Source organism: Mesoplodon densirostris, chromosome 13, assembly GCF_025265405.1.
Source record: "Mesoplodon densirostris isolate mMesDen1 chromosome 13, mMesDen1 primary haplotype, whole genome shotgun sequence".
NCBI classification, from domain to species: Eukaryota; Metazoa; Chordata; class Mammalia; order Artiodactyla; family Ziphiidae; genus Mesoplodon; species Mesoplodon densirostris.
The window spans coordinates 52,191,450-52,335,628 of NC_082673.1; the positions used below are offsets into that span (position 1 = coordinate 52,191,450).

The 144,179-nt window shown below is 41.3% G+C and overlaps 3 protein-coding genes across 4 annotated transcripts in view; 1 reads left to right on the forward strand and 2 right to left on the reverse strand.

The window, feature by feature from the left end:
• Positions 1-4,120: 4,120 nt before the first annotated feature.
• Positions 4,121-93,813, reverse strand: CDH17 (cadherin 17). The gene is made up of 18 exons (XM_060116026.1): positions 93,788-93,813; positions 82,114-82,184; positions 76,433-76,531; positions 60,353-60,487; positions 59,266-59,404; positions 56,956-57,114; positions 56,649-56,848; positions 52,262-52,393; positions 51,796-51,946; positions 46,634-46,849; positions 42,948-43,024; positions 40,342-40,533; positions 18,682-18,926; positions 15,493-15,623; positions 13,108-13,347; positions 7,476-7,592; positions 7,228-7,341; positions 4,121-4,221 (listed from the first exon to the last, which is right to left on the reverse strand). The coding sequence occupies exons 2-18, from the start codon at positions 82,162-82,164 to the stop codon at positions 4,121-4,123; spliced, it is 2,499 nt and encodes an 832-aa protein (XP_059972009.1). The 5' UTR covers positions 82,165-82,184; positions 93,788-93,813.
• On the forward strand, positions 61,476-69,271 carry LOC132501063 (formiminotransferase N-terminal subdomain-containing protein-like). The gene is given in 4 exon segments (XM_060116523.1): positions 61,476-61,479; positions 68,392-68,807; positions 68,810-68,912; positions 69,066-69,271. Coding segments are annotated over 4 exon segments (729 nt in total).
• A 38,380-nt stretch (positions 93,814-132,193) lies between the features above and the next one.
• Positions 132,194-144,179, reverse strand: part of GEM (GTP binding protein overexpressed in skeletal muscle) — a 12,113-nt gene continuing 127 nt past the window's right edge. Inside the window, exons 1-5 of one of the 2 annotated variants that reach the window (XM_060115666.1) lie at positions 144,171-144,179; positions 142,436-142,775; positions 136,132-136,208; positions 135,140-135,344; positions 132,194-133,419 (exon numbers count right to left, since the gene is read on the reverse strand). The exon at positions 144,171-144,179 is cut by the window's right edge and continues 127 nt beyond it. In XM_060115666.1, coding sequence (XP_059971649.1) covers positions 133,142-133,419; positions 135,140-135,344; positions 136,132-136,208; positions 142,436-142,766 — 891 coding nt within the window. In that variant the 5' untranslated portion in view covers positions 142,767-142,775; positions 144,171-144,179 and the 3' untranslated portion in view covers positions 132,194-133,141. Of the gene's footprint in view, positions 133,420-135,139; positions 135,345-136,131; positions 136,209-142,372; positions 142,776-144,170 lie in introns of both variants that reach the window. The other variant, XM_060115664.1, reaches the window with a different exon arrangement.

Here is a 144,179-nt window from a genome sequence, read left to right on the forward strand (position 1 = left end):
CCCCTCTGGGGATTGTCTGGAATAAGGGATCTCAGCTGTGGTTGCACATTAGACTCACATGGGGATATTTTTTCAGAATATTAAAGCTAGGGCGCCCTGCCCAGAGATGCTGACTCCGTTGGGGATAGGGCTCTGGAATGAGTATTTTTGAAAAACTCCCCCAGGTGTTTCTAACCTGCATCCATTGAGCACTCCTGTGGTAGAGAGCTGGGCATCCAACACCTGACCACAGTCTTGGGACACAGTCAGAATGAGAAAGGCTTTGGTGAGAAGAAATTTAGGAGCAATGAGTGGTGTTTGGAGAACACACCTGCATTGTGTCTATGTTGTATGGATATATTCACAGGTGTGTAAAATGTATATTTAAGTATATACAATGTGTGACATATTTGAATGCAACAAAATCAAAAATAGCATTAGTCTTGAGACAGTCTCCTCATAAGATAACTTTTAGGTTTGAATGCTATTTTTTCCTCTCTTACTCTTTTAAAACCTGTTTTAAAACATTGATATTATGAACAAATATTGTATGATTCCATTTATACCTAGCACACTCAAATTCATGGAGACAGAAAGTTAGAATAGTGGTTACCAGGGACTGGAGGTAGGAAGGAATGTGGAGTTCTTATTTAATGAGTGGTGTTTCATTTAGGAAGATGAAAAGGTTCTGGAGGTGGATGATGGTGGTGATTGCCCAACAACATGAAGGGACTTAATGCAACTGTATATTTCAAAACAGTTTGAGTGAGTTTTTAAAACCAAATTGTAGGGCCTCCCTGGTGGCGCAGTGGTTGAGAGTCCGCCTGCCGATGCAGGGGATACGGGTTCGTGCCCCGGTCTGGGAGGATCCCATATGCCGCGGAGCGGCTGGGCCCGTGAGCCATGGCCGCTGGGCCTGCGCATCCGGAGCCTGTGCTCCGCAATGGGAGAGGCCACAACAGTGAGAGGCCCGCATACAGCAAAAAAAAAAAAAAATACCAAATTGTAAGATATTGTATCTTTTCAGGTAACTTTTAAGGTTCCAAGTTTAACAAGTTCCCATGATGCATCCCATGATGCATATGGCATTATACAGAATCTTGGAAACAAATCATTTCCTTCTTGCCTTAGATACTTCAGAGGTAATCTCAGCTTCCTTCCTGTGAGTTATTTAGACCATAGACCAGCACCCTGAGATCTCTACTCTTAATTTACTGCTCTCCAGAAACCCCTGAGACTTTCTATGTAGCTGCTCACAGGAGTTGCCCCTATACTTCCCACCCCCACCCTGAGACCCTGTCACTCTCCCTGCTACTTCTTAACCATCCAGAAATTCTTGAGGGCTTTGTCACTCACAGCCTCATTCACCACTGCATGCAGCTCTGAGGATGTTTGAACAGAGCATCAGAGTTTATATGTAGGGAAACGGAGTGTAGTGAAGTGGGAGTTTAAGGCCTCTCTGAGGATACTGTAACTAAAAACAGAGAGTGGATTAGTTTCAATTTTGTCAAGTGGGTGGCTCTAAGATGACAACAGCATAAGTGGCCTACATGAATCAGCTATTTCATGTATTCATTCTTCAAAAACGTATAGAGGAGCCACTATGAGCCAAGACTTGTCATAGAGACATTGAAAGGATTCCAAGAAGTCCCAGACTAGTTGGGGAGATCAAATGGGCTCCAACTGTAGAACATAAGGTCCATAAGCAAGGCACAAATATGCACTCTTGGTTGCAAGGGCAGAAATATATTGAGCTTTAAGTAATAAGGAATGTACTGGCTCACAGAATAGGAAAGTCCAGGGCAAGTTTGCCTTCAGACACAGCTGGATCCAGGCACTCAACATCTTCAGAATCTTCTCTCAACTCTCTGTGGTCCTTGTTCTGGGGTAGGCTTACCTTTTGTGGTAACTAGAATGCTCTGAGTTTATTTTCTACTAGTTTAGCAAATTCCACTTAAAGAGAGCTATTTTCTAAGAGTTTCAACAAAATTCTAGAAGTGAGAGTTGGGGAGATGGGGGAAAACAGGAAGTTGACTCTACTCGAACTATACAGACTAGGTGTGGAAGAGCCAGGTGAAGGGGAGGGGAAGATGTTTTCTGGTGGAAATGGAACCATCTTTACCAGAAGAGGGAATAGATTCTAGAATTTTCCTCACCACAGTATAGAAGTTTAGATGAGGTAGTAGCCTGGTCCCCTGTAGTTTCCTAAGAGAAGGCTTCCCAAAGGGACCAGTATATAAATTGGTCTTTAAGCCTTTAGGAATGGGTGGGATCTGGTCATGGAAGGAAGAGAAGGTTTAGAGGGAAGGCCCACCCAGAGGAAGAACAGTACAAGAAATGTGAATACTAATCAGTGATTTTAGACGAGAAGGTTATGTGTGATCAGTCTATTATTAGGGGATACAAGTTGGTCCAGAGAGAACAACCCTGAACTGAGGCAGGAGGCATCCCTAAGCCCTCTGAGCAGACCTGCCTTGGGACTGCCTCAGTCTTTCAGGAATGATAAAGGGATTTCCGGAAAATAAGCAGGGCTAGCAATGATGCAATTTTAAGTGAACTAAATGTCATATCACAGTCACTCTTGGTCAAAAACACACAAGAAAATACCTATAGAAGTTGCTGAGAATGCTAAACCATTCCTTGGGTTGGGATATAATTTGCTGTTGGTGCTCTTAGATTTTTGTTTTCTTGTTTTGTCTTTCAGCGTATGGTGAGACAAGAGAGAACCTCGCCCATTATGAGATTTCCGATGAGCCTTGTGTGGGAATAAAACAGGTAAAAGAGCTCAATATTATCCTGAAGCACAGGATAACATTATATCAATACAAGAAAGTAATACTGAGGTCTTAGAAATAGAGTTTGGATATTTTATTTTGTTTTACTTTTTTGCCTTTAAAAAATATAATAAAAGCCCACAAAGAGGATTATTTATGAAAAACAGAACTCCATGGCCTGCTTCAGCCGTCATTGTAGGAGCACCTTTTCAGATACAAGTTGTTTTCCCCAAAATTCTTGAAAATTCTGGGAGGCTGTGTAATGTTGAATGCTTTCAAGCCTCAAATTAGGAGCCAGAAAACAGCTCCAGGGCCTCAAAATGTTTCCAAATCTCTAAGGTTTTCTTATTTAAAATTTTAAAATTCCTAGTTTATCTGCCTTGAACACCCCAATCCACAGTCATGAGCACAGGGAATTTTTATTTCATTGTGGACCCCCTCTTTATGGGTTAATTCTACATGGGAGGCAATTTTGATAAATGATAGATAACCAGTTATCTAGTCCTTCCCTCAGCAAATGCAGAGAACCAGGAAGCAGAGACAAAGAGATCCAAGAAACAAAACCAAAGCCAATGTTTATTCTTGATTTTTGTCACTACATCTTTTGTGCTTCCTTATCTTCCTCAACTGTTAAATATATAATAACCAAAACTTTATTAATATACACATAAAGAAAACATGTGCAGCATGTGAGCATGGTAGGTAGTGAGTAAACATGGTTAGTGGCTGGTGTTTGCACCAGGGTTTATGAAGCAGGCCTCTGCATGGTCTGCAGTGGGCTCATGCTGTTCCCAAGTGCAAAATCCTCCAACGAAGAGCAACATAAGCCACGTGGGGCTAAAGGAGGCTAATAACAACAAAGAGTTTCTGTTCAAACTAAGGGACAGGTCTGCGCTTTAATTTTTTTCCTGAGACTTAGCTTTGTTCTTTCCTCCAACAAATGTTTTAAAATTAGTGAAATACCAAAGGAGATATGGAGGAAGGAGACGCGGGATGGAATTAGAAAAAGCATAAATGGAATCCAGGATGTGCTGTGATGGATGACTGATAGATCTCTTGATGAAGAAAAAATGAACAGAGTATTTCATCAGCGCCTCTTTCCCTAAGTGGGAAAAGCACATACATTTTTGTGTTTGGATAAATAGCTAAGGCTTTTGCAGAGTGGAAAAGTGTCATGAGAAAATGGAAAATATCTCTAATGTCTACAGCACATGAAATATCTAAGAGTAATAAAATAGTAAAGGGCAAGAGGGTATATCGTAAAAAATTATAGTGTACATGTTGGATGAAAAGCAAAATTGTGGGATTAAATGGTTGTGTTACTGAAATAGCACTTGGTACATAGACTCAAATATTCCTTTTCACATTCAGTTTCTCAGAGGCTTGACTTCAGATGCCTGAGCACTTTCAGCATTATTTTGGCCTTTATTCTTCTTTATCTGGAAAAACACAACTGCTAAAATTATACCTAAAAGAGAAAATTCAGAGTCAAATAGGTAGAGTCTTAAAATGTACTGTCACATTCATTTATAAAGCAGCACGTGCATAGGAAAAAATGACTCATATAATTTCATTTTTGTTTGTGGTTCAACAAAGTTTCATTGTCCTGCTGATTAAGAGATTCTAGGCATGGGCTTTCTTGGATAAGTAAGCTTACCACTTATCTTGTTGTCAGTAAGTATGTAACAAGTCCCAAGTCATATCGAAGCTGGTGGCTATCACTGGGTCTCTATCAAGGAATATAGGACCTAATGCCTGCACTACCCTGAAGACTAAGTATGTGAGCATCAGACAGAATTCCTGAGCTTCAGACACAGTCAATAAATGTTGATTCCAGTTCTTCTTCCTCTTCCCTAGAGGAAGTAGTCCAATGAGAAAAGCCAGAAAGCTGTTCTTAGACCAATTCACCTACCTAAAGCCTACTTTCACCACTTCCACATCAAGTATTACATTTTCTTTGCCGTGTTCCTCATCACTCCAGCTTGAGTAGACTACCTAACCTCTCTGGTTTTCCCCATCTCTGACCTACTACAAAATTTCATTGTGCATTTTAGCACTAAATGTATACTATAAATCAGAGACTCATCTGGAAAAGTAAGTTGTTTTTAAGAAATTAACCTGGCAGTAAGTTTACAAGAGGAAACATGGCAAAAAAGACTGGATGCTCAGAAGCCCGTTAAGAATCTTGCAATAATCCCAACCGTCCTATTTTGAAAAAAGTAAGGATATGAAACTACAAGATCCTATTACTTCTATCTTTAGATCACCAAACTCATCCAATCTTTAACCTGTGGTAAAATTATGAGAGTAAATGGTCATGTTAGAAAACCATGGCATAAAAACTCAAAAATCCTTTCAAAATGAGAGGACAAATAGAATAAGAAAAGGCATAGAGGTAGAGGTAGAGGGAAGTGAGTAAACCTCAAAAGCCAGCTCAATTAGTATAAAAGGTGTGCACCAAACTGTGGTTCTCAAAGAGAAATGATGGTCACCATGCAATATTAGGATGCATAATGGTCATGTCACAAAGGCCCTTCTATGTCATAATAATGAGGAATTCGAATGGAAGGGTATAAGGAAATGAGATCCCTTTTAGAGCTGTGAATCAGAGTCCAATGTGGTAGACTGGATGGTGGCAGAAAAGACCAGATGCCAAGAGAGCAATTAAGAAGACTTAGGATAATCCCAGCTCTTCCTTTAAAAGAGAAAGGATGTGGAACTGTATAAACTCTTTACACAGGTGAATTGATGAAGTATCTACTTTTTTATTTTTAATACATCTTTTTTGGAGTATAATTGTTTCCCAATGCTGTGTTAGTTTCTGTTGTACAACGAAATGAATCAGCCATATGCATACATATATCTCCATATCCCCTCCCTCTTGAGCCTCCCTCCCACCCTCCCTATCCCATCCCTCTAGGTTGTCGCAAAGCACCAAGCTGATCTCCCTGTGCTATGCAGTTGCTTCCCACAAGCTATCTATTTTACATTTGGTAGTGTACATATGTCGATGCTACTCTCACTTCACCCCAGCTTCCCCCTTCCCACCCTGTGTCCTCAAGCCTATCCTCTGTGTCTACGTCTTTATTCCTGCCCTGCCACTAGGTTCATAAGTACCATTTTCTTTTTTTTAGATTCCATATATATATACGTTAGCATACAGTGTTTGTTTTTCTCTTTCTGACTTACTTCACTCTGTACAACAGACTCTAGGTCCATCCACCTCACTACAAATAACTCAGTTTCATTTCTTTTCATGGCTGAGTAATATTTCATTCTATATATGTGCCACATCTTCTTTATCCATTCATCTGTTGATGGACACTTAGGTTGATTCCATGTCCTGGCTATTGTAAATAGTGCTGCAATGAACATTGTGGTACCTGTCTATCTTTGAATTATTGTTTTCTCAGGGTATATGCCCAGTAGTGGGATTGCTGGGTCATATGGTAGTTCTATTTTTAGTTTTTTAAGGAACCTCCATACTGTTCTCCATGGTGGTTGTATCAATTTACATTTCCACCAACAGTGCAGGAGGGTTCGCTTTTCACCACACCCTTTCCAGCATTTAATGTTTGTAGATTTTTTGATGATGGCCATTCTGACCCGTGTGAGGTGATACCTCATTGTAGCTTTGATTTGCATTTCTCTAATAATTAGTGATTTTGAGCATCTTTTCATGTGCCTCTTGGCCACCTATATGTCTTCTTTGGTGAAATACAAGTAGCTCATGGAGCTCAACAGCAAAAAACCAAACAACTCAATTAGAAAATGGGCAGAAGAAGTATCTACTTCTAATACTTAACTTGTGGTAAGGACACCATTTGAAAGGGGGTAAGGACTACAGTAGGCACTGAGCTGTTTACAAAAAAGAAGACAGGGAACTCTGCTGTCTAGCCAGGCCAGGGGCCATGGCAGAGTGAGGCCTGTGATGCAGTGGAATTATTCTGAGATAATAAAGAATCAAGGCCCACAGTCATGAAACATAGAAAGGGGAGTTCTGCAACATTTCAGGTATGCCAGCATCTCCACTGGAAGGCTAGCTTCTACCTATTCCAACAATGGCAGACTAGACCATAAGCTCTGTGAGTGAAGGATCTGTGTATGTCTGTCACTGTGTTCCCCACCAAGCACAGTGCCTGACACATAGCAGAGGCACAGCTACTGCATTTCTTTCTCCTTCATCATGAAACCTTGGTAACTAGGCATAAAATACAATAATGTATTCTTTAAAGCCTCTTATGTTGTATTTCCCAAACTAACCAGCAAGGCAGTGATAGGTAGAGGGTGGTACTAAAGCAGTAGCTCCCAATCAGGAAAGTTGGATATGGTTTACTGGTGATCTATATTCTTGGTTATTGCCTAGATTGCCATTTCAGCAGCCCCAGACCAGTCCATGAAGTCAGACCCTGATGTGAGCTAATGTTTCCAAGGCCCAGAACAGAAATCCTTGAATCTGAGAAATTATACTCACCAATGACCAAAAGGGTGGTAAGGAGTATACCAACTGTCATGCCCACAGTGGGTATCCCAGGCATGTGAGCTGCTGGCTGGAAACACCTATCTTCCACACACTTGCAGAAAGTAACTGAAAAAGAGAACAATATTTTGTAGATAAATTTTAGAGCGAACAATTGCAGAATCCTATCTCAAAGACAAGAATTCCTACAAACTACCATATTGACAGACATTATCCCAAGTTGCCTGCAGCAAAATATCTACCTGGTAAAGAGACAGTTCCTTCCAAGGGTGGCCAACCACCATCATTGATGCGGACTGGGATGTGGTAAACTCTCTCCTCAAAGTCCGTGTGCTTGGTGGAGAGGCTGGCATGAGTTCCTGTCAGAATAGGGAAAAAATGACTGACATGGAAACACAACTGCAGGTCCCTGGATGAGCAGGAATAAAGCTCATCTCTGTATCATATAATACTAAAGTTGACTAGGAAATGGTTAGATATAAGTATGAGTTAAACTACCAAAAGTATTACCACTCCACAGGTACCCTTCATAATGTCAAAAAGGATGCTAAAGCATCCTTCAAGTTCTCAATTCATGACTTCTCTGTAGAAATGAATACTAAATATAGTAGGTTGTCATTACTCGTGGTAGTTATGTTCCATATAGTGGCCGCAAACACTGATTTAGAAAGAGAAAACATATTTGAAGAAATAACTGCTAACTTTTTTCCAAATTTGATGTAAAGTCTAAATCCTCAGATCCAAGAAGACAGACAAATCTTAGGAAAAAGAAAAATGAACAAAACTACACCAAGGCACATAATACTCAAATTACTTAAAACTAGTGAAAAAGAAAATCTTAAAGACATCCAGAGAAAAAAGACACATGACATTCAAAGGAATGAAGAAGAAACAATACAATCCAGAACGCAATGGAGAAATATCTTTAAAGTACTGAAAGAAAAAGTCTCAATAAGTTTAAAAGTATTCCAGTCAAATGTTCTCTGGTCACTACAGAATTAAATTAGAAATCAGTAACCAGGAATATGTGGGAAATCCCCACATATATGAGAACTAAATAGCCCACTTCTAAATAACCCATGTGTCACAGGAGAAATCTAAAGGGAAATTAGAATGTATTTTGAACTGAATGAAAATGAAAACATATCATAGTTTATAGAATACAGCTAACATGACACTAAGAGATAAATTTATAGCACCAAATGCCTATGTTAACAAAGAAAAAGTTCTCAATTGCCTCAGCTTCCATCTAAATAAAACAAGAAGAACAAGCTAAATACAACATAAGAAGAATAAAGGAAATAATAAAGATCTGAACAATGAGATACAAAACAAAAAAATAGAGCAAAATCAATGAAACCAAAAGCTGGTTCATTGAGAATATATCAACAAAATTAATAACCTCTAGCCAGCTTGATCAGGACCAAAATAGAGGCAAAAATTTCCAATATCAGAATGAGGTGATACATATCCTGCAGATATTAAAAGAATAATAAAATAACATTATGAATAACTTTGTGCCAATAAATTAGACAAATCAAATGAAATAGAGAAATTATTTGAAAGATACAAAATAACAAGCTCAACCAAAAATAAATCTATAACTTGAGTAGCCCTATATCTATTAAAGAAATTGAATTTGTAGTTAACTTTTGGTAAGGACACCAGTTGAAAGAGGGTAAGGACTACAGTAGGCACTGAGTCCTACTGTAGAAAATTTTGGGCCAGAAGCCTTCACTGGTGAATTCTATCAAACATTAAGGAAGAAATAAAAAACAATTTTACACAAACTTCCAGGTAATTGAAGAGATAGAACCCTTCCTAACTCATTCTATGAAGCCAGCACTACTCTGATACCAAAATCAGACAAAGACACTGCAAGAAGACAAAAATACAGACCAATATCCCTTATGAATATAGATAGAAATATCCTTAAAATTTTAGCAGATCAAATCCAACAGCATATAAAAATGCTAATATTTCACCACCAAGTAAGCTTTATCCCAGGAAGAGAAGACTGAATTAACATCCAAAAGTTGATTGATATACTTCTCCAATTAACAGACAAAAACAACATAACCAGGGCTTCCCTGGTGGCGCAGTGGTTGAGAGTCCGCCTGCCGATGCAGGGGGCACAGGTTCGTGCCCTGGTCTGGGAAGATCCCACATGCCGCGGAGCGGCTAGGCCCGTGAGCCATGGCCGCTGAGCCTGCGCGTCTGGAGCCTGTGCTCCGCGACGGGAGAGGCCGCAACAGTGAGAGGCCTGTATACCTCTACCAAAAAAAAACAAACAAAAAAACCCCCCAAAAAACCAAACAAAACCCCAAATCAACCATACAATCATCTCAATAGATGCAGAAAAAAACACCTGAAATTTTTAGCACCCATTCCTAATTAAAAAAACCCAAAAACCACCTCTCAGCAAGTTAAGAATAGAAGATAAAGTCCTTAGTCTGATAAAGGGCATCTACAAAAAACCTATAGCTAACTTTATACTTAATGGTGAAAGACTATGAATGCCTTCTCCCTAAAATTAGGAACAAGCCAAGTTGTTTCTGCTCTCACTGCCTTCATTCAACATTGTCCTGAAGATTTTAGCTGCTAAGAAAGCAAGCTAAAGATATAAAAGCCATCCAGACTGGAAAGGAAATAAAACCTATAATTCATAGACAACATGACTGTCTATGTAGAAAATCTATGAAAACGTAAGAAAGAGAGGGAGAGAGAACTTACAAGTGAGGTCAGCAATGTTATAGGCTACAAGATCAATACACAAACATCATCAATTATATTTCCACATCCTGGAATTACTTTAAAATTTAAAATTTTTAAATATTTAAAATAACACAAACATGAAATGCTTAGGGGAAATTCTATAAGAACTACACTTGAAAATTAAAACACATTGCTCAGAGAAAGTAACGAAGACCTAAATAAGTGGAGACATAATCATATTCATGGATTGAAAATTTCAATTTTGTTAAAATGTAAATTCTCCCCCAAATTCAGCTATAGATTCACACAATCTCAATCACAATCTGCATAGGTTTTTGGGGTAGAAATAGACAAGTTCAATTCTAAAATTTATATAGAAATGCAAAATAAATGTTTTGAAAAATAACAAAGTGAGGACATTTACACTACCTGATTTCAGGTCTTATTATTGAGCTGCAGTAATCAAAACATTAGAGTATTGCTATAAAGACAAAGAGATCAATGAAACAGAAAAGAAAGTCCAGAAATAGACTCATATATATGTGGTCACTTGATTTTTGACAAAGCTGCCAAGACAATTCAATGTGAAAATGATATTTTCAATAAATAGTGTTTATAGCCGTGACTGTAAAAGCTAAAACTATAAGACCTCTGGGAGAAAAAAAATTAGAAAAATTTAGCGACCTTGGCAAAAATTTCTTAAACAATACACAAAATAGTCACAAATTATAGAAGAAAAAAATCAGTAAACCAGATGTCATCAAAAAAATTTACTTTGCTCTTCAAAAGGCACTGCTACAAAATAAAAATGTAAGCCATGGCCTGGGAAAAAGTATTTATAAACATATATCTGACAAAGAACTTGAATCTAGACTACATAAAGAATGTTTATGACTCAACAACAGAAGCCAAACTGCTAAATATTTTAAGCAGGCACAATATTTGACCAGACACTACACCAGTGAAGATATATGGCTGGCAAATAAGCATATGAAAAGATGTTAAACACCATTAGTCATTAAGGAAATATAAATTAAAACCATAATGACCCAGCAATTCCACTCCTGGGCATATACCCTGAGAACACCATACTTCAGAAAGCGTCATGTACCACAATGTTCATTGCAGCTCTATTTACAATAGCCAGGACATGGAAGCTACCTAAGTGTCCATTGACAGATGAATGCGTAAAGAAGATGTGCACATATATACAATGGAATATTACTCAGCCATAAAAAGAAGCAAAACTGAGTTATTTGTAGTGAGGTGGATGGATCTAGAGTCTGTCATACAGAGTGAAGTCAGTCAGAAAGAGAAAAACAAATACCGTATGCTAACATATATATGGAATCTAAGAAAAAAAAAGGTCATGAAGAACCTAGAGGCAAGACGGGAATAAAGACACAGACCTACTAGAGAATGGACTTGAAGATATGGGGAGGGGGAAGGGTAAGCTGTGACAAAGTGAGAGAGTGGCATGGACATATATATACAACCAAACGTAAAATAGATAGCTAGTGGGAAGCAGCCGCATAGCACAGGGAGATCAGCTCGGTGCTTTGTGACCACCTAGAGGGGTGGGATAGGGAGGGTGGGAGAGAGGGAGACCCAAGAGGGAAGAGATATGGGAACATATGTATATGTATAACTGATTCACTTTGTTATAAAGCAGAAAATAACACACCATTGTAAAGCAGTTATGTTCCAATAAAGACGTTTAAAAAAAAAACCAAGTTAATAAATATGTTAACAACTCATATAACCATATTAAAAAAAACATAATGAAATATTACACTCCCACTACAATGGCTAAAATTAAAAAGACTGAGCATAGCAAGCACTGGGAAGAATACTAAGCAACTAGAATTCTCATTCACTGGTGGGAATGTAAAATGTTACAGACTATTCGGGAAGCAATTTGATATTCTCTTAAAAATTTGACTGTATGGCTACCATATTATGACTTGTAGGTATTTACCCAAGAAAAATGAAAGCATAGCTCCTACAAAGCACTTGTTCACAAATGTTCATAGCAGCTTTTAAGCAATTTAAGTAATAATCAATATGTTAATGAATAATGAATCATGATATAGTCATACAATGGAATACTATTCTATAATATAAAGGAGTGAAGTGTTGATATATGCAACGACATGGTGAAATCCCCAAATATGTATACTAAGTGATATTCACCAAACAAAAAAAGAGTACATGTTGTTATTTTATTTAGATAAAATTCTTGAAAATGCAAACAATAGTGACAGGAAGCAGATCAGTGATTACCTGGGGGTGAGGGATAGGCAGTGTGGGGTGGAAAATAGGGATTGCAGCAGAGCATGAATAAAACTTTGGGGGTGGTGGAACTGTTCTTATCTGATTGTGCTGATGGCTTCAATGGTATATACATATATTGATTTTTATAAAATTGTATGCTTTAAATATGTGCTGTTAATTGTAAGTCAATTATATTTCAATAAAGCTCTTTTTAAAAATCATGATGAGTGGGTTTCCCTATTGCGCAGTGGTTAAGAATCCACCTGCCAATGCAGGGGACACGGGTTCAAGCCCTGGTCCGGGAAGATCCCACATGCCGTGGAGCAACTAAGCCCATGCACCACACTACTGAGTTTGCACTCTAGAGCCCGTGCGCCACAACTACTGAGCCCGTGCGCCACAACTACTGAAGCCCTCATGCCTAGAACCCATGCTCAGCAACAAGAGAAGCCACCTCAATGAGAAGCCCGCGCACCGCACCCAAGAGCAGCCCCCCGCTCGCCGCAACTAGAGAAAGCCTGCACAGCAAGGAAGACTCAACACAGCCAAAAATAAAAATAAATAAAATAAATAAATTTATTTTTTAAAAAGTCATGATGAAACCTGTTTCTCAGCTGCCATTGGAAATTTTGCAATGTTGCTCTGATTGTCCAACTATTCATGTACCCTAAGAGAGATGTTGTGTATTAATAATCTTTCTTTCCTCCAAACCCCGGGGGCTTTCAACCCTCTGGAGAGCTTGCCTGTGCAAGTTTCCACAGCATGAACTTCCTTCCTGGAGCGTGGAAGAAAGCTCTGTGTCGAGTGCTGCATGCATACCAAGGCAAAGAAAAACTCATTCCATCGCCCATCAGTGTTTTTCTCGATGTTCTTTTGACAACTCACCATTGATTTTGGAAACTTCCCAGTCTTTTTGTAAGCTTTCACTGCCAAGGGAAAATGTAAAGTGTCGACCCCGAAATGACTGCTGATCATCATCAGTGGCCTCGAAAATTAGGCTTCCGGGTGCTTTAGGGGGATAGCAGAAGAACAAGCCTGTGTATTCCTTGACCAGCCGTGGCGGGTTGTCGTTCACATCCATGAGGGTCAGGTGGAATTGCGCCGTGGAGCTCAAGGAGGATCCACCTAAGGAATTGAATCATTGAAATATGGTATCTGCTTTCTCATTCTCCTCTCAATAAGAAAGGATATTTCCTTTTCTTTAAAAAAAAATTTACAATTCAGACCTAGTTTCATTTTCTGCTTAGAAAGTCTTGATAATAATAAGAAGTATGTGCTAATATTTTATATTCATTACTTCAGAACAACACTGGTGTACGTTTACAGATGAGAAGACTGAGCTTCAGAGAAGTTGTGTGACGTGCCCAAGGTCACATAGCGGTAGAGAGACTTCCAACCCAGGGGATCTGACTCTAGAGCCCACACCTTTAATTGCTCAACACTGACTTAGGCATGTTCGTTAAGTTTTCTAAGGCTCATTTCTTCAGCTGTAAAACGTGACTTTATGAGGATCTGACATGTATTCTTAGAAAATTGTACAGAGCTATACAAATGTTATTTGCTGTGTTATCGTGGAGAAAATTTTGACCTCTGTAGCGTGAACAATTGGTAACTGTGTGATCATGGGCAAGTTACTTCTCAGTACCTTGGTTTCTTCATACATCAAATACGGTCAATAATAGTACCTACCCCATAGTGTTGTATGAGGGGTAAGTGCTTAGAACAGGATGGTCAGTACAACGTAGACACTTACTGTTCTCATTCTCCCTGATGTTTCTACAATTTCTGACTCCGACCTGCTTCAATTCCAGCAAACCCTATTTGCCTGCTTTTCTTGTCGGCTGTCTCCTTAACCAAAGGAGGAAGTCATTTCATCAATGTGTATCATTTCAGGGCCAACAACTGCAAACAGAGCAGGGTTTTGAACCCTGGTTTTGATTCATGAAACTTCTAAAATGTGAGAGGCCTTTAGGACACATCCAAAGCAAAGTGCTGACCCCACATTACATTTTAGCGGAAGGCACAGAACAAAGGCTTAGCCAGAAACTTCCTGCTGATTGAATCAGGAACTTTTAAATTGAGAGTTAAATTTATGGAGTGTGATAGTGGTATGTGCTAGAAGCACATCAACTAGAAGTAAGAGAGAGAGCCAGTCCCCGACCTGCCTCAGCGAGGCCCGTCCACTCACACACCACCATTCCAAGTTCGACACACGCTTCTGCATGTTTACCCTCATTGGTTTAACGTGACTGCAGTACTTTTGTTTTTCTTCATCTTTTCACAGACAGGGACCATTTTCATGATTCCCACCTATTGGAATGTTCCACATTCCAGCTCCCAACCCTGGGCTTCACATTTTGAAAGTTTCCTTCTTTGTTATAAAACTATATTTATTTAGTCATAATTTGTTCAATTCTAATTTTTTCGTAAGCCAGGCAGATATATTTATTGTCTAATTAGAGGCTCTGACCAGCATAAGATCAACAGGATCCCGACTCCAAGTTGGAAAATTCCATTTAAACATAAAGAAACTCAGTGTTTTAATCACGAGCCTTATCACTGGTAGGCATAATATTCCTGTGAGTTTATTTTTATAGCTATATAAGATTCAAACATCCTTGGCTTATCTTTATAATAAATCTTTCCTTTCAAAAGTTCACCTGGTTTCATCAAAACAGATATCCAGGGCCACCCAAATCTACCAAATCAGAATCTGCAAGGTGAATTCCTATCTGTATTGAACAAGCTCCCGGGTGATTCTGGCATATATAAAGTTGAGAACATTGAACAAAACATTTTATGTTTCAAAAGGATGAGACCTCGGTCACTGCAATTTAAGCCTGAAGGAGCAAGTAATAGTCTAGGTAGGCAGATCAGTGGTTTGACCCTGCTCCCTGGAGAAACCCACAACCACTTTGGAGGAAGGGAGGTAGCTCAGTGGGGACACAGGAACCTTCCTAGAAGCTGTGGTCCCTTCAGGACACCACAGAGTGAGCAGCAGCCCTGAAGCCTAGCCAGCCTCCAGGTGCATCCCTGCCTGAAAGAGCCCTGCTAACGGGCACGGGGGTTCTCATCTTGAACAAAACCGAGAAGGTGTGAACACTTCTCTCCACTTTTGTAACCTTCTCATTTTTCCACTGTAAGATATTCTGACAATTTGACCCAGTTTCCCACCCACCTCACCCTCCTTCCCATTTCTACTGATGTAGCCCCTAATCATTTGTGTTACCTTTTATTTATTATTTTTTAAATTTATTTATTTAGGCTCACCTACTTCTGTTGCCACCACTTGTACCTGATACAGACTTTCAGCTTCCCTGTCCAGCGGAGCCACACTAAAGATCTCGCCGGTGACGGGGTCAATTTTTAGCCAACCTCTCTTGTCACCTCTTAATGAATAACTTTAGTAAGAGAAAAACGCAAAAGGAAGCCCACATTACTCTGCATGAAAATGTAAAGATAGTTTATACACCACTATGCTATTATAACAGCACTATGCCTTGCATATTACTGACAACATATTTAAAGAAACATGATCTAATATTATTACTGCTTTATTTGCATACCATCTGCCTTCAAAGGGAGGATTTGTTCATCCTTACAAAGTGGTTTTTGTACTTGTTTTAAAAGAAAAGGTATAGTCACAAACTCTAGCAGAAAAAAAGTTAAACTTTTCTGGTAATCAAAGAATTTCAATTAAAACAACCTGGAATTATCTTTTAAAATTGATTAGCAAACCGCCCCCTCTCAGAAAATTTGAACACTCATTGGTGGAAACGTGTGAATGGGTGGATACTCAGAGGCTACCGGTGGGTGGCGCAGTGAATTCCTCATTCAGCAGACATCTATTGAGGGCTTAGCAAATATCAGGCTGTGGACCAAGAGAGGAGATTACAAAAAGAGGTTCTAGGCCAGTGGAGGAGATAGACACTGAGACAGATAATTCCAGTAAAATGTGGTGAATACGAAGAGGCCATGTGGAATCCTAAATAAGTTAATGGGAATCAGAGAAGTCTTTCCGAAAGAGTAGATGTTCACTAAAGCAAGAAAAAGAAGGATGCTTTAAGCAGAAGGAATTGTATGAACTAAGGCTGAGAGGCCAAGGAGTAGCTTAGGGTGTGGAGGCATCAGACATTCCAACAGTGGTGGGATAAAATATCAACAGGACGCAGTGGATGGCAAAAGATGAAGCCAGAGGTGTTGGAAAGAGCTGGATCATGAGAAGCAGTGGGCAGCCAGGGAATGGTGGTAAGCAGGACAGTGACCTAGTCATGTTTGTGTCTTCAATGGAACTCATTGGTAGGTGTATGAAAGGTGAATTTGAGAGAGACAAGCCTAGAACCACAGGAAAACCCATTTCTATAGCCTTTTGGGAACAACACATCAGAGCCATAGGATGTCTATATCTTTAGGTCAAAGAATCCCACCTCTGGAAATGTTCTCCAAGTAAAAAACAATTGAACAGAAGTTAAGAAAAAGAATTAGATACATACATTCAAAACTTTTCTAGAATTAAAAAAAAAAATACTGGAAGCAACCTACATGTCCAGTCGTAGGAGAATGATTAAGAAGTTATAATGTGTTCGTTCAAATTAATTTTTCCCCAGTGTTAGAATATTCTATATGCCAAGCACTGTGTTAGGTTATGTGTATGGTCGGTGAATTAAAAATTCCTATGTAGTCGGGATTTCTGAGTGAGATAGACACCCTTTGGAGGGTTTTCAGAGGAGTCACGTGATCTGATTTACTTTTTTAAAGACCCACACTCTGACTGCAGTGAATGGACTCAGGGAGGGGTGGAGGAGATGATTATGGTGACCTGGACCATTGCAGAAGTGGTGAGAAGCAGGTGGATTCTGGATATGTTTCAATGAAAGAATCTCTAATATTTACTGATATATTGGATTAGGAGCCATTGGGTGTTAATGGATTCTAAGTCTGTGGACCTGAAAGAAAGAAAAGAATTAAATTGCTCAGGCTTTGGCAGCTTTGGAGTCATCCTTAATTCTTAACTGACTCATTACTAGCATTTGAACTACTGATTATTCCTCATTCATGAAGTACTTTTTTCATTTGTCTCTTACAGGACACTACCTTTCTCAGTCTTCTTTCTCATCTCCTGATTTTAACTTAATAGTACATATGTTATATCTTTTCCTGGATCCATCTGAGGAATGATCTTAAATGCCTTTGTTTTCTCCACTCATAAACTCAAATTTTTACTCACTTGTCTCTGACTAATAACTTTCATAGCATTCTCATAAGGGAGATAGAATTATTTGTTAAACAACAAATGGTTGTTAAATTAGGAACATTTTGTACCCCATCATAATTAGTGACATGTATGGAGCAGTATCTACACTATCCATACAGTACAACCCGTCTTCTTTCCTTTCTCATATTTGTCTTTATGAAAGTTGACAAGTGCTTGCAGAGCAAAACAGTAGGTCGGATCTTTACTCTGACAGACAATAAGAAAAAGGTCTTGGAACTGATTCCAATTGCCTAAATGATCACTCAATGGGAGGCAAAACTCCCCTTAAATGTTTAGAGGCACTTAAGGAATTGTCATTCATAACCACATGCATGGGTTTTAAGTCACGCTAAAATATTTGTCATGCCATGGACAGTAGGACTGATGTTATACAGTAGAAGCAAAAGATCCGGGTTCAAGTCCTATCTGTGTGCTTATTAACTAGATGATCTTAAAAAGGTTATAGATATTGATACAGATATGGATACATACACATACATGTGTTAGCTTAGAAAAATTAATTATCATTGTACATATTTAAGGCAAATCTGTGTGGGTTCTATTGCACTGAAAAAAAAAAAGATTGAGAATTGCTAAGATAGAAAGAGTTACACATCTTGTTTAACCTTCTTAGCCCATGTACTCATCTCTCCAGGGCTGAGTTCTGGAATGAGTCTTGTTGCCCCAGACCTGCTCTCTGCAAAGCTGAGGATCCTATACAACCCCCTTTGAGAAGATTACCTTCACCCTGTCAGGTGGCTGAGTCTGCCCAGTCAGGTTTTTGCTTTATTCTTCTGTTTAGAACTCCAGTTCGCCTTAGGGGCTGGAACTCTTCCCCAGACCCTGGTCCCATGACTGGTCCAGACAGAGGGCCTAGCTGTGGACAGCCCAGTCTCTAGACCCCACTTCCTGAACTCACCAGCTGTCAGCTGGGACCTGCAGTAGGCAGGTTGGGGTGGAATCTGACCCGCTTCCCGCTTGCCCGAGCCTGGATTCTCACTGATGCCCCCCAGGGTACTGGCACCTGCCAGAACCAAGGGCAGATTCACCAAGTGCACTGGGACATGGCCTCAGATTGCTGGCTGCTCCTTTAGGGGAGAGTCCTGGAGTCAGGCCAGCTTCTCTGCCCTTCCCAGCCCTTCCTCCTCCCCACCATCTGTGGTCACAGCACACGGCTAGGCCTGCCCAGCACTGCTCTCCTCTACCTTATGTCCAGACCTTCCGGATCCTTGGCAGTCACGTTGCCCACTTTAGTGCCTTTAGCCACATCCTCTCTGACTTTTGCTTGGTATACTTGTTGGGAAAATTGCGGTGCTTCATTCACATCTGTCACAATAAGTCTGAATGTAGCAGAAGAGCTGGCATTGTACTGTACACCAGGCACCAGAGGCTCAGGATTTTCTGCTTGGAACACAATATTGTAAACGGCTACTGCTTCAAAATCAAGAGGCTGTGTAGGGAAAAAAAAGAAGGAAAATTAATTGGGGGATAATTAGCTCTCTTAAGATTCATTCCCTATGTTCCTTGAAAAACGCTTACAGAGCAGCAGTTCTTAATTTAGTGTCAGCAAAAACTTACTTTTCAGGATACTAGAGCCGTGGAAAAGTTTTTGCTGCAGGACTTTTCAGGACTTTTAATATGCTAATGTGTGTTCCAACTCTCCTAGAAGAGGAAATCAATGCAGCACTCCTCAAATTTATTAACCCTTGAGTAATTCATTCATTCAGCAGAAACTTACTGATTCTCTGAAGATGGTTCTCAGAAGTCATTGGGAAATGCTTATGCAGAGATTTTCACATTGGTGGAGGATGATTTCCCAGAAACCTCAGGACTTAAACCTCAAAATAAAAGACTTTAAACTCATGGAGGGTGGGAGAGTTTAGCAGACACAATCAAGAGATCGATGGTCTGCTCTGGTTCAAGCCATGTCAGACAGGACCAGGAATGAAAATCAAGAAACTAATTTTGGTTTAGTTTGAGGAAGAATTTAACAGTTAGGGCTACCCAAGACAGAAAGAGTTGCTTCAAAAAGCAAGTTCCTAACTCTGGAAGCTTTCAAGAATAAGCTTAAACAATACATGTCAGGCTAGCATAAAAGGACTTAAGTATCATTTAAGCAATTGGTTTTTTTAAAAATTATCACCACCCAAACGATTGGTTTACATTCTTTTAAGGTTCCTCTCAAGGCAGAATCCATAATTCTATGGGGAAAAAGTCCTAACCCTAGAGACCTGCTGAGGAGTGAGACAACCCTAAAGTAGGGCTTCTAAAGGGGGAAGAAAGGGTTTCCTGGGATCCATGAACTCCTAGAAACCAAAATCTAAATACTGTATTGTTAAAAAGAAACAGGAGGCCCCAAATGGGGTCACTTGTGCTAAACCCCATGTCAACAAACCAAAACTTAATACCTAACCTAATTACAGTCTCAACCCCTGCCCAGAAATGCAACCTTTAACCAATCAACCTGGAATTACTCCATCAGAACTAGTGAGGTAATCTGCCCAATAGGTCCTTTTGTTCCCTTTAGGAGGGCAACCTTGCCTGAAACAATGCATTCTTTGCTAATAATTTCCTTTTTCCGCCTCCTTTCTGCCTTTAATAACCTCTCCTTTTCTACAGCTTGGTGGAGGTTCTTTCTATTTGCTAGATTGCTAATGTCCAATCCATTAATTGTTTACTAAAGCCAACTGGATCCTTAAATTTCCTCAGTTGAATTTTTGTTAACAAATTTGGTGGCAGTGGTGGGATTGAAGGAGATTTACAACAGCTTTGAGGACAATGAGAAACACAGGTGTGGTACCCCTCAAAAACTCTAAGTTCACTGTCTTTTTTGCCATTTCCAAGAGCTGGGGGTAAACCCCTCCGAGCTCCACTCTCTTTGTGTTTAGCTTCTGATCCAGTTGGCTTTCCAGTCCAGGGCTCAGTGGGTCAACTTGAGCTGGCAGGTGGTTCCATGCAGTATCTGAGTCCCTAGCCCTTGGTTCTGTCTGAAGTACCCCTCGGTTGTATAGAATCCTTTTCCCTAGTTCCAGTCCACAGTCCCCATTTACTGGAGTCTGTTGACTTAATCCATGCTGGGAATTGCTGATGGTGTGCACAACCTTCTCTTGGTCAGTCTGCAGTAACATCTCTTGGTTACCTCTGATGTGTTAAGGTGTACATGTTTGTTTGTCTTATTTTGTGTAGGTAAGGGCTATTGCTAGCAGAGATCTCAGAAGCCAAAAAAAAAAAAAAAAAAGCTGCAAAATTTGGTGGGTACAGATGGAGCATTTAAGGGCTGTTAGAGTGCTCACCACCTAACTCAAAGACTCCTGTATTAGGATAAGTTGGTCATAGAACAGGTTAGATTGATACAGACCACCTGCCAACCTAAAGAAAATTTCTGTGCAACAAGGTACAATACATGGTAAAACAACGCACAATTCCCAAGTCAGTGGCACAGCCCTTTTAGGTATTAGTTCAGCATAGCTAATGGGATCCATAAACTCTAAATTTAGAGTTAAGTGCACCACCTTCCAGCATACCTGCTATTTTATGTCTAAAAACTATGTCTCAGGAGCTATAAATACCTACAAAAAAATGGCCAAAATTTTACTAAAGACAACCTAGAATTTTGTGCATAAGAACTTGGCTTGGTAACCATCAGACTGAGGTCCCAAATATGGCTGAACAGAAAGTAATGGAAGTTGAACTCCATTTGCTGCTAAGCGTCCTAGCAAACGTTCCAATTAGATAAAAGCATTTAAGAACTGCACTTAGGGCTTCCCTGGTGGCGCAGTGGTTGAGAGTCCGCCTGCCGATGCAGGGGACACGGGTTCGTGTCCCAGTCCGGGAAGATCCCACATGCTGCGGAGCGGCTGGGCCCATGAGCCATGGTCGCTGAGCCTGCGCGTCCGGAGCCTGTGCTGTGCAACGGGAGAGGCCACAACAGTGAGAGGCTCGCGTACCGCAAAAAAAAAAAAAAAAAAAAAAAGAATTGTGCTTAAAATCAAGGAATACCTATTTTAATTGGCGTGCAGAAGCCTCTAAAAGATTTAAAAATTCCAAAATAGTGTCATTGCTTTAATACTGCCAGAAACATTTATCATTTAAATAGGCTGAAAACTGACAAGCTATTTATGATGTCATTTAGGTTTCAACCCAATTCCGTGAGGAATCAAGAGCAATTCTTTTCATCTTACAAATCTTTGCAAAACTAGATATGCAGCTCTAGAGGCAATTCAAAGTTCACCTATTCCTTTTACCAATCTCCAAACTGCCCCTATTTTATCTTAAAAGGCTTATAACTTGCATTCCTTCCCTGTGCCTCTGAGATGTAAATGTTAAAGTACAAACTTCAGGGAGGTAAGTTTTATCAGAAGAAAAACAAAAAGGGGAAAGGTCATTTGAAATTTAGGACCAAAAAAAGCAACTTAAATTCAACTCTTTTAATAACTAGTAAAACAGATGTGATAAGATCTCTGCATCCGTCTGTATGTTCATGTGTGTCTACATATACGTGTGTTGCAGATGTATGGTATTGCTAAAATTCATTTACAAAAGAGTTCTATTTAGCTGGCTTAAACAAACAAACATTTATATAAATTTAGTCTTCATAGAAAGTCTCAAAAATATAATAGAGGCTAATCCAAATGTTTTTCAGTTTTATATATTCTGGGAAAATATTTTATATCAAAGTTAATTTAGAGTTACTGGTTTGATTAAAATAGAATGTGTCTAGAATTACACTGAATATAATACAGGCACACAAACTTTATTCTATATGGGTTTATTAGTCAAATAAGTCCATGTTATCTCTGTTACAAAATTTGTCAGCAAAAAATTTTAAAAAACAAAAAAAGCTTGGGGTGATGGCTGACTTTGTCTAATGTCTCATGAAGTTTTCATGGGTAATCTAAACATAATAGTTGGGAGCATGTGATTTAGATAGATGTAAGTGGGATAAGAGTTTTTAGGTAAACTTTTTTCTGCAATAATTATATTTTACATTTTGCTAAATTAAATGATAGAAGTTCATTGAATATCTAGATCACTTCTAAATAATATAAAATACTAAACCATTAATTACTGAACGTAGATTTTTACCTACTTTTGGTTTCCTTTTGCAGAGGAACTAAAGATATTTGGCTCTATTAGTATATATGGTTTGTACCACATTAAAAATTTTACTATGAAGAAGCATGTATTTCTAAAAATTATGAAATGTATTCACAAATTTGCTAATCTAAAGAATGCTAGTGTAATAGTCCACAACTGCTTACTAAATTTTCACTATAAATTAAGGTTTCTAAGGGTTAAGAATTCTAATATATGCAATTTGAAATAATAAGAAACAACTCTGTATGCAAGGAAAATTGGATATGTTTTTTGTTTTGGAGTTGGTTTTTTTTTTTTTTGGTTAAAAGAGTATGAAGTATGGAGATACATTTTGTTGAGGGAAATAAAAGTGATTTTGCTCTAAAGTAAAACTAGTTATTTCAAAATGGGAAGAAAAAAAAAAGGACAAACTATGGACATAGGAAGTTAAGAAGAATGAAAGAGAGAAACAGAAAAAGAGAGGAAAAAAGGAAATCTTGTGTGGTCAAGTTGGCTAAAAATTAAATTGTTATTATAAGGGTTTTAAAATAAGCTTTAATACCAGTAATATACTTATGTAAAACTAAAACTTAATTTTCTGTCCTCTGTTAAAAGGACAGTTTTATTAGATTTACTAATAAATGAGATATACTCTTAATAAGAAATTTAAACAAAGTTTTTTCTTTATCTTTAAAATAACCTGCCTGGAAAGCAAAGATTTTGTGTTTTATCAAAATAACTTTTTGTGTTTTATATCTTTATTATCAGGTCTTTGATTACTTAAGTAAATTGAGTCTTCTCAATATTAAAAGAGCAAAGTTTGGCTCAATTGTGTAACTTATTGCATTTGCTCTTGAAATCTTTTATTGTCACTTTGGATAATTAAGTGGATTATTAAGTATTGTTTCATAATGATCTGTGATCCTTTTTAGCCAAATGTCCAAAACCTTTTGAATTTTTTGGCAAACTTCCCCCAAATCAAATCTAAGTGAAGTCTTTTTGACCTGGAAATAACTTTGGGATTTTCCAGAGGGCCTTTGGAAACATCAGAAAAGATTTCTTCTTTCTCCTTATAAAAAGAGAGATGTTACACTAATTAGGCTTATTTGATATGTTAAATTACATGGGAAAAATCATCAAACAAGTAATACCGAGCCTTCTTTATGTTATATTTGTATAGGTACATGTTATAAGTGTTACAGAAATGGGATAAAATTCCTGGAAATCTATTATTTCCTGGTATGATGTTATCAGTCATAATTGTAATTATTATCTTAAATATTACATACTACAAAAATAACCAAATTTCCTTGTCAATTCCATTATAATGAATTCTCATCAGATCTTTAATAATGGGCATTTTAAGGATTTTGTCATTTACAGATAGTTAATTTTTTTATTCTAATGCTTTTGCAAAAATGTTCCTACAAAATTGCTTCATCTTCAGAGAAATCCATAAAAAGGACTCTGACAGGTATTCTAGAATACAGGTTTCTGGTCATTTTAAGATCATAAAACTAAACTGAGTAAGAATTTCCAGAACTAGTGGAAAAACTAGATTCAAATAGAGCAAGTATTAATTACATTGGATTAAATAAACTGAGGAGGATGATTGATTATAATTTGTATGACTTTTAAAACACTGCTGTTTCCTTAATGCTTTGCTTTTCCAGATTTAAAGAAATCTTGTCTCTTAAGCAATCTATGACTTACAGCACCTGATACACTATACCTTTGTAAACAAAAATGACATTTTTTTCTACATGATCTCTCCAGAATTCAGAAACTCTTAATGTATTCTTTTCATGGCGACGTAGGTAGTCATTCACATAAGTTCAATAAGAATCTGTTCTCCTGTAATGGAACACAACTGGAAACATTGACCATATTACCAAGGCTTGGACTGAATTGTCACATTTGAGAGAGATGTACATAGACTCAGAGAGTACCTTGCTTCCAAGGTTCCAGCAAAGCAACCTTAAAAAGAGCTTATATAGTCAATCACTATTCTTGCTGCACTTATGTAAATAATCAAGGCAAATTTAATGCAAACAAATTAAGTTTTAGTGGGATTATCCTTAAAAAGATTTTTTTTAAAAGCAGGAATAACTGCTTAAATTTATTAACTGCTTAATAAATTATGTTTGTACCTTTATCTATATTAGATTCTAATCCTGCTAATTGTCTTTAAGGATTTGTTATATACCTGTAAACTGGACTAGATCCTGAATTCTTCTACTTTCCTCAAACATCTGGCTACAACTTTCCAAACTAATGTTTCCAGTTTTCTCCCACCCTTCTGAATTGGAATCACTAAGAACAAAGACTGCCCTTGAATCTCCTTGGAAGGGACTATACCAGGTCCTCCTCACTACCCAGATGGCAGCCAAACTTCAGGGTCTTAAACCTTGGATACACATCTCACAGCTGACGAAGACTCCACCTGACATCTGGTCTTATACAAATGCTGGAAATCTCCAAATCAAATTGACTGGGAAGAGAAGTAGCTGACACTGAGGTAGATGCTTCCTTCCAAGACACCACATCAAGACTTCACACTTCAACTGAACAAGAAACTTTTTTTTTCTTTCCCTTTCTTTTACTCTGGCATTGGCCTGGAAAGGTAACACCACCATCTGTATCTTCCAGGCCATTGCTAAGGGAGGTAACCTCTGAAATTTAAAACAATTACTATTTCAGGCTAGGAAAAAACCTAACTGACATCTAGCTTGAACAGGCAAATGCAACTATCCCTGCAAGTGAATCTATTAACAGTGCCACCTTGGTGGAAGTGATTTGTGTCCCGACAGGATTTATCTTTGTCTGTGGTGGTTGTCATTCTTCTTATGTACCTAGACGGCTGGTACATATCAGGCAATGTCTCTTAGGTTATCTGACTGTTCCCCTAACTGTTCACAAACAAACTGAGACACCTCATTGGTTGACTCCCCTGGATTTACATCATTGAGTTAGAAAGGAATTATCAAGAGGTATTCATGATTTAGGATTCACTTCCTTTAACAGGGCCATACTTCCCCGGTTAAGAGTATATGTAAATGAGAGAGAAAAAAAGAGTATATGTAAATGAGACTAGATCAGGAACCTTTCCTTAACTCTTGAAAATATTGAAACATATTGAAAAATTCTCTGTTAGAGCAATAGCTGTCCAACAAAAAAATCTTTAGACTTTCTGGCCAAAGTTGTTCTTGATAATAATATAGCTCTTGATTCTCTTTTAGCTGAGCAAGGAGATGTCTGCACTGTGGCCAACACCACCTGCTGCACCTGGAGTAACACTTCTGGGGAAGCTGAAATTCAGTTCCATAAGATCACTGAGCAAGCCACTCCTCTTAGCTTAAAAGGGTGACTCCTGCAATGGACTCTTTCTTTTACTTATTTGATTTGATTGGTTTGGGTCTTGGGGACCATGGCTCCAAAGTGCACTCCAAACATTGGGAATTATCCTGCTTGTTAGAATCAGAGTACTCTCCCTCATGTGCTGTATTCTCTCAAAAGCATTAAATGCAGGGTTTCCCTGGTGGCTCAGTGGTTGAGAGTCCGCCTGCCGATGCAGGGGATGCGGGTTTGTGCCCCGGTCTGGGAAGATTCCACATGCCGCAGAGCGGCTAGGCCCGTGAGCCATGGCCGCTGAGCCTGCGCGTCCGGAGCCTGTGCTCCGCAACGGGAGAGGTCACAACAGTGAGAGACCCGCATACCGCAAAAAAAAAAATAAAAATAAAAAGCATTAAGTGCATGCTCACAACTGCTAACTACAAAATCTCCCTAAGACTAGAACATCAGAAAAGAGACAAAGAGAATGACCAACTTAAAAATTGTGAACCTGAAGCTGATGCCTGTGACTATCACAGAGATTAAGCAAAAAAACATTATGACTTGTGAGTACCACACAGAGGATCAACAGAAGCTGAGAGAACTACAGAGAGGTATGTGGTAGTGGCATTTAATGCCTTAAATTTTGATCACATCTCTCAGATAAGCTGAGAGTCTGATCAAAAGGGGAAAATTGTTAAAAAGAAACAGTAGGTCCAAAATGGAGTCACTTGTGCTAAAACCCATGTAAGCAAATCAAAACTTAATAACTAACCTATTGCAGTTTCAATCCCTGCTCCAGGAATGCAACCTTTAACCAGTCAGTCTTGAATTATCTGGTCAGCACTAGTCAGGTAATCCACCCCATAGGCCCTTTTGTTCCCCTTAGGGGGGCAAGCTTGTCTGAAACAATACATTCTTTGCTAATAATTTCCTTTGTCCGCCCCCTTTCTACATTTAAAAAATATTTTCTTTTCTACAGCTTTGTGGAGCTTCTTTCTATTTGCTAAATGGGATGACACTTGATTTATGAAGTAGTTAATAAAGCCAATTTGATCCTTAAATTTACTCCATTGAATTTTTGTTGTTCAACAATACATATGTTCATATGTGAATCTTTTGGTAGGGAGAGGATATGTAGCTTTTGTCAGAGTCTCAAAGGTACCCATGACCTCAAAAAGATGAAGGAACCAAAGTAAAGCCCAAAGGCACCTTATAGATTATGGGAACTGCACTGTTTTATTCACTCTTCCAGGCCTGGAGGACCCAGGATCTCCTGGTGAGCTGTCAGCTCTTTAACTTGAGTTTATATCAGTTTCTCATCAGTTAAACAAAAATGGTAGTATCCTTTCATGAAGAGAAAAACTGACACATGATTGCATTAGCTTGGCCTTCCTTTCCCCAACATCTGAAACAATTCTCCCCCTCAGTCAAACATTGGCTCAATGCTGTCCTCTCCATATTGGTTTCCCTGGACCTTCCTCTCTATCCCCACATGAGTGAGCTCCATGTCCTCTGTAATCTCATCATACTTCACTCAGGATTCTAATTGTTTGGTTATGTATTGTAGATCCTTATTGACCATGAGCTCTCTGAGAAGAGGAATTGTGTTATATTCTTCTTTGCTTCTCATCACTTCCCTGACATGCAGTGCCCATAGTATATCCATTAGGATAGATAAAAATGATAAGGGCTTGGTCCTTCTCAAGCCCTTGCAGACTCCAGTGGGAAAGAGATTCTGGAGAAAATCCCCACTCTCTAGAAACCCTCTCCTCCATGTACACACAAACGCACACAACATCACAACCCAATTTCTAGTTCAAGAGAAAGTATAATAGAAAGTTTGCCCATATGGAAGAGAAAGAATTATGTATGAAGACTCAAGGTCATTTGAGATGGAAAATAAGAATCAATTGACCTTTGTTAAAATACAGGATATAAAATTTTGTAAGCTAACTAAGATGTAAAAAAAGAGGTTTTTCATAGAGATAAGCACCCACTGCCTGCAGGGCACAACCCCATGATGACCTCTTGATCACTACCACACGGTCTGAAAGGGCCGCTCACCTGGGGGGTTGTGAGTAGGTGTGTGCAAGCTGGAGTGTCTGACTCCCAGGGACCCATTCATCATCTCAGGGGATAAGGGCAGGGGTGTCAAATTGAGAAGGTCTGGTTGATGGAGCAGGAAGGCAGCGGCCCCCAGAGCAAGCCTGCCGTGTAGATAAAGAACACAGCACTCTGTTCCTTGTGGGTCCAGCCACACCCAAGCTCAGACAGGCAGCATAGCATTCTACATGCTCAGGCAGAGGATGCACACCCCCCATTCTTACCATCAGGTCCTAAGTCCCCTCCCTGGCTTTTCCATCCCTTCATGTGGTCACCAGAGGTGAAGGGGTAAAGAAATGAGATGGTATATCTGCAGATGAGGAGCAGCCTGTGTTACCAGAACAGACCATGTGAAGCTGAGAGAAGAGAGAGATGACAGAAAAGATGCACATCAAGCTAAGAAGTTGGGACTTTATCTATGATGAGCAGAGAGAGGTGCTGAGCACAAGACTGACAAGGGGCGGGGTTTGTGTTGTAGAAAGTTAACTCTGGGAGCAGCCATGGGAGGGATGGATTTGAATTCATGTGACCTGGGCAGGGAGACCAGTGTCAGTCTCTTGGGAGTCACCCTCCTAGGAGAGGGTGTCAGTGCTCCTGAAACACTTAGTGAATGGAAGAATCAGCCTGTCATCAATCAGTCTGCTTAACTTTCACACCAGGAAAAACACTGAACCAAATTTTCCAGGGATAAAATTAGAAATGGAAGATGCTAAATTTGCAAATGATAATCAAGGACAAGACTTGTCAAACCACGTATACTGTCTTTCATGACATGGCAGGCCTGCAAAGCCAAGTCAAGAGACCCTCACGGCCTCTTGGGATTACCTCGGGCCCATCTGGGCAACTTACTCATCAGGTAAGCTGAAAACACATGCTCATGCCACAATCGCTCTTCTGCATACAACTGCTCAAAAGGTCAAACCCCATGATTTAGATTCAACCTGGAAGCAGAGATAAAGTGCTGAAGGAAAGGAATTGAGACTGGGGATATTTAACATTTTCACCAGTCATCAGTGATGAGAAAAAAGTGCACATTTGTTTTCCAGGTGATACTCTGGCTGGTTAAAAATAAGTCACGTACTAAGAATTAAAAAGGATCAGCCATAATGAAGTAGTGACAAAATTTGTATTAAAAAAAACATTAAAGCCAAAATAAACTCCTGAATTTCAAGAAAGGGGGTGCCAGGAGAGTTATTGATGAGCCAGGAAGGGTTCAAAGAAATAGCCTTCCTGGCTCCTGACACCTGCTTGGTCCCAAGAGTATGATGATCTACCACACAACAAGTGAGAGCTTGGGGCAGCAAGCAGAGAGAGGACAGCACTTCTAAAACTTGCTTAATCCTAAGCATCACTAGGGGCAAGTGAAACAGTAAAAAATGTATATATTGGTCTCTGCCCCTGGTTCCTGACACTGAGCTCCTAAATCCCTTGGAATTTCCTGGATGATAGGAGTGCATTTTATTCTAATGAGGTGACTCTTGGTGGCTCCTTGGATGGTTTCAGGATGGGGGCTGGTTATCAGAAAGACCAAGCCATGATTAGAAGCTTGGAACTTTCAGCCCCCCACCCCCCCATCCCCGGAAGGTGAGAGGGGCTGGAGATTGAGTTAATGATCAATCATGTCTACATGATGAAGCCTCAGTAAAAATCCCCAAAGTCAGGCCTTCAGAGAGCTTGTGGGTTAGTGAACACATCCATGTGCTGGGAAAGTGATACACACCCTAACTCCATGGGACAGAAGCTTGTACTCTTGAGGCCCTCCCAGACCTCGCCCTATGTATCTCCTCATCTGGCTGCTCATCTATATCCCTTATCATATCTTTTATTAAATAAAAATTGGTAAAACTGTTTCCCTGAGCTCTGTGAGCTGTTCTAGCAAATGATCCAACCCAAGGAGAGAGTCATGGGAACCTCTGATTTCTAGCCAGTCAGTCAGAAGTACAGGTGACAACCTAGGACTTGCAATTGACTTTTGAGGTGGGGTGGGGGGAGTCTTGTGGGACTGAGCCCTCAACCTGTGGGGTCTGATGCTATCTCCAGGCAGACAGTGTCAGAACTGAGTTAAATTGTAGGACATCAGGCTGGTGTTGGATAATGGCTTGATGTGTGGAAAACCCACAAACCTGGTGTCAAAAGTGAAGTGTGGTAGTAATGCAAGAGTAAAGGAGAAACACTTTGCAGGGCACTAAAATTACTGATTTCTAGGTCCTCCCACAGAGAGGCTGAGTCAGCAGTCCCCAGTGGGCACCATTTGGCTCTTGGATTAGACAAGTTTGCTCCCCTTGGCAAGAAGCGAAAACACATCTATCCACAGGCAGAATCCTGGCTTCTGCCCTCACTCTAATTAATTAGAATTAAGATAATGCTGGACATTTATTAAATTGACTGCTACCTGCTGGGGGCTGTGTTAAGAGCTCTGTATGTATTTTCACACTGAATCCTCCAATGTCCTTATCAAGAAGGTGCTGCCATTTCACCAATGTTTCAGATCAGAAAACTGAGGTCTGAGGTTACAACATTTGGTCAAGGTCGCAGAGCTAGTAAATGGCAATGCCAGGTCCCAACAGAACTCATTTCCTGAAGGGAGTCAGAAGCCTGGGGTCAAGTTCCCAACTCTGCCATCCCTGGGGGACTGGCTGTATCTTGCTGAACCTCATCTGTACAGCGGGGCTATTTCTGCCTCCCTCAGAGTCGGCGTGAGAAGAAAAGGAGCGTGTGCAGAAGTGCTTCATGAAGCACAAGGGGCTTCAGTTGTGGAGTGTGCGCTCCTCAGTGAATTTCACCTGCTGTTAGCACAGTTGTAATTCAGATGAACAGGTGCTGATAGAATTGTGATTAAGAAAATATCAGGGAGAGGGCCTTCAAGATGGCAGAGGAGTAAGCGAGGAGATCACCTTCCTCCCCACAAATACATCAGAAATACATCTACATGTGGAACAACTCCTACAGAACACCTACTGAACGCTGGCGGAAGACCTCAGACCCCCCAAGAGGCAAGAAACTCCCCACGTACCTGGGTAGGGCAAAAGAAAAAAGAAAAAACGGAGACAAAAGAACAGGGACGGGACCTGCACCAGCGAGAGGGAGCCGTGAAGGAGGAAAGGTTTCCACACACTACAAGCCCCTTCACGGGCAGAGACTGCGGGTGGCAGAGGGGGGAGCTTCAGAATCGCGGAGGTGAGCACAGCAACAGGGGTGTGGAGGGCAAAGCAGAGAGATTCCCGCACAGAGGATCGGTGCCAACCAGCACTCACCAGCCCGAGAGGCTTGTCTGCTCACCCGGGGCGGGCGGGGGCTGGGAGCTGAGGCTCCGGCTTCAGAGGTCGGATCCCAGGGAGAGGATTGGCGTTGGTGGCGTGAACACAGCCTAAAGGGGTTAGTGCACCACGGCTAGCCTGGAGGGAGTCCGGGAAAAAGTCTGGACCTGCCTAGGAGGCAAGAGACCATTGTTTCAGGGTGCGCGAGGAGAGGGGATTCACAGCACCGTCTAAACAAGCTTCAGAGAAGGGCGCGAGCTGCGGCTATCAGCGCGGACCCCAGAGACGGGCATGAGACGCTAAGACTGCTGCTGCCACCACCAAGAAGCCTGTGTGCGAGCACAGGTCACTATCCACACCTCCCCTACCAGGACCCTATGCAGCCCGCCACTGCCAGGGTCCTGTGATCCAGGGACAACTTCCCCGGTAGAACGTACAGTGCACCTTGGGCTGTTGCTATGTCACACTGGCCTCTACTGCCGCAGGCTCTCCCTGCATTCCACACCTCTCCTTCCCCCTGGCCTGAGTGAGCCACAGCCCCCTATTCAGCAGCTCCTTTAACCCCCTCCTGTCTGGGCGAAGAACAGACACCAGAGGATGACCTACATGCAGAGGCGGGTCCAAATCCAAAGCTGAGCCCCAGGAGCTGTGCAAACAAAGAAGAGAAAGGGAAATTTTTCTGTGCAGCCTCAGGAGCAGCAGATTAAATCTCCATAATCAACTTGATGTACCCTGCATCTGTGGAATACCTGAATACACAATGAATCATCCCAAAATTGATGTGGTGGCCTTTGGGAGCAACTGTAGACTTCAGGTTTGTTGTATGCGACTGACTCGTTTCTGATTTATATGGTTATCTTAGTTCAGTTTTTAGCACTTGTTGTCATGGGTGGATTTGTTTATTGGTTTGGCTGCTCTCTTCTTTTTTAAATTTTTTTATTTTAATAATTAAAAAACATTTTTAGTTTAATAATTTTATTAATTTTATTTTTTTTTCTTTCTTTCTATTTTTTCTCCCTTTTCTTCTGAGCTGTGTGGCTGACAGGGTCTTGGTGCTCTGGCCAGGTGTTAGGCCTGAGCCTCTGAGGTGGGAGAGCTGAGTTCAGGACATTGGGCCACCAGAGACCTCCTGGCCCCACATAGTATCAATCAGCAAGAGCTCTCCCAGAGATCTCCATCTCAACGCTAATATCCAGCTCCACTCAATGACCAGCAAGCCCCAGTGCTGGATACCCCCTGCAGAACAACTAGCAAGACCGGAATACAACTCCACCCCTTAGCAGAAAGTTTGCCTAAAATCATAATAAGTTCACAGACACCCCCAAATACACCACTGGACGTCCTGCCCAACAGAAAGACAAGATCCAGCCTCATCCACCACAACACAGGCACCAGTCCCCTCCACCAGGAAGCTTACACAACCCACTGAACTAATCTTACCCACTGGGGGCAGACACCAAAAACAACAGGAACTACAAACCTGCAGCCTGTGAAAAGGAGACTCCAAACACAGTAAGTTAAGCAAAATGAGAAGACAGAGAAATATGCAGCAAATGAAGGAGCAAGGTAAGAACCCACCAGACCAAACAAATGAAGAGGAAATAATAGGCAGTCTACCTGAAAAAGAATTCAGAGTAATGATAGCAAAGATGATCCAAAACCATGGAAACAGAATGCAGAAAATAAAGAAACCTTTAACAAGGACCTAGAAGAACTAAAGAGCAAACAATGATAAACACCACAATAAATGAAGTTAGAAATTCTCTAGAAGGAAACAATAGCAGAATAACTGAGGCAGAAGAATGGATAAGTGACCTGGAAGATAAAATAGTGGAAATAACTACTGCAGAGCAGAATAAAGAAAAAAGAATGAAAAGATTCGAGGACAGTCTCAGAGACCTCTGGGACAGCATTAAATGCACCAACATTCAAATTATAGGGGACCCAGAAGAAGAAGAGAAAAAGAAAGGGAGTGAGAAAATATTTAAAGAGATTATAGTTGAAAAGTTCCCTAATATGGGAAAGGAAATAGTCAATCAAGTCCAGGAAGCGCAGAGAGTCCCATACAGGATAAATCCAAGGAGAAACATGACAAGACACATATTAATCAAACTATCAACAATTAAATACAAAGAAAAAGTATTAAAAGCAACAAATAATGTACAAGGGAATCCCCATAAGGTTAACAGTTGATATTTCAGCAGAAGCTCTGCAGCTAGAAGGGAGTGGCAGGACATATTTAAAGTGATGAAAAGAAAAAACCTACAACCAAGATTACACTATCCAGCAAGAATCTCATTCAGATTCACTGAGAAATTAAAACACTTGCAGACAAGCAAAAGCTAAGAGAATTCAGCACCACCAAATCAGCCTTACAACAAATGCTAAAGAAACTTCTGTAGGCAGGAAACACAAGAGAAGGAAAAGACCTACAATAACAAACCCAAAACAATTAAGAAAATGGTAATAGGAACATACATATCAATAATTACCTTAAACGTAAATGGATTAAAAGCTCCAACCAAAAGACATAGACTGCTGAGTGGATATAAAAACAAGAGCCATATATATGCTGTCTACAAGAGATTCACTTCAGACCTAGGGACACATACAGACTGAAAGTGAGGGGATGGAAAAAGATATTCCATGCAAATGGAAATGAGAAGAAAGCTGGAGTAGCAATTCTCATATCAGACAAAACAGACTTTAAAATAAAGACTATTACAAGAGACAAAGAAGAACACTACATAATGATCAAGGGATCAATCCAAGAAGAAGATATAACAATTGTAAATCTTTATGCACCCAACATAGGAGCACCTCAATACATAAGGAAAATGCTAACAGCCATAAAAGGGGAAAGTGACAGTAACACAATACAAGTAGGAGAATTTAACATCTCACTTTCACCAATGGACAGATGATCCAAAATGAAAATAAATAAGGAAACACAAGCTTTAAATGATACATTAAACAAGATGGACTTAATTGATATTTATAGGATATTCCATCCAAAAACAACAGAATACACTTTCGTCTCAAGTGGTCATGGAACATCTCCAGGATAGATCACATCTTGGGTCACAAATCAAGCCTTGGTAAATTTAAGAAAATTGATATCATATCAAGCACCTTTTCTGACCACAATGTTATGAGACTAGATATCAATTATAGGAAAAAAAACTGTAAAAAATACAAACACACGGAAGCTAAACAACACGCTACTAAATAACCAAGAGATCACTCAAGAAATCAAAGAGGAAATCAAAAAATACCTAGAAACAAATGACAATGAATACTCGATGGCCCAAAACCTATGGATGCAGCAAAAGCATTTCTAAGAGGGAAGTTTATAGCACTACAATCCTACCTCAAGAAACAAGAAAAATCTCAAAGAAACAATGTAACCTTACATCTAAAGCAATTAGAGAAAGAAGAACAAAAAACCCAAGTTAGCAGAAGGAAAGAAATCATAAAGATCAGATCAGAAATAAATGAAAAAGAAATGAAGGAAATGATAGCAAAGATCAATAAAACTAAAAGCTGGTTCTTTGAGAAGATAAACAAAATTGATAAACCATTAGCCAGACTCATCAAGAAGAAAAGGAGAAGACTCAAATCAAGAGACTTAGAAATGAAAAAGGAGAAGTAACAACTGACACTGCAGAAACACAAAGGATCATGAGAGATTACTACAAGCAACTATATGCCAATAAAATGGACAAATTCTTAGAAAAGCACAACCTTCTGAGATTGAGACAGGAAGAAATTGAAAATATGAACAGACACATCACAAGCACTGAAATAGAAACTCTGATTAAACATCATCAAACAAAATCCCGGGACCAGATTGATTCACAGGCGAATTCTATCAAACATTTAGAGAAGAGCTAACACCTATCCTTCTCAAACTCTTCCAAAATATAGCAGAGGGAGAAATACTCCCAAACTCATTCTACGAGGCCACCATCATCCTGATACCAAAACCAGACAAAGATGTCACAAAGAAAGAAAACTACAGGCCAATATCACTGATGAACATAGATGCAAAAATCCTCAACAAAATACTAGCCAACAGAATCCAACAGCACATTAAAAGGATATACACCATGACCAAGTGAGATTTATCCCAGGAATTCAAGGATTCTTCAATATATGCAAATCAATCAATGTGATACACCATCTTAACACATTGAAGGATGAAAACCATATGATCATCTCAATAGATGCAGAAAAGGCTTTTGACAAAATTCAACACCCATTTATGATAAAAACCCTCCAGAAAGTAGGCATAGAGGGAACTTACCTCCACATAATAAAGGCCATATATGACAAACCCACAGCCAACATCGTTTCAATGGTGAAAAACCGAAACCATTTCCACTAAGATCAGGAACAAGACAAGGTTGCCCATTCTCACCATTATTATTCAACATAGTTTTAGAAATTTTAGCCACAGCAATCAGAGAAGAAAAAGAAATAAAAGGAATACAAATTGGAAAAGAAGGAATAAAACTGTCACTCTTTGCAGATGACATGATACTATACATACAGAATCCTAAAGATGCTACCAGAAAACTACTAGAGCTAATCAATGAATTTGGTATAGTAGCAGGATACAAAATTAATGCACAGAAATCTCTTGCATTCTTATACACTAATGATGAAAAATCTGAAAGAGAAATTATGGAAACACTCCCATTTACCATTTCAACAAAAAGAATAAAATACCTAGGAATAAACCTACCTAAGGAGTCAAAATACCTGTATGCAGAAAACTATAAGACACTGATGAAAGAAATTAAAGACAACACAAACAGATGGAGAGATATACCATGTTCTTGGATTGGAAGAATCAACATTGTGAAAATGACTCTACTACCCAAAGCAATCTACGGATTCAATGCAATCCCTATCAAACTACCAATGGCATTTTTCACAGAACTAGAACAAAAAATTTCACAATTTGTATTGAAACACAAAAGACCCCAAGTAGCAAAAGCAATCTTGTGAAAGAACAACAGAGCTGGAGGAATCAGGCTCCCCAACTACAGACTATACTACAAAGCTACAGTAATCAAGACAATATGGTACTGGCACAAAAACAGAACTATAGATCAATGAAACAGGATAGAAAGCCCAGAGATAAACCCATGCACATATGGTCTCCTTTTCTTTGATAAAGGAGGCAAGAATATACAATGGAGAAAAGACAGCCTCTTCAATAAGTGGTGCTGGGAAAACTGGACAGTTACATGTAAAAGAATGAAATTAGAACACTTCCTAACACCATACACACAAATAAACTAAAAATGGATTAAAGACCTAAATGTAAGGCCAGACACTATAAAACTCTTAGAGAAAAACATAGGCAGAACACCCTATGACATAAATCACAGAAAGATCCTTTTTGACCCACCTCCTAGAGAAAGGGAAATTAAAAAAAAAAATAAAGAAATGGGACCTAATGAAGCTTCAAAGCTTTTGCACAGCAAAGGAAACCATAAACAAGACAAAAAGACAACCCTCAGAATAGGAGAAAATATTTGCAAATGAAACTAGTGACAAAGGATTAATCTCCAAAATATACAAGCAGCTCATGCAGCTCAATATCAAAAAAACAAACAACCCAAACCCAAAATGGGCAGAAGATCTAAATAGACATTTCTCCAAAGAAGATATACAGATTGCCAACAAACACATGAAAAGATGCTCAACATCACTAATCATTAGACAAATGCAAATCAAAACTACAATGAGGTATCACCTCACCTGGGTCAGAATGGCCATCATCAAAAAATCTACAAACAGTAAATGCTGGAGATGGTGTGGAGAAAAGAGAACCCTCTTGCACTGTTGGTGGGAATGTAAATTGATACAGCCTCTATGGAGAACAGTATGGAGGTTCCTTAAGAAACTAAAAATAGAACTACCGTATGACCCAGCAATCCCATTACTGGGCATATACCCTGAGAAATCACAATTCAAAAAGAGACATGTACCACAATATTCATTGCAGCACTATTTACAATAGCCAGGACATGGGAGCCACCTAAATCCATTGACAGATGAATGGATAAATAAGATGTGGCACATGTATACAGTGGAATATTACTCAGCCATAAAAAGAAACGAAATTGAGTTATTTGTATTGAGGTGGATGGACCTAGAGTCTGTCATACAGAGTGAAGTAAGTCAGAAAGAGAAAAACAAATGCCATATGCTAACACATATATATGGAATCTAAAAAAAAAAAACCCAATAGTTCTGAAGAATGTAGGGGCAGGACAGGAATAAAGATGCAGAAGTAGAGAATGGACTTGAGGACATGGGGAGGGGTAGGGTAAGCTGGGACAAAGTGAGAGAGTGGCATGGACATATATACACTACCAAATGTAAAATAGATAGCTAGTGGGAAGCAGCTGCATAGCACAGGGAGATCAGCTCAGTGCTTTGTGACCACCTAGAGGGGTGGGTTAGCGAGGGTGGGAGGGAGATTCAAGAGGGAGGGTATATGGGGATATATGTATATGTAGAGTTGATTCACTTTGTTATACAGCAGCAAATAACACAACAATGTAAAGCAATTATACTCCAATAAAGATGTTAAAAAAAGAGGAAAACATTAGGAAATAAAACTAGTCTACATTGGGATTTTAAGTTTTTTAAAAATGATCAACACAGTGGTTCTGAAGCAATGGATGGCTTAATGGGGAGGGAATTAGAAGTAAGGCTAAGCTACACACGAAAAACCACATAATAGAGTCAAATTTATTTAAAATACTGAAAACTGTATGAATATATACATCTGTCAATGTGAGTACACACATCCTAGGGGCAGTTGGCTAACATCTAGTGTATCCTCATCAAGAATCCACACCTCTGGGCTGGCTGTCACTTAGCATTTGACAGATCCTAATCAGAGATCCACACTCTAGAGGCAACTACTACAGGCTTTGAGCTCACACTGTCTCAAGCTGCACTAGAAGGTTTGTTAATTAGCAAAGTGATCTTACAAAGAGGTTTTGTGATATTAGTCATATTGAAGACATGAAGTTTGGTTAAAAATATAGTATATCTCTTGGTCATTAGATGAACAAGAGTGTAGCATCTGGCTAGTCTAGCAGCTTGTACCCTTCATAGTTCCAGGACGCCAGTTCTGTTGTGTGTATCAACACCTTTTCTGTGGACAGTCAGATGAATCCTCTCACTAGAGTACTGTGCCCACAGTGCCTGAGGGACAGAGAGCTGGGACATCACAAGCCTAAAGCACAAGTTGGATGATGATTTTTGTCCCTGCTTGTTATTAATTGTACATGGCACAGAATTCAATTATTTATTCAATGCAACCAATGTTTATTGAACCTCCACTATGTGCCAGGCAATATTCTGGAAGCTTGGAATATAACCACAAACAAAACAAGGATGTGACAAAGATTTTGGCCAGAGGCCTGCTGTACTGTAACAAACCTCCTCATGTCAAGAGCATGTGGGAGGATACTTACAGCCCTCACTTACTGCTAATCATCAAGGTTACCAATTTTTCCCTATAGGTGCCCTTTAGCCACAAATGGTCCAATTAACTTAAGTTGATTCACAACAAGCCACCATGAAAAATTACTGACATGTGGGACTCATTCATACTGAGATGGACAGGGCTTTATCTTCTCTTAGATGCCTAGAGAGCTCTGGGCCTGTGGAAGAATAGAAGTTATCTGTCCCTACCTCCTGCAAAAGATCACGTATGTTGCCTGGACCACCCACTGCAAACTCTGAAAATTGGCCTTTCCTTCTGGGTTCTTTGTCTCCATGTAGGCAGCCATGAATAGAGGGGGAAGATGTTATGGCACCTTTTCCAAATGTCAGACTCACACAAAATACTAGTGTCTTGAGTCGGTCCACACAAAAACCTCGCAGCTAAAACCCAGCGAGGCCCTTTGTCAGAAGTAGGTTATATAGTCATAATGGTATCAGACTTCTGAGATTCTGCCCCAGGGCTTCCTTCGGCATTAGCACTTTTCTCCCTGTGCTTCTATCCATTTTCTGTGAAATTATTCTATTTTGTCTTCATTTTAAGCCTCTACTTCAGCTTTCCTTTATTCTGGGTCAAAACTTTCCTCCAGAGCTTTCTTTTGCAGCCTCCAACACACTGCCCTACCAACCTTCAGCATTCAACCATGTCTGCAAAGTCTCTATTGCTGTAACTCTGACCCCTTTTAATTCTAACTACATTGGATGACAAGTGCTCTTCCCATTGAGTCATCTGGCAAACGGTTTACATGCTCTAAAGCATAAATGACGCAGCCATGGAGGAAAGGGTCAAACTTCAGCTGTACACAGTGGGGGATGGGAGTAGATTGAGGGAAGGATGGGAAGACCCTCTATTAAAAAGCAAGTATCATGGTAATCAAGATTTTGGCTCTAGACTACCCAGTCCTTAAAAAGGGAGAGACGAAGCAAGAGCCAGTGGACTCAGCAATACCATAAAAGATGAAAGTAAGGGGTAGGCAGGGAAAAAGCCATGAAAGACTAGACTTGTTTATTAAAACTTGTCTATTAAAGGAGATCAACCAATTTCCAGTCATTATTAAAGAGGAGCCAATGGCTGGCCCATTAGAATAAAGAGTCTACAGCCTAAAGGGCTCACAGGGTTCATCTAGTCTAATACCCCACATTTGCAAAGAGAGAAGTAAAGCCCGGAGCACCACCTTGCCCATGATTTAGCAAATAAAAATATAGAACAACTGGTTATATTGGAATTTCAGGTAAACAACAAGCAATTTTTTAGTATAAGTATTTCCCAAGTATTTCATGGGACATACTTATACTAAAAAATTTTCTATCTTGTAGTTTATATATTTTATATGTCAATCCTACCTCACTCTGCAAAGGCTACTTGGTCAGTTAGTGACAGACCCAGAACAAGAATCCCACCTTCTGTCTTTTGGGAGGACAGGAATAACTGAGAGTGTTCCAGGAGTCCATCACACACCTGAGAGGTCACTGCTAATATGTCACCTCTGCTTATAGGTCCTTGAATCGTCCTAAGTAAATTAACCTTTGAAAAAGACAAATTCCGTTCAATGTGCTATTTACCTTTTTAACCTTCACATATCCAGTATTGGTTTCGGGATCTGTTTCAATCTCCAAACATCCCTCACTGTCTCCCTGTGTAATTCGGTACAGGATTTTAGAACTTCCCGTATATGGTTCATCAGCATCGGTGGCCTGGATGGTTAAGATGACAGTTCCAATGGCTATATCTTCAGAGAGAGTTAGGTTTCCATACTAAGAAGGAAACAGGAGAAGGAAACAATGAGAATGTCCATTGTCATCGAGTACAATTGTCAAAGGGCAAACTTGTCTCCTTGGTTTCAGAATGGACACAAGTCACAGTTTGCATCCATACTTACCAAGCATGTTTTTTTCTATCAATGAGTGGGTTACATTTGATTTTGACATCAGTCATACTTGTAGACTGACATCCATTGTACCAGGAAACACAACATCTCAGAGATCTACTCTTAGGATTCTAAAACATATCCCTCCACTCACATCCAATATGTTGAATAACTGTAATTATCATTATAGTTGAGACAAATAGATAGCTACTATGTATTGCGTACCTACAATGTGGCAGGCACTTTACATTTTTTAATTAATTCTTAAATCAATCAGGGAATAGTGGTTAAGAGCCTGAACTTCAGAGTCAAATGGTCTGGGTATGAATCCTAGGCTTGTCACTTATGACCTGGGTGAACTGAAATAAGTTATCTAATTTTTTAAAGTCTCAGGTTCATCATCTGTCCTTGGAGATGATGATGATGATAATAATAATAATAATAACAGAACCTACTTCATGTGTGCTGTGGTGATTTACAGAGACGATGCATATAAAATCCCTGAATGCCTAGCACATAATAAGTGCTCAATAAAGATAAGCAACGAAACAAAGCACCTGGGCTTCCCTGGTGGTGCAGTGGTTGAGAGTCGCCTGCCGATGCAGGGGACACGGGTTCGTGCCCCAGTCCGGGAAGATCCCACATGCCGTGGAGCAACTAAGCCCGTGAGCCATGGCCGCTGAGCCTGCGCGTCCGGAGCCTGTGCTCCGCAATGGGAGAGGCCACAACAGTGAGAGGCCCGCGTACCACAAAAAAAAACCCCACAAAAAACCAAAAAAAACAAAGCACCCTACTGAGTAGCTATATTATCATCTCCATTTGACAGAGGAGCAAAAAACTGGAGAGGTAAAACCCCCCCAAGACCACACAGCTAGCTGGTCACAGAATTGGGATTCAAACCAATGTTTGTCCAACTCCAAAGCAGGTGCTCTTAATTAACACTGACCTAGACCATCTCTCACTCCTCTGCTGAAAATCCCCCAGATCATGTCTCTTGGCATGATGATCATGAAGATGGTAACAGGTAGGGTCCAGGAAAGGACCACGACAATGAAAGAAGTGGACTCACCTTTCTAAGGCCCAGTTTGCCTTTCCAAGCTCTGAGATTCCCAAAGCAGGACTCTTACCCTCAATCTAAAAACACTGTCTAGATGTAATGCAAGGAAACTACAACACACAGAAAGGATCAAACGTCCAAGAGGATGGAGGCAGGGTAGAAATGGGCCCTTAGTCTCACAGTTGCTTAACCTCAGTGCCTACTATACAAGTTATATTGTCACACTTTTTGCCTCCTCAAACCCTCCCATAAATCAATTCCTGTTCTTTGTCACTGCCTTATCCCTATTGTGATTTATGAACATCATCACAAGGCTCTGGGCCGCCTCATAAACTGACTTCAAACATAACAATCTAGGCTTGCCAGGTGGCGCAGTGGTTGAGAGTCCGCCTGCCGATGCAGGGGACACAGGTTCGTGCCCCGGTCCGGGAAGATCCCACGTGCCATGGAGCAGCTGGGCCCGTGAGCCATGACCGCTGAGCCTGCGCGTCCGGAGCCTGTGCTCCGCAACGGGAGAGGCCACGACAGTGAGAGGGCCGCGTACCGCAAAAAAAAACACAACATAACAATCTAGCCAAAAGAGCTTCTCACTTCTCCAGAATAAATAAATAGAGGCATCCATTTTAAGGGAAGCAACGATCAAATTGCCCCCACATTAATAATAAGTTAACTTGAATTCTTCTTGATATACTCAACTGATCTTTTTTCTCCTGCTCTTTTTTCCCAATTCTAATTCTTGCAGATGTCTTAGGCACATTTTTTGGCATAAACCAGAGATTAGTTTTTTCTTCCCCTTTTCTCTTATCCAATAATTACAAAATGAGTTTAAATTGCCAATATCCAAAATTTTAAATTCTGACTATACTTGCTTGTTTGAGACTTAGCAGTAATCTATTTATTGTCCTGCTACACACAAAATATATAATGACAAACTGCAAGCAGCCACTCAACTCCTTTCAATTGGACAAAGATTGTGGTTGTAGCTTCCAAGCAGTCCTTGAAATAAATGAGCTGTTGGCAAAAGTTTTTAATAAAAAAAACCAGATGCTCCCAGATACTATAACAGTGAATGTTACTGTTCCTTGGAGATTTCCACTGAAGATGATGTTTGAGTTTGGTACCAGTGCATTGACTAAGATATTAAGTCTGGCATTTTCCCTAACTACTGTTTGTGTCTTTATTCCAGAAGTAGGCGTCAGGTAATATGAACAAAGTAAAGAAAAAGCAAGCTGAAAACTACTCACGTCTGATTTTTCAAAGATGGGGATCTGATTATTGATATCAATAATGTTGATCTGCACAAAGCAGAGGGTCTTGAAATCTGAAAATCAAAGTCATATCACAAAAATTTTCACTGAAAATCATACATTAAAATTAGAAATCTGCAAGAAAAACAGTTGGCAAGTAAAGTGATGGCCATAGCCACAATTTTACTACTGACATGCGATTTGTGTGGTGAGGGGATTCTCTGCTCCCCACCTGCACCCATGAGCAGGTCACCAAGTGCTGCAGAAAACCCCACGAGAGGCTCCCCTGGGCTTCCCACTCCCTCTACCTGCCCCCTCCTCAGTAAGACTTGCCCCTGAGCAAGATGGCTTCTTGTCTGTGAAGCAGCCTCTCTTTTCTGGCTAGTGAAATTTATGTAGCCTTCAAAGCCCAGTACAAAACTATCCTTCTAGAAAGACTTCTTTGAGCATCCCAGAGGGTTGTCTTTCCTACCCTGAACACTTCCAGCACTTACTGTCCTGTATCCCTTCTGCCCCCCACCAAAGGGAAGGCCCAAGTGAGGGAGGAAAGGTACAATTATCCCCCTTCAAAAAGCCTGGCTGTCCAGCCTACAGAGGCAGAGGTAGCTCACAGAACTCCGGGAGATGGCATAGGCTTTGAGGGGTGGGTTTGACAATTCAGAGACCTAGTCAGAGACAGCAGGTTCAACCTAGGTCCAAGATGAGCATGGAGTACAGGTGGAGATGGGGTCCCCAGGGAAATATCCACAGTGAGAACCAACATGATAGGTTTTCTGTTGGGGTTTCCATTGTTCTAGCTATGAAGTAGTGTATTATACAAGGGCTAAGACTCTGGGCTTTGGAACCTCACTGTTCAAATTCTGTCTCTGCCACTTACCAGACGTGTGAGAGCTTGGGAATGTCACTCAAAATCTCTGTGTAGCAGTCAGTTTATCTAGAAAATGTAGATTGCAACAGAGCCAAGGTTCTCGTCCTAACTGACATTGTTAGCACTCTCTATGTACCAGGCACCATATTAAGTGCTTTGCTTGCATGACTCATTTCATCTTCATTCTAACTCCGTGATGTAGGTACAATTATCATTCTCATTGAGTTCACAAATGAGGAAGCCAAGGGATAGAGAAGTTGGTGGCTTGACCAAGGTCATACAACTAACTAGTGGTCAAGCCAGAATTCAAATCCATGCGTTCCTTTTCCCTCTCTGTCCACTCTCCACCCTTCACCCTGCTTTGTGCCCCAGAGGTTGACCTTAGGAACTGCATCAGTGGGCATCCTGGCCCTCTGGGTAGAATTTGGTTTCCACCAGTGGGAGCACTGGCAGGAGATCTAAGGAAGGGCAGGAGGAACAGGGTCAGGGTCTAGTTCCGCACTGCCAGCAGCCTCTTCTATAGTCATGGGAACAGGCCTTGCTCCTTCAGGTAATGTTACCTTCCCTCATCCCTTCTCACCTTCCGGTAAGAAAGGCTGCCATTGTGCTTCACACCCCCTGTTGGTTTCCCATAACCCCTACCCCCAGCCTTTACAAATAATCCCCTCTCTAAACACTTTTTTGTTACTTCTTTTGAGGGGGCTGTCTGTTTCCTGCTGGGATCCTGACAACTATACTCACACAGCCTAGCTCTAAAGCTTGTGCTCGATGCACTGGACACAAAGCCAGGCATGTAATCTAATAATAACAGTGTTACAAATAAGTGGATGTTAACTCAAGTTGGGTCCAGTCCCCAGAATATTTGTAGACAGCAAGAATGGCTGAAGATTTCAGGAGGTCCCAGGGCCTGAACTCACCAGCTCCCTGCTCTGCACAAGCCTTATTTGGGCCAGCAGTGGACCTCCTGGTTAACAGACCTTCCCTGATTTTAGGTAAAACTATGTTAATTACAGCCTACCAGTCTAATTTTCTATAGTACGCAACTGGATGTTTAACTCCATCAATAGACATACATAGTTATATATAAATATACTGTATAATCTGGTCCATACAGTCTACAGATGTACTCAGGTACATAGACAATTTGTAATCTGATGCTCTTGCAGCCTCAAACTGCTTCAGGTCCCCATGCATTTTCACATGGGCTTTCTTCTCCTCTGTAAGCCTTTACACTGTTTTGTAACTTGTCATATTCATCCATCAAAGTTCAGATCAATGACACCTCTTCCAGAAAGCTTTATCAGCTCTCTACCTCTCCACTGAGTCACTCATTGCCTTCATGGGCTACCTTGTACATATTTCTTACAATTTATTTATTCACATGTCCATCTCCTCTACCACAAATGCTCCTTGAGGACAGACACTGGGTCTTATTCATTTGTGTATCCCCAGTAACTTGAATGGTGCCTCAATCACGGTAAATGCTCAATAACTGCTGAAAGAATGGCTGCCTAATGGTGTGAGATTGTTGGCTCATCATGGACAGGGATGATTTATTATACCCACTTCTGTTGTACCTCTTAACATAATGCTAGACATTATGTTAGGCCCTCAATATTTGCCTAATCACTATGTCTCAAACATTCTGCTTCGGGGGCCTGCTAAACCCCAGCTCTCTTCAGTATCTCAGCAACTGTGTAATGAAAAACAAAATGTCAAGCACAGTATGGAAATGGTGCTCTTTACTTCAGCACACCTGTGTAATCTCTCTCTCGTAGCATAACAATTACTGAACTATTTGGTAATGTAAGATTCAGTGCCAGTTAAAGAAAGATTCTTAACCTAGGAGTATTAATGATCTTCAACTAAGCCTGTCCCTGAGTTCATGTAAGTTTGTGTGTCTGTGCAATTTGTTGATAATGTGTACATTTGTTGAGGAATTCATAGTTTCCATCAGATTCTCAAAGGGTCTCATGACTTAACAAAGATTAAAAACCACTTGTTTTGAAATTGTATAAGGCGTTAAGGAAGAATATCTCCAGATATCGTCAAATGGCCACCTAGAAGCTAATATAAGAAGACAAGACTTCCCAAATGATACATTTTTCCTTCACTGCCATACAGTAGAATCCTTTGAGTCTGAAAGGGAGACTTGAGAAATACAACAAATTTTCTTGTTTGTGACCATGGTGGCCATGACAACGTGCCTTGCCAACCCCCAACACCAGGGATCTTAACTGACAACACGCCGCCTTGCTCTGAAACCCATCACCGCATTTGCACCAAGGCCTTGCTTCCCATTGGCTGCCCCAAGTCAGTGACAGAGTAAGGCCGGCAGGCTAAGGTAGGCCTGTTTTGGGGATCACAGACTCCTTCCACGGCCAACTTTGGACCCCTAATGACCTTGCTGAGCTTCCCTTTGACTGCTTAGTGGTCTATGGTACTCCCACCACTGTCCTTCCTTCTCTCCTTCACTCAGCGTCCAGCTTTTATTGAGGTCTGATGGCTCTCCCAGCCTTCTCTGTATCCCTCTCCATTTTTTCTCATAGGCAATTCCCCTGATAAAATCCTTATGTATTTAATCCCCTCTTGGGCATCTTCTTCTCAGGGAACCAACATAATAACGTTGCCTAAGCTGCAGCTCTGGCCGTTACCATGTTGGACCTGCTGCCTCTGTTCTGTGTGTTACATAGGAAGCAAGAACTCTTGAACAGCATCCTTCTGTAAGACACCCAGGCATTAGAGCAGCCTAACAAATCACAACTAGAAAGAAAACAAGCGTTACCACTCTTGACACAGTGAAGGTGATACTAACCTTTGTCAAACACCTCTACCGTCAAGTTGTACTGCGGAGTGTCTCGCTTCCGCAAGGACTGCACAGCTAACTGGAACATTCCTGAGTAGCTTTGGACCAGGAAGAGTCCATCTCTAGGAACTTTGGGGGTTTGATCCACAATTCTGTATCCTAAAGCACTGTTGATAGTGTTTTCTTCATCCATATCATGAGCAATAAGTGTTCCAATACTGCTCCCTGTAGAGAAGAAAAGAAGGAAACCCATCCATTATAGGCTCTTTTTACTCTATTAAAAAATGATTTCACTGAAGAATCAGGTTCCTAGAAAGCACTGGAAGTAACTTTGAGTAGCAGACTAAAGTTCTTAGATCGATGTTGGTTCTTCTAACCCTTTCAGTAGTGCAGTGTGTGGAGAAGTGTTGTAGTCTGCTAGGGGCACCATAACAAAGTACCACAAACTGGATGGCTTTAACAACAGAAACTTACTTTCTCACAGTTTCTGGACACTAGAGGTCTGAGATCAAGGTGTCATCAGGGTTGATTTCTTCTGAGACCTTTCTCCTTGGCTTGTAGATAGCTGTCTGGTGTATGTGTTTTCACATGGTCTTCCCCCGTACTTGTATCTGTCCAGATTTTTTCTTCTTAGAAGGACACCAGTCATATTGGCTTAAGGCCCACACTAATGACATCATTTTAACTTAATTACCTCTTTAAAGACCCTATCTCTAAATAATAGTCACCCTTTGAGGTGCTGGAGGTTAGGACTTCACCATTGAATTTTGGGATGACACAATTCAGGATCTTGAGATGAAATCATCCTGGATTTGCTTTTTTTAAAAATTTACTTTTGGCTATGTTGGGTCTTCTTGTTGTGCACGGGCTTCCTCTAGTTGTGGCAAGGGGGGGCTACTCTTCGTTGCAGTGTGTGGGCTTCTCATTGCAGTGGCTTCACTTGTTGCAGTGGCACAGGTTCTAGGCACACGGGCTTCAATAGTTATGGCACACAGGCTCAGTAGTTGTGGTTTGCGGGCTCTAGAGCACAAGCTCAGTAGTTGTGGCACTCAGCTTAATTGCTCCGCGGCATGTGGGATCTCCCCGGACCAGGGATCGAACCTGTGTCCCCTGCATTGGCAGGCGGATTCTTAACCACTACACCACCAGGGAAGTCCCTCATCTTGGATTTGGAGTGGGCCCTAAATCGAGTGACGGGGTTTCTTATAAGAGGAAGAGAAGCCACAGACGCCCACGGAGGAGGAGGAGGCAATGTGAAGAGAGCACAGAGACTGCAGCGATGCTGCCACAAGCAGCCAAGGATCCACAAGAAGCCAGAAGAGGCAAGGAAGAATTCCCCCCTAGCTGGCACCTTGATTTCAGACTTCTAGTCTCCAGAACTCTTAGCAAATAAATTTCTGTTGTTTTAAGTCACCAAGTCTGTGGTAATTTGTTACGGCCACCCTCAGACACTAATACACAAGGCAAATGGTAAAACTAAACAAGGACAAGCCAACCATGGTTACTTCTTAGTAACTTTCTGGAAAAATGGCAGAGACTGACTCCACCCCAAAGATAAACACAGGCACGGGACAGAGAGCAGGGACCGTCTCTGCCTTGCTGCAGTTTATGGTTCTAAGTTTTATTTCTGTTGACGTCTCAGTCCAGGGAGTTCCAGAAGTCCGGCTCTGACGCAGTGCTCCACCCAGGTCTGGGTGAGTTCTGATAGGTGCTGGGTCATCTTGCTCTGTGAAATGGGAATTGTGGGTTTCTCTACACACAGCCAGAATCCCATGTGAGGGCTAAAAGTTGAATATGTATTCCCCACTTGTGGAGGTCGGTTTCATCCCCTCCCCCATGTTACTTTGCATCTACTGATTTACAGGGAGATTTGGAGGGTTTGTGAGGGGAGGAATGGAATTACCTATGTTATGTCTATAATGGAGCTGGCACGTGCAGACGTGTCTCATGGGCTGGGGAGGAGGGGCAACATGGGTAGCAGAAGAGAACACGTATCTAGTGTTGCAGCTGCTGCCATTTCTGCTTTCACAAACAACCGAGTCACCTTTGGAACATGCATCTGCCCTTGTAAGAAAAGCATCTGTGTGTTGGAATGAAACAGTGTCTTGTTAACTTCTGTGACTGTTTGGTGTCTGAGCAGCCCTGCTCTGGACCTTTCCCCCGGCAAGCGAGCATACCACACAGGACACTGTCCTTATCTCACCATGGAGGAAACCTCCAGCTGTCAGAGGCACCGTGAAGACTGTTGACATCAGTGACAGGGAAATTCCAGTAGGAGACGCCACTCAGTGGGAGCAGAGAACTTATGAATGAGCCAGGAGTCAAAGAAGTGCCAATTCCCTGAGTGACAATGGCCAGGAACAACTGGCAGCCCAAATTGATTCAGAGGTTCATACAGCAACTCTTGGGGCACTCAGAAATACTTTAGGGAGGTGGGGCTTTTACGAGAGGATAAAGTTCCTGTATGAACACAAAGGTCTTGGTAGCAGGTGGGATTTCAGAATTAATGTTGTCATTGCTGAGACTTGGGGACATGAGTCCCACAAGATTCTGGCCAATATAAGACACCAAACAGGAGAATATAAATATACTAAGGAATAATTGAGTATTTTATTGAGCTAGACAGTAAGCCCCCAAAAGGCAGGGACATTTTTTGTACCCCTTTGGGCTACATATAGGGAATAGACTCAATCTGTGTTGATTTATAAGAATTCCTGGTCCATTAAGTCCACAATTCAAGACTTTATGAAATATTGTTACAAAATGAATTCTCACTTTTGGAGATGCAAAGAGCATGCTGCATCCCTGAACAATTTGTTTTACCAACAATGACATCCTCAGCAGCTTCAGAAAACTGGTACTGTCCTCCTCCCAAATAAGGCAGGCAGCCTCTACGGTGGCTCCCAGCAATCCCCCCAACCCTGATATTGATGTCTTGGTGTAACCTCCTCCTTTTGAGTAAGAACTGGGCCTAGTGACTCATTTCTAAGAATATGGCAAAAGTTATGGAATGTTACTTCCAAGATTAGTTATAAGAAAACTGACTTTCATCTTACTTGTCATTTTTTGAGCTCTCTCCCTTTCTCTTTCTCTCTCTATCTGAATCAACGGCACTCACCTCACATCCAGATTCTGAATCAAAGGCATGCACTCCATATCCAGATTCCTGGCTCACAGAAACTGTGAGATAATAAATGTTTGCTGTTTTAAGCTGCTAAATTTTGGGACAATTTGTTATGCAATATAGATGACTAATACACTAAATGTTAGGCCCTGTGCAAAGAGACTTGAGGTATCATCTACAAAGGTCTTCAAAGGTCTTCTGCCTTCATTCAGCATCACAGACCATCCCATATTTTCAAAAAGGGTGATGCCATAAGTGCTTCTTGGCTATTGTCACACATTTCATTGTTACTCCACTGTCACCTTAGAAGATTCCTCCTTAAAATTAACTGAAATCCTTCAAACTGTCATTTAATACTTCCTGTTGTAAGAATAACTGGAATAAATGAAAAAGAGAAGGCCTAAGCAGAACACACTGACAATAGATAGCCTACATATGACTTTTGACAGCAAGAAGGAAAAAAAGTGAGCATTGAGCAAGCAAGCCATGTGAGCAGTGTCCACCAAGCCACCAAGACAGCACCCACTGTGTGGAAAGTGTGTGGCAAGAAGAGTAAAGAGATCAAAAGAAAATGATGAGAATGCCCATGAGGCAGGTGAGGATCTGCCTACAAGGGCAGCCAAGCCCTGGGAATGGTAGTCATGAGAGCCTGCTAACCCTGTAAGCCCTGAAACTTACACAAAACAGACAAAAACATTTCAGGCAATGCCAGCCTCCTCAGCCAATGGGCTCAACACAAAGGGGTAATAGACAATAGGTGTCCCAAATCCAGCAAAGTCATAAAACTCCCAGAAATCACAGTGCTCGAATAGTAATCGTCCCTGTACAAAACTAAAGCTATCCTGGCACAGTACAAGGAAACAAAACAGGTCAAGAACAAAAAGACAAAAACAGATAGGATTTGAACTTCATCTTCCAGCCTCATGAGCTATTATCAGCTTCTTAGAGAGGGACAATCAAGGGTCAATTGCAGAATATCTGACATTAGGTGTGAATGTTTGTTTAAATTATTTAGCAAGTTTGATGGGATTTTACCTGTCACTGAGTTTGTTGAAGGCAAAAAAGAATCTATGGAGAAACCTTGCAGGGGCTTCCCTGGTGGCGCAGTGGTTAAGAATCTGCCTGCCAATGCGGGAGACGCAGTTTCGGGCCCTGGTCCAGGAGGATCCCACGTGCCGCGGAGCTACTGAGCCCCTGTGCCACGACTGCTGAGCCCGCGTGCCACAACTACTGAAGCCCGTGAGCCTGGAGCCCGTGCTCCGCAACAAGAGAAGCCACCACAATAGGCATGTGCACCACAACGAAGAGTGGCCCAAGCTCTCCACAACTGGAAAGGGCACGCACACACCAACGGAGACCCAACGCAGCCAAAAATAAATAAAATAGATGAATTATTAAAAAAAAAAAAGAAAGAATCCACCTGCCAATGCAGGGGACACGGGTTCGAGCCCTGGTCCGGGAAAATTCCACATGCCGTGGAGCAACTAAGGCCGTGTGCCACAACTACTAAGCCTGCACCCTTGAGCCCATGAGCCACAGCTACTGAAGCCCATGTGCCACAACTACTGAAGCCTGCGTGCCTAGAGTCTGTGCTCCACAACAAGAGAAGCCACTGCAATGAAAAGCCCTCGCACCGCAACGAAGACTAGCCCCTGCTCGCAGCCAATAAATAAATAAATAAATAAATAAATAAATAAATGAAAATCTAAAAAAAAAAATCTTGCAAAGAGATAACCTAATACATGTATACAGGATACTGGTGTAAATGGTTGGTAAGGGTGATAGTAGTAGTAGTAATAGTAGTGGTAATAACAGTGCTAGGAGTAGGGGTAGCAGTTGTAAAATCTCCAATTTTAAAACACTTCCCAGATATTGCTTGAAATTTAGTACTGTACCTACGTGAGTCCCAAAGTCTATCCTACCTCTATGCTGTGCTGGGCATGGACCACTGATCCCCAATCAGGTTTACCTGCCCACCTTTTACCTGACAAAGAGGAGAAAGGGATTACAGAGTTAACATAGGGAGGACAGATACACGGTTTCTTACCTATTTGTTCATTCTCCTGGACCTCAAGTACAGTCACTGTAGATGGACATGTAGGTGGATTATCATTAATGTCTTTAACTTTCACTTTAATTTGCAATGGAAGTGCGAGTGGTTTTCCATCCTCATCCCTTGCAGCCGCATAAAAAACATACTACAATGAGATCAGAGTTAAGACATGAATCCTTCATCATCCCTTTTAAAAGGCAGAGAAAACAACTATTTCAATGTTATTTCATTTATCCCCTTATCATCAATTCGCTTAGAATTGGGAAATGAGAATATATAAAATGGGCTGAATTTGTGAGGGTATTATCATGTCTCTGAGAGCAATAATGCACTGAGGTTCAGAAAACAGTTTGGGGGATATTGGTGGGGGTGCTGGGTGTTAAGTAAAATTGTTTCTGCTCTCAGATTTCCATGGGCCCAGGATCTCATCACCTGTGAAACTCCTCCTAATTTTACTCACTGCGTCCTTTTCTTCTCGGTCCAAGGGCTGAGTCACATAGATATCTCCTTCCTGGTTGATTGAAAATGGGAATTTTGATGACTTCTCCTTTTCCACTAATGAATATAGTGCACCTGGATCATTCCACCGCACCTACAGGGCCCAAAGTGAATGTTAGGAAAGGTACATCCAGACAGAGAGAACTGGAAAGGAAATAAACAATTTTCTGGTTCTCGATTTGAAATTTCTGACAACCTTGTTTAGATGTCTGTGGTTTCTTATAACTACTAAATTACATTTTTCATTTTCAGCTTAAAATAATCCCTCCCCTTTTTTCTCCTTTTTACTAAGTTATATTACTCCAAATAAGCACATAGGGGTATTTTTCTTCTCTAAAGCAATTCTTTGTGAACCCTCTAAAGAGTTTGTGGGTTGTTCTTTTGGAAGTCCGAATGTGAAGACTTCATGTCATGAAACACCAATTTAAGAAACAAAATGTACTTAGTAGCGGCATTATCTGAGCGCTAAGCCACGATGGACAACAAGCTCCCAGCTCCCAGAACTCACCAGTGAAGACGATGAGACACTTTCAGTTCTTCACCATGCTATTATTTAAGCAAGACAAATGACACGTAAATAAAGAACATTCCTCCCTTAAATCTTTAGTCTTAAAGACTTCAGGGATAAGAATATTTGCCAACGGACTTCCCTGGTGGCGCAGTGGTTAAGAATCCGCCTGCCAATGCAGGTGACACGGGTCCGATCCCTGATGAGGGAAGATCCCACATGCTGCAGAGCAACTAAGTTCACATACCACAACTACTGAGCCTGCACTCTAGAGCCCATGAGCCACAACTACGGAAGCCCACGTGCCTAGAGCCCATGCTCCACAACAAGAGAAGCCACCGCAACATGAAGCCCACGCACCGCAACGAAGAGCAGCCCCCGCTCACTAGAGAAAAGCCTGTGTGCAGCAACAAAGACCCAACACAGCCAAAAAGAAATAAATTAACTAATTAATTACTTTTTTAAAACAAAGAATATTTGCCAACTCCTAGAGTTGTTTTGTAAACAACTTGGCAAAAAAAATCAATAAAGTAGTGCTGGGAAAACTGGACAACTACACGTAAAAGAATTAAATTAGAACACTTCCTAACACCATACACAAAAATAAACCAGAAGTGGATTAAAGACCTAAATGTAAGGCCAGACACTATAAAACTCTTAGAGGAAAACATAGGCAGAATACTCTATGACATAAATCACAGCAAAATCCTTTTTGACCCACCTCCTAGAGAAATGGAAATAAAAACAAAAATAAACAAATGGGAAAGGAAACCATAAACAAGACAAAAAGACAACCCTCAGAATGGGAGAAAATATTGCAAACCAAGCAACTGACAAAGGATTGATCTCCAAAATATACAAGCAGCTCATGCAGCTCAATATCAAAAAAAAAAAACAACCCAATCCAAAAATGGGCAGAAGACCTAAATAGACATTTCTCCAAAGAAGACATACTGATTGCCAACAAACACATGAAAGGATGCTCAACATCACTAATCAGTAGAGAAATGCAAATCAAAACCACAATGACGGGCTTCCCTGGTGGCGCAGTGGTTGAGAGTCCGCCTGCCGATGCAGGGGACATGGGTTCGTGCCCCCGTCTGGGAGGATCCCACATGCCGCGGAGCGGCTGGGCCCGTGAGCCATGGCCGCTGAGCCTGCGCGTCCTGAGCCTGTGCTCTACAACGGGAGAGGCCACAGCAGTGAGAGGCCCGCGTACCGCAAAAAATAAATAAATAAATAAAAATTAAAAAAAAAACCACAATGACATATCACATCACACCGGTCAGAATGGTCATCATCAAAAAATCTAGAAACAATAAATGCTGGAAAGGGTGTGGTGAAAAGGGAGCCCTCCTGCATTGTTGGTGGGAATGTAAATTGATACAGCCACTATGGAGAACAGTATGTAGGTTCCTTAAAAAACTAAAAATAGAACTACCATATGACCCAGCAATCCCACTCCTGGGCATATACCCTGAGAAAATCATAATTCAAAAAGAGACATGTACCGCAATATTCATTGCAGCACTATTTACAATAGCCAGGACATGGAAGCAACCCAAGTGTCCATTGATAGATGAATGGATAAATAAGATGTGGCACATATATACAATGGAATATTACTCAGCCATAAAAAGAAATGAAATTGAGTTATTTGTAGAGAGGTGGATGGACCTAGAGTCTGTCATACAGAGTGAAGTAAGTCAGAAAGAGTAAAACAAATCCCATATGCTAACACATGTATATGGAATCTAAAAAAAAAATGGTTCTGATGAACCTAGGGGCAGGACAGGAATAAAGACGCAGACATAGAGAATGGACTTGAGGACACGGGGAGGGGGAAGGGTAAGCTGGGATGAAGTGAGAGAGTAGCATGGACTTATGTATACTACCAAATGTAAAATAGACAGCTAGTGGGAAGCAGCTGCATAGCACAGGGAGATCAGCTTGGTGCTCTGTGACCAGGTAGAAGGGTGGGATAGGGAGGGTGGGAGGGAGGTATAAGAGGGAGGGGATATGGGGATATAAGTGTATATAACTGATCCACTTTGTTATACAGCAGAAACTACCACAACATTGTAAAGCAATTATACTCCAATAAAGATATTTGAAAAAAAAATCAGTAAACTCAATAGTAAGACCTGTCTACTTGCTACAGACAGAGCCTGGCCTATCTGATAGTCTACTACTAACAACAACACGTTGTGAGGGTTTTACCCCATTCCAGACATAATTCTAAACACTTTTATATGTTATCTCATTAAATCCTCAAACAGCCCCATGAGGTAGAGACTATTGCTATCCCCACCTTATGAATGGGGAAACTAGGGCACAAAAATGTAAGTGACTTGCTTATAGTCTTACAGCCTTTTGAAATTTCCACACTAAACTATTCTCTCAAACCAGCTTGTGAAGGGTATCCCTTTCTAGTTGTTTAAGCACACCCTCTGTCCAAGCCAAAGACCATGTTCTTAGTTGTAAGCGAGCTCCTTTTATGCCCTAAAAATTCAGCCTAAGTTCTTCTCTCTTGAGCTGTCCCCCTCCACTCTTTTTCAGTTTCAAGCCACACAAAGTACCTTCCCCAGGCCTAGGTATTGGGTGTGGCTCTTTAGATTTTCTTTTCTTTGACAGCCCTAAGTGAAAACAAGTGTATGTGTTCTTTTTAGCGTTTACAAATCCTTATGAAGGTAACCTAAACAATAAACAGGAAGACTTTAGTAAAGGAACCCAATCTGAAATTCTCACGGTAAAGAGTCCTGACATAGTTTCTTAGCTGGTAAAGCAGAATATTTCTTGCTTTCATTCTTTTTTTTTTCCCTCTGAAGATGAAATTCATTAATTCAACGTTTAATAAATAAAAATCCTTTTAAGTTAGACAATAGATATGGTAGGAGAGGCCATTCCAGGACCCCTTAACAACAACAGTGTCATCTAAAAAAAATTAGGGCTACGACAGACTACAACTCTTTCACAACATTAATACCTTTTATTCACTTCCACAGATACTAATTAATTTCCACAACAACCCAAAGATCTGTTATTATCCCCATCTTATTGGTGAGAAGTTGGGGCTCGTAACAGTTTATCTGTTTCCAAATCCAGTGCTCTCCCACTAACTCACAGCTTTTGTGTCAAGAAACTTCCTGATCTTCCAGAAAAGATCAGATCTGGGTGAACCCCAGAGTAGATTTCCAGGAGCTAAAGAAAGAGGAGGGGGCTCAGGATGAACACCAGCCATAGAGGTGGGACCGGGGGAAGGTTTGAATGGAGGGGAGAGGTACCCACAAGAGATGGAGTTGGCAGGGGTGGGCTCCAAGGGTAAAGGGTCTCTACTCAGCTTTTACACTTGACCAGTCTTATCTCTGTTCCTCAGCCTGTGATGGGTTGAGTCTTTCGCATAGAGATTTTTCCCAAAGGAATAAGAAACAGCCTTTCAAAAATAATTTGCAGCCCCAAATTTGAATCATGCACATGTACCATATACAACCCACTCTAGGGCAGCTATATCCTACACTATTGACAGGGAACAACAGTATTATCTATTTGGAAGGTGAAGGTGAGTGAAGTTCTCTTTTAAAACTCATATATATATATATATATATATATATACATATATATATATATATATACACATATATATATATATCTGAATCCAAGTTGTAAAGTCCAGAATTTACCCATGATGACAAACTCCAGAGACTTAGGGCCAGAGACCTTGTCTATTTAGTTTGCTTCATAATGATGCTATGCAAAAATGTCAGTGAAGACCATGAGGGTGGCCCCCTACAATGTGAGTGCTGATTGACTGGCTAGGCTCTAGGCATTCCTTGGGCACTACCTGAGTGATTTTAATGGGGTGAGGATTAGTTGAATTTTCTTCAATCTCCACTGGTTCTGGTGTTTTCCAAATATTCCCCTTCACCGTAATATCCACAGATGTGCTGTCACTAAAGGAATGCTCATCCTGGCCTCCCATATCCTTCACTGAGACCACCAGATTGTAGGAAGGATTCTTCAAAGGATCCAGTTCCTGGGATCCTATGGGAAGTAGGAGAGAAAAGAAAAGGAAATGTCTCTGAAGGAGATACAGATCTAGGTCCTTTTTACTGCCTCAGAGAGTCATATGAGGGCATCACTTAACTTACCTTTTAGAGTAAGTGAAATTGCCCCCGTTTTGTTGTTGATCTGAAAGTACATGACATTGTTGACATTGGGAAGCTGCATGATAATTTGATAAATAAGCTGGCCATTGGGTGTGGCTGGATCATCCAAGTCTGTAGCATTGACATACATAAAGGGCTTTCCTGTTTAACAAAATGTACCCAGAAAAAAAAGATATTAATTGAAACCCAAACCAACCACAGACACATTTGCCTTCTAAGAGGCAGAAATAGAATGGAGGAAGGTGCCATAATTCATATCAGTGGTGGAATAATTCTTTATTCTGCCCCTTTCCTCTAGGATGAGGTTTCTTAAAGTATGGTCCAGGGACCTCTAGAGGTCTTTGAGACTGTTTTTAGGGTCATACATGTGTAAAAGACCCTTTCAAATCACAACATAATTGGATGGATTTTAGCATAAAAGGCATTAATATGGTTTCAGATTCTACGTTGCAACTAGCATTTAAGAAACCACCACTTGTTGAGTTTTGGTCTAGTATCAAAGAATATCCACAGTTATCTGAAGCTTTATTACACTATTAACACTGTGTAAGGAGAGTTTTTCTTTAAATGTTTCAACCAAAACAACATATGGCAGCAAAATGAATGCAGAAACAGAAATGAGAATCCAACTGTTCTCAATTAATCCAGACATTAAAGAGATGTGCAAAGATTAAAACAATGCCATTCTTCTTAACATTCCTTTTGTCTTTGAAAATAGTTATTTTTATTAAAATATGCTTATTACTTTAAATCAATCACTAAATAAATATTTTTTAATTTCTCAGTTTTAATTTCAAATACAATAAATATTGATAGATATAAGCAGTGACGTATTGGAGTCAACTCGTGAGACATAGTTGAATTTTCAGAAATTTTGTGAGCTAATGTAGCTTAGGTTATGGTGAGAGTACTTATACCACAGAAATTGACAAATTCTACAAATCAGGGTTTTTTTCTCCCCAGAGAGAAAAAAAGCTATTTAAAAAGCTATTAAAATTTACTAGCAGGGCTTCCCTGGTGGCGCAGTGGTTGAGAGTCTGCCTGCTGATGCAGGGGACACGGGTTTGTGCCCCGGTCCGGGAGGATCCCACATGCTGCAGAGCGGCTGGGCCCATGAGCCATGGCCACTGAGCCTGCGCATCCGGAGCCTGTGCTCTGCAATGGGAGAGGCCACAACAGTGAGAGGCCCACGTGCCGCAAAAAAAAAAAAGAAAAAAATTTACTAGCACACCACTGGATATAACCAAAAGTTTCTTGGAGACCACAGTAGTTTTTATGAGAATACAAGGGCCCTGAGACCAAAAAGTTTGAGAATCACTGAATTAGAAAACCCTATTGGTAAAGAATAAGACCTGGAAGATTATTACTTGGCAGAGTTTAGTGGTGAGCCTTTGGTATGCAACCTCAGGGACAGAGACACGTGCAATTGCTCCACATAATAAAGTGGAAGGAATATTCTTCCTGAGTTATTGGAAGTGGGCATTGAAGAGTGAGAGATAGCGATTAAGTGACACAGAGGGAAGCTTGACAGTGAGTTGATGGAAATGGCCAAAAGTCTTTCTGAGAACTCACAGTCTAATATTCATGTTTATTTTGTGCACTGTTATGACATGATGCTCCTTCATTCATCTAAATCTTCAGTAAAGCCTGCCACACACACCTATGCTTTGATGAGGGGCTTTTGTAGAAATGAAAAGGAAAAGAGTGAAAGGATGAGCCATAGCTAGGAGCTGAAGTCAGAGAAGAAAAAGAACTGGAAGCCAGCAGTGACCATGAGAATGTAGATTTCTGGGAGGATGTGGGAGAGTAAGCTTACCTTTCCAGAGTTTTCTAGAGTGTTCTAAAGCTGTAAGGTGTTCTAAATTCTCACCCTAAAATGGTGATTCTTAACTAGGGGTGATTTTGCCCCCCAGGGGACATTTGGCGATGTCTAAAGACATCTCTGCTGTCACAATTTGGAAGGGAAGTGTTGCTCCTGGCATCTGGTGCCTTGATAGATGTCAGGGATGCTGCCTAACATCCTATAATGCACAGAACAGCCCTTAACAAAAAAAGAATTATCAGTCCCAAGAGGTCAATAGTGCCAACATTGAGAAGTTGTGTCCTAGAGCAATGGGAATAATAAAACAACTCCCAGAGGATTGCTGTGAAGTTTAAATAAGATAAATAAAATTTAAATAAGATGGCAAGTACTTAATGAATGATAGTTACACATCTTAGCCACACAAATCTGCCCCTCTGCCTGTTACACTTCCATCTTTCCACAGATATCTCCAGGCTCCTGCCTATTACCTGGGCGAGAATTCTGCCTTACTGAGCCTTCATACTTTGGCTGGAGAAACACAGGTCGATTGTCGTTGATGTCCTTCACTTCTATGGTGATGGGGACTGGGCCCTCCACTGTATTGCCATGAACATCCAGGGCTGAGACCTGATGTTGACAGGAAAAGGAAACCTCCTTGGTGAGTCTGGACCTCATATCACACACTCAAAAGTCACTTGAAAGAAATTAGAGCCCAAATAACCAATAACCTGGTCACTACAGGAGAGAAAGACACCCATAAGAGCCCAAATTGGGAGCTGCTAAAATAGAGGCCCTATCAGTTAAACCAATCTAATCATGACTGTGTTTTTCCAGCAGTGGGGTTTGCTGGACACTGGACATGCTTTTTTTCTAAATAGCTGGAATCAGTAAAATAAGAACACTTTGACCCTTGAGGTATGAAAATATGTCCTGTTACAGAGGCATTTTAGTGGTTGATCTGCAGAGCCAGTAGTAAAATTTAAACAGAAAGTTTTGGCTTTTGCTCTTTTCCCCACAATTAGCTCTCTATCATTCAGACAGAGATACAAACCATGAAAACTAAGGGGGAAAGAGAGAGAGAAGGGTCTCTCTAGGCAGCCTCTGACTTTGGTCATTGATTACTTCTGCTTCTTGCAAGGCCCAAAGGAGCTCCACCTAGTACTAGTGCTGCCTTCTTTGTGGGTCCAGAGCCCTCCCAACAGCCATAGGCAGACACCAGTGAAATATCAGAGAAGTACTGGCTAGTATTGATCCAGGTGCCATCATTTTGATCCAGGTGCCATCCAGGTTTCCACTCATTTTGATGAGTAATGCCATCTAAGAGCCTTAGCAATATAAATTGGGTTACTCTGGTCAAAAAGCCTAAAAAAGAGGATACCTTTGCCACATGCCTCTCTAGTTGTTAAAAAAATAAAATAAAATAAAAAAAGACAAATGAGATTTGCAAGCATGTCATTAGTGTCAGGAGAGCTGAAACAGGATTCTGTGCTAGGGAAGAAGGTGCCACTGATACTTCCAGGACAAAGAGTGCTCAGAGAGATTAGAGTTTGTGTCCTTTGTCTGGTCTCAGTTCACCTGGAGTTTGTGAACAGCTCTTCTTTCCCTGTCCAGGGCTTTGTTGTGATACAGAAGTCCATCTGGTTGTATCTGAAATATGTCATCTGTCTCCCCAGTTAGATTGAAAGTCACAGCAAGAGGACTGGCCTTAAACTGGGAAAAAGCAAACATTAGATTAGGTTGTAAGGAAAAACAATGTTGTAGAATTTGTAGTAAGTCACCAATTTCAGGTAACATTTTCATTTGTACAATCACTAAAATAAGAAATTCTAAGCTTTTAAAGTGATACATTCTAAAAGTCTGCTTGAACGTTAGCTATGTACATTCAAAATACATTTTCCTCAAGAAACAATGTGTGACATAATTCAGTATATTGATGAAAGCCAATAGATGCTTTAAATTGTAGCTAAAGTTAGATGAGATTTTTCTGGGAATATCTGAAAGATATATAATACTACTAGCTTTTAAGAAACATTAAAAAGGGTAGCTTCATTGCTAGGATAAAAAAGATGTCATTTAGTACTTCTAAAAATTGTGACAAAGATTAAAAGACATTTTAATATTAAGTAAAACAACTTAAAAGTGGCTTTAATTGATAAAGTTCTATATGACAATCTCATTTACTTTTTCAGAAGTAAAGAAAATACCAATGATTATTCATGGGATAGCTATAATACTTTTAAGACAACAAGAATAGAAAATTCACATAAAATAAAGCAGATGTAAAAGTTGTTCAACCTCATTAATAATTTTTAATATATTTTTATATATTTAAAAAATAAAAACTAATAGTCAATGTTGTAAAGGATGTAAATAAACACACATATTATTGATGAAAATATAAATTAGCATAATCCTTTTGGAAATAACTTGAGGTATAAAATGTTTGTAGCCTTTGATAGCAAATATTACTAAGCAGAATTTATTCTAAGAAAATGTTTTTTAAACAATAAACTGCATGCTTGTAGTATAGTAGCCTACAATACTGGTAAAGTTGAAAACTCCTAAATGGTCAAAAAAAGAAAGGTATAAAATTATATAACACATAAACTTAATGAATTTTAAGCATTAAAATGTTCATTCTATAAATTATGAATCAGCAAAAGAACAATGGTATGGTGTAAAGTAACAAAAGGAGAACATGAGTAAATCTAGACTATGTAACAGTACCAAGTATATTCATGTCAGTTGGCAAGAAATGGAATTAAAAAAACAAAACAGCTGATGTGTTACATGGGTAGAACTGTGGGTGAAGAGCTTTTTATGAGTGTTTGCCTGTTGATATTATGTTGCTTATATAATAAATGAAAGTGTTACTGTTTTGCATTTTAATTAAAAAGCCTGGAAATCAGTGGAAAGGTGGAGTAAGGATCTACAAAAACTCCCCCTCCATAAAAGTAATGAGAAATTGGCAAAAGTTGTAAATATCAACTTTTTCAGAACCTTGGAAATTAACCAAATGCTTGCAAAATCCAAGGACTGTTTATTTAAGAAAATCACTGACTATCAGTTAGAACCAAGCTTTGTAGTTGCTTTGACTTGCCCTACTTCCACCATCCTTTTTCAGGATATGCAGTGGCCTTGAAAACCAACAGCCTCACAACCATGGTACTATGTAGGGGGTAGAAGGAGTTTGGAATTTGGAGTTTCCCAGAAGTCCTGTCCCCAAAGAACTGATATTATCTAACCTATCTGGAAGCTCCCTGGAAACACCTACTCACCCAGCTTGTCTTTATTTGACCCAACTCACAGCTCACTCACTGCAAACAATTTTCCTCCTGGGGAATTTGTTGAAAATAATCATCAGCAGTTGCTTAACACTGCAGCTGCCTGAGACAGTGATAACAGTTGATGCAAACAAGACTCTAATGAAAACACTTAAAAGATAAGGCTTGAGAATGAGATGTCCCTTGCAGGGACCAAGGGAGCATCAAAAATCTCCAATGGGGCTTCCCTGGTGGTGCACTGGTTGAGAGTCCACCTGCCGATGCAAGGGACATGTGTTTGTGCCCCGATCTGGGAAGATCCCACATGCCGTGGAGCAGCTAGGCCCATGAGCCATGGCCGCTGAGTCTGCACATCCAGAGCCTGTGCTCTGCAACGGGAGAGGCCACAACAGTGAGAGGCCCGCTTACCGCAAAAAAAAAAAAAAAAATCTCCAATAGATTTCTGGGAGTCTGAAAGGCCACATTGATAAGTAGATCTGTGCACATGCCCAGGAAAAACCTTAGAAGGCCCTAATCTCTCACCTCTGATTGACCTTGAGGCTCTGTGCAAGCAGGAAGTAAAGGCTAAGGCAGAGTTGTAAACTGTTTGCCACATCTTTGAAGATGTACCCAACAAGTACACAGAGCCTATTGGCAAAGGTTGGAAGACTTATTGATTCTAGGCTTGTAAGGAAATCTTAATTCAATCATTAGCTGAACACTAAGCTAACCAAACAGACTTCAGTGGCTACATATGGCAGAGAATACAGACTTTACAGAATTAATTCAGGAAAGTCATTAAACAAACAAACAGTAACAACAACAAATCCTGGGAAGACAATGGGATATGATTTCTGGCATTGCCACATAATATTATTTATAAAGTCCAGTTTTCAACAAATGATTGTGAGACATGCAAATAAAAGAAAAGTAAGGCCCATATATAGGAAAAATAGCAGTCAACAGAAACTGTCCCCAAGGAAGTCTAGATGTTAGACTTACTAAATAGGATTTTAAATTAACTATTTTAAACAGGTTCAAAAACAAAAGGAAGCTATCTCTAAAGAATTAAAGTATGATAACAATGTCTCACCAAATAGAGAATATAAATATAGACATGGAAATTATTTTTAAAAGAAAACAAATAAGAATTCTAGAGTTGAAAAGCATAATAACTGAAATGAAAAATTCATTTGAAAAGTCCCAACAGTAAGTCTCAGCTAGCAGGAGAAGAATTTGTGAATTTGATAATAGATCAATTGAGGTTATTCATCCTGACAGAAAGAAAGAAGAAATATTAACAGAACCCTAGAGACAAATGGAACATCATCAAGCAAACATGCATAATGAGAGTCATAGAAGAAAAGGAAAGAGTGAAAGGGGCAGAAAGATTATTTGAAGAAAGACTAATCAAAAACTTCCCAAATTTGAGAAAAACATTAATCTATGCTTCCAAGAAGTTCACTGAATTTGAAATACAATAAACTCAAAGAGACTCAAACTTAGACTCATCATAATAAAACACAAAACAAACAAACAGGGACTTTTCTAGTGGTGCAGTGGTTAAGAATCCACCTGCTAATGCAGGGGACATGGGTTCGATCCTTGGTCCAGGAAGATCCCATGTGCCGTGGAGCAACTAAGCCCATGTGCCACAACTACTGAGCCTGTGCTCTAGAGACTGTGAGCCACAACTACTGAGCTGCGTGACACAATTACTGAAGCCCGTGCACCTAGAGCCCATGCTCCACAACAAGAGAAGCCACTGCAATGAGAAGCCCTCACACTGCAACGAAGAGTAGCCCCCACTCACCGCAACTAGAGGAAGCCTGTGTGCAGCAACAGAGACCCAATGCAACCAAAAATAAATTAATAAAAATAAACTAATTAATTAAAAAAAAAACAAAAAGAGAATTTGGAAGTGCAGAGACTCATCACATACAAAGGATCCTCAATAAACTGAACAGCTGATTTCTCATGGAGGTCAGAAGACAGTGAAATGACATATTCAAAGTGCTGAAAGAAAAAGACTGCCAACTAAGAATTGTATATGCAACAAAACTATGCTTCAATATGAGGGTGAAATTAAGCTATACTACTATTAGAACAAACAAACTTTAAGATAAAACTTATTAGTAGAGAAAGAAAGGATATTCTATACTGATACAAGGGTCAATCCATCAAGATTCTATAACAATTATAAACATATATGCACCTACCAACAGACCCCAAAATACATGAAGCAAAAACTGACAGAATTGAAGATAAAATATACAATTCAACAATAATAGTTGGTGACTTGAAAACTTCACTTTCAATAATGAATATAACAAACAGACAGAAGATCAACAAGAAAATAGAAGACTTGAACAACACTGTAAACCAACTAGAAGCTAACAGACATCTATGGAACACTACATCCAACAAAATCCTAACACACTTCTTCTTAAATATACATTAAACATTCTCCAGGCTAGATCATATGATAGTTCACAAAACAAGACTCAATAAATTTAAAGCATTGAAATCATACAAAATATGTTCTCTAACCACAATGGAGAAACTAAAACAAAATAGCAGGAAATGTGGGAAAACCACAAATATATGGAAATAACAATACACTCTAATAATCAATAGGTCAAAGAGGAAATTAAAAGGGAAATTAGAATATACTTTTAGATGAATGAAAATGAAAACACAGCATACCAAAGTTTATGGGATACAGATTAAGCAGTACATGGAGGCAAATCTATAGCTGTAAATGCCTATAAAAGAAGAAAATCTCAAATCAATAATCTTCTACCTTAAGAGACTAGAAGAAGATGAATAAACTAACCCAAAGCAAGGGGAAGAAAATAAAGATTAGAGTGGAAATTAATAAAATGGAGAATACAAAAGCAAAGGAGAAAATCAGCAAAACCAAAAGTTGGTCTTTTGAAAAGATCAACAAAATGGACAAATCTTCAATTGGACTTACCAAGAAAAAAATAGACACAAAAGTGACTTTCCTGGTGGTCCAGTGGGTAAGACTTCCTACTCCCATTGCAGAGGACCTGGATTTGATCCCTGGTCAGGGAACTAGATCTCGCATGCATACCACTACTAAGAAGTCCACATGCCGGAACTTAGAAGCCCACACACAGCAACTAAAAAAAAAAAAAAGATCCTACGTGCCAAAACTAAGACCCAGCACAGCCAAAATGAATAAATAAACAAATAAATATTTTTTAAAAAAACACAAGAATCAAACAACTAAAATCAGGAATGTAAGAGGGGACAGTACTACCAAACTTACAGAGATAAAAAGGATGAAATAGAATACTATAAGAAATTGTTTTCCCACAAATCAGACAACCTAAGTGAAATGGATGAATTCTTAGATAAAAACTACCAAAATTGACCAAAGAATAAGTAGAAAGTCTGAAGAGAACTATAATAAGTAAAGAGCTTGAGTTATTCATCAAAAAAATTCCCACAAAGGAAAGCCCAGGACCAGGTAACTTCACTGGTGAATTCTACCTAACAAGTATGGGAGAATTAACATCAAACCTTCACAAATGCTTCCAAAAAGTAGAAGAGTATGGAATACTTCCCAACTTATTCTATGAGGCCAGTGTCATCCTTATATGCAAAACAGACAAAAAATAACACAATAAAACTACAGAGCAATATCTCATAAATATAGATGCAAAAGTTTTCAACAGAATACTAGCAAACTGAATCCAGCAACATATAAAAAGAATTATATATCATGACCAAGTGGAATTTATCTCAGAATACAAGGCTGGTTCAACATATGAAAATCAATTAATTTAATAACCCATATTAATAGAATAAAGGACAAAACCAGATGAGTATCTCTATAGAGGCAGAAAATCATTTGACAAAATCCAGCATCCTTTCATGATAAAAAAATACACAACAAAGTAGGAATAGAAGGTAACTTCCTCAACCTGATAAAGGGCATCTAAGAAAAACCCACAGCTAATATTATACATAATGGTGAAAGACTGAAAGCTTTCCCTACATGATCAGGAACAAGATAATGATGCCCAATCTTGTCACTTCTATGTAACATTGTACTTGAAATCCTAGGCAATAGAAAGAAATAGAAGTCATCCAGATTGGAAAGAAATGAGTAAAAGTATCTCTATTCACAGATGACATGATCTTACATATGGAAAATCCTAAGGAATCTTAAAAAAACGTTTTACAGCAAATAAACAAGTCCAGTAAGGTTTCAAGATAAAAGATCAATATACAAAAAAAATCAACTGTATTTCTATACACTAGCAAAAAGAAATCTGAAAATGATGTTAAGAAAACAATTCCATTTACAATAGGATTAAAAGGAATAACATACTTCAGAATACATTTAACCAAAGAAATACAAGATTTGTAAACTGAAAACTACGAAACATTGTTGAAAGAAATTAAAGGTAATGGAAAAATATCCCATGCTCAGAACTTGAAAAACTTAATATTGTTAAGATAGTACTATTCTCCAAGTTGAGATACTAATTCAACACAATCCCTATCAAAACTACTTTTGTCTTGTTTGAAGAATTGACACGATGATCCTAAAATTTGTATAAAAATGTATAAGGCCCAGAATAACCAAAACAATCTTGAAAAAGAAGAACAAAGTTGGGAGACTTAACACTGCCTGATTTCAAAATTTTCTACAAAGCTACAGTATTCTAGAGAGTGTGGCACTGGCATAAGGACAGACATATAGATCAATGGATTCAAAATCCAGAGTACAGAAATAAACTTTTATATTTATGGTCAAATTAATTTCTGACAAAGGTGCTAAGATAATTCAATGGGGAAAAAATAGTGTTTTCAACAAATGGTGCTGGAACAACTGGATATACACATGCAAAAGAATGAAGTTAGATCCCTACCTCTCATATCATGCAAAAAATTAACTAAAAATAGACCAAAGGGGCTTCCATGGTGGCGCAGTGGTTGAGAGTCCGCCTGCCGATGCAGGGGACACGGGTTCGTGCCCCGATCCCGGAAGATCCCACATGCCGCGGAGCGGCTGGGCCCGCGAGCCATGGCCGCGGAGCCTGTGTGTCCGGAGCCTGTGCTCTGCAACGGGAGAGGCCACAGCAGTGAGAGGCCCGCGTACAGCAAAAAAAAAAAAAAAAAAAAAAAATAGACCAAAGGCCTAAATGTTAAGAGTTAAAACTATAAAACTGAGAAGAAAACACAGGCATAAATCTTTGTGACTCTGGATGAGGCAATAGTTTTTTAGATGTTATAGCAAAAGCACAAACAAAAAAGAAAATAAATTGAACTTCATCAAAATTAAAAGCTTTTGTACTTCAAATGAACTATCAGGAAAGTGAAAAGTAACCTATAGAATGTGAGAAAATATTTGCAAATCATGTGTATGATAAGGAACTTTATGCAGAATATATAAAGAGCTCTTACAACAATAAAAAGACAAATAATTCAATTTAAAAGGAGGTAAAGGATTTGAACAGACAGTTCTCCAAAGAAGATATACAAATAGCCAATAAGCACATTAAAAGATATTAACATTAGTCATTAGGGAAATGCAAACCCAAACCACAGAGAAATATCACTTTACTCCACTAGGATAGCTATCAAGACAATAAAGAAACAGATAAGTAACAAGTGTTGGCAAGGCTGTGGAGAAATCAGAACACTTATACAATGCTGGTGGGAATGTTAAATGGTTCAGTTGTTTTGCAGAACAGTTTTGCAGTTATTTAAAAAGTTAAAAATTGAATTAACTACGTCCCAGAAATTTTACTCCTAGGTATATATCCTAGAGAATGGAAAATATATATCCTCACAAAAATTGTACATGAATGTCCATAATAGCATTATTTATAATAGCCATAAATGTCCATCAAATGATAACTGGATATTCAAAATGTATTATATTCATACAATGGGATATTAATCCGCCATAAAAAAAGGAACGAGGTACTAATACCTGCTACAATATGGATGAACCTTGAAAACATTATGCTAAGTAAAAGAAATTATACACAAAAGGTCACATGTTACATGATTCCATTTATATGAAATGTCTATAAAGGAAATCTCTAGAGACTGCAAGTCGATTCGTGTTTGCCAGGGGCTGGGAGGAGAGGAGAATAGCGAGTGACTGTTAGTTGGTACAGGGTTTCTTTGAGGCTGGTGAAAGTGTTCTGGTATCAGATAGTGGTGATGGCTGTACATTTTTGTGATATATTAAAAACCACTGAATTGGACATTTTAAAAGGGTAGATCTTAGGACATATAAGCTATATCTCACACATTACAAAGAAAAAAGAGGCCGTCCTACAGCGACGTCCTCCGCCCCCGCAGGTGGGTCCCCCCAAAACGCGGAGCTGCCGGCGTGGTCGCAGGCTGGAGGCGGGCCCGGGGCAGCACCGCCGCCGGCCGCCCCTCGCTCCGGGACCCGCCGCCCGCGGACGCTGATCCCCCTGCTGGAGTCTCCCGGGGCCCTCAGCGAGTCCCTCTGGTTACCCTTCGGCCCACGTGGGTCTGGGCCACTCCACACCAGAACCTGGACGGGACCGCGCAGGGGGTCCCAGCGCCGGTGTCTGCCCAGACCTCGCACTACGACCTCCTCAGAGAGCCTCTGCCGCCCTAAAAGTGCCAACGGTGGTGCGTGCGCAGGACACAGACTGGGGCTCCGTTTGGCTGCCTGTTTATGAAACATTTCAGAAGCCAGAAGAAAATACATTGTTGAGAACGCAGCGAAAGCAGCTTTTCTTGAAAAAAAAATGGACAGAAACATCCTGAGGTATCAGTGCTCAATATATATTCTGATCAAGAGTGCAACAGATCAGTCATTACAATAGCAGCTTCTCTTGCTGAGTTAGGCAATTCCATTCTGACTGCCTGCCTGGAGGCCTTCCAGTCAATTGATATGGAGGTTCAGGAGGGGATCCATCCTTGCCTGGGAGCAGTGGACCTGATTCCCATTTACCCTCTCTCTGGTGTTGGAGTGGAAGAGTGTGGAGCTGTGGCTAGAAGCCTTGCTGAGAATCTGGTCCAAAGTGTTCCTGGCTGCAGTGTGTTTCTCTTTGGTGAGGCTGACCTGCCTGAGAAGCGCACTCTTGTCCAGAGAAAGAAGCAACTGGGCTGGTTCACAAGGAGGGATTTCAGTGTTCTTAAACCTGACCTGGGAGCTGCACCTGCCCGAAGATGTGGTTTAACAGCTTGCTTCAGGGCGTTGTGACAGCTGCGTTGGAATAAAATTGGAATTTCAGCTTTGCAGTGAGGAGATTCATGCTGCCGCTAAAGCAGCCAAGAGCCAATCTGCAGGAGGCAGGAGCTGAGCGAAACCGCAAACTGAGAAACAAACTTTCACATCAGGCATCGTAGCTAGCCCGTATGTGATGAACTGCAATGTTACCAAAGATGATCTCAAGACTTGGCTCTGGGAAAAGAGATCGCTAGTGCCATTCGGGGCTCAAATGTGAATGGACTGAAGGGTGTCCAAACGATGGCTTTTGCTCACGAAGGGAAAATGGAGATAGCTTGCAATGTAGAGAGTTTTGAAGATCAAGAAGTTATAGAAACCTCAGAAGGCTCTCAATACATGGCTTACAGTGTCCTTGGGGACCATTTTTATAATGTATCTCCTCATTACATAGAAGCTCAAGTTAAAACATTGACAAGTGATCGGGGAATTGGTACTACAGGGGGAGCATTAATTGGATTTACACCCCAAGAGTACAAGAACTGTGCTGAATATGTTATTAAGGAAGGTATTGGGGAGTTCTGGAAGATACGCGGAGGCATTTTCATGTGATCCAATCTAAGGCTTCATTGAAATTGTAAGGAAAAAATATCAGCCATTACAAAGTTTTCTTTTGACCAGGGAAGACGAGTGGAAGATCCGAGAGCTTGGTTCCAGCTGTGAATTGGAAAACTGGAAGCCTTCTCTGTCCAGTGACAACAACAGGTGTTTATAGATTGTCCATAGTCACCTTATGATATTTCTAGTTGTCATTGAAACTTCGTGAAATCCTCCGCTGTATCAAGTGCGTGCACTTGCATATACTAGAAGCCCTCCTGAATGAGCTGCGTAAAATGGCCATCGTTGCTGAATCATCTTTAATTATCATGAACAAAACTAAAAAAGGACTCAATTTATTTGGTATTCCTGACGTCTTTATTCCAAAGTCCTGTATTCAACTCTCATTTTTTTAATGTGCACTTTTAAAAATCAAGTACTAAGTAACTAATAAATGGGGAGAATTATAAAATAAAATTACTCCTTTGAAGCAAAAAAAAAAAAAAAAGAAGAAGAAGAAGAAAAATAATTACCTATCTGAGATATGTATCATACTATCCTTAGATCTGGAAGCCCCTGAGAGTACAGAGCTGGGGATAGTTGAAAATCCTCAGTGAGAGAAGTCTGTAGGTGTTTGGTTCTTTTTTCTTTCTTTCCTTCCTTCTTTCTTTCTTTCTTTCTTTCTTTTCTTTTTGGAGGACACGTTAATAACCCAAGGATCAACCTCATGGGGCAAAAAGCTTGCTTTGTTCCTCCCTGACTTCAGGTAAGAATATTTCAAGTGATACAGATGAGGGAACTGGGACAACTCCTTCCCACCACTGTAATAAAGAGCTCAAAGTACATCTTACCAAGGCTGGGTTGTCCACATCATTTCCACATAAGAAGATGGAGAGAGCATGGTATGCTATTTTTTTTTGGTATATGCCAGATTTCACTTTATTTTTTTGCTATGTAACCTACTTTTTATTTTGGCCTTTTTTTAAATTGAAGTATAGTTGATGTACAATACTACATAAATTATAGGTGTACAACATAGTGATTCACAATGTTTAAAGGTTATATTCCACTAATGGTTACTACAAAATACTGGCTGTATTCCCTGTGTTGTACAAGACATCCTTGTAGCTTATTTATTTTATACATAATGGTTTGTACCTCTTAATCCCCTACTCCTATCTTATTCCTCTCGCCTGCACTCCCCCCACTGGTAACAACTAATTTGTTTTCTGTATCTGTCTTTTCTTTTTTGTTATATTCACTAGTTTGTTTTATTTTTTAGATTCCACATGTAAGTGATATCATACAGTATTTATCTTTCTCTGTCTGACTTATTTCACTAAGCATAATATCCTCCAAGTCCATCCATGTTGTTGCAAATGGCAAAATTTCATTCTTTTTTATGCTGAGTAGTAGTATTTCATTGTGTGTGTGTGTGCACATAGATAGATAGATAGATAGATAGATGGATAGATAGATAGATTACATCTTACTTATCCATTCATTCATTGATGGACACTTAGGTTGCTTCCATATCTTGGCAACTGTAAATAATACTACTATGAATATTGGGGTGAATGTATCTTTTCAAATTAGTATTTTCATTTTTTTCAGATATATACCCCAGGAGTGGAATTGCTGGGTCATATGGTAGTTCTATTTCTAGTTTTTTGAGAAAGCTCCACACTGTTTTCCTTGGCTGCACCAATTTACACTCCCACCAACAGTGTACTAGGGTTCCCTAGTACAGTGTATGAGGGTTCCCTTTTCTCCACATCCTCACCAACATTTGTTATTTGTGTTCTTTTTAGTGATAGCCATTTGACAGGTGTGAGGTGATATCTCATTGTGGTTTTAACTTGCGTTTCTCTGATGATTAACAATGTTGAACATCTTTTCATGTGCCTGTTGGCCTTTTACATGTCCTCTTTGGAAAAATGTCTATTCAGGTCTTCTACCCATTGTTTAATTAGGTTGTTTGCTTTTTGATGTTGAGTTGTATGAGCTCTTTCTATATTTTTGATATTAACCTCTTATCAGTCATATCATTTGCAAACATTTTCCCCCATTCAGTAGTTTGTCTTTTCATTTTGTCAATGGTTTCCTTTGCTGTGCAAAAGCTTTTGAGTTTAATTAGTTTCCATTTGTTTATTTTTGCTTTTATTTCCTTTGCTTTAGGAGACAGATCCAAAAAATATTCCTACGATTTATATCAAAGAGTGTTCTGCTTATGTGTTCTTCTAGGAGTTTTATGGTTTCGGTCTTACATTTGGGTCTTTAATCCATTTTGAGTTAGTTTTTGTATATAGTGTTAAGTAGCATGATACGCTTGACTAGAACATGAGAATATCAGTGTTCTAATATCAGTTATGCTATTAACTTATTTAAGCCTCAGTTTCCCTATCTGTAAAACAAGCAGTTGGTACAAAAAGTCTCTAAGGTCTTTTCTAGAACAAAGACTCTGAGATTCTAGAAGGAAATCCCCTTCGTTGCCTCCACTCCTCCACTCCAACACACACACCCATAAACAAGAAGCATTCAGCCATGGCAGTTGGGCTATCATTTTCTGTCAAGAAGAGACAAGCTTTGTAGTGTGGCTAATGGAAAAAGAACAGAAAAAGAAGTGGAGCAACCCAAGGAATGATCTTACTGGCTGGGCTCCTGAGAGACTGCGGAAGGATCCTATGAAGCAGTTTCCAGGTGTGTGACGATTGTTAGCTGGACATTGCCTCTAGGTACAGTTCTGATTCTGTTCAGTGGCACGTGAACTTGTACTCACAGAACACCTACTCCATTCTGCTCAAGAGACTCCTCAAACAGAGGTTGCAGAAGTAACCACAGACTCTCTGGCCCACAAATACATTTTACTTAGATTATAAAATGACTTTTTTACTGTGCCAATATTCTTAGATCAGGAAATTTTACATAAATATAAAAATTTCTGACTTTTGTGGAAAAACCATAGAATCCAGTAATACTGTACACAAATTCTGACTTGTGAAATTGTCTGGAATTGAATTAAGGCTGTACCCTTTGATGTACCCTCAGTTTGTCACAGTCCCCACTATTCCCTGTGTCCCACATGCTGGAGCCAAGTATCAGAAGACTTTTAATTTCACGTTTGCACAGTTGGGGGGTTTTCTACATCTGTTTTTTGCCCCTGCTTGTCTTATCCCAAGATAGCATCATTCATCACTTACCTGGCCCTTGTGGGCCATTGAGGTACTCACTACAGATGGACTTTCACACCCAAGCACTGGGTTAGCACCTGTGTGAGGAAGGCTCCCCAGTCTGTATCTTCAGACCCACCGTGGCCACTGTCTCCTCAACATCTCCACCTAGCTAACCCCACATATTACCTTAAATTCAATAAGCCTAACACTTATTTACTGACTTTCCCATAAATCTTCCCTCCCCTCCCCTCCTTCTCTCTCTCTCTCTCTCTCTCTCTCTCTGAATGACACCACTAACCAGCCAGTCAAGCAAGCCAGAGGCCTCAGAGTTACCCTAAACACCTCCTCTCGCCCACTGCACTCATTCAGCAACCAATCCCAGAAGGTGTGACTTCCTTGCATTGCTCCTACCCCTCTCCTTCCCTCCACTCCCCCTTTATACTTACTTCAACCAGGCCTCCACCACCTCCCACTGGTCTATGGCAAACTGTCCCAAGAGACTTCCCACCTCTAGGCTCACCGCCTTCATCCTACACTTACAGTGATCACAGAGTAGGTCTGTGCAAGCACAGTCTAATTCCTTCACACCTTCTTTAACCCTCCACAGGTGCCCTGCAGCCTACCACAGGTTAAAGGGCCGGTCTGGACACCCACACCCACCACCCGACCTCGGCAGCCTCGCCTTTGCACACCCTAAACCACCTGTTATCTTTCATTTTCTTGCTGAGTTGCACACCCCCGTGCTTTTTCCCATACTGTATTCAGGGCCTGCTTTCTGTGAGTGCCCGTTCAACTTTAACTACTCAGCTGAGGAGTCAATGAAACCTTTTCTGTTCAACCACTACCACCCACACTTAAAATCGAGCACTCAGGCTTCCCTGGTGGCACAGTGGTTGGGGGTTGGCCTGCTGATGCAGGGGACGCGGGTTCGTGCCCCGCTCCGGGAATATCTCGCGTGCCGCGGAGCGGCTGGGCCCGTGAACCATGGCCGCTGAGCCTGCGCATCCGGAGCCTGTGCTCCGCAACGGGAGAGGCCACAACAGTGAGAGGCCCGTGTACAGCAAAAAAAAAAAAAAAAAAAAAAAAAAAAAAATCGAGCACTCTTTCTCCACCTGCGCTTGGTTCCCTCTGCAGCCCACCAGACTCCAATCAGAACCCTTCACTGCATTGTTTGCTTACTTGTTAGCCTCCTTCTGCTACCCTATGAGCTCACCAGGGGCAGGGATGGTGTTGGGGTCATTTTGTATCCTCAGTACCCAGCATAGGGCCTTATAACAGTGGGCGCCATCAGGAACAAAATTGGGTCATTTGTCGAGATGTGGATGGACCTAGAGTCTGTCATACAGAGTGAAGTAAGTCAGAAGGAGAAAAATAGAGATTGTATCTTAATGCATATATGTGCAATTTAGAAAAACGGTACAGATGAACCTATTCGCAACACAGGAATAGAGACACAGACACAGAGAACTGACGTGTGGACACGGGGCAGGGGCGTAGGGGGGTGGGATGAATTGGGAGATTGGGAATGACATATATACACTACCATGTGTAAAACAGAGAGCTAGCGGGAACCTGCTGTATAGCGCAGGGAGCTCAGCTCGGTGCTCTGTTATGACCTAGATGGGTGGGATGGGAGGGGGAGGTCCAAGAAGGAGGGGATATATGTATACGTATAGCTGATTCACTCTGTTGTACAGCAGAAACTAATGCAATATTGTAAAGCAACTGTACCCCAATAAAAATAAATAAATAAACACAAATATATCAAATTCAAAAAAAAAGATGAACGTGTGCCTAGCTCACAGCATTCTTACCAGCTTATGAAGCATAAAAATACACAAATAAACAGAATGGTTTTTTATTGGAGTATAGTTGTTCTACAATGCTGTGTTAGTTTCTACTGTACAGCGAAGTGGAGTTCCCTATGCTCTACAGTAGGTTCTCATCAGTTATCTATGTTATACATATCAGTGTATATACGTCAATCCCAATCTCTCAATTCATCCCACCCCCGCTTTTCCCCCTTGGTGTCCATATGTTTGTTCTCTACATCTTGAACAGAATTTTTAAAATGTAAATGAGATACCTATAACTAAGTGCTCCCTGGCAAGGGAGGGAGAGTTAGTTAACGAGATCACCTCTTGTGTGAGCCCTGCCATAGACTCCCAGCCAGTTCCTTTGCAACCTCTTCCGTTTCCCGCCCCCTTCCAGTTTGTAGGCCTGAATGGAAACTGGATTCAGGCCCGCTGCTTTGGGGAGAAAATCTAAGAGCCTTAGAAGTCAGGGCCCTTCCTGTCTCTGCAGCCTCCTCTCCTACCTTCTTCTTTAGGCTCTCTGCTGGCCTTCTGCCAAAACTCGGGGCGTTCCCTGCCCTCTCCCAGCACAGGGCAGGTGTCCAAGCTGTGCCTTTGCTGGAACACTCTTCTCTTATTAGCCTCCAGCTCTCAAAGCATTTGCTCCTCGCTCAGTGCCGGCTTCCCTGACTGGAGAGGTCAAAGCCTCCAAGATACCCACAGCAGGGCACACAGATACACGTGCACCCCCAACAGCTCATACTTTGGAGCCCCTTTACACTAATTTGGTACCAAATGAGAGAAGGTGGGATGAGGCAGCTTTCAGTCTCTCCTCTGGGGACGGGAACTGCTGAAACAAACGCTTGGACAGTTAACAGAAGGCATCCACCTTAGATGGTAGTTTAGCAACCCTCTGTTGCTCCCCCAGTGCATGGGATGGGAGATCATGGGCACACCCAGAGGCTCATCAAAGCATCCGCAGCCACTCCAAGGCCAAGCAGGCTTCCCCAGGGGATTTCTGGTCAATGCAGTAGTATGTTTTTCTCCCTCTCTCCATTACATTTCCAGGATTATTTCAGTGCCCTTAAAGCTGAAGTCTCTTGCAGTCCACCCCTCAATCTGATGCTTTTCTCAGTTAACTAACTAAATGAGATGACTGCCTCCCACTGTGCCTTGCCCACCCCATGGGTGAGGGCCCAGGGATGGGCTCAGAGGAGGCGGTGAAGAAAGCAGGCCATTCCAGCACTAATCCAGAGAACCCGCATCTTCAAGTGCTTCAAGCAGCCAGCTCATTGGACTGACAGATACTCAGATGGCCATGTCACTCCAGAGACAGGGTCCCTTCCCACCCTGGGGGAAGAGGCGGAGTCTACAGGCACCAAGGTCCCCACCCCAGAGATGGGAGTACTTGCCCCAGACACCACTGAAGAAGTCCGAATGAGGAAGTCAGGTACAACGTCTTGCAACACTGAAGCTACTCATCTCTGTGTTTAACTTAGCTTCTGAAATCATTCTTGATAATGAGATCTACTATGCCTATATTTTATTTCTGGGTGTACAGTAGATAAAGGAGAAAAAAGTCCACTGAGAGAGCCTGTAAAGTCAAGATGACAATGATCAAGAGTAGCCATTACCTGGAATATGATTTGACCCGATCCTTGGCCTTCAAAAATAGAAAAGTTCATGGGCTTCAGGGGTCCACTAAACTTTCCCTCTTGGCCATATCCAGTTGTCTGTTAAAAAAAGAAAGAAAAAGAAAATTAGCATCACCATCTACTATGAATGTATATGTGTCACTTGCTGATTTTCTTATGGTTGCAGGACTGATATATGAAACCTAAGATTCTAACCTGGCTCAAAACAATGTGAAATCTAGTCAAAACAGGCAGGAAGGGGTCTAATATTTATTGAGGCTCTACTATGTCAAAATGGTTTGCTTAGAGCCTAACTCTGCTTTTCTCATTTAACCATTCAAGCAATCACCCTGTGGGGAGAAATTAACACTCCCGTTTTATAAATGAAGCTCACAGAGGTTAGCTACTTGCCCAGAGTAAAACCCATAAGCAGTTGACATGGCACACACACTGGGTTCTAACTGAAGGAAAGCTCATGATCTTCCCACAATGCCACTATGCTGTTAAATTCTACATGGTTTTACATAAGCTTCCTTTTTTTTTAAATTTTTTTACTTTTGGCTGCATTGGGTCTTCGTTGCTGCACACAGGCTTTCACTAGTTGCGGCGGGCAGGGGCTATTCTTCGTTGTGGTGCCAGGGCTTCTCACTGCGGTGGCTCTCTTGTTGTGGAGCAGGGCTCTAGGCACATGGGCTTCAGTAGTTGCAGCACATGGGCTCAGTAGTTGTGGCTCACGGGCTCTAGAGCGCAGGCTCAGTAGTTGTGGCGCACAGGCTTAGCTGCTCCGTGACATGTGGAATCTTCCTGGACCAGGGCTTGAACCCCTATCCCCTGTATTGGCTGGTGGATTCTTAACCACTGCACCACCAGGGAAGCCCCTACACCAGCTTCTTAAAACCCCTCTATTCCACTCCTGTTAGTTTATAAGGAAATCCATGGCAGATTCCCAGCACGCTAGAGTTCAGGCACCTCAAAGACAATTGAATTTTTAAGGGGAAAAAATATGTAGACGTGTTTAGTACAATGCTTGCCTGGCACCCAACAAGAAGAGTTCACACTTGCTAAATTAGTATCTGCTGAGCTTTGTCCTAAACACATTGAATCCCGACAACCACCCTACAGGGTAGATTATTACTGCCAGCTCTGTTTCACCGGTGATTAGACTGAGACACAGAGAGGTTAAGTAATTTGCCCAGGTAGTTCAGGAAGCAGGATTCGAACCTGCAACTTCAGACCCGGCCCTCTTAGCCACTACCCCCACTACACAACAGCAAAAGCAGCCGAGACAGCCTGGGGTGGGGGGAGGGGGGTGGGAAGCTGGCAGCATGGGGATGTGCAGGAGGGTGCATTCAGCAGCAGTTCCTGCCATCCCTTCGTCTCCCACCAGGACTGGTCACTAACGGGAGTCGCGAGGCGGAGCGGAGCAGGCGGAACGCAGGAAGGGGCAGCCAGCCATAAACCCGCCACAGAGAGCACCCTCTGCAATGCAGGATCTAACACCCACACTGACGCCAGTGCCCCCTCCTTCCCAAGTGGGTCTTCAGGTCTCCTACTTGTTATGGGAATCAGGGCTGGGATGGGTTAGAATTAGAAGTATGACACCGAAAGTTAATGGTTTGGGGAACTGGACAGGTAAAACCAAAAAAGAAAGAAGAACTGGCGAGAAGAGAATTTATTTTCCATTTCTTTATGAGGAGCAAGTACACTCTTATCGTATAGAAACACTGGGAATAACCCAAAAACAATTAGGATGAAATCATGGGGAAAAAGGTCTTGTACTATATCCCTTGGTTCACTGAATCTTGATTAAGTTGATCTCGGTTGTCCAACAAAAAAAATAGTAACAAACAAGAACACAGAGGACTTTGGAATTTGGTCTCCTCTCCCTCAGAGTTGTGTCAGGCCCTTGGGTTAGCTGCCCCCAGCCATCGCCAGCCTCTCTCCCTTGGGAAGACAAGTGATCTCTTTCCCAGACTCCCTTGCAGCTAGGAGGGTGACCAAGTGACCTAGTTCTGGTTTGTGAAACAAAAGGTGGAGTCTGCTGTGCCTGAGTGGAGGTGGGGGAATGGTTCTGGTCAAGATTTTGTATTCCTGATTAAGAAAGACAGATGTGGCTGGCATCTGCCCTGTTCGTCTTGCTCAAGCAATGGACCTCATGTCTGTAGCTGTGGCAGCCATCATGAAACCACAAGGGGACAAACCAGCTCAAACAATGGTGGAGCAAAGAGAAAGAAGCCCAGATCTCTGATAACATCACAGAAGTGCTAAACCTGCCTGGGACTGCCCATGACAGGCTTCTCCTTGTCTGAGAAAAATAAATCCCTATTGACTGGAGACACTCTAAAGTTGCTTGTAGCTAAAAGCATTCTTAACTGACACAATAATTATATAGACTTCTAGCTCATCAGTTCCTCTCCAAGTGTATTTTCCTCTGGGGGCTCTTCCTCCCTTCCACTCCTTTCCACATCTTCTCCAGCTCCAGCAGTTCCTCTGGAAGGCAGGACACAAGAAACAGGTGCCATTGTTGGTACAGGATGAGGGCAGTGCTTTTTTGAGGGGCTACTACTTAACAGCAAACGGCTTCATCAACTTTCTGCTCACATCAGCAAGCAGTCCATCTTTCAGCTGATCACACCAGTGATGGCATCTATAAGGAAACTACGTTAGTCAGGCAAACCTCACAAATAAGCCTGCATTTTTCCCAGGTAGACGAGCTGGCTCACCTATGAGAAATAAAGGAGAAGTCTCAGTTGCAATGTTCAAAGTTGGGTTGGGTTCTCATATCAGGGCAACAAATCTCTCTTCCTGCCCATTAACCTGGCTATCTGAGCTATAAAGATTTCAAAATGCATGGGCACATCATGAGTCATCAAGCCATACATCCATAACTGGGAAGAATGCTATGGTGGAAATTTGTGAAAAGAGTTGGAAGAATAAAACCCACCATCTTGCATAAAGAGGTGAAAGGTAGGAAGAGAATGGAACTGATATTTTTGAGTGTTTCCTGTATGGCAGCTATGGAACTGGAACCTCCACACATGCCATTTCTTCTGATCCTCAACAATACCAGGGAAGCTCTGGAGAAGTCCCACAGCAGAGGCACATGTAACTGGTGCTGCTGTGGGATGGTGCCAGCTCTGTTGGACCACCAAGCCCCAACTCTGCACCACGTTGCTCCACTGCCTTCCAGGCCAGCAAAGGACACATGCTGTTATCAGATCTGCCTGCCTAGTAGCCACCGTCATTGTACTTTCCAGCAAGAGTTCTCTGCATTGTTTATATAGTATGTATGTCAGCTCTTCTTCCTTCCGGAAGAAGCATAGTCCCAGGCAAAACTCCAAAATCGTTGGCTTCTCCTTGATTTCCCTGCCTCCCTACTCAGCACTCTTTCCCAAACCCTCTCTTCAGTGCCCTTACAATATATTCATGCAGTGTTTCTAACCCCCTATGAGAACCAGTTCTCAGGAAAGAACAGGAGAGCCACTCAGAGTATAGAATAAATGACTGGCAATCACTTTACATGGCTACCTCTGCTGAATAAAGCCTTATGCTGAAGGAAAGAAGCTCCAGCTGAACCTCCAGCCTTCACAGGAGAGGGTCTGGGCATAGGGGTCGGCGAAGGCAGAAGAGAAATGGCTCCGTCCCAATGCCCCTGAAATCCCAGCACACAGGCCTCAGCCTCCCTCCTTCACCCAGAGACAGCTGTGCACGTGGCTGTCTCCTGGGCAAGGCTCTTGCTGCCAGCAGTAGTTTGTGCAGTATTTCTTACTCCGGGTAAAAATTCCACTGGGGTGAGAGTAGGGAAAAAGGAAGACTTACTTTCATCCTTTATCTAGGAAGAAAAATGCATGTCCCCTTCTCAGACAAGAAGCTGATGAGCCTGCTAATGTCAAATTATCGTGACAGATCTTCTCTCTTTCTTAGGTTTCACTGTTGTTTCTTAATGTTTCCTAATATAAATCCGTAATTATGTATTTAAGTTCTAAGTTGTTCCGGGCACTGTGCTATGTGCTGAGGCTGCAAAGATGACTAAAACACAGCCCTCCTCATGGAGGTCAGAGTCCATCTGAGTGTAGACGCTGAATTTTTTTTTTTTTTAAGATGTTGGGGGTAGGAGTTTATTAATTAATTTATTTATTTTTGCTGTGTTGGGTCTTCGTTTCTGTGCAAGGGCTTTCTCTACTTGTGGCAAGCGGGGGCCACTCTTCATAGCAGTGCGAGGGCCTCTCACTATCGCGGCCTCTCTTGTTGCGGAGCACAGGCTCCAGACGCGCAGGCTCCGTAGTTGTAGCGCACGGGCCTAGTTGCTCCGCAGCATGTGGGATCCTCCCAGCCCAGGGCTCGAAATCGTGTCTCCTGCATTAGCAGGCAGATTCTCAACCACTGCGCCACCAGGGAAGCCCCGACGCTGAATATTTAAAATGTGGTAGTAATAACAATAGCTAATATTTATCAAGTCCTTAGACAGTGCCAGTCATTGATCCAAGGGCTTTATAAATGCATTATCTCATTTAATTGCCACATAAGGCAAGTACTATTACGAGACCCATTTCACAGGGCAGAAAACTGAGGTTCAGAGCTTAGTAACTCACCCAAGTTCTTACCACCAATCAATAGCAGTGCCAAGTTTGAACTAGGCACTGACTACACCACCATTCTGAGATAATATAGATAGCAAAGGACATCTGAGAGGGTAGGAAGGGGAGAGAAGTCAAGTGGGGATGTTAAACCCAGTCCTTAGGCAGTCTTAGCTACAAGCTTCAAGCCCAGGTCTGTGAGGATGCACCTTGCTCGTAAGGTTTGAACTGCAGATTTTCCCCCCAAGGGGAAAGCTCTGGTAGGTTTACAAGTTTGGCTGTATTTCACTCTAAATATTTTGAACTGTGTGGGCTCTCAGGGGCTCTCTGGAACTTGAAATTCAATATGGTATATTTGGGTTTTAGAAGAAAGGAACCAAGATTAGAGGTATGAGGATCTAGTAGCTTCCTTCTAAGGAGAAAGCAAATGCCTCCCATAATCTTGCTTCATAATACAACAGATTTGGCAAGTGTATAACCTTTACGAGCTTCATAAGGAAAGTGAAGACGACATCCCTGTCTCTACCCGAGGTTAAGGTCTGGTCTCCCCAGGTTCCATCCAGCTCCAACTTCTAGAAGCCCGAGTCGATAGGGTTAGCTCAGCAAGTGACTAAGCACAAATTTGGTCAGAAAACTCCAAGCCATATACGGGAAGAAAAGTACAGAGCAGAGCAGGGTCAAAAATGGAGAATATGCTTTTCTTAATTTCGGTGGTAATTTCTCATGGTCAAAGTTAAAAAAAAAAAAAGTCAAGATTAAGGGACATAGACTAACACATGTATCAGTATACTTTTCTTTCCAGATTCCCTGAGCTGTATGCAATGGTCTAAAGCTAAGTAGATGGATTTGTTTAAACCTTGCCTGTGAAGTGGCATTGGCTTTTAAGAGCTGAGGAGAAAGTACATCTCTGGTAAAAGGTTGGACATATTACTTGTAGCTATTTCAACAAAAATAGTCCATCGGGGCAAAGTGTCCTTTGCTCACAATGAGTTAATTTTGATAGACTATATTTTAAATGATGATAGCCGCTGCTTCCTTGGTACGGAGTAGAAGGATGACTGGAAATATTCTACTAAATAAATAAAGAACATTCTCTTCTCTTACCAAGTAAAGTGTAAAGAGACACAGGCAGTGCAGTTGGGCTTGCATCATCATGGTTTTCTTTATTCAAACTCCTGTGAATAAACCGGAGATAAGTTGATTAGTTGCCATCCTGTTAAAACCATGTTTCTCCAAGCATAAAGGATCATTGGATGATATTCATTTATAAACCTAGTAGAAGGCATCCCTGAAGCTCAGCCTCTCCTCTGTGGAACAGCCTGGCCTTCCAGAAGCTTCCTGATACCTTGTCCACAGCAACCACAAGTCAACATCCGGAAACAAGCGTGTGCTAATTCCATCTTTACTAACCGTTTCACTTTAGTAGTCTTCTTCATTTAAGAGTCTTAAATGGTAGGCAATAAGTATAATTTTCACTCATTAGATGTGTGGGGGATATATGCTTTGGCAAATGCCACAATAACTAGATACTAAAATTTTAGTGGTGCTGATTCAAAGCTACAAATAGATGAGCTTCTTCAAGCAGGAAGAACCCAAGAATGTTCACAACCCTTCATTCAAAGACCTCACCAGCTGCCTCTTTGCTCTTCTAAACCTTGCTGTTAACTATGTAATACATCTAAGGAAAAAATGTACTTCTTATTACTTCAAAAACAACCCAATAAAAATCCAAACTCTGCCCCTCTTCTATTCTGTTCAAAGTTATTTTTCCTTTTTCCTTGTGCTTTGCATTTCACGGAAATTATAACTTTCACCCTAAGACACATCATGACTAACTGATTTTAAGATTTGAGATAAATTTTCCACATGGCCTGTAAAGCAGGGTTGTTGCCTATCATAATATTGGACTGCTAAAACAAAACAAAACAAAAAACCGGGGAAATGAAGAATGCATTCACTTCACTAAAATTCCAATTATTTTATTGCCTCTAGGGATTGTGGATGATCTTGGTTTATTTCTTTATCTTTTTCTTTATTTTTTAAAGTGTTCTACATTGAACTTATATCATCAATATAATCAGCATGGGAAAATGGTTATAAAATTCTAACTACTCTAAAAATTTAGACCCTGAAATTGTTTAATTCCTTACTTTTGGATAGTTTATATTTGAATTTTTAAAAGGTCAAAGTACTATCCCATTTTAGCTTCACAAATGCCCTGGGAGATAAAGATAGAAATGAGCCTTTTTATTAAGCATCATTCTATAGGGTAGATTAGTGGAGGGACCTTTACAAACAGGATGACAGAGGTGCCAAAGGTAAACTCTGAGTCAGCCTGGACCGGAAACCCAGCTTGGCCTTTCATTAGCTGTGTGGCCGTGGGTGTACTACTTAATCTCTCGGTGCCTCAGTTTCCTCAAATGGAAAATACATAGCAATTGCTCAGTAATAAAGGAGTGCTCTTATGAGTTTCTCACAGACATAATGAATTAGGAAATGTTACTCTTATTTTGTACATGAGGAAATTGAGGTTCAAAGTTAAGCCATTCACCTAAAGACACATAACTAGGAAGTGATATTGCCGTGTTTCCAACCAGATCTGTCAGATGCCAAAGTCCAAAGAGTCTTTCGAGTCTTTCTGCTATACCCTACACAGTGTGATAGCTGAAGAGACGTAGCTGTAGGTGTAGAGATGTAGAGGCGTATAAAGTGTACATATTGCTTGTACATGCTATATAACTGAAGCAACTTGTCCCAAGGATCTACAGCTATTTTAAGGAAGAACTGGGACTATAACCCTTCAGTGCAATTAGATCTGTAAATTTTGTGAATGTTGAGAAATGAGCTTTTGCTACAGAATTAGTCTGGTCTATGTGTCCAAACATCATTTTAGAATTGGCTCCTTGTCAACACAAGCAAGACATTTTTCTGCTGCTTTAGACTGCTCACGGGGTTTGGAAACACACTGAAACAAATAACAATCGCAGGTTCTAGCATACTGCAATATGAAATGTATCTAAATGAATAAATTGGTATTCTTAAGTCTAACCAGTCTTTTTTTATATTAGCCAAATAAACATGATCAGCTATCAACCAATATTTGCTTAAGAGAAGTAAAAATACAGGCAATAATGACACATTTGAGGATCTTTCTCCTCAAACCCCTCAGTGTTCAAGAACTTTATTTATTTTTATTTTTTTGGCTGCGTTGGGTCTTCGCTGGCACGTGGGACTTCTCTAGTTGTGGTGAGCTGGGGCTACTCTTCATTGAGGCACGCGGGCTTCTCACTGCTGTGGCCCCCCCACCCCCATTGCGGAGCACAGGCTCCGGGCACACAGGCCTCAGCAGTTGTGGCTCGCGGGCTCTAGAGCGCAGGCTCAGTAGTGGTGGCGCACGGGCTTAGTTGCTCCGCGGCACGTGGGACCCTCCCGGACCAGGGCTCGAACCCGTGTCCCCTACATTGGCAGGCAGGTTCCCAACCACTGCACCACCAGGGAAGTCCCTCAAGATCCTTTAAATGCTGCTCCCACTTTACTCTTCTGGCCTTATCTCCCACACCCACCACACCCAGTAATGCTGAGCACCCCACGGACTTTGCACCGAGCTTCCCTGTCTCCACGCTTTGTCACTGGTTGTTCTCCCCACCCGGCACAGGGCCCCACCCAGAGTAAATGACAATTGATACTTTCTGAATCAAGCTGGATTGAGATTATCCTTTCTCACTTCTACTTTTACTTCTCACACCCTACCATCTAAGACCAACTTATTCATTTATTTTAAAATCACTGAATTTAATAATTCTATTATGTGCCAGATACTGTGCTAAGAACGGGGATGACAAAATAAGGGGTACAGGGTCTGCTTCATGGAGCTAGAACCTACGTCCTTCATGAAATCTCCCTGATTTCCAGCCAGAAGCATCTTCCTCTCAAGGCCTCTCCTGCCTGCGTTTTATTTTTTATCACGTATTTACACGTCTGTGTTGCTGCCTCTACTAGAATACAAAATCCTTCAAGATAGAGGCCTCATTTTTAAATTATATCTTTTTAACCTCTCATGGCTCTTCATAGTATGGCGTGCACATACTAAGCTCTCAACAGATGTTTGTTAAATTCTAAAACACTGTGATTGTCTAACATCGGTATTCTATCAGTTTGTCCAATCTATAAGAGCTTTCAGAATAAACAGAAAATGTTATAGGAAACTAATTTGAGATCTAAAGATTTATTTTGATGCAAAGTAATAAATTTTTATTGTTGACGAAGAGGATTATTTCTCTTTTAAATACATGAACAGATTTCTGTTTAGTAAATAGGTTAAGAACTGGTTGATATATATACCATCTCCACTTGAAATGATTTTTTTAGCACTTTCAATCTTCCAAAGACATGTAAGTTGAATGATAAAAAGCAAATAAAAATAAAATAAATGCCCTATTTTAGTCAGACGCTCAAACAGGCCACCGTCCGGGGTGTTTTAATGGAACCTAAAAAGTAAACGTAGCATTAGACTTATCCTTTCTTTTGTCATTTACATTTAGTTTCATCCTTCACGGAGGGTTTCTGGTGGGAAACAAAAGTAATTGCTTTCTGCTCCCATGCCTAGGGTCTCGTGATTTCTTTGTGGACAAATCTATCATACCATGTGGTTGTTAGATTGTCTGGTTTGGATCCTGGCTCCTTCACTGACTCATGTCTACTCATCTGTAAAGCAAGGATAATAATAGTATCTACTTTTGAGAGTTATGGGACTCCATAAGTTAATATTTTGAACAGTGTTTGTCAAATAAAAATTCCTTCTGCCACCCAAGTTTGCTTAGTCAGAAATTAAATATTGTCCCACAGGACAGCTCCTATCACAATTCCCAGCTTTCAATGGCCCTGGCCATAAGGATACTCAAGGAGCACCCTTCACAGCAACACCCTCACAGCCAAATGAAGTGGCCAGGCAAAGCCTTCGTCTGAATGATCCAAGGCAAACTACACCACTGCTAGGATTATTCCAGAAGAGGACTTCAGCCTCTCAAACAAGTCTTGCCTATATCTCCTCTTTTTACAGATATAATTTCACTAATGAATACCACGTCCTGGATCATAATGATGCTGGAGGGAAACCATGGTTTATAACTGAAATTGCCTAAAATCACCAAGCCATACACACTTGATAGATTATTTCACAAACCCGACTTGGCAAAGGATTGGAGTAGATTTCCACATAATTCAGTGACATTTCATCTGAACTACCTGAAATAGTTGATCCAACCATCTGCTGGGAATTTCTGCTATTTGTCAGGGTTTCCTCAGGTACAAAGACTAAATTCAGACAGTTTCTATGGCAACTATCTGAGACGGCAAGTACATCCTTAGCAACAGAGGTCAAAGGTTTAGGGGGAGTTTTGAAAAGCCACCACCACTTGCTTTAATCTTGGACCATTTACAAATGCAGAATCAGGGCTGCTGGACTTGCAGATGAGGGCTGAAGCCTTCGTTTAATTCACCGTAGCCCAGAAAACACTGAAACCCTCCATATCCTGAATCTGTGTCCAGACAGGATAACAACACAAAAGCAGCTAACATCTACTAGAAGCCCTTTGTCTCAGCACATGCTGAGAGATTTATATGAATTATCTTATTGATTTTTCATAAGAACCCTATGAAGCAGATACTGTTCAAATTTCTCTCTCAAAGATCAAAAATCAAGAGGTGAGGATCAAAAAAGTTACCAGACTTGTCCAAGATCACACTGCCTGGCTAATTTCACACCTCTACTCTTATTCATATATTAGTCTCTCTATGAAAGAACAAGCATCCTGATAAATAAGACATCCAGCAGCACTGAATCTATTACACATCTTTCCAAAAATTCAAAAAGGTTTTTTTTCACTCCATAGCTGCTCTTCTTCTTCAGATGCTGACATGAGTCTGCCTTCTCAGAGGGCCGTCAGTCTAGGAGATTTGGCTCCTACAGCACAGCTATTTCTGATTTGTACCCTCTCTCCTTCTCATTTCCTTCTGACCTTCACCTCAGCAGTCTCTTATTTTTTAACCAAGCCAAGGGTTATGGGTTGAATGGTGTCCCCTGCCTCAAAATTCATGTGGGAGGGCTTCCCTGGTGGCGCAGTGGTTGAGAGTCTGCCTGCCAATGCAGGGGACGCAGGTTCGTGCCCCGGTCCGGGAAGATCCCACATGCCGTGGAGCGGCTGGGCCCATGGGCCATAGCCGCTGAGCCCGCACGTCCGGAGCCTGTGCTCCGCAACGGGAGAGGCCACAACAGTGAGAGGCCCGCGTACGGCAAAAAAAAAAAAAAAATTCATGTTGGAGCCTAACCCCCAAGTACCTCAGAATGTGATCTTTTGGAGACAGGGTCTTTACAGAGGTAATAAAGTTAGAACTAAGTCATTAGGGTGGGCCCTAATCCAATATGACTGGTGTCCTCATCAAAAGGGAAAACTTGGATGTGGAGACACACACAGAGGAAAGACAACATGAAGACACATGGGGAAGACAGCTGTCTGAGAGGCAAGGAGAAAGGCCTCAAACCAATTCTTATGGCCCTCAGAAGGAACCAGCCCTGCAGACACTTTCATTTTGGACTTCGAGCCTCCACAAATTTATTGTGACACAACAAATTTCTATTGCTTAAGCCACTCCGTCTGTGGTACTTTGTTACAGCAGCCCTAGCAAACTAATATATCAAAGAACTCTAGTTTTGACTGATAAAGGCACTGCCGTCCCAGGATAGGGTGGCCTCAGATGGGGCTTTATCCAGTTATTATACATGCAGTGCCCACGGCATCCCAGGGGGTCCACTCCAAGCTTGACTGAATCTCCTGCTGGGATCCAGAGACTCCGAGAGGCATTTTTAGACACTCCAGTCATTTCCCCATTTATCTGAGTAAGGACAGGAAATTTCTAAGTCCCAGTTCTCAAAATCTGCAAGTAAATCAATACATAAGCATTGATTTCCCCCCCCTCTTACGAAAGCTAAGTGATAGGCAAACCTTAAATCGAGTCAGTCATGGCTCATCCTTTTTGTTAAAAAAAAAAAAAAAAAAGTTAAGGGCTTTGAATTAAAACACGTCACCATGCTCTAAGGCTAAACCACACATTTCCAAAGAACAAAGAAGGTACAAAGGAGAGGACCGCAAAATTTGTTTTCAGATATCATAGGTGATGTAGACAGGAAAGAATGTGACTAGAATTCATAACATCACCAGAACCAAACAGCACCAAATACCCTGTGTGCCATTTAGTTTACCTCTGCATTGTGTATTGCTAAGAGCAGCATAAATTATACAGCAAGGCCAGATATGAATAAAGAGCGGATAAAAAGCTTGCTCACACCATTGTTCATCAAGTAATGTTCAGATCAATCATGCCCATCTTTGTGTTCTCACTCACAAATCTCTGGCACCAATTACATCACTTAAGGTTTAGAAAAAAATCCCAGGAGGATCTGACCGATTTGCACTCTTGGCAAATTAAGGACCCAATGAAAGTGACCATTAATAAGCTAGAAACAAACAGGCAGGCATAAAATCTGGGCTGCTGCCTTGCAGGGCAGCAAGGAGGGAGGAAGGAAGGAACAAGGAAGGGAAAGGAAGGGTGGATGGCCCCCTCCCCACCCAACATACACATAGATGTAAGCACTTGGTTCTCTCACTAAACTTTGCAATAAGTATGCCAACCTTTCAGCATATGAAAATCTGGATTTACACATATGCAAAATAGAGGGTGATTTCTTACTTAATCAACAGGTTCATGATCAGGTAAATAGTCTTATGAGAGGATAGATGGCTCCTCTTAAAATATTTTAAATTTCTATGATTGACTTAAATACAAATGACAAGCGTAATTATTAAAGAAAATAATAATGAATTCTAAGGGATATCACTCTTACTCCCAGCCGGCTATTGTCCCACCTGGCACTCCCCCAGCATGAGCAAGAGAAGGGGCAGGAGGGGTGAGGAGGTCAGAGGGAAGGGAGGCCCCCCACATGGGGACACAGATGGCAACCCTCCCACCCCGTGATGCTTCTCTGACGTCTTAAGCAGGTTGGCGGTAAGGATGTCAGTGTTGAGTTCTCTGAGGTGCACAGGTTTCCACCCCAGAAACTCTACAAGGGAGACAGAGGGAGGACTTTCTTTCTTCCATATCTAGCAGGACAACATCACAAGGGTCTTTTCTGGCCTAAAAAGGAGGGTAGAAATCACTACTTCTCAAAAAAGTGGCTTAATAATTTGTGACAAAGTGTTGCTTCATGCATTATACAACACTTCTTTGTGTATTATAAAGTGCACAGATAAGTATTTTGTCCAGATAATAAAACTACACATTCTGGCCTTAGAAATTCAGTACGAGGTAAATCTCAATTAGATCCCATCCCATATGGTTTAAACACTGAGATTTAAAACAAAACAAAAGACTTGCTATAATACTAGCTCATTTATGAGGTGACCTTGAGACAAGGACTCTAATGACAAAAATGCACAGTCATGCTCGAGTGTAATAGGCTAACTTTCTGATTTCTGTAATTAAATCATAATTGACAACTGGGATGGGCAAGAGAGTAAGGCGGAAATAAGTTTAGTTTTGTCTTCATAAAGGATGCCATACCACTATGAAATCTCACTCAGTAGCTAGTTTTTTTCATAATTGAAAGTTTAAAAAACTAGCATTTAATGAGCATTTACTAAGCTAAGTACTTTGGAAGACTTATTTCATTTAAGTTTCACAACAATCCTATAGGCGGGTCCTGTTGTCATCCCACAGGGCAGGAAACAGCTCAGCAAGGTTGAGGAAAGGGTGTCAGTCTGACTGCAGAGACCAAGCACAGACCCTCTGTGTGAGGAAGATGTGCTCATCCTTAGTTTGAATATTCTTTAAGGGCATAACTCTACCTTTCTGATTTCTCTTTATCTCTTACTCAGAAACACAAGTCCTAACGTTTTAAAATAATTAACATACGGTAAGAAATCATTGATTCAGAATATCATGGATGAGAGCACTCAGTGTCAGTCTTACAGAATATTTTAAGAGAAATTAAGTTTTCTTTGTGTCACATACACAATAACCAAGGATAGCTTCGTCTGTCATACATGCATAAGTGAAAAAATCATCTTGAGTATGGTTAAAACCTCAAGCACTAGGTGAATGTCTGCTTTTATTAAGTTAATATTTCTTATACCTAAATAAACATTCATGTTTGTTCTCACAAGTAACAAATAGATAGATAGATATTCCCCTAACAAAAGTCAGTACTCTTTCCTTGTTTAATCACTGGGGAGACCACAGAACAACTAGCCCCTTCTAAATTCAACACCAGAGGTTTCTGAAGGAATACAATTTTATGCCAACAAATAAATATGCATATTTCTATCTGTGTAAACTAACAGCCATAAAAGCACTTATTTGTCAGCCTTTGGAGAAAGGGACATAGTGGTGCTCAGCTTTCCTTCTCAGAGTCATCGCTCTTGACCTGGAAGAAAAGCAAGAGCACACTCTCCAGAGAGTTCCTTTGACAAAGGAATAGGAAGTCGAGTTGCTGCCAGGATATATTTTGCCTTTCATAAAAGAATGGAGGAGGTACCAGAAATGCAATCTTCACCTTGAGTGACAGTGACTTTTCCCAGGGGACATCTTAGCAAGTTTCAAAGGATGCCACGCCCACACCTCAACAGAAGGCTTATAGTGAAACATCAGAGGGGCTTTAAAATGTCTCATTAGGGCCTCCCTGGTGGCGCAAGTGGTTGGGAGTCCGCCTGCCGATGCAGGGGATACAGGTTCGTGCCCCGGTCTGGGAGGATCCCATATGCCGCGGAGCCGCTGAGCCTGCGCGTCCGGAGCCTGTGCTCCGCAACGGGGGAGGCCACAACAGTGAGAGGCCCGCATACCGCAAAAAAAAAAAAAGTCTCATTAATGTTGTCCCAGATGTCTCTGAGACTGTCCTCAATTTTTTTCATTCTTTTTTCTTTATTCTCCTCTGAAGTAGTTATTTCCACTATTTTATCTTCCAGGTCACTTATCCGTTCTTCAGCCTCAGTTATTCTGCTATTGATCCCTTCTAGAAATTTTTTAATTTCATTTATTGTGTTGTTCATCACTGTTTGTTTGCTCTTTAGTTCTTCTAGGTCCTTGTTAACTGTTTCTTGTATTTTCTCCATTGTAGTTCCAAGATTTTGGATCATCTTTACTATCAGTATTCTGAATTCTTTTTCAGATAGACTGCCTATTTCCCCTTCATTTGTTTGGTCTGGTGGGTTTTTGCCTTGCTCCTTCATCTGCTGTGTGTTTCTCTGTCTTCTCATTTTGCTTAACTTACTGTGTTAGGGGTCTCCTTTTCGCAGGCTGCAGGTTTCGTAGTTCCCATTGTTTTTGGTGTCTGCCCCCAGTGGTTCAGTGGGTTGTGTAGGATTCCTGTTAGAGGGGACTAGTGCCTGTGTTCTGGTGGATGAGGCTGGATCTTGTCTTTCTGGTGGGCAGGTCCAATACTGGAGAGGGTGTGGAGAAAAGGGAACCCTCTTGCACTGTTGGTGGGAATGTAAATTGATACAGCCACTATGGAGAACAGTATAGAGGTTCCTTAAAAAACTAAAAATAGAACTACCATATGACCCAGCAATCCCACTACTGGGCATATACCCTGAGAAAACCATAATTCAAAAAGAGTCATGTACCATAATGTTCATTGCAGCTCTATTTACAATAGTCAGGACATGGAAACAACCTAAGTGTTCATCGACAGATGAATGGATAAAGAAGATGTGGCACATATATACAATGGAATATTACTCAGCCACAAAAAGAAATGAAATTGAATTATTTGTAGTGAGGTGGATGGACCTAGAGTCTGTCATACAGAGTGAAGTAAGTCAGAAAGAGAAAAACAAATACCGTATGCTAACACATATATATGAAATCTAAAAAAAAAAAAAAAAAAAAGGCGAAGAACCTAGGGGCAAGATGGGAATAAAGACACAGACCTACTAGAGAATGGACTTGAGGACACGGGGAAGGGGAAAGGGAAGGGGAAGCTGGGACAAAGTGAGAGAGTGGCATGGACATATATACACTGCCAAACGTAAAATAGATAGCTAGTGGGAAGCAGCCGCATAGCACAGGGAGATCAGCTCGGTGCTTTGTGACCACCTAGAGGGGTGGGAAAGGGAGGGAGATGCAAGAGGGAAGAGATATGGGGACATATGTATATGTATAACTGATTCACTTTGTTATAAAGCAGAAACTAACACACCATTATAAAGCAATTATACTCCAATAAAGATGTTAAAAAAAACACTCAAAAATAAATAAATAAAATAAAATGCCTCATTTAAAAAAAAAAAAGCAAAACTCAAGTGTTTTCTCATCCTCTCATATTATTCGACCCCACTTCTTTGGCATAGAATTAGTTTCTTCCTTGCACAGTGAGTGATGTAGTTATTGCAGCATTACTGGGTTTTTCCTCTAGAGAATGAAGCAGCAACTTCTCAGTTTGACCTTCGTCACCTGCTTGAACTTTCTCATGGAAAGAAGGGTTAATATTCATCGAACGTCTGTTGGGTGTCAGACAAGGTACTGAGTTCTTTACACGCTGATCTAATTGACTATCACAATCACTTGGTTAGGCAAATATCTCCATTTTGTAGATGAGAAAATTAAGGTACAGTGAGCTTAAGCAATCTGTTCAGTGCTTGCTGGCTGGTAAATGATGAAACTGGCCTAATCCATCTGCCCAACCCTGAAGACTCATAAACTATATACCCAACAGTCCATGACAAACCCTCACTCAGTAAGACTCATTTGTTTCCTGGTGAGAGCTGAATGCCATCCATTCTCCATGTCACCTAAACATATGCTTTCTTCTTCTTTCAAATTATTCCTCTCTTGCTATCTAAGTTTTTGAAGAAAAATAAAGACAAGAAAACATTAGAGAATACATTGCTCTTCCAATCTCCTGTTTGGCATCCCCCATTACAGAGGGCATCTGTTCCCAGAAAGTCACTCACAATGAAGAAAAAACTGAGACAGAGGCAGGGGCTGGACCTTTGAAGACACCAATAAGCTGTACACGTTTTGACATCTCAAAATAATCACACATTAGTTGATGTTACATCTGCCAATGTGGCCGAAAGAATGAATGGGATCTGACCAACATACACACCAGCCTTGCTTTCCCAATTGGGAAGGCAGATCTGTCTGTTTTCAAATCTTATTCCACTTCTTTTAAGAAAGGGCTTTTTTCCTCCTATGACTTTCCCCTTCCCTGCTGTGTCCTGGGTAGTCAGTCCTAAGAATCCTAAGTTGAATCTCACTCTCTGAGAAGTAAAGAGAATGCTCAGTTTTTGAAGACCACATCTGAGAGATGACACTTTGTGAAAATGAGATTCCAGCCCTGATTTGTAGAGCATAAGAGCCCCAGGGCATCTCAGGGCTAGGAACTTTTTAAATATTTTAATTACAAAGAATGGGTGTAATCCACATTTAAACATCCAAAAGTTTATTCTTTTCTTTAATGTCACTACCAAGCTAGATTCAAGCCAAACCACTTCATCAAATGAATTTATAAAATATATAGACTAATAAAAAGAAACCACGAAAGAAATTATGCTCGGTAAGCAAAACTTATCACACAAGGAATAAACTTTCCTTCTCAGCAAACGATACATAACACCCCTCAAGGAATAAATTTGTCCAGCAACTTAAGTAATCCCTCCACCCTCTATTCTGTCATTCTTAAAGAAGTACTCTATCGACATAGTTAAGACATGTCAACGCTTACCTTTCTGTAAGTAACAAAATGGTTGTTAAAAGTTATTTTCTTCCATTCAACTGTTGGGACTCTTGCTGGGACTTGAGTATCTTCCCCAGAGGACACTCCCCTGCTCTGCTCTGCTTCCCCAGCCTCTCCCTTCACCTTCAGTCAAACATTAACCATCGACTGGCTTTATTGATTTTCGGGAACCATCAGGTGTCATAAAAGGTATTGTACTCCAGGAAAAAAATGCGTTTGTACCAAAAGAAGTTAATTCACATCTAATACATCTGAAAACAGGTTTCTGAATTTTGGAATGTAGGTTTAATAAATTAGAAGACAAGAAGAAGTTAAAGTGGAAAAACTGCGTATTCAAGTATCTGTAGAGTGTGAGGTCCATGACATCCAAGAGTTTCATCCATATTTTGCTCCCCCACCACTTAGCACAGAAGACTCAGCTGACATATATTTGTGTAGATTCCGTCTTAAACACAGACAAGCACAGGGTGCCATGTCTGAGCAGTGACTCAGTTCATTAATAACCAGCCACGAGAGACATGGGAAATGACTTGGAAGGTACAGCCAATGATGTGAACGGGATGCACCTGCTTCTGAAACCCAGGGGTCCTCTTCAAAGTCTGCATGAAACAACCAGCAGTAGCCTTCCCCCAAACACAAACCAAGTCCTTTTTCTCACCACTCTGAGAATGGATTTGCCTGAGAGCAAGTTACTACTTTTTTCACTCAGAATGAGGTTTCTGATTAAACAACATGGCCCCAGATTTCTTAAGTCAAGGGCTCTTTTAGACAGATTCCTGATTCCCACACCTCAGTCACTCTTGGAATCTACACTAAAGATGAGAATCAAGGTCACCTTTGTGTCAACTTTGATATCCATTCTGATATTCATTTCTGGGTTTCTCCTGAGCTGTGTTGTGTTTTCCATCTGCCTCTAGGTGTGCATCTAGCACAATGAAAGCACAAGAGCACAGCCCACTGTCTAGATGGGCTTCTTGCTTCCCAGATCCCCTTGAGAAGACTTAGTGATTGCTCTAAGCCTCGTTTATCTTGGGGACTGTGAAGTGAAACCACCTAGTTGCATGCCAGTGGTTAGCATACTCAGTGGACCAGCAAGCCCAGGAAAGATCCTTCTTCCTCTGTCTCACAGCCAAGATAAGTACATATAGGGAAATGAGGTCAGTGAGGCTAAGCAGCTCTCACATTCTTAACACATGTGCCCTCCCCTGAGCTGAATGAAATGACCTTGTTCCACAAAATCAAATAGCTTCCTCTTGTATGTTTCACCTCCCAAATCAATGACAAGAATCTCATGGCATTGCTCTGAAAGGAGTTTGCTTCTTCTTTGGAAATTTTTGGTACTTTTTAATAAGATATGCAAAAAGTACATTTAAATCTATAAAGTTTTCTGTAAAAGAATGTATATGTATGTATCACTTTTAATCCTTGTTTCTTAGCAATATTATACAGCTATGTTCACAGCATATGTTAAAAAAGATGTTTTCTCGTTTAGTCTTTACAACATGGCCTGAAGTGGATTCCATCTTATAAACAGAAAACAAAGGCACAGAGGGGTTTTACCTCTTGCCCAAGTCACACAGCCTGTGATTACAGAATCAGGACTCCAGCCCTCGTCTGTCTGAGTCAAAGCCCAACCTATTCACCACAAGTGTTGAACTTGCCAGATTATTTTCCCTCTGGCTCCAAGTAATAGAAAATCTACAGGAAGAAATCTCTCTGTGTGAGGCCATTACTAATGGGAGATGGCCAAGTTCTGAACTGGGCTTTCCTATATATATATATATATATATATATATATATATATATATATATATTGGTTTTGAGTAAGTTTTATTTATTTTTTTATTAGTTTCTGCTTTATGACAAAGTGAATCAGTTATACATATACATATGTCCCCATATCCCTTCCCTCTTGTGTCTCCCTCCCTCCCACCCTCCCTATCCCACCCCTCCAGGTGGTCACAAAGCACCGAGCTGATCTCCCTGTGCTATGTGGCTGCTTCCCACTATCTATCTACCCTACGTTTGGTAGTGTATATATGTCCATGCCTCTCTCTCGCTTTGTCCCAGCTTACCCTTCCCCCTCCCCATATCCTCAAGTCCATTCTCAAGTAGGTCTGTGTCTTTATTCCTGTTTTACCCCTAGGTTCTTCATGACATTTTTTTTCTTAAATTCCATATGTATGTGTTAGCATACAGTATTTGTCTTTCTCTTTCTGATTTACTTCACTCTGTATGACAGACTCTAGGTCTATCCACCTCATTACAAATAGCTCAGTTTCATTTCTTTTTATGTCTGAGTAATATTCCATTGTATGTATGTGCCACATCTTCTTTATCCATTCATCAGATGATGGACACTTAGATTGTTTCCATCTCTGGGCTATTGTAAATAGAGCTGCAATGAACATTTTGGTACATGACTCTTTTTGAATTATGGTTTTCTCAGGGTATATGCCCAGTAGTGGATTGGTACAGCCACTATGGAGAACAGTATGGAGGTTCCTTAAAAAACTACAAATAGAACTACCATATGACCCAACATTTCCTATATATTTTATGCTACCTCTAGGCTGTAGCTTCCAAGTCAGAGAATCAGGTTGATTAAACTCTAAAAAAGCCATCGAGAAATTAACAGGTGATTGCATCTTTGAATTATAAAGGCTTTTTCTGTGCTCTCCATGATAACAGGTTAGCATGGTTCTCAGAGCTGTGTGTTTCATCGTTTATGTATTAAATTATACATTTATAATTTATAAAATTATCTGGATTTTTATAATTCTAGATTAAATCCAAGGATTAAGAGCATGCATGTTTTGCCCTGTGTTTCGGAGTGAACACCATTGCATTTTAGGAACCCGTTTTCACACAAAAATGAGGCATTTCTAGTTCAGTAGTTTAATACTGACACAGTAATACTAGGAATAATAAGGAAAATCTAATTGATGAAGATTACTAATTCCCTGTATCAGAGCGAAGTACACATAATTTATGTATATGATGGAAACAAGCGAACAATTGGAAAGATTTGGGCAAATACTTCTGACTAACAGCTTCATGGTATTAAAACATATTAGCACTTCTGTCTATAATAATGTTTTAACCATTCCTCAAACATTAGCCCTAGAAAATATGTAAGTAATATTTAATTTATGGAAAGTGCTAGTCAGCAATGAATAAAGTTTGGATAGCCTCCCAGATAAAAACTTTATGAACTTTGGATGATTCTTAAAATTCAAAGTATGTTACATTTTTAATATTCCTATTACTTAAAACTCATGGTAAACAAAGTCTACGAATGCTAAACTTTTCCATTTTTCATGCACTTGCACTTTTACATGGACTTTATTTGCATTACATATCATGTGTCTTGAGAACATTTTATCATGGGCCTATCAACATACAGCCTCACCTGACAGAAGTTGTATAATACATACATACGTAACAATAATTTCTTTTTTTTTTTTTTTGTGGTACGCGGGGCTCTCACTGTTGTGGCCTCTCCCGTTGTGAAGCACAGGCTCCAGACACGCAGGCTCAGTGGCCATGGCTCACGGGCCCAGACGCTCTGCAGCATGTGGGATCCTCCCAAACCAGGGCACGAACCCGTGTCCCCTGCATCAGCACTCAACCACTGCGCCACCAGGGAAGCCCAACAATAATATTTTTAAATTACTCGATATCTGTCTCTTAAGGTTAACTTAATGATGGCAGAAACTTTGTCTTCTATTAGCACTCAGTAAATACTTTTTAGAATTGAACTCCTTTCAGTTGTTTAATTCCATAATTCCAAATAGGATTGCAGGCAGGCTCAACCAAGGCTGATGGGAACCCAGACAAGTGAATGATTTTGTACCCCCTCAAACCAATATTTTACATCTTTTGTTCCATATTTATTTAGTGGGATGAGGTGAAACTAATTTTCTGCTAGTGAATGTCTGAGGCTGAAGCAGAATTTTCCCTAATTCCTTTCACTGGCCAGGACAGTGTCCATTTAAATATAAGCAATACACCCCCTACTTTTACAGCTCTTATATTTGTCTGTGGGTTTGTTTGAGTTTGGGATTCTTTTGATGTTGTTGTTTTGGGAAATTTTCCAAACCAGGACACTTTAAGGAATTATTAAATGATTTAAGACTTAGATAAGAAAATAAATCACTAATGCCAAGAAACACCAAACCATACATAATGCAGTTGCAAAATCTTAGCTAAGAGTCACCTGTGTTCAACCTAAAAATATTCAAAAAAGACAGTTTGAGGCTAATAAAGAGGTTTTTTCCCCTGCTCTTTATTTTGACAGAAGTAGATCCGGTTTGCAGTTGTTTATTTCAGGAATATTTTTACTCCATCTATAGATGGTTGCTCCAGGCAATTAGACAAGGTACTTGATCTGGCACTAGTTATCCATGTCAGGAAACTGCTAGAGAATCCTATGACTGGAATGGTTAGTAAATATCCACATCAGCCATACATTGGACAAATTCCTTCTAGAGCTTTCTAAATCTGGAGAGCTTATTAAAATTGGGCCTTATATCATGAGATCTTGGTTCAGTAGGTCTGGGGTGCATCCCAGGGATCAACATTTTTAAAGCCCTCTGGATTCCTTATGTGGGTAATCACATGGACCCTTCTCTGAGAAACACAGCTTAAGGATTCTGTGCTTTATGTGCCAGTAAATATTCTTTAGCAAGGCCTGTGCTTGATATTAACTTCCCCCCATCATTTAGGATCCATTTCTGCAGGATCTGTCTCATACAACACTGCAGTTGGCTTGATGTTGTACATGAAGACTGAATCTGGCAGACACAAAGATGCTCATCTTGCCTCAGACATTTTTTTTCACAGTCTACTGAATGTTTTATTTGACCTCAGTTTTTTTCTTAATTCCAAGAAATTACAATAACCTTGTTGGTTTTCTGAAACCTATCTCTGTCTCTCTTATCAGATTTCACCAGCATGGGTCATTCCTCACATCCAGTTCACTGCCCAGACCATTGCATCTTGTTTCCACCTCCTGTACCCCATTGAAACTGCCCTTGCCAAGGTGATAACACCCCCTCATGATAATCAGAGATGCTCTCCGGGCTGCACCTTACCAGACCTCTTAAAACATCTGACACTATCCACAGCTCTCCCTGAATTGCCCTTTACCCTTGGTTTGTTTGCCAGTACTCGGTCCTGGTTTTTCTTCTACCTCTCGAGCCAGTCCCTGGTAGTCCTATTTGTAGCCTCACCAGACGCCTGGGGTCAATCCCAAGTCATCTGGCCTCATCACTCATTCTAGGAGGTTGGATCTGTTCCCATCTGTACACCAAAGTCTCAAGTCTCTCTCACCAGCCCAGATCTCTCTCTTGGTCCGGGCTTCAGTCTTTTTAGTCCAACCAATTTTTGCTAGAGCACCATCTACACTTCCCAAATGCACAACAAACTCAACATATCCAAAATTAACCAAACGGTTTTAATTCCTCCCAAACTGATCCTCCTGGGACAAAACTGCTTCATGCTAGCCCTGGTAGCATGTGTGCTGTGATTGATTAGTAATTCCTGTCATGGGTACAAATAGGAGACTGGCAATGGATATGCCTGGAAATCACCAACCTTGTCTAGGAGGACTCTGTGACTTGGATATTGGGGGCTCAGTAAACATTGGTTTCCCTTCTCTGCTTATGAGTCTCTCACTAGACAACAAAACATTGGGACTGCCTCTGAAAATGTTGTCCTTAAGAAGTATTTCCTGGGGGGAAAAAATAGCCTTTTCAACAAATGGTGTTGAAACAACTGCATATCCACATGCAAAGGAATGAAGTCAAACTCCTACCTCACACCATCCAGAAAAATTAACTCAGAATGGATTAAAGACTTAAGTGTAAGAACTCTGTAAAACCCTTAGAAGAAAACAATGGTAAATCTGTATGTCCTTGGATTTGGCAATGGTTTCTTAGATATAACAGCAAACGCACAAACAATAGAAAAAACAAATTGGACTTCATCAAAATTAAGAATCTGTGCTTCAAAGAATACTACTGAAAAAGTGAAAAGACAACCCACAGGATGGGAGAAAATATTGCACATCACATATCTGAGAAGGGAATTGTAGCTAGAAGACATTAAAAAACTCTTACAATTCAAAAATAAATACATAAAAACCTAATAAAAAAATAGACAAAGGGTAAGAATAGACATTATTAAAGAAGGTATACAAATAGCTAACAAATATATGAAAAGATGATCCACATGATTAGGCATAAGCAAAATGTAAATCAAAACCACAATAAGATACTACTTTATAACCATTAAGATAGCTATAATAAAAAGGACACGCGTAATAACAAGTATTGGAGAGGATGTAGAGAAATCAGAATCCTCATACACTTCTGGTGGGAATGTAAAATGATGCAGACACTTTGGAAAAAAAATCTGGAAGCTTCCTCAAAAACTTAAACCATTGGACCTAGCAATTTCATTCTTAGGTATGTATCTAAGAAAAATGAAAACATATGTTCAAACAAAAACTTGTACATGAATGTTCCTGGCAGCATTATTCATAATAACCAAAAGTAAAAACAACCAAATGTCCATTCATCTGACAAATGGATAAACAAAATGTGGTATATCCACATAATAGGATATTTTTCAGCCATAAAAAGGAATGAAACACTGGCATATGCTACAACATGGATGAAGCAAAAGTAGCCAGACAAAAAAAAGGCCAAGTACTGTATGATTCTATTCATGTGAAATGTCCAGAACAGGCAAGTTCATAGAGCTAGAAAGTAGATTAATGGTTGTCTGAGGTCAGGGAGTAGGGGGATGGGGTGTAGGATTATAGTTAAAGGATATGGGGTTTCTTTCTGTGCTGGTGAAAATGTTCTAAAATTCATTGTGATGATGGTTGCACAATTCTGTAAATATACTAAAAACTATTGAATTCTATACTTTAAATGGGTGCATTTTATGTGCATTAATTTTATCTCAATAAAGCTGTTCACAAAAAAAGGAAGAGGTAAGTCCTGCAGCCAAACCCACCTTGATATGAAATAAAAGACACAGGCTAAACATTTGCAGGTACCTCAGACCAGGCATTTCAGAACAAATTCACTGTGTTCTATTATCATAGATGTTTTGAGGGGTTTTAATCATTTTATTTTCACTTAAATATACCTGTTTTACTTATTTTATTTATTATTTGATCTCCTCTTTTATGTTTTACTTTTAAAAATGTGAATAAGAACATTTCAGTACTTGAAGATTATCTTTGCCCTGAGCAAAGAAGGAGGGAGAAGACAGTGTGACCACAGGCCCTTTAGTCTCTCTCCTAGTGTTTCAGGTCAGGCAGTTCAACACTAGAGAAACCCTTTAAACTCACTGCCCACCCAAAAGGGAAGACAATTTTCTTTCTACATGACCACACCTAGCAACTCGGAAGAAAAAGGAGAATTTTTTTTCTCCCTTTGGTCTTTCCACTCAGAGTAATATTAAGCCTAGTGTCAGTAACAACCCAGGAGAATTTCTGGAAAACCTCTGTTATCTTAAGCCTGAAATTTTCCAGTTGCTACATGAGAAAATCCAGGAACTGAAACCTCACATCTGCGATCCACTGAGTTCCCCTGCCTCTGCCAGTCCTCAGGAGCTTCTCACAGTGCAGAGGAAGGAGGGGGGGAGGAGGGGGGCCACAGGGGAGAGATTCTCGGGGGTCACCAATGAACGCTCAGGAAATGCCAGGTCTCCCTCACAAAGCATGGGGGAGGCCCTGCAGAGCATCCTTAATTAAACTGCTAGAATCCCACTCACCCCCATGCCCCTAATTTAAACCTGATGAGCTTGACTAGTGTGTCACAGAGGCAGGGCTCCAGCGGGACTATTTTTACTCCCATATCCTCCCTAAACATGAGAAACAAAGGGGGTTGCCTAGAACCAGGACTACATCCAAACAGACTTACAAGACAGAGGTGGCTGTACCGTCTCTAAGTTACACATAGAAAAGAAAACTAATAACAGTTAACAACTAAAAGTTAACCAAAACCCACCACTCTTTTCTAACCCTTGAAAGAGTTTTCTGAAGACAAATAATAAATTCTCAGGACTGAGGTTCTTAGCCCTGGCTGCATGGAATCATAGGGATTCTGATAGGATTGGTGTTTGATGACCTGACAGCAACCATCTCTAGGTTCTCCTTGGTACCAAAGGCACAGCTCAGGTTGAGACCCATAGATCTAATGCCTGCCTTTGCCGGGCACTTTCCTAATTGGTCTCAGCATAGTATCTCATTTAATCCTCACAACAAAACTGTGAGGTCATTATTTTTATTACTTTACAAATAAGGAAACTGAGGAACAAAGAAGATAAAAATGGACCCTCCAAGGCTTGAATCCAGGTGTGAATTAAAAAAAAAAAATCAAAGCACTTCACAGCTGCCCTGGGCTGAGCTCCTGTAGAATGTGTCTCCTACGCAGCTCTACTTACCTACCAGGCACGACAATCAGATGCGCAGCTCAGTCCACTAGGCAGATGCATCAGCTCACAGAGCCACAGCCAAAACATCAACACTTCCACCCCAGCAGCATTCTCACCAGCCGTCCCTCCACTCCACCTTTTCTGAGAGTTACTTCGCTGGGAATCCTGCCCCGGCTGTGAAACCCGCCCAGGTGTCATTTCCATTCACTGCTAACACCAACCACTTTATCCCATAGAGCGCTTTCTACCCAGATCTCTTCCCCAGCTGTATCCTCTTAGATGTCCCCCTGACCTCCCTTGTCATGGAGCAAGAGCATCACCTGGCTGACTTGGATCCAGTCTCACTCTCAGCTGGTCTGGAGGAAGGTCACCCTCTCTCAGAGCTAATGAGGAAGTGGTTAGCTTTACTGGAGCTCAGCTCAGACCAGGCCTAGCAGTCAATATTGTTCAAAGAATTAGGCTTCCCTGGTGGCGCAGTGGTTGGGAGTCCGCCTGCTGATGCAGAGAACACGGGTTCGTGCCCCGGTCCGGGAAGATCCCACATACCATGGAGCTGCTGGGCCCGTGAGCCATGGCTGCTGAGCCTGCACGTCCGGAGCCTGTGCTCCGCAACGGGAGAGGCCACAACAGTGAGAGGCCCGCGTACCACAAAAATTAAAAAAAAAAAAAGAATTAAACGTGACGCCAGGTGCACCTTGCCCCCAGCAGTAACTCAATTACCGCTCACTCAGTGAGCTTTCTACATGAACCCTCCCCTCAGTGACTGAACATTCTCTCCATTACTGGGGTATCATGTGGCTCCTGGTGCAGCAATGCCAACGGGCTGACCTTCCTTCTGGAATTTAACAGGAACCTTGGACTTTGAAAATTAATTTTCTTCTGTCTTTAGAATACAGGACTCTTTGGTCCTTTTTTTTGTTGATCATGAGGGAAAGAATGAAGGGAAAATTACCAGGGAGCCAGTCCCAGGGGGTCTCAGTGTCAATGACACATTTCATGAGACTGACACAGGCAATGAGACCTTATTTCTCCCCGTATTTATTTAGCTCCCTAATAAACAAGTCTACTATTCTTTGAGTCAGAGTGTTTAAGACAACAGATTTGGGGTACTGGCAAATTAGGATCTGAATCCCAATTCCAATGCTATTCTTTGACTTCTATATTTATCACCAAAATGGATTTGGAAATCTTAGATTAGACCCTCCATACCTCAGCCCCTAGTCTGTTTGTGCTCATAACTGCAGTGGCCCAAGGGGGTGAAAAACTAAGATGCATTAAGGGTGTTTGTAAGGAGCTCTGAACTCTGTCTAAAAATGGTACCAAGATATTTAAGAATATATCGTCCGTAGAAAGAGGAAATCCCAACATCTTCCATTAATTACTTTTCTAAACAGCCTTTCAACTCTATTCCACCTGCCTTGAGAGTGTTTTTGCCATCTGCCTCCCAAGCCCAGACCAGAAACCAACAGCAATTAGCCTCATCTGTCACAAGCCTAGGAGGCTTGATCACCCTATCTTGTTGTATAACTAAAATTGGTGTCGTTAACATAGCAAACCAAATACAAAGGAAGCCACAGAAAGTTAAGTTCAAATCCTCGTATAAGTTTCTATTTAAAAAGTTAAAATGCAGCAAACATCAGTGAGAAAGCTTGAAATGAGTCATTAGACATCACAGTGAACACAATTTGGACATGTTTCTCACCAAATGACTTCTGGAATTGCGGTGGGAACTCTGATTTCTATTGGTAGCTGACTAGAGAGTTGCCCTGACTTTATAACCCTGCAGCATATTCTTTATATTCTGCAGCATATTCTTTATAACCCTATCTTCATAGTCTGTGGACCCTGCAACTCTCCCCAGCAGGAACCTTGCACAGTTTTCAAATGTAGCCCATCCGATTGCTCCAAAAGTTGTTTTGCCACTTAAAGTGTTCATCTACTGAATTTAGGGATGGTCCCCAGTTCCTGCTTAACTGTTTAGTCTGATCATTAAGCAGTTACTTTGTTTCTCTTCCATTTATTTATTTATGCCTTCTCTTTTTTTCCTCCAAACTCCCAGTCCATCCCTCTCCCACCCCACATCCCTCTTGGTAACCACCAGTCTGTTCTCTATGTCTGTGAGCCTGTTTCTGTTTCATAGATAAGTTCATTTGTGTCATATTTTAGATTCTACATATAAGTGATATCATATGGTATTTGTCTTTCTCTTTCTGAATTACTTCTAAACAGTTACTTTGATGATGTCTATTTAGCAAGTGTCTATTCTGTGCCAGGCACTGGGCAAAGTGCTTGACTTATGTTATCTCTAATGTACACAAGTCTGAAAGTTAGGTCACGATCTCCAACCCCACTTACAGTCGAGGAAAGTGAGGTTCAGAGAAGTCAAATACCTTGCTAAAGGACACATAGCTGGTAAGTTACAGAGCTAGGATTTGAACTCAGATGTACTGACTCAAGATCTTTGTCACTGTGAACATTGCTCCTGATTTATGGAGATGTCCTAGTCACAGCTTCTACCCTGGACACTGTGACCCCACCCTTTCTCTCATCACTTGGCCTTGAGTGACTCCACCAATCAGAATAGGCCTTAGTATACAACCAACTTGGTTTTACATAGTCTTAAAAAAAGTTCTAGAGAATTTATGTCAAAACTAAAATTGCTGCTTTGGGTAAACTCACTAACATTCAAGTAGTCAATATTAAACAAGCCCTATTAATTCATCTACTTCTATTGTCCCTCCTGGACATATTTATATGAATTCATCCAGGCTTCTCTGTCCAAATGCCATGCTCTCCACTTCAGAAGCCTCCTGGGCTCACTAAGGCTCTCCTGAGGATGAGGAAGGTGGTAACTTCTCTTTTCCTCTTGTACTGGTTAGGTCCTTGGAGGCTTTTTCCAAGTCTATTTGTGCTCAAGTCTGAAGAGGCACCATGCAAGTTATTCTTAACACCACCCATTTGTTGTAGACAATTTGAGGAATTTTGCTCTCAATCACAGAAGTTGGTGAGTTCTGCCCTTAACTAGGAGTTCATGAGTTCTGACTTTGAACACAGAAGTTCATGAGTTGAACAAATGATCTATAGCTGTCTCCAATCAACAACTTAGAATAACTGACTTCCAGGCTCTAACCAGCTTCTAACCAGCTGAGTCTTTCCTGGCTGCTGCTACCCAGTTCTGATTAAAAACCTGAATGAATATGGGAAAGATTGAATACTCACACACCAGGATGCTCACACCAGGATAACTTTCAAGTAGACCACAGATTGAATTTTTTAAAGGAAACATACAAGTACCAGAAGAAAACATGGCTGAATTCCTCTACAATCAGGAAATGGAAAAACTTTCCTAACTCAAAATCCAGAAGCAACAATGAAAAGACTAATAAACTTAATAATATTAATTTTTAAAATTTTGCATGGAAATGAACACTAAGAACAAAGTATCAAGATATGATAAACTAAGAAAAAAACACATGCAACATATAACAGAGAAAGACTTGAAATATTTAATGTATAAGAGCTTCTAAAAATAGAAACAAAAAAGACCCAAAAGAGTAGACAAATGGACAAGCAATATGAACACTAGTTTACAGGAAAGAAATGAGAATAGCCCTAAAACATATGAGAAAAACACTGTACCTCACTAAAAATTTTAAAAAAAATTGTAAGTTAAAGACTATTTCTTAACTATCAGATTAATAAAAACCTAAAATACAAGTCCTGTTGGAGAGGCTATGGAGAAAGAACTACTCTCATACACTGCTAGTGGGAGCAGCGGGAATACGAAATGGTATTACAACGCTGTGGATGGGAATTTGGCAATATTAGCAAAATTACATTTACCCTTTGTCTTAGAAATCTCACTTCTAGGAATATATCCTATAGATACACTGGAAAAATTATCCAAACATGTATGTACAAGGTTATTTATTTCAGCACTAGTTATTACCAAAAGCCAAAAAAACTAGAAGCAACCAAAATATCCACAATAAGGTTCTGGTTGAATAAAGTGTGGTGCACCCACTCAAAGAACAGTTTGCAGTTAAAAGGAACAAGGATGATTTCTATATATCATTATGGAGCAATCTCTAGGATAACTATTAAGTGAAAAAAGCAAGATTGAAAAAAGTATATATAGTATGATACAATTTATCTAATAATGAAGAAGAGGAAGATACATATTTATATATTTGTATGTATATAAAATTATGTACATATATAAACACAAGTAAGTGTGCATTTGCTTATACTTCAGAAAATAGAAGGATAAACCATATTTGTTTAATAGTTACCTTAGGGGAAGCAAGGGATCAAAGTGGAGAGAATAAGAGCAGAAGCTAGAACTTCTCTGAATATAACTGACTGTATAGATTTGACATTGGAACCATGTAAATTCTTTACATAACTACAAAACAACATTAAATCAAAATGAAAAGAAGCTATTCCTAAAAATAGAAAGCAAATTAAACAAATGAACTTCGCTGCGTATTGAGTCGGAAGCATAACCTGAGAGGAACTAATCCAAGTAATTTAAAAACAGTAATATCAGACTTCCTGGTGGCACAGTGGTTAGGAGTCTGCCTGCCAATGCATGGGACATGGGTTCAAGCCCTGGTCTGGGAGGATCTCCCATGCTGCGGAGCAGCTAGGCCCATGCGCCACAACTACTAAGCCTGGGCTCTAGCACCTGCAAGCCACAACTGCTGAGCCCGCATGCCACCACTACTGAAGCCCGAGCTCCTGGAGTCCGTGCTCCGCAATAGGAGAGGACTCCGCAATGAGAAGCCCAAGCACCACAGCAAGGAGTGGCCCAAGCTTGCTGCAACTGGAGAAAGCCTGAGCGCAGCCCAACACAACCAAAAGTAAATTAAAATAAAATAAAATTTTAAAAAAGAAAGAAAAAAACCAAACAGTAATATTTCTGTGAACCCTTGTGGGTTAGAACCTAAGGACAAAAATCACTTTAAAAATCTTGAACTGTTTTCAGAAATCATTCTGCTAGCAATTATATTAATATCATCATTCTGAAACATAGATAGTAAAGTCAAAAGTAATTATGTTAACATTGTTTGGAACCAAGATTTTAGGCAGAAGAGTGGAAATATACAAATACAAAATCAAAGAAGTTACAGTCCTGCAGTACTAAGTTCAAATTCAAAATATTAGCAGGAACTCATGATGTATTTGCTCCTAAATATTTTTTATCATTCTGTCCACTGAAACAGCCTAGAAACAATGACCAATTCATAAGCAGTGAGCAGCCCTAAAGCCAGCTTGTGATCTTTAAATATTGTTTTTCACAGAAGGAACTAAGCCTCTTTGGAGAAATTGCTGATTCTAGGTCTGGAGCAGGAAATGTACAAAATGTACCTAGAACATTTGTCATAACGGACAGCAAGAAGTTATCAAAAAATACTGGGGTTGTATCAAAGGATTCAGAAGCAAACAGAAAGAGGTTCTCAGAGGCAAAAGGTGGAAATTTTTGAAAACCAACAAGAATAATGACTGCAATGAACTGAAACACATCAAATATGTTAAAATCCATGAGGTTGTAATTATACTTGACAACAAAAACTCATTGATCACCTTTGGAGGATGCCTGAGAACAAATTCATTATTCTGAACACATGAGGGAATCAAGGATTTAACCTGCCCTTGCCATACAAACTGTATCTCAGGGTAACCAAATAGTTTTAAGGAAAAGTTTCTCTTTCTAGAAGTCTTCTAGTGAATAAGTGAAGGAATGATAGAATTAGAATATTACTGTTTTGCAATCCCTACTGAAAAATCGGATCTAATCCAAGATGATAAACTCCAACAAACAGACAACTGGTCGCCCAGTTTGCCTCCTAAAAGAAGTATGCAATACCACTTATGAAGAATTCTTGATGGAAAATTATACTTAAATCAGATCAAACCTTCCATTCTAGACTGTAGGTTTAAAGAATTACTCTATAGGAAATGTTGGTCAGAGGAACAAGTTACCGATGAAATGACACTCAGGGCTGCAAAATATAAAATGTGAGAAACTACAGGACAGATGACTCTGTTTCTTCCATGTCTAAATTGAAAAGGAAAAAAAGATTAAAAGGTTATAGGTTAAAAGAAATTTAAGAGAAGGTGTGGACCTTATTTGGACCTGATTGAAACAAACCAATTCTTTCTCTTTTTTTTTTTTTTGGCCACACTCTGAGGCTTGTGGGATTTTAGTTCACCAACCAGGGATCAAACCCAGGGCCTCGGCAGTGAGAGCACAGAGTCCTAACCACTGGACTGCCAGGAAATTCCCCAAACCAATTCTTTTTTTAGAAAATATATATAAATAGGGAAGTTCTTTTGTTGTCCATTTTTAGGTGTGAAAATGGTTATGTGGTTTCAGTTCTTAAAAGGTTCTCATTTAGCAATACACATAAAAAGAGTTATGGATGAAGTGGTTTGCTATCTTGTATTTGCTTCAAAAGAATCTATTCCAGCTGTCGGGGAGGGTAGTATGGTAGAGGGTAGCAGAAATGAAACAAGACTAGGCGTGAGCTGATAATTGCCAAAGCAACTGGGCAGTGATGGTACATGGGAGTTTATTACATTATTCTCTCTACTTTTGTTTATTTTTTAAAATTTTTATTTATTTATTTATTTATTTATTTATTTATTTTTGCGGTACGCGGGCCTCTCACTGTTGTGGCCTCTCCCGTTGCGGAGCACAGGCTCTGGACACGCAGGCTCAGCGGCCATGGCTCACAGGCCCAGCCGCTCCGCGGCATGTGGGATCTTCCGGGACCGGGGCACGAACCCGTGTCCCCTGCATCGGCAGGCGGACTCTCAACCACTGCGCCACCAGGGAAGCCCTACTTTTGTTTATTTTGACATGTTCTATTAGAAAACTTTAAAACGAAAAAATTTGTTACACACACACACACACACACACACCCTGACTTTCCCTACCTTCTTGATCATGTTTTGAGCAAAGGATCTGGGTCAATAATGGGTGAGTGGTGATTTTTTTTGTTCAAACAATCAAGACATTTATTTCTTTAGAGACAGTGATGAGCACATTCTCATTGGAAAGCTGCCGGAGAAGAGACGGTTCCACCGTAACCCCATGTGCTGTTCCTCTAATTTCACATTCTGAATCTGGCCTTTCAGAAAAAGTAAATGAAGATTCCTGAACTGGAAGGTAAATTTGGAGGTCAAAGTACTACAATATTTGTATTGAAACAGAAGAACTGTTCTCCTTTGTTAGCGTCTAAGCAGAAGTAGCGCTTGTAGACAGAGGAGCTGGTGACCTGGAAGCAAAGGGGGTGTAGGGGGAAGGAGCAGACTGTCCACTTGAGATTAAGCCTCAGGAATTTGCAGACATCTTGGGGATGTCTTTAGCCTTTCACAGCGTGATTTGAGATTCTGTGTCTCCAGTGGTCAGGGAAATCTGAGCTGATGGCGGGTTTACAAGCAATTAGACTCACTGCCATTCATGAATTATCATTCCAGACCACGTACTAAGCATTTTGTATTAATTACCTCATTGAATCTTCACAGTCCTTCCCCTCCCCCATGGCACAGGAATTATCACCCCAATTTTACAGATAAGAAAAAGGAGCTTCAGAGAGGTCGAATTATCCTCTCAGGGTCACACAGCCAGCAAGTGACTTCATTTGTCCTCGAACCTAGGGAAGTCTGCCTGCAAAACCCTTCCTCCACTGTCTGGGTTTGTTAGGGCTTGGGCAGCACTTTGTGGACACCAGTGATTGGTGTCACTGCAGGCATCATGCACAGAGCATTTCCTGGGTGAAAATCCTACCCCTTGAAATAAGGGCAACAGCACCATCAGGGAAAGGATGAATACCTGTTACAGAAGTTAAGTGAGTTCAGAAGACAATGTATGCCTCTGTCGCCTATCCAGGCAGCAAATCCAGGACAAAAACATCCAGAAAGCCCGACAGGTGCTGGTGGGCAGTGAGTAAGGAGAAAGTATATTTCACAGCTCCTTTTTCCCATTACCTTATAACACTTTTAAATAGACCTCAAATGATATTTTTATAGACAAACACAGCCTCTTTTCCCCTGTGGCAAGTAATGCAATAAAGGCTCATTTATTTAGCATCCTATTGATTAGAAAGTAGTGATGCACATTAGAGAAATGCAAATCAAAACTACAATGAGATATCACCTCACACGAGTCAGAATGGCCATCATCAAAAAATCTACAAACAATAAATGCTAGAGAGGGTATGGAGAAAAGGGAACCCTCTTGCACTGTTGGTGGGAAGGTAAATTGATACAGCCACTATAGAGAACAGTATGGAGGTCCCTTAAAAAACTAAGAATAGAACTACTATATGACCCTGCAATTCCACTACTGGGCGTATACCCTGAGAAAACCATAATTCAAAAAGAGCCATGTATGACAATGTTCATTGCAGGTCTATTTACAATAGCTAGGACATGGAAGCCACCTAAGTGTCCATCGACAGGTGAATGGATAAATAAGATGTGGCACATATATACAGTGGAATATTACTCAGCCACAAAAAGAAACGAAATTGAGTTATTTGTAGTGAGGTGGATGGACCTAGAGTCTGTCATACAGAGTGAAGTAAGTCAGAAAGAGAAAAACAAATACCATATGCTAGCACATATATATGGAATCTAAAAAAAAAATCGTTCTGAAGAACCTAGGGACAGGACAGGAATAAAGATGTAGACGTAGAGAATGGACTTGAGGACATGGGGAGGGGGAAGGGTAAGCTGGGACGAACTGAGAGAGTGGCATGGACATATATACACTACCAAATGTAAAATAGATAGCTAGTGGGAAGCAGCCACATAGCACAGGAAGATCAGCTCGGTGTTTTGTGACCACCTAGAGGGGTGGGATAAGGAGGGTGGGAGGAAGACACAAAAGGGAGGAGATATGGGGATGTATGTGTACATATAGCTGATTCACTTTGTTATACAGCAGAAACTAACACAGCATTATAAAGGAATTATACTCCAATAAAGATGTCAAAAAAAAATAAAGAGCATAAAAAAATCAAAGAGACTATTTAAAGCATGTTTAAACAGAGGTTATTCTTCTTTGGCGCTTATTCTAGAACAGGGCAGTATGCTAAGAGCTTTAAATGTATCCTGTTATTTCAATATTCTATAGCATTCCTATGTGGTAGCTTCTATTTTTATCCCCAATCACAGAAAAGCAAACTAACATTTAGGGGAGTTCAGTGATTTACTCAGCATTACACAGCTTGAAGTAACAGAGCCAGGATTCAAAACCAGGTCTCTCTGGAAGAAGAGACTGCATGAATCTTTGTTCTTGTTTTTTGTTTAAAACAGTTTAGACATGAAGGATGTTAAGTTATATATTAAACTCCCATGTTACTATTGCCCAGCTTATGACATAAAACATTAGGAATAAAGTTTATACCCCTGCAAAAAAAATAAAAAAGTAGTGGTACAATACGGTGAGAATTGATGACTGTGAAGATGACCCAAAGGTGGTGAGATATCCTAAAGGGGTTTATGACCCATCAAAATGCAACTACATTCCAGAGGCAGAGCATTAAATATATCTTATTGAATTAAATTTATCTGACGACTGTTCAGCTGCATATGGTTATGTGAAATCTACATAACCAGAATACTTGATTACCCAGAATAAACATATTCCCTGATGATGCTGGCTTTTCTGTCATTGGATCTAGGTAAACAAAACCTCCACCGTACATATTTACTCTACCACATGAAGAGTTGGAGATAGATAAAACTAAACTGGAAAGAATCTGGTAGAAAATCATCTGGAGATAGCCCTTTCAAAATGTATCATTCCTAGGGAGATATTAAACACTACAACTTGGGAGCCTGCAGTGATTCCCTGGTACATTTGGGGAAGCTGTCCAAATCTATTATCATGTTTAAGGAAATAATATATGTAAAGTCCTGTATATGGCCAATAATTGGTAAGGGCTCCTAAGTGGCAGCTATTGTTATTACTATCATATTATAATTATTAAAATGATCCTTGCCTTGTAGGTCCTTATAATAGAACTACGTTGATGGAAACTGGCTTGTATTGTCTTTTTTTTTTTTTTTTTTTTTTTTGCAGTAGGCGGGCCTCTCACTGTTGTGGCCTCTCCCGTTGCGGAGCACAGGCTCCGGACGCGCAGGCCCAGCGGCCATGGCTCACGGGCCCAGCCGCTCCGCGGCATGTGGGATTCCCCCAGACCGGGGCACAAACCCGTATCCCCTGCATCGGCAGGCAGACTCTCAACCACTGCGCTACCAGGGAAGCCCTATATTGTCTTTTATTTTGTTGTCAGAAGAGGAGTGGCTGTGTGTCTTTGGTCTTAGTTTGAATTAAGATTCCCTTGAACATAGTACAATCTAATAATGACCATATTATTCCCTGTTTTATGCTTTTAATTTATCCCAAGTAAGGAAATACTGAAAAGCAGGCACGAGACAAAAAGACTACAGTATTTCTAAAATGCAGAATCTTTGTGAAAAAAGTGCTATGAGCAGGGTTGTCAAGTGAAGTCCCTCAGCTGATACAAGGCAGCAGAGAACAATGATACTCTTATTGTCTCACCAGAATTAGTCAGGGTTCTCCAGGGAAGCAGAACCAACAGCAAGAGATTTCTTTTAAGGAATTGGCTCATGCAATTATGGAGGCTGGCAAATCCAAAATCTGCAGGGTGGGCCAGCAGGCTGGAGAACCAAGAAGAGCAGTTCAAGTCCAAAGGCCATTGACTGACAGAATTCTTGCCCAGGGGAAAATCAGTCTTGTTCTGTTCAGGCCTTCAACTTATTGGGTAAGGCTCATCACACTAGTGAGAGCAATCTGCTTTACTTGAGCACACCAATTTAAATTTTGATCACATTCAAAAACACTCTCTCAGAAACACATATGTTTGACAACATATGTGGGCAGCATGGCCCAGCTAAGTTGTCCCTTAACTGTCACAATCTCTCTCTCTCTTTTACACACACACACACACACACACACACACACACACTTGATCAAGATTCATCACAAAGTGAGGAAGGAAGTATCTACATCATAATGCCAAGCACCAGGGGTCTTCTGGAGCCCTCCAAAGAGGTCACTTGCCTGATGAGAGCATCATTATATCAATTTCAAGATACGATTATTTTATTTCTTCTTTTTTTTTCACTTGCATAACTTGTTTTTCTTTTTATTCATTTTTTATACAGCAGGTTCTTATTAGCTATCTATTTTATACATATTAGTGTATATATGTCAATCCCAATCTCCCAATTCATCCCACCACCATCACCCCGCACCCTGCTTTTCCCCTTTGATGTTCATACATTTGTTCTCTATATCTGTGTCTCTATTTCTGCCTTGCAAACTGGTTCATCTGTACCATTTTTCTAGATTCCTCATATATGCGTTAATATATGATATTTGTTTTTCTCTTTCTGACTTACTTCACTCTGTATGACAGTCTCTAGGTCCATCCATGTCTCAACAAATGACTCAGTTTCGTTCCTTTTTAGGGCTGAGTAATATTCCATTGTACATATGTACCACATCTTCTTTATCCATTTGTTGTCGATGGGCATTTAGGTTGCTTCCATGACCTTGCTATTGTAAATAGTGCTGCAATGAACATTGGGGTGCATGTGTCTTTTTGATTTATGGTTTTCTCTGGGTATATGCCCAGTAGTGGGATTGCTGGGTCATATAGTAATTCTATTTTTAGTTTTTTAAGGAACCTCCATACTGTTTTCCATAGTGGCTGTATCAATTTACATTCCCACCAACAGTGCAAGAGGGTTCCCTTTTCTCCACACCCACTCCAGCATTTGTTGCTTGTAGATTTTCTGATGATGCCCATTCTAACTGGTGTGAGATGATACCTCATTGTAGTTTTGATTTGCATTTCTCTAATAATTAGTGATCTTTTCATGTGCCTCTTGGCCATCTGTATGTCTTCTTTGGAGAAATGTCTATTTAGGTCTTCTGCTTATTTCTGAATTGGGTTGTTCATTTTTTTAATATTGAGCTACATGAGCTGTTTATATATTTTGGAGATTAATCCTTTGTCTGTTGTTTCTTTTGCAAATTTTTCTCGCATTCTGAAGGTTGTCTTTTCGTCTTGTTTATAGTTTCCTTTGCTGTGCAAAAGCTTTGAAGTTTCATTAGGTCCCATTTGTTTATTTTTGTTTTTATTTCCATTACTCTAGGAGGTGGATCAAAAAAGATCTTGCTGTGATTTATGTCAAAGAGTGTTCTTCCTATGTTTTCCTCTAAGAGTTTTATAGTGTCCGGTCTTACATTTAGGTCTCTAATCTATTTTGAGTTCATTTTTGTGTATGGTGTTAGGGAGTTTTCTAATTTCATTATTTTACATGTAGCTGTCCAGTTTTCCCAGCACCACTTATTGAAGAGACTGTCTTTTCTCCATTGTATATCCTTGCCTCCTTTGTCATAGAATAGTTGACCATAGGTGCATGGGTTTATCTCTGGGCTTTCTATCTTGTTCCATTGATCTATGTTTCTGTTTTTTTGCCAGTACCATATTGTCTTGATTACTGTAGCTTTGTAGTATAGTCTGAAGTCAAGGAGTCTGATTCCTTCAGCTCCGTTTTTTTTCCCTCAAGACTGCTTTGGCTACTCAGGATCTTTTGTGTTTCCATACAAATTTTAAGATGATTTGTTCTAGTTCCATAAAAAATGCCATTGGTAATTTGATAGGGATTGCATTGAATCTGTAGATTGTTTTGGGTAGTATAGTCATTTTCACAATATTGATTCTTCTAATCCAAGAACATGGTATATCTCTCCATCTGTTGGTATCATCTTTCATTTCTTTCATCAGTGTCTTATAGTTTTCTGCATATAGGTCTTTTGTCTCCCTAGGTGGGTTTATTCCTAGGTAGTTTATTCTTTTTGTTGCAATGGTAAATGGGAGTGTTTCCATAATTTCTCTTTCAGATTTTTCATCATTAGTATATAGGAATGCAAGAGATTTCTGTGCATTAATTTTGTATCCTGCAACTTTACCAAATTCATTGATTAGCTCTAGTAGTTTTCTGGTGGCATTTTTAGGATTCCCTATGTATAGTATCATGTCATCTGCAAACAGTGACCATTTTACTTCTTCTTTTCCAATTTGTATTCCTTTTATTTCTTTTTCTTCTCTGATTGCTGTGGCTAGGACTTCCAAAACTATGTTGAATAATAGTGGTGAGAGTGGACATCCTTCTCTCATTCCTGATCTTAGAGGAAATGCTTTCAGTTTTTCACCATTGAGAATGATGTTTGTTGTGGGTTTGTTGTATATGGCCTTTATTATATTGAGGTAGGTTCCCTCTATGCCCACTTTCTGGAGAGTTTTTATTATAAAAGGGTGTTGAATTTTGTCAAAAGCTTTTTCTGCATCTATTGAAAAAAATGCTTTCTTGAGGAAAAAACTGTGCCCCCTGATTTCTCTTTCAAATTCCAAAAGAACAGGCTCAATTTTACTTCCCCAGGTTTCTGAGGGGTGGGGGGGTAGAGGGGAGAGGACAGTGAATCTCATTATTCCCCCCATCTTTTCAGTTTGCACATCTCACAAATACACTCTCCAGTCTGGAAGGACCCCCAGCTGCAGCTCCCCCCGACCCTGGCAAAGAATGTAATCCTTACAGCAGCGGCCAAGCTCTCTGCAGGAGATCAGGCAGGTCAGATAAAAATTGATTGAATGTGAAGCACTGCCTTTTCATGCTAATTGCAAACCCAGCTTGGAGCCTTACATTTGTAAGAAGTTTTATCATAATTAATCATGTATTTTATAGGAGGGCGGCTCTGGTGACAGCTTGGTTCGGGTCCCTGGGTTTCTGGGTACGCCTTTGAGTGACTCACAGAGCATGCCTCATGCCCATCTCCATGGAGGCCATGACCTTTGTCCATTAGCATCTGTCATGCAACGGTGACTTCACCGGCTGTCAGAGCCCTCTCTCCTAGGGCCCTGCAGCTTGCAGATTCATCTCTAGGCTGTTCTGCTTACTCCACTTGAGCTGCTGGTTACCTTAAAGGTCCCTCTGAAGTCTCTGCACATCCCACACACTTCCTTTTGCTAATGAATGAGTCTAAGCTTATCATGGCTGCTTACATGATAATTAAAATCCAGGGCCTGGAGGGTCAGCTATCAATTGGCAATTAGTTCTCCAATTACCAGCCACCCACCATAAGGATCCATCCAGCCTTCACTCACATCCAGTTAACTGCTCCTTACTTTGAACCCTAAAGTCAGGAAAATCACAGGGTGGCAGTAAGGGGAGAGGGGACAATGGGGCACACTGGAAATTCAGAATTCAAATCTAGTTCTGCTGCTTCATAGCTGTGTCTGCTTAGACAAGACACTTGACCCCCATGCAGTGGGAAGGATGACACATCTCACAGTGCGGTCGTGATAATGTGTGTGAAAAGACAGTGTTCAAGGGCTGCCATGAGTAGGCATCGTTTATAGACTCACAGAATGAAGGAGCGTCAGGAGACCTTGGAAAGCATTATCACAAGAGCATGCATCAGGCTTTATTTAATGTCACATCCCTCTAGCACACAGCCTGGTGCATCATCAAAGCTCAGTAAACATTTACTTTTGAATTAATAGATTTAGCCCAATGCTCCTTACTTTCTAGAGGAAAATATCCTTAAGCATAGAGGTGACGAGACATTTGTGGAAGAGCTGAGGCTTGTCCCAGGCCTCCAGTGTCCTGCCTCCTGGTTCACATTCTAGAAAACACCATCATCATTACCAGGAATATTCCCACTGCCCATTCTCATTGATCCCAGCTTATTTCACGCAGCATGCGGGTCATTCATCCTCAAACCTGACCCTCTGAGAAGCAAGGCTGATCCAAGCCTTGAGAGCTCCCAGCAAAGCCCTGATTGCTGCCTTCTGAAACCCATCCTCGGAGGGCCCTGAATCACCCACCACCTGGCCTTAAGTTTTGGAATTAACAAACATCATTCCTGGTCATGTAAAAGGAATGAAATTACATGTAAAGAATGAAATTAGAACACTCCCTAACACTACACACAAAAATAAACTCAAAACGGATTAAAGACATAATGTAAGACCAGACACTATGTAACTGTTAAAGGAAAACATAGGAAGAACACTCTTTGACATAAATCACAGCAAGATCTTTTTTGATCCACCTCCTAGAGTAATGGAAATAAAAACAAAAATAAACAAATGGGACCTAATGAAGCTTCAAAGCTTTTGCACAGCAATGGAAACCATAAACAAGACGAAAAGACAACCCTCAGGATGGGAGAAAATATTTGCAAAAGAATCAACAGACAAAGGATTTATCTCCAAAATATATAAACAGCTTATGTAGCTCAATATTAAAGAAACAAACAACCCAGTCCAAAAATGGGCAGAAGACCTAAATAGACATCTCTCCAAAGAAGACATATAGATGGCCAAGAAGCACATGAAAAGCTGCTCAACATCACTAATTATTAGAGAATGCAAATCAAAACTACAATGAGGTATCATCTCACACCAGTTAGAATGGGCATCATCAGAAAATCTACAAACAACAAATGCTGGAGAGGGTGTGGAGAAAAGGGAACCCTCTTGCACTGTTGGTGGGAATGTAAACTGATACAGCCACTGTGGAGAACAGTATGGAGGTTCCTTAAAAAACTAAAAATAGAATTACTATATGACCCAGCAATCCCACTACTGGGCATATACCCAGAGAAAACCATAATTCAAAAAGACACAGGCACCCCAATGTTCATTGCAGCACTATTTACAATAGCAAGGTCATGGAAGCAACCTAAGTGCCCATTGACAGACGAATGGATAAAGAAGATGTGGTACATATATACAACGGAATATTACTCAAGTCATAAAAAGGAATGAAGTTGGGTCATTTGTAGAGACGTGGATGGACCTAGAGACTGTCATACAGAGTGAAGTAAGTCAGAAAGAGAAAAACAAATATCATATATTAACACATATATGTGGAATCTACAAAGATGGTATAGATGAACTGATTTGCAAGGCAGAAATAGAGACACAGATATAGAGAACAAATGTATGGACACCAAGGGAAGAAAGTGGGGGGGGGGATGAATTGGGAGATTGGAATTGACATGTATACTCATATGTATAAAATAGATAACTAATTTTGAAAAAGAAAACAAATACAAAACTACTAATGCAAAAAACAAACAACACCAAAAAAAAAAAAAATCATTCCCTCCTTCCCTGAGCTGTGGGGGTTGCTGCAATCCTGGTGGACAGCCATTCATTTCTCAAACACCAGGATTTGTGAAACAATAGAAATATGGATGCCTGCATGGAATTTGGAGAAGCAGGAAGAGGAGTCACTGGCAACAAAATAAAAAGGCACCCATTCTGACCATTCTGAAAGTCACAAAAGATCCCCATGTCAATGGCGGATTCACAATTGTGCCCTGGGGAAGACAAAACAAGCCCGTGAACACGGGCCTCTGTCCATCCCCCACGTTGATCTGCTTCCTATCACTTCAAGCCCACAGCCTGTCAGACACCAAGAGTTAGCAAGCCAGGCACCTGGCCAAGGTCCTGCTATGACCTGCTAGGCCACAATAGCAAGATTCTCTTCTCTCTGTTCACAGGGATTTCCAAAATACAGCTCTACAGAGGTGAGTCATGGCAAATTCAATGAGGATATGGAAATGGAACCATATTGGTTGTATGTTGCTACTTTAGAAGCATGTTGTCCATTTCTGGAAACTAGGAGACCAGCTATGGCATCTCAAAAGACTGAGCTCTTTCCACCGCCAGGAGTTTTGTCAGGCTTTTGTCTCCAGATCTAGGCCAGTGCCCATAAAATATGGTCAGAAGACCTGCTGAATCAGACTCTCCCAGGAGTTTATTCTGGGTCCCACCACTCTGGAACTGAATCAGAACCTCTGGGGACAGAGCCCTGGGATCTTCAAAAGTCCCAGGAGACTGAAGTTTGATTACTGGGCTACACTCCCCTTACCCCAAGTGCTGGATCACTAAGTGCCGGAGGAGGAGGAGATGAGGTGTTCATGCTTTGAAGTAAGAAAGAGAAATGACTCAGTGTCAAATGGGATTGGAATCCCAGATCCTGGGGAGGGGAGGGGGCTTCTGCAGGTCTACCCCAGCATTTCACTGTGCCATTCCACACACAAGAGGACTTGAGTTTGGGTTTGGCCTCATGGGTGCCTGCAAAAGCCAATGCTAAGAGATTTGGGAAGCCACACTGAGAGCTCCATGCTGAGTATGAGGTCAGGGGTGAAGAGCACTGTTGGTGGGGGCATCTCAGGAGCTCACCTAGAGCATCAGTGCCCAATACATGGGGGATCAACACGTAGTGGAGGTACTGTGTATCAGAAAGCGGAACAGTGATGAAGATAACCATTCCCTAGAGACCAGCTGTTTGGGCCTTGAATAAGTCCCATAGTATCATGAATAATCCAAAAGAGTAGTGGTCTCCCAAAAAAGACCAGCCCTGCTGAGAAAGTACTGAACTAAGATTTAATTTTATTTAAAAAAATAAAGAAACGTATCATTTCTCACATCTCAGTGTCACAGAGAAACGTATTCCCATCACATAGATAATATGTACACAAAAAAAATTTTGTGAACTGTTTTTCTGCTTGGCTTATGTGAAGTCATAATTAAATCTGTGAGTTTATGAAAGAGGATTACTTGAATCTGACCCCTAGCTTCCCAGCACGAACTTGGGAAGTCCAGACCCACTTCAGCTCAGTGCTTGGATGTATGTGACATGAATGTGTCCTTGCTCTTTATGTAAGCTGTGTCTAATTTACACACTGAAGAAAAGAGTCAACCTGGATTGAACTTGCTATTGTACAAGTACAGAGCTCTTTTTACTAGCATATGAGAGCATTTCCCAAAACATGTTCTATGGAACATCAATCCTGTAAGATGTGCTTAAGAGTATCTTAGACAAATAGATATGGGAAACATTCCATATTCTATTCCTGCCTACCCGAGATTCACAATGTATTCATTATCAGTCAACTTCTGAGAAAGCTTTCAGTGAGGAAGAGTAGCAAGTATTTATTGTTTGGCCTAGCCAGTACCCCTTCCCGCTTCCTTTTGTAACCGCATTCTGGTTTTCCTTTGCGGAATCACTCCCTCCCTTCCTTGCACCCACCCAAACCCTGCATTTCATCTGGGCTTGTTTGTTGAGATAATTCAGTAACAATGCTGCCTCATCCTCAATACACACACACACACACACACACACACACACACACTTCCACTTACAGGCCTCCCAGCCAAATATGATACACATAAGATTTTTGGAGCTAAGTCTCTCAGATCACAGCATCATTAGAAACAGTCCATGAATTCCTGTTACTAAGATTCCTAAATCATTGCCATATTCTGTACTTCCAGAGATTTTACCATTCAGAGCTGCCCTTAATTCCTATGAACTATCTAGAATTATACCAATAATCAGCCTATCTCAGTTTCAGTTGCTTGCAACCAGTGAATTCTAGATGATGCAAGAAGCCTATTTCCCACATGCAAAAATATATATATATATGAAGCTGTACCCTTACCTTACACGACATATAAAACTTAACTCAAAATAGATCAAAGACCCAAACATAAGAGTTAAAATTATAAAAATCTTAGAAGAAAACATAGAAGAAGAGTTTCATAACATTGGATTCCGCAAGGATTTTGAAACCAAAGGCAGTCATCAGTTAGAACTCTTAAACCATAACTTGCTTAATAAATAATATCCTGTAACCTGCCTTCACTGATCAAGCTCACCTTAATTGTTCTTTCATTTTGCATACCCTTCAAGCTTCATGGAGCTTAGACCATATATCACAAGACTCCTTTAACTGTCCCCTATAGATAATGCCTCTGATGTATGATTCTCAACAGTAACAGTTGTTGAAGTTGTTTTTCAGGAACATGGAGCTAGTCTTGCCCAGATCAAACCGATTTTGATGACCAACCATCCAGCTGTCACTGCGCAAGTGTTTGATGGATGACTTTTGATGTTAGAGGGCCCCAAATTCCACCCTTAGGTCATGCTAACGCTGCCATTTCCTGAACGTGCATCCCATGAAGAAGCATGTAACTCAGATATGCCACAGAACACCAGTTACTTTACCTTTTTCTTGCCTCCAATCATCTTTCCCCATTCCTCAGACCACCTCACTTCCTTACCCCATAAATATCCCAAGGCCCTCACCTTTGGGGAGGTGGATTTGAGACTTGTTCTCCCATCTCCTCACTTGGCTGCCTTGTGAATAAATCCTTTCTCTGCTGCAAACCTCTCTATTTCAGCATTTGGCTTGCTGCATGTCAGGCAAATGAAACTGGCTTGGTAACAATTTCTTGGTTATGACACCAAAAGCACAGGCAACAAAAGAAAAAATAGGTAAATTGGACTGCATCAAAATTTAAAAGGTTTGTGCATCAAAGGACACTATAAGCAAAGTAAAAAGACAACCCACAGAATAGGAGAAAATATTTGCAAATCATATGTCTAACGAGGGATTAATACCCAGAATATATAAAGAACTCCCACAGCTCAAAAACAACAAAAAAAAACCCGATTAATAAATCAGCAAAGGGGCTTCCCTGGTGGCGCAGTGGTTGAGGGTCCACCTGCCGATGCAGGGGACACGGGTTCGTGCCCTGGTCCGTGAAGATCCCACATACCGCAGAGCGGCTGGGCCCGTGAGCCTTGGCCGCTGAGCCTGCGCGTCCAGAGCCTGTGCTCCACAACGGGAGAGGTCACAGCGGTGAGAGGCCCGCGTACTGCAAAAAAAAAAATCAGCAAAGGACTTGAATAGACATTCCTCCAACGACAGTATGTAAGTGGCCAATAAGCACATGAAAAGACACTCAACATCACTAATCATTAGGGAAATGAAAATCAAAACCACATTGATATATTGCTTCATATCCAGTAGGATGACTGTTATCAAAAACAAAAAAAAAAAAAACAGAATATAGGAAGTGTTGGGAAGAATGTGGAGAAATCAGAACCCTTGTACATTCATTGCTGGTGGGAATGTAAAATGGTGCAGCCACTGTGGAAAATGGTATAGAGATTTCTCAAAAAAATAAAAATAGAAATCCTAAAAGATCGAGCAATTCCATTTCTGGGTATATTCTCAAAAGAATTGAAAACAGAGACTCTAACAGGTATTTGTACACCCATGTTCATGATGGTATTTTTCATAATAATCAAAAGGTACAAGCAATCCAAGTGTCTTGATAGATGAATGGATGAAAAAAATGTGGAATACATTTGTGGATACATTCAATGGAATATTATTCAGCCTTAAAAAGGAATGTGAGTCTGACACATGCTACATTGTGAATGAATCCTGAAAACCTTATGCTAAGTGAAACAAGCCAGTCATAAAAGGATGAATACTATATGATTCCACTTATCTGAGGCACCTGGAATAAACAAATTCATAGAGACAGAAAGCAGAATGGTGGTTGCCAGGAGCTTGCGGGAAGGGGAATGGATGTTAGTGTTTAATGGATAGTTGGGAAAGATAAAAAACTTCTGGAGATGAATAGCAGTGATGGTTACACAACAATATGAATGTGCTTAATGTCACTGAAATCTACACTTAAAAATGGATAGAATGGTAAATGTATGTTCTGTATATTTTACTACAATTTTTTTAAAAGAAGCCTATTTTACTTTCTATAGCTTAATTTTCCCTGAATACATTTGACCGTGGAATTCTCCTTTTTCACCATAACTCACTTGAATACCACAGAGTGCAAGGGACCAGAGATCACACTATGGGAAACACTGGCATGTGGTGTGGAGGCTGGACCTTCAAGGACAAGACCCCACATTGCAGTAGGGAAAGGATCTCACCTAACATGAGGGAGAGACACATCAGGCCAGGCATCTAGGGAGAGAAGATGCCTGTATCTCACTCAGTAAACTAGGATTAAGACGGAAAACACTAAACAGCAGGGACAGAGGAGGCATCTGCTTCTCTGGAGCTTGATGTCAAGATATCTAGGCGGTAGTTCCTGAGTGGGGGAACTTAGGGAATCCTCTTTTGGAGGATTGGAAGCTTGGAAACAAGAAATCCAGCCAAGAGGGCTGAGATAATATGCCCCCAACATACATCCTCAGGGACTGCGAGCTAATTCCCTCCACCTCTGTTTACATGCAGAACACGGGCTACTTAGAACCTCAGAACTTACTAAAGGCTTTTGGAAATTTTTAGCCTGTTCTCAGCTGCTAAGGGGAACTCTTTTGGCAGAGAGTTTGGTCCACCTTTTGGCCAGGGCATTCAGGCTGGATTACCCATCAGAATTGTATTGACTGCCCAATGGGAAAATGAGAATTTACAATAACAGAGTAGGACAGTCTCTTGTTAGACAACCCCTACCTACTTCCAGGCTTCCCCACTAAGACTAGTCTCTGAAGGCTCTTGGTTTTTGTTTGAATAAAGAAAATAATTAAACATCGCTAAAAGCTTTCATCATGTGCCAGGGGCTGCACTTTTTATGCACTTTCCCACTATTCCCTGCAAAAACCTAAGAAGTAGATAATCTTAATTCATTTACTCAATTTCTTCCTTCAGATGACAAAACTGAGCCCAAGAAAGATTGTTACTTGTCCAAGCTACCGAGCTGGGAACAGGTGGAGCCAGGATTCAAACCCAGGCAGATGGACTCAGAACCCAGCTTCCCCTGGGTTCATCTCATCTTTTCAGCCACCCTCTCACACGGCTGCACAGTCTGCATCTTCCTTGTCAGTCATAAAGGGGGTGGATTCCATGTGTCCACTTCTGTCTTCTTTCCTATACTCACAGTTATAACCCGAAGCACCTGTGAAACCCTAGGGTCTCAATTATCTGTTGGGTAGAACACTGTTCCACCTAAAAGCGGGTAAATGGACAAGGTCACTATCAATCTGATTTTTGTTACGAGTCAATCGTCCTCATCTTCCACATCTAAAATAGCATTTCTCATTGCCCAGTCTGTACAGAGACTCTCAAAGACACAATAAAGAAAATCAAATTACAAGTTCTCTCCTTTTGCTGCCAGAAGAGAGAGCATTGGCATTTCCCCAACTGCTAATGTTTTTAACTGGCTTTAGACATTCCAAGGGACAGTGATCAAGGCCAGTCCAATACATCAGCAAAGTAGGTGAGTGTCTAAACCGCGGGGGGGGGGGGGGGGGGGCAATCCGCTGTGAGTGGGCACTGAGGGACCCACCTACTCTGGAAGATCTTCTCCATGTGCCAGTCAGACTGACACCAGTGATTCTCCCTCAAACACTGTTGAAGCCACTGATGGGCAAACAAGCCCTAAGGCCACCTCATACGTGCAAAGCACTTTAATAACCCTGTAGAGATTTTAAGACCTCTTAGAGATTGCAAAGCACTTTTACTTATCTCATTCCATCATCTTAAAAACACTGAGGTTGGTATCGTTTTTCTTATTTTATGTATGAGGATTTTGAGGCTCCCTAATAATGAGCAAAGCCAGGGCCTGTATCTAAGTCTTTTAATTAACGTGGCAGGGCAGTTACTCTTGTGGAAAGAGCATTGAACTGGGATCAGGAACCCTGAGCTCTGGCCCAACTGGGTCACTGAGCAAATCGCACTTGTCGGGGTCTCATTTTCTCTCTGTGCAAAAAGGAGGCCCTCTGCCATCCCAGGCCGTCTCAAGCTCTAACCTGGAGCCATCTTTTGGAGGCAAAAGGTCTGCGTGTACTGCCGTGGGACCAAGCGAGCTCAGTAAACATTCGTGTCCAGAGCGTGGCTGAGCTTCTCTACTCCAGGGTACTGATGCCTCTGCATCCATTTTATTTGGCCAAGTGACCTGTGGGAGGCCTTAAACTGGCACGAACCCCCTCATGCAAGTGCATGCCCTAGATAATAGCCCACGGAGTCATAAGCAAATGAAAGTCCCTGATGTGGCTTTCCCAGTAGCCCCGGGAGCACAGTCTCCCCACACCCCTTAGATAAGACCGCTGCGGAGCTTACGAAAACTCCCGCTCTTTTGTTTGAATGGACCCATCCAGCCTTGCCCCAAGAACCCCAAAGCCCTGATCCTGGAATCTTAATAAAGGCGTGTGTGCAGGTCCTGCCACTGTCTGCACCCTGCCTGGACCTCCCTGTGTGGCCCCTCAAGGCACGCTGTGCTTCCTCCAGGACCTGTGAGTAATAAATTTCTCCATTTCACTTCGTCTTGTGGTCCGTTGTGGACTGGGGTTCACCTTCCAGCACTCTGTGCTTCATTAACAAATGTTAAGTTAGCAAAGTCATAACAATTAGCTACCACCATCCTTATGGACAACATCGTCTTGGCCATGTCTCCAGTAATGCATGCAGCACAGTTAAAATGTGCCCTCCTGCAATGCTGGGTGAAGGTGCACGTGGGACGACCACCCAGCCGCCGGCCTGCTTCCCCAGGTGGCACATTCACAGTGTGGCAGGTCTTGTCTGAAAGACCTCTGGAGGTCCTGTTTTCACTTATTTTTTCCACCTCAGCTCAGAATTCCTTTTGCCCAATCATTCCCCAAATAATCCAAGTTCCTCACGTGCTGCTTCCAAATATTGAAACACATCATAGCCAGCCACCAGCTCCATCTTACAATCAAACAGATGAATCACAGGCAATTTCCTTTGGATTTTTTTTTAATAGGATTTCCACTTCTACCTCATTGCCTTGTCCAGGCTAATGCTTACAAAAAAAGAAAATACTGCTTTCAAGTATATCTAACTGTGTTTTTTAATCAAATAAAAGCTAACCGACTATCGAATTGCAGTCCTCACAGCTCTTTGCCTTGCCCATTTTCTGATATTCACAACACGCTTTGTGTCTTTGTGTCTGTGGTAGTCCTGATAAGGTACCTTTTGCCAATATTCGCGTGAGGGTTATAGTTCCATCATCAGATATTTATTTTAAAACATCTGCCATCGGTATTACAATTATGGTTTCTCTTCTAATGGGGCTGCTGTAAATGTGTGCGTGTGTGTACATATACATGCATATGTAGGCAGGAAGGTATGTATATGTGTATGTGTAGGTGTATGTGTATGTAGCTAAAATTACAAATACCCTACAAGAAAGTCCCCTTCAAAACTGTTTCAAATTACCCACAAGGCAGCCAGATTTCTGCAAGTCAGACAACGACCATGAGGCCTCTGGGTGATGCTAGATCGAGTACATCTCAGGCCGCCTGAATTTCCATGCTTCCGAAAGCCCGACAGTAAGAGGTCGCTTCCCCACTTCGGTTCAAGTGGTTAAAAACACCAGCACCACAGAAGATGCGGGCTCACTTTTGTTTCCACTTATTTGACCATGATCTCAGCAAACTTAAGTTACAAATCATCTTGAGTTTCTGAAAGGGCACACACCTCATAAATGCTCAGTTTCCTGGATAGATGCTGAAGTAAGTAAGACCACTGACAGCAGCAGCATTTGGGGAATATACTGGAAAGTGGAGCAAGATGAGAGTCTAGTTGACTTTTCTTGGGTTTTGTTTTGTTGTTGTTTTTTGCGGTACGCGGGCCTCTCACTGTTGTGGCCTCTCCCGTTGCGGAGCACAGGCTCCGGACGCGCAGGCTCAGCGGCCATGGCTCACGGGCCCGGCTGCTCCGCAGCACGTGGGATCTTCCCGGACCGGGGCACGAACCCGCGTCCCCTGAATCGGCAGGCGGACTCCCAACCACTGCGCCACCAGGGAAGCCGGGAAGCCCTCTCGCTGACTTTTGAAGTTATTCTACGTGCAGTTCTCTACTCCCTTAGCTGTGAGCCCTCTCCTTCCCACCTCTGCCCCTCAACACACACACATACACACATACACTTACGCACCAGCACACGTACACGCACACACACACTCATGCAGAGTCACGTGCGTGTGCAATGGCGCTCCTCAAGCCCTTGGTTTCCATCCTTTTCCCTAGCCACATGACAGGGCGAGCAGGTGTATAATATTTACTTCCTCAGGGCTTCAGGAGTTAAACTGGACCATTACTGATGGTCTCGGGTCTCTTGTACTGTGGCTGTTTCCTAGGCAGTCCAAAGTCGGAATCCTCCCCCTTACTCTGGTATAATCTTATAACCCAGGGCCTCAGCTGACATCTGGGCCCGCCCTGTTCTGCTATCTTTCTCTCTCTCTCATTTGCATTGCTGTCTGGCTATTTAGGTATCAGGCCTGACTGCATTGGGAGCACTCCTTGTACAAACCTTGAACCCTGCCAGATATGTGTACTCATAAATCCAAGGGACACATTGATGCTTCTGCTGGACGGCTTCCTTCCCTCTGCCCAGGGCACAGTACTCGGTACACTAGGCCAGGTGTTCCCAAGGCTTCCTCAATGGTCTCCTTGCGGGGAGGGGATGGTCTTGTGCCTCTTGGTTCCTGCCAGGTCAGCTCTCCTGGGGCACGTACTGAAGCGGCGCCACTCATCTGTCACACCCTATTTGGCAATATTCAAAAAAACTGCATTGCCTTCTGAACCAAGTCCAAACTTCTCAGCCTGGAAAGTGACGTAGTCTATGACTGCTCCCCTCTTATCTTCCTGGTTAGTCACTCTCGCGCTTTACATTTAATCCTCGTGATAATCCTCTGAGATGGGTATTATCCTTGCTTTTCAGATGAAGAAATTGAGGCTTATAGAGGCTAAGTTGCCCTAAATAACCCAGTGTATTTCATTTCCTAGCGTTACTGATGTTACCATAAACTTGGTGGCTTAAAACAACAGAAATGTATTCCCCTGCGGTTCTGGAGGCTAAAAATCTAAAACCACCATGTCAGCAGAGCCATAATTCCTCAGAATGCTTAGGGGAGAATCCTTCCTTCCCTCTTCAGCTTCTGGTTGCTCCATGACATTCCTTGACGTTGCTTGCTTGCAACTGCATCACTCCAATCTCTGCCTTCGTCTTCATGTGGCCTTCGTCCCTACGTGTCTCTTCTGTGTCCAAATCTGTCTCCCTCTCTTTTCTCTTATAAAGGCATCACTCATTGGATTTAGGGCCCACCACAAATCCAGAATGATTTCATCTCAAGATCCTTAACTAAGTACACCTACACAGACTCTATTTCCAAATAAGGTCACATTTTGAGGTAGACATGGATTTTGGGGGAGCACAATTCAACCCACTACACCTAACAAGTAAGAATGTGAAACTACATTTTTCTGATTCCGAGCCTCACATGTTTCACCATTTACATAACCACCTTCCAGGAAGCTCCTGGTCAAGTTGGACTTCTTTTATTTTTCTCTTTCCTGCCTCTCTGCCCTTGCTCATGTTATTTTCTTTACATAGGCCAATTTCTCCATTTTTCTTTCTTTTAACCAGCCTTACCTGTGAAAATCTTGAGTAGTCTTCAGGATGAAGCTCAATGCCACTTCCTCCAAGAAGCATTCCAGGATTGCACCAGCCAGGCAAGGAATTCTTTTTCCCGTCTAAGCTCCAACCACCTTACCTCACATGGCTCCACGGCCCCTTCTTATCTCCTATGTCATGTTCTAGTTATTTGTGCAGTTGTCCTCATTCACACCACGCCTCTCTCCCACCAATATGTCATAACTATATCATAAGCTTCTTAAAGGCGAGACTGCCTTCTTCCACCATGTATTCTCCACAGCACCTTTGCACAAGCAGGCACTCCATGGATTTTGCCAAGTGATTTTATTTGCCTTGTTCCCTGTATTGAGTAGTTCATGTACTGAGCGAAAATGTAGGATGCTTAAAATCCAACTTTTCTCCAGTGCTCCTAATTCCCCAAAATGGAATTTTAAAAAAACAGCCCAATTTACTTTTCCACACTGAATCCAATCATTTTAATAATTATTTTTCTTTCATTTGGATTTTATCTAATGGCAACAAATGTAGTGCCTTCCAGGTATAATCCTCCCACAGTTCATTTTCTTCCTATCTCTAATGCCACCTTCTTTGGCTTTATGGGACAGTCAAATTTACTATTCTCGAGGACTCTGAGGACCAGGACAATGTCTTAGTCGTTATATTCCCGGCACCTGATGGTGCCTGGATGCCCAGTAAAATCTGAAGGAGGTGTGAGCGAATGAAGGCGAGAATGCTGCATTGGAGAAGTAGTGGTAGTTCTCTTGGGGCAAGAACTTTTGTCGGTCTCACGTTATTCTCACCACAACACTGTGAAGTAGGTGATATTGTCATCCCCACGTCACAGATGGGAAAACTGAGGCTGAGAGGATAAGCAAGTTCCTCCTGGTCGTCCACAGTGATGAAACCAGATTGAAACCCAGATCTGCCTGACTCGAGCCATAGCTCTGAACCAAAACACCTCTCAGACTGGACTGCAATCAGAACTGTGTGCCTGGCTCAAGCTGGGGGAGCTCTGGGGTGACAATCCTCAACAGGCCCTGAAGCTTAGGAGGCTTGGGAGCTGTCAGCCAGCCATTTGCCTGGGAAGATCTGAGATAAGTGAGGAGGACCGTTGAATCTGGCAGAACAGAGAAGAGTATAAAGAATGTGTGTATGTCTGTGTGTGTTGGTGTGTGTGAGGTATGTGATGTGTGTGCTGTGGGATATATGTGTACTGTGTTTGCTGTATGTGTATGTTATATGTGTGTGCTGTGTGGAGGGGTGCGTGTGTGGTGTGTGTGTGGTGTGTGTGTGTGGTGTGTGTGGGGATGGTCCATGAGGATGAAAAGAGCTGTGTGTATAGGAAATGGTTTTGGATACTAGAAGATGCAAATGAGTTCCATCTGGACCCCAGTCCTAGCCCAGACATTTCACATCTGAACTAATATCCCCCTGGACTTGTTTGCTATAAAATGTCCTGTCAACCTTGTGGGGCCACTGAGAGGAACCATTCAAGAAGGAACACTAATTTACAATAGCCCGGAGATGGAAACAACCTAAGTGTCCATCATCCGATGAATAGATAAAGAAGATGTAGCACATACATACAATGGAATATTAGCCATAAAAAGAAATGAAATTGAGCTATTTGTAATGAGGTGGATAGACCTAGAGTCTGTCATACAGAGTGAAGTAAGTCAGAAAGAGAAAGACAAATACCGTATGCTAACACATATATATGGAATTTGAGAAAAAAAAAATGTCATGAAGAACCTAGGGGTAAAACAGGAATAAAGACACAGACCTACTTGAGGATATGGGGAGGGGGAAGGGTAAGCTGTGACAAAGCGAGAGAGAGGCATGGACATATATACACTACCAAACGTAAGGTAGATAGCTAGTGGGAAGCAGCCGCATAGCACAGGGAGATCAGCTTGGTGCTTTGTGACCACCTAGAGGGGAGGGACAGGGAGGGTGCAAGGGAGGGAGACGCAAGAGAGAAGGGATATGGGAACAGATGTATATGTATAACTGATTCACTTTGTTATAAAGCAGAAACTAATTTAAAAAAAAGATGTGAAAAAAAAGAAGGAACACTATAAGAAGCTTCAATATATGCAAAGCACTGTATTGCAGAGAGTAAAGAAATGAAAAGGAAAAGACATAGTGGCCCCTGATTTTGAGTTTCCAGACATATAAAACTAACTAACTGATGCAGAATGGAAGATGTGTGACAATGAAAACTGCCATCTCTCGAGCTCTTTACAGTATGGCAGACTGAAAGACACCATCTCACAACCTTACAAGGTAGGTATTATTAGCAACCCCATGTGCAGATGAGAAACTAAGTTAAGAAGCTTTAAACTTTACTCCAAAGACACACATGTTAAATGGCACAGCCAGGATTCATCCCAGGCCCGTATAACCTGAATCTTTACTCTTATCACCTCCCTGTACTGTTTCCTTGACCAATTCAAAGATGCAAAGTGCAGAGATGGGAACCTTTGCTCCCAACTTGGAAAAAGGAGGAGAAAGGGCCAACAAAATAGAGCAGGGACACCTTGTAAAACTGTGTCGCTTTGGGCAATATGCAAGATCCCTTGATTGTCACTACTAGTGTATGTCTGATTACAAACTCAGAAAGATAGGGAGTTGAGAGAGTAAGAGCGTGCTGGGGGGGCCAGAGGTGTGAATGGGGAACAGCAGGAAGTCCTACCCTTGAAGCAGAAGAGCTACACAGCACCACTGGAAAGCAGCCACGTGTTAATGTTCAGCTGTAAAAATGTCAGGGAGGAGAATCTGGTTAAAAGCCTTGCCTGGCTAGAGCTCAGGCTGAAAATCACCAGTTTCCTTTTTCTCCCCCCTAATCCTTTATAATTTCCTCTAATGCTTTACTCAAGCTTAGGACCATGAGCCTTTGGGGAGCAAAGCAAAGCCCATCTGTTGAGTCAGGAATTTGCCAGACCAAAGTAAAGGTCAATCTTGCTTTTACTATAACTTGGCATTTACATGACCTCAAATACTTCCTAACTGTATCAGCCGAAAATCACTTTGCATTATTGTGAATCACATGTCAAAGGAGAGATGTCAGGGATACTCTTTATTTATTTATTATTATTATTTTTTGCAGTACGCGGGCCTCTCACTGCTGTGGCCTCTCCCATTGCAGAGCACAGGCTCCGGATGTGCAGGCTCAGCGGCCATGGCTCACGGGCCCAGCCGCTCCGCGGCACGTGGGATCTTCCCGGACCGGGGCACGAACCCGCATCCCCTGCATTGGCAGGTGGACTCTCAACCACTGCACCACCAGGGAAGCCCCCGGGGATACAACAGATAATGACTGGGCTCTTGCCAATGAAGAGAAGAAATAAAATAATAGGTATGTTTCTTTATAATGTGCTTGCTCTGGAAGCTACATCAAAATGATCATAATCATCTTGAGTCGGGAGGAAAAACATTTAGGAATGCCTTTTTTTCCCAAAGATTTTATTTATTTTATTATAAGACATATAGGTAAAAACTTGAATATTCTGAAAAAGATAGAAAATGGTAATAAAATGGGCATTTTTCTTATTAAGAAACATGTTCATAAATATGCTTTATCAAATGTTAAAATGGTTATTTTGCAAAATAATAATAAATAGAGCAGAGCTGTGGCATAAAAGGGTCAACCCAAAATGCTGGAAGTATTTATGTTTTGTGTTTTATAAAACTTCAGACCTTCGATTATATTTAAAAATTTGGTATTTTGCACTCCAGGTTCTCAATAATTTAGATTTTAAAAATATTTTTTTATGATGGCCCTATGATTTTAAAAATAATGCAACATAAAACGCGGTTTGACTAAATAGAATTTGATTAAAATAATTTTCCTTTAAATAAAAAATTACAAGACAACAGTAGTAAAGATATAATTTTTTAGCCCATTAGTGGTACATGTAGCAGTTCCCAATTCTATAGACTTCTGGATCCCTGACTGTGGGCACTGAACAAAAATTGTTTACTAAGCTTTAGTTTCCAGCAAGTCCATCATTTCTTTTCACAGCTTCATGGAGCAATAACGGTGATGATCGTGATGAACCCAGTTCTGCAATCCTAGCTCCACAAATATAAGGTACAGAGAAAGAAGTTCTCTCTCCTTTGAATAATTCCTTTGATGGCTTTCCTGTATTTGTTCATGACCCACTGATTGGCCTCAAATTCACGTAACAGAACACCAGGCAAAATTTTAATAATGAAAAATTCTTGTCTAGGCATTATTTTGTAGGCTTCAATTCTCTACTAAGCCAAAGGAGAGAGGAAACACATGTGAACACCAACCATGTTCCCTAATGAGTCTTGGGTGTTCAAGCAGCAAAGGTCAGGCTTTTCCTGTAAATAAATACTGAGTCTTCACAAAGCTCTTTCATTTCTCATGCATTTTGTTTCCCATCAGCCTAGCACGTTAGTTCCCAGCTAACAACAGGGGAAGCCACATCTAACAATACTTAAGAATCCAATCTAATATAGATTATGGGTCCCAATGGCCTTCAGTGATGTCCACTGGGGGATATTGGATGACTCCGGGTGCCTAGAGCACAGAGAGGTCATGGCAGGATTTGGACTTGAGCTTGAAGGCCATGTTCTTGTTGTTTTTGGCCACGATCTTGCCCCAGAAGCGCCTGGCTTTCCTGGGGATGCTCTCCCTCCTCTTCTGGTAGGCCAGCCGCCGCTCGTTCTTCTCCTTGCTGTCCCGCCGGAGGCGGACCTGCCTCACAATGCCTTCAAACAGTTCCTTGACGTTGTGCTGGACAGCTGCAGAGGTCTCGATGAACTTGCAGTCGAACACCACGGCACACGCTCTCCCTTCTGGTGGAGAAAGGATAGGAGAAGAAAGTCAGGGGCGCTGCAGAATATGACCCTAAACACAGAAAGCCAAGCTGGATGAGGCCTGATTTTAAATGGTCCTCTAGGGAACTCTAAGTCAGTCATATATGCGACGGATACAGGAGGCCACTGGGACACATGTCCTCCCAGGGCTTAAATAGAAGGAAAGACCCTCACACGAAGATTCATGGAAACAGGAGAGATGGGCTTTAGACCTGGCCCACCAAATTCACTATGTGAAAGTCCAAATTCATCAAATATCGGAATATTAATTAGTCAAAGCCATAGCCTAAATTTATTCCCATAAGGAACTGGGTTGAATACTTTATGAACATTTTTTTAATGTTTACAACAATCTTTTTTTTTTTGGGGGGGGGGTGTATGCGGGCCTCTCACTGTTGTGGCCTCTCCCGTTGCAGAGCACAGGCTCCGGACGCACAGGCTCAGCGGCCATGGCTCACGGCCCAGCCGCTCCGCGGCATGTGGGATCTTCCCGGACCAGGGCACGAACCCGTGTCCCCTGCATCGGCAGGCAGACTCTCAACCACTGCGCCACCAGGGAAGCCCTACAGCAATCTTTAAGAATACATTATCCCTTTCGGATAGGTGATGAGACTGGAGGGGAGAGAGGTGGTCCTTTAAAAACTTGAGGCAGTTCACATAGCCTGTAAGAGGCAGGTGTGAATCCAGGCCTGCTTCACTCTCAAGTTCATGTTCTTTACTCTTTCTCCTGAGTCAGTTTCCTGAATTGAAAATAAGAATCTGACTATTTGACTTTCCCCTCTGAAAAAAAAGTTTTTAAGCTTTGATGAGATATTTTGAAAAAAATTGGAGAATTTCACACAGTACAATACAATTACGGAAAACTATCCAAACAAGCTTTTCTGAAAGTCTCATTTTCGAATGTTCTATTGTGTTCAATGACCAGGTGTCCAAGTTTTGGTTTGGAAAAAAATGACTACTGTAGACAGTCATTTCCTAAGAGTAAGACATTCCCAAGTTGGTTGGGTCTATTAAGTATTCAACAGGGTTCTTTTCTCCTGGGTGGAGCCTGGCAACGCAGTATTTTATTTTATTTTTTTACCATCGTACCAAATCTGTATTAGGCCAATAAAATTTTAAGGGCCCCCAAAGGCACTTGGGTGCCAACTCAACAAATAGGAATTATCCCTGAACCAAGTATGACAAAGGATATGTGACACCATCGGACTGATGCCTTAACTGAAACTTAGGAAGCAAAGGGTAAGGGCTGGGAGGGTGTTTCTAGGGTCTACAGGAACCAGAGGCAACCAGAGTGGAATTCTTAATCTCAGTGAGACTCTCACAGTGCCCCTAAATCAAAGTTCCCATCCTTCTTGCTTGAAGATGCTACTTTCACTTCCCAGGACTCTTGAGATCTCCCTGGAGAATAGAAAGGACAAGGAGAAAGGGCTGGGGACCGCCAGTAAACCCCTGAGCATGACCTCTTCCCTAAAGGAATTCCAGGGAAAGCCTTAGGGATAGGGAGATTGGAATCCTGCAGGTAGAACAGGTGATCTGCTGGGGACATGGGCACCCTAGAGAGTATGCATAAAACTCCATGTGGCATTTTAATAAGTCCCTGGTTCCAGCTTCATGAAAGAGGAAGGAAAGAACAACTGTTGGAAGGAGAATGCAGGTGACCCAGAGACAGTTTCTATGGTATTGGCATCACTCCTCTCACCTGATACAGACACTTCCCGGCACCGCACCAGGTCACTTTTATTGCCAACCAGAATTATAGGAATGTCCTCTGCCTGCCGGGCCCTGCGGAGCTGGATTCGAAGCTCAGATGCCTTCTCAAAGCTGGCTCGGTCCGTGATGGAGTAGACAATCAGGTAGGCATCCCCGACTTGCATGCAGTGGTCTTGGAGCCACTCATTCTCCCCCTGATGAAATGAGATCTCCCATGAGCTCAGACTTGCCTGGTAAATGAGGTGTTAGTTTGAAAGAGACAATGTGTTTATCCTAAAGTACCCTTGCTGATATGAGAAAGGAAGAAAACTTATTCCAACTCTCCAAAAGGCATCAGTCTTCCATGCCTACAAGATGTCTGTGGCTGTAAAGACTCCTAGCTCAGACAGCACTGATGCCAAAAAGTTTTACTTTATGATTCCTCCTACAGCTTGAGTTGATAAATTATACAAAGAGTCTGCCAAACAATATTTCCAATTTTATTTCAACTACCAAAAATGAGTCCTTCCTGGCTTCCATAAAACTCTTTTGCCCCTAAGTGATAAAATTAAGAATCCTTTTGTTAGCATAGGAGGGTTCTTAATAAACAGAAGGTCTAGCAAATAGGCTCAGAAACCCCAAACCTTTAAAAAGAAAATGTTGAAAACTAGTAGTGAGAGTGTCAGCTTCATATAATATGTTTTTATGTAGTTTAAAATTATCATCCATACTTACTGGCATTTTCCCTAAAACAAATACACTTTTTTGTATTCTTGAATAGAACTAAGGGCAAATCACTGCAACTTGCTTGTTATTCAAAGCTCATTTATGAACGACTTGTTCCTTAGAACAGTTTCATTCTTCAGAAGTAAATGCTTTTAATCAAGAAAATGAGTCCACCTCATCTGGAACATCAAAAAGGGCAATGTCACCCTTGCCCCAAACAGCCTGTTGGAAGGCAGGCCCTGAAGGAATTTACAGAGAGCTACAGGCTGTGCATACCTTATTTTCCCACATGTCCAGGAGTATAATTGTTGCACTTTCCCCATCAACAATCAGTGTTCGCTCATATGTATCTTCTGGAAAAGAAAGAACAGTGATCCTGGAGGCAGGCAAATAGGCAACACTTTTCTGTAAAAGGGTATAGAAAATTATGCCAGAAAATAAACTTACTAAATATGCAATTAATTATGTAAATATACAGAGTAAACTGTGTAAATATTTACACAGGCAAATTATTTTTTTAATCACCTTCAACAACATTCTACGTATATTCCTCCAGTATTCTGCTTAGTAATAAGCAGAACACCTACATCTTCTGAAATGAAAAGCATTTGTTTTCATCATTTCTATACCTTTTATATAGTAAAACCACTCAGGAGAATAAACTCACATTACTCCTTTTGACTCAGAGTCCATGGACGGTGCCATGAGAAACACTAACTGCCCAGCAGAACTGTAAACCCAGCTCATAAGCCTTCCATGGAAACCCACTGCACCTTTCAGTGGGGTGATTACTGAACATTCACTGGCCATTTCAGGAGCTTTCAGCTCAGAGACGTTTCTCCTCTTTTGAGACGTGCAAGAAAAAAATCTTGAAACTATCCTTGCTTTGGTGAAGTTTTCTTCGTTAAAAAAAAATACAGTTCCCTAGGAATAAATAGGCTTGTTTTTCCATCTTAAGTAGAGCAGAAGTGCAGTCTCCAGCTCTACTTAGTAATGGAAACCTTCCTCCCTGCACTTGAGCCCAGACTGAAGGCAAGAGAAGGGTGAATGCAGTACAAAGGGCCAGAGCAGCTCCAGCCCAGAAAAATCAGTAGGAGAGGGGAGAGGGGGGATTAACGGAGTTAACTGGGATTTCTGCAAGAGAGATTCCCATCAATTCCACACAATTGAACCCATACCCACTCTATTTTCACAATGAGGTTTCCTGTGTTGAATTTTATCATTTGAGAATTATGATCTTCATAATGATTTTTTTGCCATTTTTCTTGCTGTTCCTTTTGCCTGGAATCTGTTCTCTCAAATATCGAAAGGCTTGTTCCCTTATCTCTTTCTGAGGGATGTGTTCCCTGACCATCTATTTAAAATTCCATCGCCTCTCTGCTACCAATAATCCTTACTCCCTTCCTTGTTTCATTTTTCTTCATTGTGCTGATTGCCATCTAACATGAATCCATTTAACGTACTTATTTTATTATTCTCTGTCCCTCTCGCCTTCCAGAATGTTAAGGCAGAGACTTGCATCTATGCTGCTTACTGCTATTTCCCCCAGCACCCAGGACAGTGCCTGGTAGATTGCAGGTGCTCAGTTAATACTTATCAAAGGAATGAATAAATGATAAATATAGCATTGTGGCTTGGGAGCACAAGCAAACCTGAATTCAAATCTGGGTGCCATCTCTTATTAACTATTTGGCTCAGGACTGCTTACTTAAGTTCTCTGAGCCTCAGTTTCTTCGTATGTGAAATGGGATTGATAAGAGTATCCACACCTCAGGGCTGTGACAATGACATATATTAAGCCTGGGCACAAAGTAGGAATGCAATAAATGTTAGCTGTTATCACCACTTCTTCAGATGGAGGAAGCTGGCTCTTGCCATACTCGCGTTCCCTACCATAGGTAAATCCTAGCTTAAGAGCCCTGTATCGTAGGAACCAGGACATTTCCTGTTTCATTATAGTGAGGGGTTTATAAAAAGCAATGCTCCTGGTTCAATGTTTCTTCCTCTAAGAATTAGAATCCGGAGAGGAAAAGAAAAGACAATATGGACAAATGAGAATAAAATTAGCCAGGAATGGCTTTGTCTTTCTGTCAGTTTTCCCATCTCTTTAGGTGTCATTCTTCTAAATGATGTTGACAGTTTTCCCACTGGGGGATTTTAAATCTATTATTCCCATCATGTTTGCCATCCACAATATATATCATGAATGGGATTGCAGTGGAATGCCTAATTTGGCTTACTGGAGAGTAGGGCCTCATGACCTCAACAGGCACATTTATACAACCAAGTGCAAATCATCAAAGCTTGAGCAGCACAGATGGGGGTAGGGGGCGGGGGAGCTGACTGCCCCTTACCACCTCAGAGTTTTTCTCTTTTCTCTGCGAGACCTCCCTGCACTCAGAAAACTCAAAAAAGCACTTTCTCTGCCCTCAGCTCATCACTCACCACGCAACAGTAGGCACAAGAGATTCATCTGAATCCTTAGTAGTTCAGACAGAAACATACTGTATCCCAATAGCTAAGGGGAAAAGCAAACTCAAACTTTCTCTTGGTTTACGAGGTACCAGAAGAAGTCTGGAGAAAAAGTGGACTAAAGATTCCAGCTGCAGAAGTAAGGCCAAACTGCTTTGCTGTTCTGGAAAGTTCCTGACAGGATCATTCTGACTGGACTTACCTCTGCCTGAAAATCATTGTGCCGGAAACCCAAAAGCCTAAAGCAATACACCTCTGCCCTGCTTTGTGCATATGCCTTGCACCTGGGCTTATGTATCACCTCTGGCCACATGCCCCAAGGATTTCTCACTCAAAGCATCCTGCTTGAGAGCCTTCTGCAACCAGGAGAGGACCTGCTTGCAAGCAAAGCTCTATTTTCTCTTCCTCTCTTAGTCCCCACCTTTCAGCCTTTTCAAGGGTTAACTGGGTGAGAAGAGGGGAAATAAAAGAATATAAAATTCTAGACGAGTCCTTTGAAATTTGCCCTGGGTTAAGGTGTATGGAGAAAGGGTTAAGGCCTATTGACTTATAAGGCTTTTCAGTAACCTGCTCTGGGGAGTCCTCATTTTTCCGGTCCTCTCCATGAAAGCCAGGGGTGTGTACTCACACCCTGCGTAGCAAGAGAGATCATCCTGAGGTGTGGGATGGAGTTTGTTGTCTGCAGCCATTTTCCCTGGACTAACGCACCTCGATTTGTCTGTCTGCATTTGACCCCCACTGTGCTTGGAGGACCATCCTGCTCAAGACTGGCTCAAACGCTGTGTGTGAACCTGCCCAAGAGTTCTCTTACCCGCTGAAACCGGCTAAGGCAGCCCCTCGAAAGTTCTGAGGCTCCAGCATCCCTCTCCCCTCAAAACTCTCAACTGCTTTCAGCTTTCAGAGTGCAGGGGATCCCAAGGAACCCTAAAGGAACTCCGGCTTAGGAATACTGGCCTCTCCTCTAGTGGCTCACGTCTCCTCTGCACATATCACAGGGCCCCAGCCAAGAGGGACCAAAGTGGATGAGAACTTCAAGCAATGAAAGGTCCAGTTGTGGAAAGTAAGCCCAAGGAAAGGAAACAACAGATTCAGAATCAGCTCTAACTAATGTTCATTCACTCAGTACTTACTATGTGCCAGGCACTATCACCTGTTATGCTCTTAATACACTTTGAAGTAGCTATTGTCCCTATTTTACTAATAAGGAAGCTTAAGGAGGGTAAGTTTCTTGTCTCCAGAGCACCTGGCTAAGTCAGTGTCAAAACTGGGGTCCAAACTCACATCATCAGGCTGCGAGTCCGGTGCTCTCTCCTGTACTCCCTGTGCACACGTGCAACGCCTTCCACCTACCCCAGGGCTTCCAAATCCTAGTGGTCCTTAGGGTCCAGCTCAGAGACCACCACTTCCATGAACCCTTTTCTGATTTTCACAGCCAGAAGTAATATTTATTTTCTCCTCTGAATTCCCACAGCACTGCCCTTGTACCTCTTTGAAGACACTTATCACATCCTATCGATTTATAGTTGATCTCTACCGCATATACTGTAAGCATCTTTAAGGAAGAAGCCCCACGACTCTTTGTATGTCCTCAGAGTGTCGCATCAAGCTCCACGGTATAGGTTCAGTAACTGTTTAGGGATGAATGGATGGATGGATGAATGAATGAACGGCATTAAGTGTGCACAGAGAGTCATAAGATTATTGCAATATAATCTTAACAACATCCATCTTTATTTGGAGAAATGATGATGAGAGTATTGTGTAGTTTTTTTCTTATGGTTAATGCTGAAAAAAGAACAATGCAGTGAAATGCCGTGGAAAACCCTCTCCTTGGGAAACATAAAAGCCAACTAGCGATTCCAATAGCCACCTATACGTAAGCGCTGTAACCCTAGACAGTATAAATTTAGTTACTCAGATAGGACACGTTAGGTAGGATGAGTCAGCTGAGAAGCTTCTTGTTGCCCAAGATTCCCTCTGTGAGGAGATAAGGAAAGGATTCTCTCTATCAACTGCCCCCTCTCCCTATTAAACAAAGAAGCTTCCCAGATACAGAAGCCTGCCTTCCCAAGTTTCAGGGATGGGTCAATCTTCTTAATACTCTATGCCTATGGAGATACTGCCCTCTGGATAGATACCACTGCACTCTAATGGACAAACAGTTTTGAAAGTCTGCTCTCCACTAACTGTTTCAATTCCTCCCTCCTAAAGAAACAAGCAAAAACTCTTGGTTGGTCTCTTCTTTATATCAGTCTCCAAAGCACTTTATTATTACTTCTTAAGGTATTCATATAATTTTATCCTGCTCTGACTTATAGCCCCTGACACTTAGCTCCTTCCTAAGAGGGTATGTATGATGTACCTCGTTCATCCCTGGGTACCCCAGAGCCTAGCATGGAGCCAGGCATGTGGTCGGTACCCAGCCCAATGTGCTACAGTACGTAACAGCATTTGGATGCTAAATCCAGGGGCTGCCGAGTACAGCGAAAGAAACACAGGATTTAGGTTCAACCACAACTAGTTTTGAATCCTGTCCAGACCATGGACTAGCTTTTTCACCCTGAGAAAGTCACTTGACTTCATAAGCTTCCATTTCTTCACCTGTAAAATAGGGATATTAATACCAAATTGGTTCAATTTTCGTAAGCATTATCCAAATACTTGTGGGAAGTACTTAGCATGGTGCCTGGCACATAGCAAGTTCCTTATCAATGACAGAAGGAGAACACCACCAAACTAACATTATAAAATCCTGAGTTCTAATTCCAGCCATCCCAGTGGGTGATTCTAGGAAAGTCCCTAAGACTCAGTTTACTCATATGAGGACAGCAATAATGTCAGGACCAAAATAAACAGTAGCAAATATAAGGCTCCCAATGAAGTGCATGTCCCACTGCGAATGTGCATTCTAGATGGTAGTTCCTCCTCCCTTTCTCCTATAGTGACACTCCCCCACAGGCTTTTACATAAAAAGAGATACTGACCCTCTTTCTCCCCGGAAATAGGGTTTAGCTGTCGTCCCTGAGATTTCAGGAGCGAGGAGAGAGATCAATGCTCCATCAGTGAGTCATCATTTAAAGCCAGTCAGACCTGCCTCATGAAGCAGTGAACTCCCAGACAATGGAAGAATAAACGTTTAGTAGAAATGGGCTGACAGTAGTGAGCAAGGAGTAGGATTTCTATGCACGAAGTAGAGGGCAGAGCCGACTCATCACGAAGACATCTTCCTACTCCGGAAGTCTGTGATTCACCTGTGAGTTGCAACTGAGCGTAGAGACAGACCGTGCCACTGGGACAAGCACTGGAAGGCTCTTCCTTCATTTCCGCAGCTGCTAACAGGGACACACAGCGACCCTGGCATTGTCTAAGATGGGAGCCGTGGCTGAAAGACGCTGTATGAAAACCACCGACTATTAGGGTCCCCATCTTACTTCCCAGAATGTAGTGCTATGCTTTACACGTATTTGAGGAATATGTGAATTTTTGAGATTGTGTCACCTCAGATTAGTTTTGGAAATCAAGGCTTAAATAATAAATATTTTAAACGAGATTGTACAGGGCAAGTTGTCTTGAAAAACTGTAAGACTATACAAATATATGTATCATCACTGTTGTATTTCAATATTTCTTTAAATGTGCTATTTAAAATATAGATTTTAAATGATTTTATACCCTCAAAAGCCTCTAATATTGCAATAAACAAACTAATGAATTCATCCTAACAGTTTTTCAAATGGGTTTGGTTTTAGGTATCACCATGGAAAAAAGGCTGTGTCTACACTCAGTTCTTGAAAGGTCCAGGTCAGAAATGGCAAAAGCCAGAGGTGGGACCCTGACCCTCTGGCTCTGCCCTCTATCATCTGTCTCCCCAGGCCCTTTAGAGCTGGACTCTAAGAAATTCCCTTTCTGGCCCAGGTTCTATCTACGAGCATTTTCATTTTCTTGTCCCAGGGGCTTACGCCAGTGCTTCTGTGGGGACTCAGCTCCCGAGCCAGAGCCAAGAATGCATAATCGCAGTTCCCAACTCTGCAGATAAATGACGCACCTACTTGTTCTTTCTCCTGGACCACTGCTGACCACAGAAGCCCGCTGGGGCTGGTCCACCTACCTCCCAGCATTTCGCAGTCACTGTCCATGCTGTCATGCACGCCTGCAAAGATGCTGGCCAGAGTGGACTTGCCCACCCCCTGTTCCCCTATGAGAACCACCCGGTAGTAGGTGTTCCCCGACTCGGAGGAGATGACTGAGTCCGTGGAGTCGGAGGACCAGCTCCGGCGGCAGTGGTCCTCGGGGGTAGCAGAGTGACGGTTGCGCTGGGTGTACTGGTGGGGCTCTTTCTGGACCGTCAGATGCCTGCCATCGGCTGGGACGCTCCAGCGCTGCTGCTGCGGCTGCATGCCCACAGTGCCCTGGCGCATGGTGACATTATTCAGAGTCATCGTTGGGTCCTAGAGAGCAAAGCAGCCAGGGTGTTAGCATTAGGAAGCATGAGTGAGAGCTCAGGGGGCTTAAACACAGTCGTCAGTGATGTTTTACTAAATGAGGTGAGACCCAAGAAACCCTAACACAAGGAACACCAATGAAGCAGTCAACAGGCTTTCAACCGAACACACACACACACACACACACACACACTCTGTTACCAGCTCCTCAGGCAGATTGTCATTTGCAAAGAGGAAAAAATACCATTAATATCCCCCACTGCCCTGGGGCTTCCTCCATCGTCAAGGAAGCCTGGGGATTCCCCACTCAGAGCTGGCACTCTGAGGCAGCCGGAAGGAACCAACAGCCTCCAGAGATGGCTTGAAAAGCAACAAGTTAATGCAGCTGGGGACCAGCTGGCCAGGTTAGCTGCTCTTGTCTAAACATGGCTCTTAATTGCACCAGCGTCCAGTGGGCCTCAGTGGGAAACACGTGACAATGACATCACTCCCCTTGGCTGGACTGGACAAGCGATTATTCGAACTTCCATGTTTAGTAAAGTTGCCCTGATGCTCCCCAACTGCCTGAATTAGCTATTATTTGAGGCGGGGGGAAGAATTTGTTTGAGGTTTATGCCTCAGCTCTGCCCTCCTGTCCACGGATATCACATTTAAAACATCCCAGCCCCATGCCTTGTCCTTCTGGCAGGGAAATGACCCGCTCAGGTTCAGACCTGTCAAATTCGCAGAGAAAATGCTTCACTCTTATTAAACCATGTCCGCTTCAAGAGCTCTTTAATTCAACTCAGATTTCCACCTTTCTGAAGCAAATCAGGTCAAAGGCTCTCCCCAAAGACATTCAACAACTTCGCTACAACTTTCCCTTTCTCAGGACTCCCCCCACTCCCGCCCCCCTTGCACGGATGTCTCTACTCCCAGGCTCCTTCAGATAAAGTAGAAGCATTCTTATTTGAATCAGCAAGATCCACTCGGGAGAGCGAGAAATGCACAGACACTCCCCTTCCCACGCTCACCCCCACCCTCCACACCCCAACCCGTCGATGACCCTAAGCACGACCCTGACCGCGATGATCAGCCGGGTTTTTTAATCTCCCGAGCAGCGCCCCCGTTGGCCGACTTGAATTCAAACAACCAGAGCCTGACGGCTGCCCTCTGACCACAGCGGGTAGGAGGAGGTGGCCCTCTTCCTGAACTGAAGCAAGGAACCTGCTGATGACAGATGGCATCCTTTGCACCTTAAACTTTGCCCCTGACTTGGAAAACCACAGTGTGGACAGCACGTTCCGAAGGCTCTTTTCTCAACTTAGAAAGTTCTGCGGGCTGGGAACGCCCACCCCTTCCCCAACCAGCCCCCCACCCCTCTCCAAAGTCGGGAGGGCCCCCGCGGGCCGCCTGGCTTACTTGGGCGTC

Excerpts from the sequence above, each read along its gene's own strand:
- CDH17 (XM_060116026.1), bottom strand. The coding sequence starts at position 82,164 with ATGATGATGCAAGCCCAACTGCACTGCCTGTGTCTCTTTACACTTTAC. Across the intron at positions 76,532-82,113 it reads GTCTCTTTACACTTTACTTG|ACAACTGGATATGGCCAAGA; the intron begins GTAAGAGAAGAG and ends TTTTTTTAACAG. Across the intron at positions 57,115-59,265 it reads AAGGCAGAATTCTCGCCCAG|GAAAGCCCTTTATGTATGTC; the intron begins GTAATAGGCAGG and ends TTTGTTAAACAG.